Source organism: Astyanax mexicanus, unplaced genomic scaffold (genome assembly GCF_023375975.1).
Source record: "Astyanax mexicanus isolate ESR-SI-001 unplaced genomic scaffold, AstMex3_surface scaffold_38, whole genome shotgun sequence".
Lineage (NCBI taxonomy): Eukaryota > Metazoa > Chordata > Actinopteri > Characiformes > Acestrorhamphidae > Astyanax > Astyanax mexicanus.
Genome location: NW_026040048.1, coordinates 1,197,979 through 1,319,874, shown reverse-complemented (window position 1 = coordinate 1,319,874; position 121,896 = coordinate 1,197,979). Strand labels below are relative to the sequence as shown.

Here is a 121,896-nt window from a genome sequence, read left to right as displayed (position 1 = left end):
TAGTGAATTCTCAGTAAATAAATGAGCAAGTATAATATGTTCCCTTTATCTACGATGTTTTAGGTCATAATTTTAGTCATGCTTTTGTTTTGTTACGATTTAAAACGGAAGGGTTTATTTTCATATGCTCAGAGAAACAAACTGTTACACTTTACAATGAAACTTTACTCTGCACTTCACCCAGAACTATAAGTACTTAAGATTACAGTTTAAATACAGTTTTAGTACCAAGTAAGGAGAAACAAGCAGTACACAATATATATGCTATATATTATACAGTTTGTGTGCACTGTACAGTATGCAATATGTCAAAATGTAAACACTGTGCAATAGCATCTAAAACAGACTTTAATACATTTATGCGTATACGTGTATCATACGTATAATCTATGAAAACAATATAAGTAATGCAGTAATTGCAGGTAGATATAGAAAATTCCAGTATATTGTGCAAAAGGTGCAACGTGTGCAATTATTATTAGTATCAGTAATATGTTCTATTTGTACATAAAAGTCTAAAGGTTCATCTATGCACTTTCCAATTTGTCTTAACAATTAAAAGTCAGATTAAATAAAAGGGCCATTTTTTTACTTTGAGATTTTTCCAGGTATATTATTGCTGAACACAGAAAAACATATCTACAAACCAGCAACATTACAGGAGAGAGATAAAACCATTTTTTTGTCCATTTAAAAAGAGATTTTCAGTTGATTTTGGAGAATTTCTATTGATCCATTCATCAAGAAATTGTGACACAGTATAAGGTACAGTTTGTGTGTTCAAATGATTTAGTAAGTTACATTTCATTGGACAGCTACAATATGTTAAAACAGCACAAACAGTAAGAAAATGTGTGTTTGGTAGAAGTATTTTTTTCTTGAGGTCATGCCACAGCATCTCAACTGAACATCAAGGCTTTTAGAGATACTTTTTTAATTCTTTACAGCTTCATGCGTGTCAACAATTCTTGAACGTGACACTTCTGAGAGCTCTTTTGTGTTAGGCATGATTCAAGCAATGCATCATCAAGCAATGCTTCTTAAGAACAGCAAACTCAAAACTGGGGTGTGTTTTTTATAGGGCAGGGCAGCTTTAACCAACAACTTTAACCAACAACTTGTATTCAATAAAACCATACAAACATATAATTTTTGTGTGCTATTCGTTTAGGCAGACTGTGTGTGTCTATTGTTGTGACTTGGATGAAGATCAAAACACATTTCATTAATTTTATATTAAAGCTATACAGGAACGCATGTGGAATTATTTTGTAGGCAAAAAGTGTTAATCAAAGCAGAATGTTTTATACATTTTTATATTTTTATATTTATCTTTGACTACAGATCTGCACAGTCTTGGTATTTTAATCTCAGTGTCTTAATAAGGGTAGAGTCACCTGGAATAGTTTTCTCAGTGACTGGAAGTGCTAAACAATAGTTGCTGCTTTTCCTTTACGCTTTAAAGCTCCAGCTCATCCCTAATCACCACCTCAGTTCATCAGGTTTAGATCTGGGGACTGGGGAAGACAAACCATTTTTTTAATGTTTAATGTACTTCCATATGTGTCCATAAATTCCATAAATGTTTTTATGTATTTGATATTAATCTACAATGTAGAAAATAAATTAAATAATGAAATAAAGAAATGAGAAAGTATTTACAAACTATTGACTGGCTGTAAATGTATTAATAATGATTAATAGAAGATTATTATCTGAAACATCTATACAGATATATATATATACTGTATAATTTTATATCTTTGCTCTCTCTGGTGGTTATATCAGAGAACTGCAGCCCGACTCCTGAACAGCAGAGTGCGCTGTTAGTCAGACGCTCGGGCTGATGATGACCGTATATGAGTATTTATAAACCATTTGTGTTATTTAGCTCCTAGATATTGACAGCATAGATCAAGAAATAAGAGATTAAGTCAGTTTATTTAATAAGGGGAAGGGCTTGATTTTACTGCGCAGCATCACCACTATCATCATTATTAATAATAATATTATTATAAAATCAGCATGGATTCAAACGGCACAGCTTTTCCAGTCCAGCTCTACATTTATGACCTGTCGAGGGGAATGGCTCGCCAGCTGAGCCCTATAATGTTGGGTAAGTGAAGATAATAATGCAGGTTTATATATGTATATGTAACGTTATACATATTATATAGCTGTGGGCATAACAAAAGGAGCAGAACCCTGCTAGTCTCTGCCTTTATTTCTGAGATGAACAGATTTCTAGTAACGTTAAATATTCGTATTATTAAAGCTTTGAGCTGGATGTTAGAATCTCTGTGTGTTTGTAAAAAATGACTTTAAGGCGTTAGTGTGCGCCCAGCACTGAAAAAAACACTTAAATGTGTGATTTAATTAAGAAATATGCTCGAAAAGAGACGTTGGTCTTCTTATTCACCAGCCTTTTGCTCGAACTCTCCGTTCCACCTTAAATATTGCAGCAGACATGCTCGGCATACGAGACGTTTCTACTGTAATTGCTGGTGCTTTTAAGGTGGAACGGAGAGTTCCAGGCTATTAATGCCTTTTTTTTTTGTAAACTTGACTTAGCACCCTCAAATAACAATTAATGTTCTTACAAATCTCAAAATGAGTTTAATCTCTAAAATGCGTGATTTAATTAAGAAATGTGGTCTAAAAGGGACATTCTGTTTGTGTAAGAGTTTTACCATAAACCTAGCTGTTAAAGGTCTATTTCAGCCCCAGTGGAGAAACACATAAACCTACCCCATCATATTTACAGCAGGTTTCCTAATTTACCAGCCGTATGCGCGAACTAACCGTTCCATCTTAAATAGTGCAGCATATACGCTCAAGCACCTGAGGCGTTTCTACTGTAACTGATGCTCCATTTAAGGTGGAACGGAGAGTTCCAGCCTTAGGCAGACGAATTTGAAGCCAGTCTCTTTTTTTCTATATACATTTTCTCTCATTTGAGAATTATTGCTTTTTTAAATATTTGTTTGCCCAACCTTTTTTATCGTACTTATATATTTTCAGAGCAACAAACACATTAATATTAGATAAAGATAATCTGAGTAAATATGAAATGCAGCTTTTAAATGATAATTAATTTTTTAAGGGACAAAACGTATTCAGTCCCACCTGGCCCTGTGTGAAAGATTATTCAACCCCTAAACATAATAACTTGTGCCACCCTCTTTTTGTAAGATTTTTACCATAAACCTAAATGTTTATTTCTGCCCTAGTAGAGAAACACATAAACCTACTGAATCATATTTGCAGCATTTTTCCTAATTCACCAGCCTTATAATCGAACTAACCGTTCCACCTTAAATAGTGCAGCAGATATGCTCAGGCACCTGAGGCGTTTTTTACTGTAACTGATGTTCAATTTAAGAGTTCCAGCCTAAGGCTGAAGAATTTGAGGCCAACTTTAAAATCTTTTTTTCTATATTCTCTCTCATTTCACTCATTTGAGAAGTAATGCTTATTTTTTCAAAAATATTAGGTTTTCCCCTGCCCCCCTTTTAATTTTTACAAATACAATTTAATATTAGACAAAGGTAACATGAGTAAATATAAAATGCAGTTATTAATTGATAATTAATTTTTTTAAGTGAAAAAATGTATTCAAACCAACCTGGCCCTGTGTAAAAAAGGACTCGACTCCTAAACCTAATAACCTGGTTGTGCCACCCTCTGTTTGTAAGAGTTTTACCATAAACCTAAAGGTCTATTTCAGCCCCAGTGGGTACATATAAACCTACTGATTCATATTTACAGCATGTTTTCTAATTCACCAGCTCGAACTAACCGTTCCACCTTAAATAGTGCAGCAGATATGATATCATACTTAGATATTTTTCAGCGTAACAAACACATTTTAATATTAGACAAAGATAACCTGAGTAAATATAAAATGCAGTTTTTAATTTTTTACGATTTTAGTTTAAGGGAAAATTTTATTTAAACAAACCTGGCCCTGTGTGATGTACTTAAGCCCTAAACCTAATAACTTGGTTGTGCCACCTGTGGTGGCAACAACTGCAATCAAGCTTTTGCAGCATTTTTAAGCATTATTTTTTACATGTTGGTTTGAGTAGCTTTTTTCCCCTTTATAAATAAAATAATCATTTAAAAAAAGCTTTTTGTATTTACTCAGGTTATCTGTGCCTGATTTTATAATGCGTTTGTTAATCGGAAAAACAAAATAAATGTGTAAGGTGGCAAATCACAGCACTGTAATTCAGAGTGTGAGGGAGTGAGAGATTGAGAGTAAGTGAGGGGGTGTAAAATTATCCAGAAGTTTAGACTGAAGCTCTGTTGATAGAAACAGTAGAGTCACTTTTTCCATTTTTTACACAGCTGCTACCATAGCAACATTTCCAGTATTAACAGTGATAGTAATAATATTAGGATGTCTGTTAAAGAGTCTGAGGAATGAAAAGTCCTGAAGTGTCCTGGGCCTTTCAGATAATTCCTCAAAAGTGGAAAAGCCATTCAGAAGCCTCAGAATCCAACAGCATGACCCTGATTTGATCTTCTACAGAGGATAGGCCTGTTACAATATACTGTCCCCAAAAATGATGGCAATAACTGATGTTATTCTCATTTAAGGGCAATTTTAGGTTTTAATGATAGTAAAACAGTATTATAATGGATAGTAAGACAATACACTCTTTTAAAAACACCTGTAAATCAAAAAGAAAATGTGAATATATTTATTTTAAATACATTTATACATAAATAAAACATGCAATACATACATACATAAAATAAAAATTATGTTTCTAATTCAAGGATGGTGGGCTCTCCCTAATAATATAAACATACTGAGATTAGCAAAACGTTATGTAAGAGGTTATGTACATTAGGGCTGTGCCATATTGTATCATACACAATAATATCACCAACATTTCTAAATATCGTGAACGATACCAAACCCTGAAATATGGTGCCATATCACCCACACCTCTAATTATCACTACAGAGTGCTACTTTTAGCTGTTCACACTGTTCTCATTTCCCATTATATATATACTAGAGACAGATTATATCTGAGTATCATTTATTTTACTTTACTCCTGGATATATGGAGATATTTGGGGTTTATTATTAATAGTATCATGACATTCTGGATCATTGACTTCTGTTACAAATCTGATAAAATTATTTTATTTTTTTAATATCTCAGTTGGGAGTGTACCATATCATATCACCAATAATTTTTGTAATTCAGTATTTTGTCATATCGCCAAGAATATCGCTATCGCCATGAAATATCGTGATATTATTTTAGGGCCATATCGCCCACCCCTAATGTACATTTATTGTACCATAAGTCAATTATCGAGACAGACCTAAAAGAGGAAATAAAAACATCAGACACGCACCAGGCAGTATAATAAGAGTTAACTGGTACAGCTGCATGTGAACATGTGAACATAAAACACTGAAGCACTTAAAAAATGTTCTTAAAGCCCAACCACTTAAAGAATGTTCACAAGAAATTTCACAAGCATAGCAGGTTCACCATATTTCTCTTCTCTCTTTTCTCAAACATAATTTAGCATTCAAACATAATATACTGTTTAAAATATTCTAAACATATCTAGAAATCTGTTTACTTCCTCAACATAAAGTAGTCTTATGATTATTGCTCAGCACTGCAGTGACACAGGCATGGTGGTGATGTCCTGACCAGTGCAGTGTGTGTTACAGTAGCTCTGGCGGGAGATGATGCCACACAGATTGGGAGGCAGACTGACCTGCTGAGAGCCTCTGAGGATCAGACACTATTCATATCCAGCTGTTCAACACTAGAACAGTGACCGATAGAATATACAACTGCTAACATCGCTAGTAGTTGCTATGGCAATAATGATTAATAATGGTATTGGTGGAAAAAAAAATACTGTGGGCATTTTGAAACTAATATGTGTGTATTTACATATGAACATATTTGTACGTTTCCTAATATTACAATAATAAACTGTAATTTTTTTTGCAAGTATTGTATTTGCAAACAAAAACGTACCATCCAGATACAGTGATGGTTAAAAGTTTGTGACCCCTTATGAATTTCCTGTATTTCTGCACAAATTAAAATAAATTAAAGCTAAAAAATCCTAAATGTAGACAAGCAGAACCAAATCAGGGAATAAGGGAAATAATCAATTTTTTCATATCTGTGAGTAAGAATTTGCAACCCAGAATAGTGTTCTCCTTTCTCCAAACATAACACTTCTCATTAAACCAAAAATATCCATTTTGGTCTCATCCATCCACAAAGAATTGTTCCAGTAGCCTTCTGGCTTGTCCATGTGATCCTTAGCAAACTGCAGATGGGCAGCAAAGTTCTTTTTAAAGAACAGCAGTTTTCTCCCTGCGGCCCTGCCATGCACACACTGATATTCAGTGTTCTCTTGATGGTGGACTCATGAACATGAACATTACCAGTATCCATGGAAGAAGAGCCTTTAATTTGTTATTATTTGTAAGCTCCCTTGGGTCCCTTTGAGATTTTTGGACTATTAGACACTTTGCTCTCTGTGTGATCTTTATTGGTCAAGCTCTACTTGGTAGAATAATAATATTACTCAGTTTCTTCTGTTTAGAGACAAAGTGTCTGTGGATTGGTGGAGGCTTTAAAATTTGCATCACCTGGACTATTCTAATGATGACTATGAACTATGACTATGCAAGCTCCTAGGGTTCCATATGTTTGCAGGGTTTAACAAAATATTACACTGATATTATTTAAAGTGTTAAAAACATATTTTTTAGATCATCTCGCGATAACCAGTTACAGTAACAGTTATTTTGACCATGGGTGCGCAAAACATTTGCATGCATCTGTATACACCCCTATCAACAGCTTATAAGAAGCAATGCAACCTGAGCTTTGGAAATGAACAAAAAATGTCTATTTACAAATAATTTTTATGTAGTAAAGCAGTATTGGAACAGATCATGTTACTGCACTCTCTACTGCAGAATTTACACACTACCACACAGCTGATTCACACTTTCATTATAATAACTAGAAAAAGACACAGAAACACAAATAACTCTGTTAAAAAGTTAAAGTATAAGTATTTTCTTTTAGAGAGATTAAAGAATAAGGCAGCGAGCATTAAATACTGTTTCCTACACCTTTAAACGACTCTAGGAAACTGGAGAAAACTGGTACAGAAAGAGGTTTGGCTGATCCACATGGCAACTCATTTAACTCAGCTTAACACTGGACTAAGTCTCAGTTTTAGCGGTGAAGAGAGGAATTAGAGGTCTGACAGGTGAAGTGCAGTAATAAAGTCACTCACTTTGTGCATTTAGATGCTCAGCTGTTGTTTTTTGATCATTGTGAGAGTACGAATGGTCTGTGGTCAGTGTAACAGAGGTTACGTGGAGGATGAAGATGATACTAAGAGTGTCCTGCTTTCTGTTTCCACAGGGAAGCAGCTGGATGGAATCTGGTGAGTCTCATCTGCAGAGTGTCTCTTGGCCTAATGAATGCCAATGTTAAGATTATGGTTGTGTAACAGAGTGTTAATAACAGTTAGACTGTTTCTGTGCTGCTGTTGTTTCTGCAGGCACACCTCGATCGTGGTGTATGGAGACGAGTTCTTCTTTGGAGGGGTGGGAATCTCCAGTTGCCCTCCGGTAAACCTCCTCTACTTCACCCTGCAGCCATAAAACCTCAGCATCTGTTAATGCAAGAGGCTGAATGCTAGAAGGTTTTTTAGAGCATTGTACCTGAGTATGGATTTGAAACGGGTTATAAATGAGTGTGTGTGTGTGTTTTTACAGGGTGGAACTATGCTTGGCCCACCAGACACAGTGGTGGAGCTGGGGAACACTGAGGTGACTGAGGAGATCTTTATGGACTACCTGTCATCACTTGGAGAGACCACGTACAGGTGTGTGTGTTTAATTACTTAATAGTATAGTAACTTTGCTGTAGATATAAAATGACATGAACACACACACATTTCCATTCCAAACGCTGTCCTTACATGTTCTATTATTTGTTTGTTTATGTACTTTAAGTAAGAACTGTCAGTGCAGCAGCAGACCACAGATATAGGCCACACCCACAGTGATAATAAATAAAATAAAAACACAGAGTACCGTTTTTTTTTGCACTGTAGAGCACACCGGATTCTAAGGCGCATTATGCGACACTAGTAAGGAACCGGGGTTTCGCCATGTTTTCCTTCTAATTCAGCAAAGATGAAATTATGTAAGGCTAAGCTAAGTTAAGTAAACAAAACTGTAATTCCTAAAAAAAACATTTTCTTTTATTATTCAAACAAGTGCTGGATGTTAATCTACACATATTTATCCCCTGGAAACGTTTTATTGGGGTGCATAAAGAGCTTCGGTTATTTACAGTAAACTGAGATTTGCAGATTTCCACTAAGGCTAGCTGCGGTTAGTGGCAAACGCTCCCTGACGCGCTAGACTGAGGAACCCTGAGTGTTGTGGTAAGCAATGGCGATATTAACTAGCAGTTTGTCCCATGTAGCTTGTTTTAGCATTGTAAACGTGCAGACTACTGTCCAATATAGTCACCTCTGAATGGCGAAAGAGCTAGCGCAAGGCACGGTTAGCAGCTAATGCTAATGCTGCTCTGGCAGTGCTAGTCAGGGTTAGCAGCAGGCTACAGGCAAATAATACTCACCTCTGAACGGTGAAAGAGCTAGTGGTTAGCATGGTTAGTGGCTAATGCTAATGCTGCTCCAGTCTTTAGTCTCTGTGCTGGAGAACTAAACTGAAACTCCTTACCTGACTGGTAAAATTCATACATAAGATGCACTGATGATTTTTGCGAAAATGAAAGAATTTTAAGAGCGCCTTATAATGCGAAAAATAACTCATATAATTAGTTATTCAGAGGGTGTCAAACTAATTTGAAGAAGGGCAAACTTAGCTTGAACAGCAGTGATTTAAGCACAACTCAGAGATCGCCCTAAATCAAGCTAGCTATAGAACGCTATGCAGGTTGCTAAAAAAGGGCCACAAGGCCCTATTAAAGAGTGGATAATCACTAACACCAACCTCATCCCCAACTGTGGGGATTTATACCCCTCTAGCTCAAGCCTGGCATTAGACATGTTTCCTGTAGCTTCCTGTTTATTTTCCTGCTTCAAAGAATAATATTTAATTGGCAATACTTTCTCTCAGGTACTGGACAAACTGTGTGTGTGCATTTGCCCGTTTCTGTCAGTAAGTTGAATGTGCTGATAAACATTTGGATATACTGAAAGTACTGTAATAACTTACTGTACATACTCTCTCTCTCTGTCTCTCTCTGCTGTGTGTTGTCTCTGTAGAGGGGAAAGGTACAGGTTGTTTGAGCACAACTGCAACACCTTCACCAATGAAGTGGCTCAGTTTCTAACAGGCATGAAGATTCCTTCCTACATCACAGACCTGCCGTCTGAGGTTCTCTCAACGTAAGTGTTCCCCTCACAACAAGACAGTGTGCAGAGTTTGTTAGAGGCAGTACTGAATACAAGCAGCAAGCAGAACACAAAGAACAAAATAGCACTAAAAAGCAAAGAATTGTAAAAACGTTGAGTTATGGGTCGTTTCACACAAAATTTTGGACCAGATGGTTTGTTACATTGTATACTGTACATTTAAGGCCAATTTATACTCCTGCACATATATACATGCCAGAGATGTATAGTAGTGAAGCAGAACTTTTTTAAAAGAGCACTTGGACTTTTACTTAAGTCTGGGTTTCTAGTTTTTTATATGTGTCTCTACGTACTATACACCATAGCATGATGTACACCTCCCCAGAAATATAAGCCTTGTGTTCCCTCCCACACTTTCCCTCCTCTCTGATCAAGCTGTAGAACAGTGCAGAGTCTCGGACACATAATGTTGGGCATTCGTTCAGGCTACACCTTGGACAATGCTTTGATTAGATGCAGAGGTATGAACCAGTTTTTAGCCCCATTAGTTTTAAGTGCACTAAATAACTAAATAATTACTACATTCTGTCATCATCATCTACGTGAGTGGAGTCTTTATATACTTCACATTAACTGTTTTGTAGAATGGTGTCAGTTTTTTCAGGTGTTATACTGAATTCAACCTCTGCCAGGGTTTCAGACTCCACTTGGCATGCATGTGCATCACGCAAAAAAATAAAATTGAACAGATTTTTCTTCGATTCATTTTATTTCTGTTTACAGTGGAAATAAGAGTTAATCAACAGTAGGGCTGCAAAGATTAGTCCACGTAATCGTCAGCATTGCCTATAAAAAAATGTTGACGTGGAATTTAATTGTCTCAACGCGTTGTAAATGTGTGATAGCGAGAGAGAGAGAGAGGGCGCATGCGAGAGAAAAAAGGGCGAGCGAGGAAGACACACACACAGAGGCCTGATTGGCCTCTCCTTATGCTTAGTTGGCCAGTGATGTTTTAGTTAGACTGGGATTGCAGCATGAGACAGAGTGGGAGAAAAAGCAGTAGATTGTCATCCAGGACCTGAGAATTCCCTCCTCTTTCTCAGGCTCGAAAAAAGGGTCAGTGATGTAGAGCAACGTTTTTTAATATAACAAATCACACTGTGATCTTTGTGATGGTGTACAAGTTAGAATTTTATAATCATGCAGTGTATGCACAGCCGGCTTTGCATGTTTAAATGAAAAGCTTCGTTCCTCAATCGGTGCACCGTGCACCACGTCGGGGTGTGGACACAGCCGCCAGACAAGATAACAGAACTTTTGAGGGCCAGAAATCACAAGGCACAGCACCTACAACTTGGAATTGTACTTAAAAAGGTCAGTTTAACGCTTACAAAAAATTGGATCAGGACCCTCTACAGTAGGATCTACAAATAAAGGGCATTACATAATAATCGCGACTAATTGACTACTCAAAAAAAAAAAGTCAGATTAGTCGACTACTAAAATAGTCATTATTTGCAGCCCTAACCTACAGATACAGCAGTTTCAGAATCACAAATGTAAATGTTTGTATCTGTTCTGCTGCTTGAAGCACCTGCACAACAGCGTCTCTTTTTTCCTCTGGTTTGTTTAAAGACTGCCTCAGCTTCCAGTAATTGGTCTGAAAATCTGAAGTCTGAAGTGCTTTAACACTCAGCCATGGTTTAGTTGATCTGGATCAAGATCACCTCTTTTGGTTGGACCAAACTTTTGTATTTTGTTCAGCATTGTGGTTCCTGGCCCCTTTCACACCTGTAATTTTAGTTAGGACCCAAACTAAACAATATCAAAGTCCGGACCCAATAAAGCACCCATCACTTCAGAAGCTGTTTATGAGTAACAGTCTTTACAACGCCAAAATATGCAGTTGCTGCAAGTCAGGTTTGTTTGTGAATATTTAATATCCTTATCAATAATAAACTTATTATTTCTTTGTCTTTCTCTCTCTCTCTCTCTCTCTCTTTGTTTTTCTTTTACCCAGCCCATTCGGTCAGGTTTTGAGGCCCATCCTGGACTCCATCCATATTGCGCCCCCTGGTGGAAACGTCATCAACAGCCAAAACAATCACAGCTAGACCTTTTTAACCAGCTTTTTAAACTCCCAACACACACACACACACACACACACCACAGCACACACAACAGACCACAGCAGACAGGCTTCATACACACATGCTGTTCCATGCTACACATGCTGCCAGCTTGTGGGTCGACTTAACCAGCTGTTCTGAGATCAGTTCTCGTCCAGTCTTTCTCAGGCTGCAGTTTAACTACCAGGCTGATCTTGAAACTTGGCTACTTTTAAAGCCACAATCAGGGATTTCACAACAGCAGAGTGCTATCCTCAGCAACTCAGAGTTTTCTGGAACACTGAGAGACACAACGGGAAGAGTGCTATGAATGTACAGCCAGAGTAAACGTAGTATATTGTGCAAAGGATAAAATATATTTATTTTGCTTAGTTTGTAAATAGGGCAATTATAATTATTAATTTAAAAAAAATATTATTTACATTAAAACATTATTTTAGATTGATATATTGAGATATTGATTGAAAATAAGCTTATAAATGGTCTAAACGTACTAAAATGTGGACAGAAATGATCATCGATCCCTGGTTTTGGCTTTAAAGGTGCTGCAGTGAAAGATAAGTAATGGTGCTTTTTGCCTCTGAAGACTTTTATTGGTGTTTTGTAAGTTAAATTACTTGCGAGTGAAAGTTCAGTCACTCTCTTTTAGTGAGGTTGTGCCATTTGTGGAATGAAAGCAGCCACTTCTGTCATAATTAGATCAGAACAACAATTTATTACCATCATGTGCTACTGAGAGGTTTTAGCTGATGACAGGTATTCAATATGTGCAATCAATCTTGGATCAAACTGGTTTAGTAGAAATTTATTAATTAAGTATTAATAACCATTTAAACTTGTTTTTTTAAATGTCAGACTTCATAAATGTTGCCTCTGAACTATGAACCCTTTTAAGTTTGTAGTTCTGTTCATATTTCTATTGCTTTATGGCTGCTGTACTGTATGGTATGGTGTTTTCGGTCCTGGACTCATCTTGCCCTGCAGATTTACTGCTTTCACTGCTACTAAATAACTAGGATTTACCTAATCAGCTCATTAACGAACCCTTTCAGAGTGTTTTACCAGGCCTAAGCTCTAAGCCCATCATCTCATATAATGTTTTTCATAATGTGGAATTTACAGTGATTTAGAGCCACATCTGGTGAGATCAGTTAAGCATTTGTCGACTGTTTTTGGTTTTAGTACTACTGGCCTGGCTACTAATAATGAAGATCGTTCATGCATAGAATCCTCTAAAAGAGTCTGCAGCGAGAGAGCTGAGCCAGATCATCAGATCATCTGACTCACTGAAAATGACTAATAACTGTGTGGCTCCACCCAACCTGACATGAGGTGTTAAGAACATTTTTCAGTGCTTTCCTGCAGCCCCACGCCTGTGATGGTGACTTCAGCACAACAAACACAAAAGGAAAATATTTAAATTTAAAGGAAAACGTCCCTTATATGAAACCTTTAAACAGAAATGGACATTATGCTGCAGATTCCCAGACCAGGATTGAGTCTATTTGAATCATTTTTAAATATTGTGGAATGAAGGGGTTGTCTCATGTTGTAGTTAAAGAACAAATTTGTTTGTGAAATGAATTGTGGGTTGTAGTGAGACATGATAACGAGTATAATGTTTTTTCAAATAGCCCACCTTTGTTCTTCCCCAGCATTCCCAAAAACAGCACTTGTAGCCGATACTCCCAATAGGCTTAAAATGCTAGCGATAAGGACACAGTGTTACCTATGCAAAGAAATTACTATTGTTACACCATTAACTCAAAGCAGCTCCACACTTTAATGGTGGAATTCTAAGGCATTCCTGACTTTTAAAACAAAACACTGAGAACTTTAAAAGTGCACAGGTAGTTTATTTAAAAAACACTGTTTTTACAGACAGTACCTTGAGCTATTTTATCTGGGTGCCGCCATCTTGAAATTAAGTCTCGATATGTCAACTGACCAACACAAATGTATTGGCAGGATAGGGGAATTGATTGCAAAATCAATTCTGTAGAAATGCATAAATTCTGTTGCTGAAAACACATGTTTACTGTCTACTTAAGGATGAAAAGAACTATGATACAAAGTATATAAACTTATAAACTCAGCTCAAAAGGTTTTACTACTCAGTGACTCGTCTGTCAACTTAGTTTCTAGATGGCGGCGCCTGGTGAAATACTTGAAGATACTGTGTGCATAAACATTGTCTTTTTTAATAAACTACCCGTGGACTTTCAGAATTCTTTGTTTTATATGCCAGAGCCCACAGAATTCTACCAATGAAGTGTGGAGCTACTTTTAGCTTGTTAATAAAGTAAAATTGCCATTTCCATGCATGGACAGTGCTATGCCCCTATCGAAGCATTGTAAGCCTGTTGGGCGCGTCAGCTAAAAACGCTGTATTTCAAAATGCTGGGGGTGAACGGAGGTGGGCTATTTGTCTGAAGTTCATACTTGGTATCATGTTTCACTACACCTTCAGTTAATTACACACAGGATTTATCCTTTAAGTCAGTCAGTGATAGTGTGCATGTAAGAGAATGAACAAGATATTCTACTGTCTTCATTCAGTTTCCTGGATTAAGATCTTTGGCTGTTGTGTGCATGAGTGTGAGACCATGAATTACCTGACAGATCCCACCAGAGCAGAAGACTAATGTATATCTGTGCCTTCATTCTGACAGTTTTGGCACATACATTATTTTTAATAAATCATGTATTTCATGCTTTAAGTGAAGCTGTACTCAAGCTTAATCATTAATCAAAAATCTTTTATATTATTTGAGTTATACATATGTACGTCACTCACATAGACAAAGCTAAAGATATTTACAGCCTGCAACAAAGTTTATATTTCTGTTTAAACTCACCCTTTCTCAAATACAACATTAAAGTGATATTAGATTATTGTAGTTTGACAGAATGGTGAGTATCTGAGACATCATTTTAGAAATACATTACCAGTCAAAAGTTTTAATACACCCCATTAAAATCTTATTTATATGTTTTTAGTTCATCTGTTTTCTTTAAATGTCCTGGCAGTTTAATTTTGTACCATTTCTGGTTATTAACTGGACCTGAAGAGCTGAAATAGCAAAAATAAAGGGAAAAAACTGGGGTTTTAAAACTTTTGAACGGTAGTGAATATTTTAAGAAATAAATAGTAAAATCCACACCTTGTGTATATGACAGCTTAAGCAATTTAAGTCGATTCAGCTATAACATTCTGTAAATGTGGATTTTGGGGGAGGTCCATAAACTTAAAGAACTTGCTATAGAAGGTTACAGCTCATCCCTCTTTATCCATCAAAGGACACATTGTCACTTTATTATAACTATTATTGTATTTATTGTTATAGTTATATATTATTATTATCATTATATGTCATTTCCATTCCTATTTAAGTGTTGTATTGATTTTGTTTTTGTTTGATTGGTTTATGTTTAGGTTTATGATTAAATTATATGATAAATGTTGCCATATATACTTATAAATTTTCATCGTGTGGGTCCTGAATATTGACAGTGTATCTGCTTGGAATTCAAATTCTGAATATCATGTTAATCCTGTTTCATCTCAATAAAAATGAGGTCTGGTCATATGTGCATTTACTTGATTTTCTTCATGTGTATAAACTGAATTTTAAGGGTGAGAGAGCAAACAATGTGGGACTAATACTGTTCACTGTCATGTGGGCGTTCTCAGATCTGTTGTCAGGAAAATGTACCATATACAGAAATACAGTCTACATACTACTGTCTTAATGACTGAATATTATATAATATAAAGGTAGATTTCTGGCCTATTGCTATCTTGGCAACAGAAGACACAAGTGTGTCACTTTCTGTTTAGAAACCTGTCTGCAATCAACCATCAGATGTTCAATCGCCAAACGAACGTGCTTATTTTTTCTGTTTTTCCGGTTATTTTGAGAGGGTACTGACTGCAGCCTGCAGGAAGGCGGAGTTGGACGTCCAGTGCGTGCAGCTCCGCCCACTTTGTTAGCGTCATGCCAATCCAGTCCCGGCCACTTTGTCAACATCATGTCTTAGCTGCCCCTCTGAACGGAAGTAAACAATGTACAGGGCAGTTGGAGGAATTAAAATATAATGTCCCGCGTCGTCTGGCTTAAATACTGTGTTACACTACAAGCTTGCGAGACTGACGAGGTGTGGCGTGGACAAAGTGGGTGGGACTGGATGTGCTGGACGTCCAACTCCGCCTTCCCGCTTCTTCTGCTGGCGTTGTTAAGGAACGCCTGCTCATCTTCCTGTAATTGGTCCAAAAGTTCGAACCATCCAGAAAAGCGCTTTCACACTGCAGGTGAACCGGACCATAGTTCAGAAGATTCGGACCGAGACCACCTCTCCTTTGGTCCGGACCGTGTTTCACGGCCCCTTTTACACCTGCTACTTTGGTTCGGACCAAACTGAAAAGTCTGAAAGTCCGGACCAAACGAAGCAGGTGTGAAAGCACTCTTAGACTTCTCTGGGGCCCTAAAAATTTTTTTGGAAGGGCCCTGAGAACTAAGACGCTAAATTGAGAGCTAAAATGCGACAATTTGTGATGTGACAATGTTTTTAAACATAGAGGAATATTTACACTATTATCTGGTTTAAAGATATATGCTATGTGTCTATAACTTGGCCAATATGCACAGCTAATGAAAATTCACTTTGAATCACTTCGATCTTCAATATTAACTACTTTTTTCTATCCAGTTTAGATGCAAATAAACTATGCTACAACTATAGTTATATGATCATTGCCTTGATTTAAAATAATATAGGAGTGTAATCACCCATCACAACCATATACTGTCTCTAGACTGCTCCTCAGAAAGCTACTGCTTTAATCTACCAGAGTTTTATTTAGTGTTCAAAACTCACTTTAATATGAACACATTTAACCTTTAACGTTTAATGAAGATGTAGAATTCTAAGCATTTTCATTCAGGCACCTGTAATTTATTAAAAATGTCAAATAAGCTGGTGCTAGTGTGATTGTTTAATGTCAACATTTAAGGTGGAACTGAAAAACTCAACTTAGCACTTGGAATGTAACTTTGAGAAAGGAAAGTTTTGCTTTATCTTCTGATTGATATGGGACCCTGACTTTTTTTCTAGACTTTCATAATGAGGGGCCTTTATCAATTTGTGGGCCCCTACACTTAATGCAAAATGAGCATATAAGGAGAGGGGCCACGTTTATTTACATTGTTTTGGAATTTTCAGTGCAGTAGAGGGATCATTGATATAGCTTATAACCACTGTGATAATAAACATACAGAATGGGTAATATAATGTATATAATATGTAATATAATAATATAAATATATAATAATATAAGTTAGAAGATGCCACAGCAATCAGAAGAAGATTTAACAGACTGATAATCTGGGAGTTAGGGGAACTGGAAGTACGTAGAACAGGCAATTTATTCTCCGTCAAATTTTTTTATGCCAAGGCTGGCAAATAAGAAGCTAACTTTAGCCTAGTGTCTTCCTATAGAGCCTACTAGAATAGTAAAACAAGAGGTGTCTTATTCTTAGTGATGAGTGCAGAGAGCCCCATCTACCCACCCAGAGAGAGCAAGGCCAACTGTGCTCTCTCAGGAGTCCGGCAGCTGACGGCAAGCTGCATGACCAATGATCACCCGATTAGTTAAGCTAACTTTAGAAACACATTCTATTCTCTCACGGAGTGTTCCTAGAGACTGCTAGAGTTTTTAAACAAGATCAGTCTCATTTTAGTAATTTTGTAGTTTTTTGTTCCACCTTAAATGAGACAGCCAAGGTCTTTCCTGACTCTGACTATGGGTGGAAGTGTTTGAGAGTCACAGCAAAGTGTATATTTACATTACATACACTGTTGTTGAAAAAATTATGAAAATAAAATAAAAGTAACTGCTGGGTTAATTCTTCATGTAAACAATAATATTGATAATAATGGTAAGTTGGGTGTTCCTTATACAATTACAACATTAGTACAAATACAGTTTTGTTTATTAATTTAAATGTTGGAAATCAATTTTTTTAGGGAGGAAACAAGCCTTTAGGAGCAGGTGCATGTAGGAGTGAGCCTGCATTTAATATGAACTGAGCAGATATTCTAACACAAATGCAGAAGCTTTGCTTGTTGGTATGAAATGACCAATCAGACGCATTTTAAGTAATTATCACTTAAATATCAGCGTTTATTAAATAAAGTAAAAGTTTGAATATAAAAAACATCATCCAGGTACATAATAAATTAGAAGTCAGTGATACTCACAAGACCTTTAGCAAACTGTTTCAGATATTTCCATGAAGTGTATTGTACATAAACACATCCCCTTTTAACTTTACTTACACACACTATTACTCCCCCCTGCTGCCAGAGAAACTCACATTCTCTCCAACAAACACAACATAGGAACTGACTTCAGATCAGCAGAACTGATTCGATATTAAAATAACATATCGCAGCGTCCAGTGGAGGAACATTTTGCACACTTTTGCAGAGATATTCATTAGACCCTAAAGAAACAAAAAGGCAATTGGTGTTCACATTATTAGTGCTTACATACACAACAGCAGTTAATATAAGGGTAAACTAACTTGCTCAGTTGTTTAGTAGATCTAATACGCTTTGATTTGTATTTTTTTTATTTTTTATTTTTGGCCCAACCACCACCCCCCTTCGGAGGACAATTAATACTTTATTTTTATTTATTTATTTATTATTATTATTATTATTATTATTATTATTATTATTATTTATTTATTTATTTTTTGTATTTTAAACGTTTTATTAAATGTGAATTTATCATGTGACCAAGTTTACAGAGCTGGTAAAGAATTAGGGGTTTCATAAAGTGATATAATACAGTGTTACTTACTGTCCATTTAAGGAGGTAGATTACTTTTTTATGCTGCCTGGCACAGGGTGTAGGATAGGCCCAGAGTATCAAACTACCAATTTATTAGTTATTAATATTGTTTGAGCAAACATTAGTTGTTATATGTTATATATCTTTGTAGGAAAGATGCTTGAGGTTCATGCCATTTGAATGAACATATGTGGCTGTTTCTTACCAAACTTCCTGTAGTCTGTACTTTTCATCAGCTTTAAGAGCCAAGAGTAACTTCACTCCTGTATCTCCCACTTTATTCCCCGAAAGATTCAGCACTCTGAGGGACAAGGGGTTTGAATTCAGAGCTGAAACCAGAGAATCACAGCCTTCACCTGTGATCTTACAATCTTTCAATCTGCAGAGAAAATAGTGAATATTAAGTAAAACAAATAATTTCTGCAAAAAAAATAGCTCAATCTAGTACATTGTCTATGCAGTCACACTTTGTACCTTACATGTAGTTCAAAATGATAAAATCAAAATAAACAATAAAGCAATGTACATAAACGTAAGTGAACAGCAAACAATAGTACAATGTAAAAGAAATCAGGAGACACCTTAAACAGAAAGAAAAAAAAAGAAAAAGTATGTCTCTGAATATTAAAATAAAACAGTTATAGTCACATTCTTTACCCTGTCCTCTAACCTCAGCTTACACTAAATGAAAGCTTATCATAATATACAGCTCTGGAAAATAATAAGAGACCACTTAAAAATTATGAGTTTATTTAATTGTACTAAACTGAAAACATCTGAAATATAATTAAAAGGAAGATGGATGATATCAAGCCATCAAACCAAGCTGAACTGCTTGAATTTCTGCACCAGGAGTAAAGCAGCATAAAGTTATCCAAAATCAGCGTGTAAGACTGGTGGAGGAGAACATGATGCCAAGATGCATGAAAACTGTGATTAAAAACCAGGGTTATTCCATCAAATATTGATTTCTGGACTCTTAAAACTTTATGAAAATGAACTTGTTTTCTTTGAATTATTTGAGGTCTGAAAGCTCTAAATCGTAATCGTAGTTATTTCAACCATTTCTCATTTTCTGCAAATAAATGCTCTAAATGACAATATTTTTATTTAGAATTTTGGAGAAATGTTGTCCGTAGTTTATAGAATAAAACAACAATGTTCATTTTACTCAAACATATACAGTCATATGAAAAAGTTTGGGCACCCCTATTAATCTTAACCATTTTTAGTTCTAAATATTTGGGTGTTTGCAACAGCCATTTCAGTTTGATATATCTAACAACTGATGGACACAGTAATATTTCAGGATTGAAATGAGGTTTATTGTACTAACAGAAAATGTGCAATATACATTAAACCAAAATTTGACCGGTGCAAAAGTATGGGCACCCTTATCATTTTATTGATTTGAATACTCCTAACTACTTTTTACTGACTTACTGAAGCACAAAATTGGTGTGGTAACCTCATTGAGCTTTGAACTTCATAGCCAGGTGTATCCAACCATGAGAAAAGGTATTTAATGTGGCCAATTGCAAGTTGTTCTCCTATTTAAATCTCTTCTGAGAGTGGCATCATGGGCTCATCAAAACAACTCTCAAATGATCTAAAAACAAAGATTGTTAAACATAGTTGTTCAGGGGAAGGATACAAAAAGTTTTCTCAGAGATTTAACCTGTCAGTTTCCACTGTGAGGAACATAGTAAGGAAATGGAAGACCACAGGGACAGTTCTTTGGAGGTGGTCTGTGGATTGTCCTTGACTGTTCTCACCATTCTTCTTCTCTGCCTTTCTGATATTTTTCTTAGCCTGCCACTTCTGGGCTTAACAAGAACTGTCCCTGTGGTCTTTCATTTCCTTACTATTTTCCTCACAGTGGAAACTGACAGGTTAAATCTCTGAGACAACTTTATGTATCTTTCCCCTGAACAACTATGTTGAACAATCTTTGTTTTTAGGTCATTTGAGAGTTGTTTTGATAAGCCCATGATGCCACTCTTCAGAGGAGATTCAAATAGGAGAACAACTTGCAATTGGCCACCTTAAATACCTTTTCTCATGATTGGATACACCTGGCTATGAAGTTCAAAGCTCAATGAGGTGCTTCAGTATGTCAGTAAAAAGTAGTTAGGAGTATTCAAATCAATGAAATGATAAGGGTGCCCATACTTTTACTTTTGTGTAAAATAAATGGAATTTTGTCTTGTGCAGTGTGAAAACAGCTTAGCATGGAGCAGCAGCAGAGATGGTATTTTTTAATGTCTTTAGGTATTATCTGAGTAATAAATCAAGTTAAACTGCACCTGAACTGCCATTTGGCTCAAACATTAGAAGTATTTTTTTAAGGACAAGACTGAGTTTGATTACTGTTTTCACACCACACAAAACAAACTAAACCAAAAGAGCACAAACTAAATGGTACTAGTGTAAAAACAACCTTAGGAAAAGGTTAAGACACCACAAAAGAACCCCTAGAGATGATTTTACCTCAGCTTCTCCAGTTTGCAGAGAGGATTCATCAGTACAGTAGAGAGCAGCTTCACTCCGGAGTCTCCTATTTTATTTGCAGTCAGATCCAGTTTTCTGAGGTGTGAGGGGTTTGACTTCAGAGCTGAAGCCAGAGCAGCACAACCTTCCTCTGTTATTTTACAATCCCACAACCTGAAATAAGAATAACACTCTCTCTTAGGTCACAGCTCAGTTTAGCAGAATTTTACTGCAATGTTACTGCAAAGTTACTGCAATGTTTAAGCTTTAAATACCACTCTATAAAAAACAAATTATATATCCAAGCATGGTGGAGGTAGTGTCATGGCTTAGACCTACTACAGGAATGAGTTCGTTGATGTAACTGATGATGGTAGTAGACAAATTAATTAATAAGTCTACAGACACATATCTGTCAAGAAGAAAATTCATGTAAAGTACAGACAAATCCTTTTCATTTTGAAATGGCATAATCCAAATCATGTATACATGAGCAGTAATTAGATTACTGAGTTATATATATATATGTGTGTGTGTGTGTATGTGTGTGTGTGTGGAATGCATTTTAATTTTGTTTGTAATAGCTTATATTAGTAATTTGATTCAGTGCTTAACTGGCCAGATTACAACCAAGCCAGAGCTGGTTTATGGAGAGACCACCCACTTCCTATTTCAAAAAATCACTGCTAATCATTAGAACCTAGACGTTTCCTGCAAGCAGGTCCTTAATGAATGGGAGTGAATGGAGCTAAAAGGCTAAAAACACAAATTAAAAATAGTAACTATCCACTTGGCCAGGATATTCCTTGAAGTTTAGAAATAATAATGTAATTTGCCAAAAGAGCAAAGAAAACATACCTATATATTTTACTTTTCTGCAGTAAACATATTTCATGCAGTAAGGCGCTGCATAACTACAACTGTGAGCTGATGCTGGAGTTACAGTCAGAGCACCGAGATTAAATGGTTTAGAAATTGTCTGCTGTGCTAAAACACTGGATATTGTTCTGTGGTATGGAAATTAGTAAAAGTTTTAGTACAAAATTCAGTGTGGTAATATATTTATTTTGGGAGTAGGAGTGATTTGAGGCTGGTGATGGAGGTTGTAGAAAGGAGTTCTACTGAAAAATAATAGCAGCCTATTTATTATGGCAAAAAAGACAAATTAACATATTTAATTTAAATTAGTATGAACTGAACTTTCAACTAGTTCATTTAAATTTCACCACCAGAAAAATGTGTTCAATGTTGTGTGCCTCTCAGAGATCTTACTTCAGTGTCTCAAGTTTGCACAAAGGATTCTCCAGTCCAACAGAGAGCAGCTTCACCCCTGTATTTCCTATTTTGTTTTTAGTCAGATCCAGTTTTCTCAGGTGTGAAGGGTTTGATTTCAGAGCTAAAGCCAGAGCAGCACAGCCTCCCGGTGAGATCCAACAATACCACAATCTGCAAATACAACACACTTTTTACTTTATGAATACATCCTAGAGAAATCTGAAACTGAACGGTGGTTCTTTAAACTAATTCACAAGACATCAAAATGAGAAATTATTATTATTATTATTATTATTATTATTATTATTATTATTATTATTATTATTGTTGTTGTTTTACTATCCATTGTAGTGGATGTATAAGAGTGCAGATGCTGAAAGAAATAGGTTGAATTATACAATCAGGTGCCTTATTGTATAGATGGATAAATGAATAAATTAGCCTCTGAAGACAAGAAAAAATAAAAAAGCTGTTATTTGTTACTACTGTTATCTACTATAACCTGTTAGCTTTTAAATAATAAAATGTAATAAAATAAAATGTAATTTAATAATACCACAATGATGGTTACATTCATTACAGTACTATAAAAATAAAGTGTAAATTGTCTGAATGATGATCTTACGTGAGAGTCTCAAGTTTACAGAGGGGATTCTCCAGTCCAGCAAAGAGCAGCTTGTCAGCTGGATGTTGCAAATAACTCCCGGTCAAATCCAGCTCTCTCAGACTGTTGAACTCCGAGCTGAGGACTGAGGCCAGAGCTGTCCAACTTTTCTCTTTCAGAAAACAATTGTAAAGCCTAAAAAAGCCACATAATATAAATCATACTCACAATCTACAAACCCAACAATAGACTAGCCCCTCTATAAAAAACAGAAACTGATCTATACCAAATCCCTAAGCTTTAAGTAAGGCTCAGCTTGAACCAGCATCCTTAATGATGTATGAAAGACAAGCATCCATTCTTTTCTAAACAGTTTTCCCTGTTTTGCCACGAGAGGGTGGAAAGTATCTTTCTCCACTGCCCTATAACAATGCTTTTAGTGGGTAAGTTTGGGTAATGCCTCCACGACACATTCATAGGGTCCTATTTTAGCAATCAACAGGAGAGCCTTCAACTGTGCACTGCACAGCTTGATTTAGGACATCTGTGTGCTTTCGTAACTACGGGAAATGTATGCCTTGCAAGGCTCGAAACACGCAAAAGGCATGTATGAATTTTCTTAATTAATCATGGGTGTGTTTTGTGTATAACATGAAATAAACCAGTAAGCGTGTCGCTCGCCATTACACGTCTGACAATGATTGTTGTCAGGGTTTTAATCAGTCAGTGGTACACCTGTGTTTTCCATGGCTAAGATAGCAATACGCCAGAACTGTACCTGGACACACCTTACTTCTAGACCACCATGCCCATCAGCGTAGATATGTGATCGAAGTTGATTGTTCAGCCCTCAGTACAGGTATAAATGGGTGTCTGCTTTAAAAATCTTTGTTTAGTTTGCCCTATCTGGATGATATTAGTTTCTCAGGGGGTCCTGGAGTAATGTTCTCTTTTATGGGGGGGGGGTCCTCTGTGATTTTATGTATGTAAAATTACAGGCTAAAATAACTACTGTCTCAGAGTTTCGCTAATCTCAGAGTTTCGCTAATCTCTGAGTTTCGTCTTCCTCCTTTATTCTTCTTTTGCCATTTCTCACTTCATACCTTCCTGTGTGCACACTACTCGCCCAAGTCTGCACATATCTGATTAGCTTTGGAGCGTCATTGTGATATTTACAATGCATGTGATTGGTCTGTGAGTTCCCTGTACCACATATAAATACTGTCAAAATTAAATACTTCTAACTAGTTCAACAATTTGGGTTTGGCCAGTGGCCTCTGCAAAAAACTTAGCAATGGTGGCAGCCTTAGCCATAGCCTTAGCTTAGCAACGGTGTTAGTTACGATGTACAGCTGGCCTGTGAACTTGGTTATACATCATTTGGTTTCATGTACCAAGTATTCTCAGTGCGACTGCACAAACTGAACCATGACCCCTGTACCGTGGCGTTTCGTAAAGAATACACATACCCTTGCACCCCTAGTTGACATCCCCATTTTTTCTGTATCTAGTGTCTATGATCCAAAGTATAGCTAAGTGGATATCCCATCACTTAGCTTTGAAAAAATAAATTGTGTTAAATGCTATACATGTAAAGGTGTGCCAACAAATAAATGCAAACCTACTGGGTATAATTTTTTTCAATGATGTGTAAATATACACTAAAGTATTTTTTTTACATGTTGTGCCAGTGTAATATGTTTAACACTACTTACTGAGCCTTTCTGGATGTTGCAACCACAGGCAGCAGATGCAGAAGGACATCGTCTGGTGTAAAATACTTGGTGTATTTACTCAAGTCAAATACGTCAATTTCCTGTGATGATGTCCGCAACACAAAGATCACAGCGGACCACTGTGAAGGAGAGAGTTTTCTCGTTTGAAGATCTCCAGACTGTAGGTAATGCTGGATTTCCTCCACTAAGGAATGGTGTTCTAGTTCATTCAGACAGTGAAACAGATTGATGGATTTCTCTGCAGAAGGGTTCTCTCTGATCTTTTTCTTGATGTATTGAACTGTTTTGTCGTTACTTTCGGGGCTACTTTCTGTTCGAGTCACAATGTCTTGTAAGAGGGTCTGATTGGACTCCACTGAGAGACCCATAAGAAAACGAACAAAGAGATCCAGATGTTCATTCTCACCGTATAAGAACTGATCTATTGCACTCTTGTGAATATCTGAGAGTGTATCCTCTGTTCTCTTCAGGATTCTCAGTTTAGAGGAAAGTTTTTGTTTCAGAACATTCTTCTTCCGGTTCATGAAGGTCAGGTGCACATATAGAGCAGCGAGATGTTCCTGAATGCTCAGGTGAACAAAGCAGAAAACTTTACTGTGAAGCAGCTCAGATTCCTCTCTGAAGATCTGTGTACACACACCTGAGTACACTAATGCTACTATGATATCAATTCCACACTCCCTGAGATCTTCATCATAGAAGACCAGGTTTCCTTTCATCAGCTGCTGAAAAGCCAGTTGTCCCAGTTTGAGGAGCATTTCTTCATCAGTGTGCTGCTGGTTCTTCTGGTACTTTTCTCTGATGATTTGTGTCTGAATGATGATGAAGTGTGTGTACATTTCAGTCAGAGTTTTGGGGGTCTCTCTGTTCTGAGCTTCATTTAGTATTTTCTCCAGAACTGTGGCTGAAATCCAGCAGAACACAGGGATTTGGCACATGATGTAGAGGCTTCTTGATGTCTTCAGGTGTTTGATGGTTCTATCAGCCAGGCTCTGATCACTGATCCTCTTCCTGAAGTACTCCTCCTTCTGTGGGTCACTGAAGCCTCGTACCTCTGTCACTCGATCCACACACTCAGAGGGGATTTGATCAGCTGCTGCCGGTCGGGAGGTTATCCAGATCAGAGCAGAAGGAAGGAGATTCCCCTTCATCAGGTTCATCAGCAGAACCTCCACTGGTGCTGATTCAGTGACATCACACAGATTCACTCCGTTCTGAAAGTCTAGAGCTAAACGACTCTCGTCTAAACCATCGAAGATGAACAGAGCTTTGTGTGAGCTGGAGATTTCCATTTCTTTTGTCTCTTTAAAACATTCATGAAGGAGATCCATCAGACTGAGTTTCTGGTCCTTCATTAAATTCAGTTCTCTGAAGGGAAGTGGAAATATGAAGTGGAGATCCTGATTCGCTTTCCCTTCAGCCCAGTCCAGAATAAACTTCTGCACAGAGACTGTTTTTCCAATTCCAGCATCTCCCTTAGTCAGCACAGTTCTGATGGGTTTGTCTTGTTCAGATAAGGGTGTAAAGAGGTCATTGCATTTGATTGGTGTTTCCTCTGTTGACACTCTGGATGCTGCCTCCATCTGTCTCACCTCATGTTCACTGTTGATCTCTTTACCCTCTCCCACGCTGATGTAGAGCTCTGTGTAGACATTAGTCAGAAGTGTTCGGGTTCCATGCTTTGTTATCAAGTCATTCAACCATTGACATGTCTTTTTCAGAGTAGATTTGAAATCTTCAGCTGTAGCAGGTCCAGGTTGAGGCCTGTGGAATTATCAAGGAGAAAAAAACCTGGTAAAATATGAGTGAATATGTGTTGACATAGTATGGAGACCAGGTAGCTCAATGAGGGTTATGTTCTCTGTTGATTAGCTGTATGCAGAGGCATGATGAGTTAAGGGGTTGAACAAAAATATCTTTATCGTTTAGGAATTGCAAACATTTATCTACCTATCTATCTCTTCATTTCAGGTGCTCAAAAATAACTGGACAAATTCTGGACAAAAGCTATTTTTTAGGCTTTGGGGGCTATTCCTTTGTTAATTCAGTATCAGTTAAACAAGTGAAATATCTGGGCAAATACAGAGGGGGTTCACCACAAGGTGCAAATCATCAATAGAAAGGCCAGATTAGACTTTCCCAACAAACAACAAGCCAACCCAATTTTGGAACAATGTTCTTTGGACAGATGAAACTAAGTTCAGTCTGTACCAGAATAATGGGAAGGAGAAAGTATGGAGAAGGCTTAAAAACGTCTCGATACAAAGCTCACCACATCCTCTGTAAAACATGGTGGTGACATAGGTTCCATTGGCACTGGGTCACTACTGAATATGTAACAGAAGACCGAAGCAGGTGGATGAGTCCTGAATTGTACAGGGATTTATTTTCTTCTCAGATTCTAGGGTTGTGGCGATGGACGATATCATCCAACATCGCGACCCAACATGGCGATGGATGGTAACCATCGCGATGCCACGCCCTTTTTTTGTTTTTCCAGAAACATGCACTGACCTTCTTTAGTTCTCCTTCACCTAAAACTTTAGCAGGGATTGTACGAAAAATGATCAAACCAAGTATATAACTTAAATGAATTAGAGTCAGGGATGAAAATTAAAATACCCTACTGCTACAAATATGCCTAATTCGCATATTATTATACTATTTATTATTCTATTATTATTCTATTATTATTAAGATATTTTAGATATTATTAAAGATATTATTATTTATATCTAGGTTACAGCTTGTCTTCCGTTTTTTTTTTCTACATGTCTACATTAATTTTAAACATTTGATGTTATTCACGCAAATAGAATAAGCCTGCTCCTTGTGTCGGGAAACTTGTTTATTGTCAACCAGTGTTGGGCACATTACTTTAAAAGAGTAATTAATTATAGTTACTAGTTACTTCTCCAAAAAAGTAACTGAGTTACTAACGGAGTTACTCCACTATGAAAGTAACTAGTTACCAGTAAAAGTAACTATTGACTTACTTTTGTTACTCGCCCCTTAAAAAATGTACAAAAGAAAATAAATTATGTAATTTCTATTATTATTAAAAAATAACAAACGAAAATAAACCCAAAATGTTGACAAAAATATAATCTAACGAATTTCAAAACAGAAATGAAAAACGTTAAAATGGTATTAATATAACATAATATAATATAACAGCTGGATCAAACAGTTATAAGGATTTAGCGTCAGTCACAAGGAAATCGCGTGTCAGTCATAAGGAAAGCACCACAGTAAAGCATCATAAAGGAGGAAACCCAGTGTTTGTTGATGTCCATTGGTTCCAGACTTTAGGCAGTCATTGCTTGCAAAGGATTCTCAACAATGTATTTTTTTTGCTGTTCAACCCCTTGAATTAAACCTGAAAGTGTATTTGTTTAATTTCAGATCTAGTGTGGTGGCATGCAGAGCCCAAAACATGAAGATTGTGCCACTGTCCAAATATTTCTGTAGTATTGGATCATTTTCCTCAAAAAATAATTATCAGGTCTAATATGTTGGTCTCCTTTTTTCAATTTGATTCTCCTAATCTACTTTTAGGTCTTCACATAGTCACTTTCAGGATTTCTCAGTAGGTTTTTAAATAACAAGGCTAAACTACAATGCTTCAGACTCTGATTTGGAGGACTAGGCTTAAGGTTAGTCTAATGTACACATTTCACCAGGATAAAAAGATGATGTAATTGGAGTTTGAATATCTTGAGTAACTTCAAGAGTCTTAAGCAAAGATTGGGTTGAGAGTATGTTCTTGGCCCCCTCAAGTATCATTAATTTCCAGAAATGCATTGTTTGACACCTAACTGCTATTAAAATTTGATTACTTTAAAATATATTTAATTATTCTAGTTATTTATTCTAGTAATTTAGTATTCTAATTGAGTTCTTACTCTCTGTCTGTAGGGCATGTTCTTAGTGTTCTTGGTAGCTTCATCATGTTCACTCTTTCCAAGGCCTTGTGCAGGATGCTACATAAAAAGACAAATGTATATATTATTATTCAGAACATTTTAATATATAATTTGAAAATAATCACCTTCAGCACTATACCCACATACATCATATAACTGGTCAGTGCATCAGGCTCTATGACTGTTACTAGTATAATGTTTCTAGTGCTTTTTTTAACCTTCTGCTGTAAAATTTCTATTCTGGAGATACAACCATGATAATTAATATAATCCCAGGATGTCAAAAAGTAAAACATTTAAAAATTGGTAATGAAAAGTAAACTAAACTAGAGTAAACTAAACGTAGAGAGAATCCACCAATAACATATATATAACGTGTATATATATATATATATATATATATATATATATATATATATATATATATATATGTATATTACCTGGGTGCAGATGAGGGCTCTCTATCTTTGAAAAATACACCAATCTCCATAGAACGGTTAGTCTTCAAGGATATGCAGCTGGGTTCTAGAGAGTCCGGTCTCTCCGCCTGGATTTGACTTAAAAAAAATAAACATAAAAAAAACTGCTTTATCTGTAGATCAACATAATGTTATATCAGCTAAGGAAAAGTTATGAATGACATTACTATTATTCTATAATGCAGGACATTTTAAAATAATGAATAACCACTGGTTTTAAGATGTCTGGTACTGTACATCTATGCAATAAACAAAAATAATTATGCATTTTAGTACATATGTATATGTGTATTTATGATATATTGGGAAGCTGTTTTTGAGATATATATATATATAAACGTGGGTGTATATATACTTGGGTGTATACCTGGGTGCAGATGAGGCCTCTCTATCTTTAAAAAATACACCTATCTCCATCGAATGGTTAGTCTTCAATGATATGCAGCTGGGTTCTAGTAGAGAGTCCGGTCTCTCCTCATGGGTTTGACTTAAAAAAATTAACATTAAAACTGATTTATCTGTAGATCAACATAATGTTACTAAAATGTGTAGGATTTGATCAATGTTACATGTTTGATTACTGCAGTGTAATGTTACCTGGGTGCAGATGAGGGGTCTTCATTTTTAAAACATGGAGGAAGATCTATAGATGATTCACTGCTTACAGACACATAGCTGGGTTCTGGAGAGCTTGATCTGTTTGACTGGATTTTACTTAAAATAATGTAAAACAGACATTAGAAACAAATATTAAAGTTTTATTTAATATGTATTACATTTATAAGATACTTTGATACTTTAGTATCTTATATTGGATACATATTGTGGTTTAGACACACCAATCTCATTCAGTGTTTTTCTTTTTTTTCTACATAAATGTTAAATAAAAATAAGTTATAGTTAAGACTATAAAGGAACCCAAAAGGAATCATGTAATAACTTAAACTTAAGGATAATTTCAAAGTTCTTTGACTGACCTTCATTTGATAAAGTATTTTTTTCTTTACTTAGTTGAGTATTTCTTGCCATAATATGGATTAGAACATTAAACATATTCACTGTATATCAATTCTGCCTCTTCACAACTTTACAACTGATGCTCTCCAACACATTAAGAGACAAGAAATTCAAGTTTTAACTCTTGACAAGTTCAGCACAGCTGTTAACTGAAAGCCTGAATTCCAGGAGTCATAAGCTGACTAAGAAAATGCCAATATCTGCAATGCTGTCATCTAAGCAAGAGGTGCTACTTTGAAGAATCTAAAATATACAGTGGTGTGAAAAGTGTGTGATTTCTTATTTGTTTATATTTTTCACTCTTAAATGTTTCAGCACATCAAACAAATGTTAAATATAATTCAAAGACAACACAAGAAAATACAACACAATGCAGTTTTTAAATGGAGGTTTTTATTATTAATGGAGAAAAAAAATCGAACCTACATGGCCCTGTGTGAAAAAGTGTTTGCCCCTTCCAGTTAAAACATAACTTAATTGTGGTTTATCACACCGGAGTTCAATTTCTCTAGCAACACCCACCTGATTACTGCCACGCCTGTTCTCAATCAAGAAATTACTTAAATAAGACCTGCCTGACAAAGTGAAGTAGACCAGTGTTTCTCAACCAGGGTGCCGCGGCACCCTGGGGTGCCGTCTGGCTTCATCGGGGGTGCCGTCAAAATATTTCGCCTCACGTGCATATTTCCTTTCCAGAGTCAGCGCGTGTCGGGGTGTGTCCCAATTCACAGGCAGCATACTCTGGAGGATGCGACCCACAGAGATAGGCGGTGTATTACTGCGCAGCTGTGACGCAATTGATCTTTGAATACAGCCTCCGAAGGATGCTGCCCCTAAATTGGGACACACTGTAAAGTTTTTCTCCACGCGATGCAAAAATAACATTCAGGCTCATCTCAATTTTGCCAGAAAACATCTTGATGATTCTCAAGGCTTGTAAAAATACTCTGTAGATTTACGAGACAAAAGTTGACCTTTTTGGAAGGTGTGTGTCCCATTTCATCTAAAGTAAAATTAACACTGCATTTTAGAAAAAGAAGATCATACCTATAGTAAAACATGGTGGTGGTAGTTTGATGTCTTACTGCTTGCAGGATCTGAAAGTCTTGCTCTGATAAATGAAAACATGAATTTCAAAAATTCTGAAGGAGAATGTCCGGCCATCTGTTTGTGACCTCAAGCTATAACGAACTTGGGTTCTGCAGCAGGACAATGATCCAAAACACAACAGTAAATCCACCTCTGAATGTCTGAAGAAAAACAAAGTAAACAAAGTCCTGATCTGAATCCTATTGAGACGCTGTAACATGACCTTAAAATGGCAGTTTATGCTCGAAAACCCTTCAATGTTGTTGAATTACTACAATTCTGTAAAGAAGAATGAGCCAAAAATTCCTCCACAGCTCTGTGAAAAACTCATTGCAAGTTACAGCAAAAGCTTGATTGCAGTTGTTGCTGGTGGTCCAAACCAGTTAATAGGTTTGGGGGGCAAACACTTTTTTCACACAGGACCATGAAGGTTTGATTTTTTTCCTCCATTAATAATAAAAACCTTCATTTAAAAAACTGCATTTTGTGTTTAATTGTTGTGTTTTGATGATCTGAAACATTTCATAAGTCATGAATGGGGCGAAACTTTTATTACACCACTGTAAAACTGTTTTTTTTTTTTTTTTCACTTTTTGTGTACTAAATAATTCCATATAAATAATTTTCTTCATAGTTTGGATGACTTTAGTATTAATCTACAATGTAGAACATTTTAAAATAATGAAAAACACAAAATTTAAGAAGTCTATACTTTTAACTGTACATATAATAAAAAAAACAATTGTATTTAAAAATTATGCATTTTAGGACATACAGCTCTGGAAAAAAAAGAGAGATCACTTCAGTTTCTGAATCAGTTTCTCTGATTTTGCTATTTATAGGTATGTTTGAGTAAAATGAGCATTGTTGTTTTATTCTATAAACTACAGCAAAATAAATGACTAAAATTTCAGACCTCAAATAATGCAAAGAAAATAAATTCATATTATAAAGTTTTAGAGAGTTCAGAAATCAATATTTGGTGGAATAACCCTGGTTTTTAATCACAGTTTTTATGCATCTTGGCATCATGTTTTCCTTCACCAGTCTTACACACTGTTTTTGGATAACTTTATGCCCCTTCTGGTGCAAAAATTCAAGCAGTTCAGGTTGTTTTGACGGCTTGTGATCACCATCTTCCTCTTGATTATATTCCAGAGGTTTTTAATTTGGTAAAATCAAAGAAACTCATCATTTATTTTTTTTTCCAGAACTGTAAATGTAATATATGTCATAATGTTTTTTTTATTCAGTGGGCTAATAAAAATCCTTTTAAGAAACTCTCCTACAACCAAATTCCATACAGTATTCTACACTTCACACAGCATGCTACAGGTGTTATTAAACCACGTAAAGGTCATGAAAATACCCAGGAAAAAGATGTATGGCTTTTCATAAAAAGTGAATGTGAACATATTCCTATGCACAACTGCACATTTCCTACAGGAACTAAGAAATAAAGCATTTCAAAAATAAATATTTGTCACAAAATATTAAAAAATATGTAATCAAATATTGCTTGCTCACCAGGAGTGCATCATGACAGTGGAAATGTCTTCACATTCCTCAGAGAGACTCATGCTGCCAGTCTGGTTCAACAAGACCTGTGACACAGAGACTGTAATCACAGTACAACCAAACCTTGCAACACTGCACCGTAAACTACACAAAGCCATAGTACAAACTATATTAAACCCTCTATTATAAACATCTCATCTCATCTCATTGTCAATCGCTTAATCCGTGAAGGGTCATGGGGGGGGGCTGGAGCCTATCCCAGCAGGCATCGGGCGGAAGCTATTATAAACATACATATTTATATATATATTCAAACAAATCTATATCCCCAGTAATTACTACAAGGTTGAACAAAACACAGAAATACAAAAAAGAAACAAATTATTAATGTTTTATTTAAGTGTCACTATTTACCCCATATTTAGACCTGATGTCAGAATCAGCAGATGTCAACTGGGGGTTTTGTAAAAAAATTAAAAAATCTAACTGAAGCTTTGCTATTATTATATTTCTATTAATAATTTATATTAAAGGAATACTAGAAAAAAACATTTCTCACCTTCTCTTAACAGTCTTATGTGCAGCTGGAATCAGTCATCATGGACAACAGTGATCTTGTTCCTGTCCTACCTGAGATTTGTATCTAGTTAAAAAAACACTCAATAGTTTAACCACTTCCTGCTACCATTCAACAAGTGTGTTATACTGGCTCGCCCTCCTGCCTTCAGCACGTTCTGCACAGAGCTGGACTGCCCCTGAGCTTAGAACCTCAACTACAGGTTCTTTAACTACAGGTTAAAGAAGATCTAACTACAGGATAAAGAGAATTTAACCACAGGTTAAAGAGAATTTAACTACAGGTTAAAGGGGATTTAACTACAGGTTAAAGAGGATTTAACTACAGGTTAAAGAGGATTTAACTACAGGTTAAATAGGATTTAACTACAGGTTAAAGAGGATTTAACTAAATGTTAAATAGGATTTAACTACAGGTTAAAGAGGATTTAACTACAGGTTAAAGAGGATTTAACTACAGGTTAAAGAGGATTTAACTACGGGTTAAAGAGGATTTAACTACAGGTTAAAGAGGATTTAACTACAGGTTAAAGAGGATTTAACTACAGGTTAAAGAGGATTTAACTACAGGTTAAAGAGGATTTAACTACAGGTTAAAGAGGATTTAACTACAGGTTAAAGAGGATTTAACTACAGGTTAAAGGGGATTTAACTACAGGTTAAAGAGGATTATCTACAGGTTAAAGAGGATCTTTAGTTAGTAGTTAATGCTAATACTGCTCTAGCCGGAGCTAAAGAAAATTCCTTTATAGTCCTTAATAATGCTGCACTTCTGCGGAGTGTCTTTACTGCTCTTTACAACCTGACTAATTCATACATAAGGCGCACCGGATTATAAGGAACACTGTAGATTTTTGGGACAATTAAAGAAATTTAAGTGTGCGTTATAGTCCGAAATATACAGACCTTTATTAAAAACTCATTTAGAAGCAAATGGCTAATTGAAAAAAAAAGAAAATAATTTAAATGTTTTTTACAGAACCAAATATGTTTCGATTGTCAAACTCTTTAAAGCATGATCCTATTTCAGAAAATGCCAGCCATGGTTTTATCTCATTCTAGATATCCCTCTTTTTTACAGCTTGTTTTTACAATATTCACTGTTTCTAAATCAGTTCAAATTCCTCAATTCTGCTTTTAGAACACTTTGACGGGACTGAGTTCTTAGATTATGTTGAATGTGCCACTGTCCAGTCTTTCCTATAGGTAAGGATAACAACACATACATTAACACAACATAAGGACATGGCTCTCCCAATCAAAACAGGAGATGACCTACCCAACATTATGGAGGAAGAAGATGATGCTCATGCCTTCTCCAGCTATTTCCCTTCATCTGGACAGGACTGGAAAAGACAATGACCAGTCCCTCGGTAAGTGAAGGAAATGGTCAGGGGAAATACTGTGTATCAGTAATGAAAATGGCAAAGCTGGACAACTGATGGACTTCAATGATGTGAACAGAAGATCATCATGACTGTAGCAGCCATGAAGGATGTTGAACATCTTCAAAGAAAAAAATTACATGAATTATGAGAACAACATAAATAAAAAAACAGTAATAAGACAACGGTGAAGACATTCAGAATGACAAGGAGAAAGACTTTAAAGACACAGAGGTGGACATTGAAAGAGATGAAGAGTAGGACATAGGCACAAACAAGGAGATGGAAATTGAAAAGGACTTTACGGAAGACAAGGAGGACGACTTTGAAGAAGACACTGAGGTGGACATTCAAAAAGACACTAATGTGCAGATTGAAGACAGCTGAACCTGAGAAGAACACAGAGAAATCACAGAAAGGGCAGTGTGGACTGAGTTATGAGAGAGTTGACGTTATGATGATAAAAACTGAGCTGAAGATCTAATGATGTTTTTTTTTAATGAAAATTCGAATCTATATTATTTTAATAAAGAATAAAAAAATGTTTAATAAAGTTTAAAAACATTTAACCCCTGGCTCAATGTTTTATTAAAGAAAGAGAAGAGATGATCCAGATATAATATTTAATATTGGAAGTGATTTGAAAATTGGTCGTAAATTTTCCTGATCTTGTCCAATAGAAGAAAATAATGTAGAGAAGAATGCCACACGTGGAGAAATCTGAAAAAAGAAAAAGAAGTAAAAGAAGAACGAGGAGAAAAGACAGAAAAATACATAAAACAAATATCAGAATGGTCTGACAGACAGAGGAGATAAAAATGAAGAGATCACCAGCAGAGCTGCTGTACAGCAGGTCAGACTACCTTCAAATTATTCCCTTTATAATCTGCTGTTTATCCTCTGCTTTTTCCAAATATACTACAGAAAATGTTTACACGCGGCTTTTTCTAATGAAGATTGACATGTTGAGGGATGGGTCCTTAGTGATGATCTGTGTTTCTAATTGGTTCTGTCACACAAAACTTAAAAGCGAATCAACCAATAACAGAAAGGTAGGTGATGACAGACACACGAATCCACCAATCAGACAGGACGAGAGGCGGAGCAAAAGACGGAGCCCTTATTTCTAGGTTTGCAGCTCCGCCCGAGGTTCCAGTTCTTACGATAATGACGGTAACTGTGGCTGCATTCAGAAACGCACACTACCCTACTAACAAGCATCCTAAACACTCAGTAGCCTACAGTGTGAGGTAGTGTGTGGATTTGAACGCCCCCATCTGTCTTCTCGTGACACCAGAGAACTTTTACAGAGAGAAAATCCACTGAAAAATGTGTGCGGGGATCATCAGACAGCAGAGGGCGCCCGCGAGTGAGTCCAAAATAAATAGATTCGTATGGAGCAAATGACCAAATTTAGAGTTTATGCGTGAATTATAGTTTTTAAACTAAAAAATAAAAATAACATTAAAAATCTTAACATAGAACAATATCACATGCTTCGGTACAGAAGACATGGTCCAGTTATAAGTCTTTTAAATGTGCTCTGTATTTATCTATACTCTTTGGCCTTACCACTTTGCCCTACCCCTCTATTGCGTGTGCACACCTAGGGGTAGGGGTCCCGATTCTTCTTTAGTTGAAGAGATAGACAGAAGTGTTAGAGGTATGTGGCTCTTTAAACATTATTTTTTCAGAGGTTCACTTAAAACAGAGGGAAATAAGAATCACTGACAAGATGGCAGGACAAGCGTCCATAGAAACCTATGAATTTGAGTATTTTCCTTGTTAAAAATGATGGTACCCACTATATTACCATAGTGTACTGTGTAATTTCCATGTTTTATGGCTTTATCATGTTTTTTCCCATTCCATCTTAAATCATTTAAGAAAAAATATATAAAATAAAATACAATAAAAGCAATTTGGGCTCCCCATCACAAAAAATAAGGAATGGACAATAATTATCCAATGCATCACCTCCTGCACCCTTTCTGAAGAAATGAGAACTAGGTAACCAGCAGCAAACTTTAGCTTTTAGAGACCACTTCAAAATGATCGGTTTCTCTCATGTTACTATTTATAAATATATTTAAGTTAAATAAACATTGTGGTTTTATTCTATAAACCACTTACAACATTTCTCCCAAGTTACAAATACGAATATTGTCATTTAGAGCATTTATTTGCAGAAAATGAGAAATGGTCAAAAGGCACAATGTTTTCAAACCTATAAAAATTCAAAGAAAACAAGTTCATATTAATTTAGAAGCAGTTCAGCTTTGTTTGATGGGTTGTGACCAACTTACATCTTACATGACTGGATTCAGAGGTGTTTCAATGGGGATCAAGTCTGGAGATTGACCAATAACTTATTTGAATGTCAGTCTGCAGCCGCACGATGACATCAAGTGACCTATAAAAAGAATGGCAAATGGCAGTTGGGGTGAAGTGCATGGAAAGGACAGTTTAAAACAATATTTTAAAGGCAGGACAAAGGACCTTCTTCGATGAGAACCAAAGAAGAGCCAGACTGAAGTCTGCAAAAGACCATAAGGATTGGACCATAGAGGACTGGAGTAAGATCATTTTTTCAGGTTGTCTAATGTTCAATGGAGACCTGCAGACGTGTACAAGCCACAGTGTGTTGTAGTTTATAGAATACAACCACAATGTTTATTTTACTCAAACATATAGATAGTTAAATCAGAGAAACTGATTATTTTGAAGTGGTCTCTTAATTTTTTTACAGAGCTGTATTTGTATCTGGGGCTTCAAGGATTGTTCCAATTATTTTGAGGTGGATTTCACCCCTTTACCTTGTTACTCTGTTCTTAGGGGAAGGGTACAAAAGAGAAATGGGATTGAGCTTTTATCTGCAGCATCAGCTCAGTCACAGTAGCAGTAATGCAGTGTATTTAGAGCATAAAACCTGTTTGCTGTAGAATTATGGAAAATGCAAATATGCTTTTTTTTATTCCTTTAAAATTAAACGAATATCATGAACATGTAGCCTGTTTTTAATTTCAGGGTTTTAGCCATGTAGCTCCATTGACCCCCATTCACTGCGTGCTCCCTCGCGGGCTCCCTCTAGCGGACTGCAGCACTTTCTGATATAACAGGGAAATAGGAAGTGAGCATCTCTCCATAAACCGGCGCTGGTTTAACATTCACTTGTGCGCCACAGCGCACACAGAAGGGTATATTAGTAGCTAGAAGTGAAATATCATCAGTTTTGAGCAGAAAAAGAAGAAAGCATGGCTGGATTTGGTCGGTTTTTGGGTTTGGTGCTGCTGTTAGTTGTCTACAGCGATGCAGTCATCAGGTAGGTTTTAACTAGCTTAAATGACTAAATGATTAATGTTAACCGAACAGTAATGGGATTTTAATGTTTCTTTGCTATTTTTAGTGAAATATGTTGACGGAAGCTAATTAAATGCTACACGTACATATCTTTTAACACTTCGCCTATTACTAAAAGGAAGTAAAACAGCTTGTTTTTCGAATTGCCCGTTCCACCTTAAATGCGACCGCAGTTACCATCAAATTACAGTTTGGCAGCTGCAGGCGCTCCCGAGCAGTTGGTGCACATTTAAGGTGGAACGTAAAATTCGAATTACAAACTACAAAAACTACCAAACAGAAGCAAACTAAGCACTCTGGCTGTTGCTGTGAACGAACATGACTCTGTATTCAGCTTATTCAGATAAAATATCCACCTCTAAACCTGATAAATGGTTTTAAAACGTGGTTAATTTGTGTCGAGGCTGATAAAACCCTCTGTTTGTTGTGTAGAATTCCCCTGCACAAAACGCGCTCGGTGCGCCGCCTGCTGGCTGACAACGGCCTGACTATCGAGGAGCTGAAGGCCAGGAGCAGAGCCGCTGCAGAGACAGCCTGGCAGGAGGAGCCCACCACCTCCACCGCAGCAACCACCACCCATACCCCAGCAACCACCACCCCTCCACCTCCCCCTGCAGAGAAACTCACCAACTTCATGGATGTAAGCAGCAGTAGCAGCAGCTTTCCACACATATCCACGCAAACAGCAACCTTAAAATGATGGGCGCGTTATATCATGATATGTTACCGATGATATCACAATACTGTGATTCCGTGATACTAAATATATCACAAGGCAATTCTTCACTGCATCTGTGTTACTAAAGAGGATAACAAACTTATAATTAAGCAAATACCAGGAATTATGGGTTTATTGGTTTCAGTTTTACAAAATGTAACCGCAGATATTCTTCACTGCAGGTTTACCCTATTTATTTGATTATGGCGGCATCATATAGAGCAGGGATGGGCAACTGGCGGCCCGGGGGCCGCACACGGCCCTCGTCATCACTCAGTGCGGCCCGCGAATAGATCAAAAATAATTTCATAATTTCATAATTAAAAAAAAAAACGTAATTCTACTTTTGACCGCTAGAGGGCGCTGCCAAACATTCATCATTAGCTTCAATAAATGTTGGGCCTCTGTGGTCTAGTTTTCTGCTATTATTGAATGAGCTATTTGCAATCAGTTTTTAAATCTTTTTTGTTCTTTGTTATAAATGAGTTCAAATGCCTTTTGCACTTTTATAAGCAAATGTTTTGTCCTTGTTGCTTATGAAGGACTTGTTATAATGAACTTATTTTACACAGAGGAACTACTGTATTTGCAATCAGTTTTTTTAAGCAAACTTTTTGTTCTTTGATATGAAGGACTTCCTTTTTGCACTTTTTTTAAGCAAACGGTTTGTCTTTTGCCGTATTAAAATGCATTAATATGCAGAAAATAGTTGTTGATAAATGTTGGTGCTGTAAACATACAGATATTAATTCATATAAAATTTGTTCTTATTGAAAATAATTTGTAGTGTTTTTCATATTCAATTATTTGAAGTGCGAGGTCATGTGGCCCTCCAATGGTCATGCTGAAAAAAATGTGGCCCTCTCCATCATGGAAGTTGCCCATCCCTGATATAGAGTAATGAAGCACTAACAATACAATATCAATATTTTCTTACCCCCCTAGTTACATGTCTATTAAAGACCGCGTTGGTTCTTGTCGTTTCTGAACACTTTCAATGATGTTTCACATGTATATCAGCCTGTGTCCACACCTCTGTGCAGCTGGCATGTGGCTCATCCTGTGTTTGTGTTCTGCTTTGTCAGTCGCAGTACTTCGGTGTGATCAGCATCGGCACCCCCCCTCAGGAGTTCACCGTGCTGTTCGATACAGGCTCCTCCAACCTGTGGGTGCCCTCCGTTCACTGCTCCTTCTTTGACCTGGCCTGCTGTGAGTAATCCCAAATTGTTCTCTGTATGCATTTTGCTGTTGGCATTTGCATCTGCTTTGTATTGTGTGGCTGATGAGCACAGACCATAATTTCAGCACATTTTCTTGTACATAAATAATAAGAACCTGTTTGTTCAAAAGGTATTTTGAATCGATGCAAAAATAGAATAGAAGGCTCTAAAGCAGCCGCCCATTAGCTTCCAGTGTAGGTGTGATTTGTGTCGCAGCACTGAAATATTTTACAGGGTAATTACTGGTGATGTGTATGTAAAGGGCTGGTCCTAACAATAATTGTTTTTCTTTATTAATCCAATGATTATATTTTAATTTATTAATTTAATTTTACACCTATTTAATCTAGTATTTGAATATTATTTGTAAGTGCACTGAAATAATTCTTAAATTATTTCAGTAATTAAACAATTTACAGGCTGTAGCAACAGACCAGTGTTTAAGTGTTTGTTCCTTTCTTAAGGTCAGCTGTGTCCCAAACCACACACTTCTATACTTCTTGTTTTCGGAGTATAGTGCAATAAAGAAAGTACAGTAGATGCAACTTTGAACACTATTGTTACTCTTTTTAAAAGAACATCCAGCAGAACCAAAACAGAGCTGTAAAATGGGCCAGTTCCACAACTACAAACTGTTACATCACAGTCTCAATAGACCCGTTATAGTTACACCCTAATCATTTACCTAAATCCTGCCTGCTATCCACCTTATTCTGTGCAATGAAAAGGAGAGGCGCCATGTTTGTGTACTTTGTGTTGCAGTTTCTGGCGTAGAAGCAGACCATTGATCCAGATTGTTACCACAGTGTTAATTAGTCTTACAGTATACCCGTTTAGTTAGAGGGTGTCACAGTAATTAGTAAAAGAGGAGAAAGTGGCTTGATCAACAGGGTTTTGAGCAAAACACAGAAAGATTGCAGTTTTTAGAAACTCTATTCCTATTCTAACCTCCATCCACCACTTTCCACAGAGGAGGATCTGTGGTTGAAGGAGCTAAATTTAAAGACCCACACAAACGTCCATGCATCTGCTCTTACCATTTAGTGGAGGAGAATCCAACAACAGAACATCCCACTGGCATAACCCAGAACACACACCCATACTCGTGAAGTTTCCCACAGAATAGTAAAAATAGAACTTGTAAGTTTTAAATGTAGCACCTTTACAAATAGCTCTTCTTCTTTAAAAGGCGGTGAATATGTTTATGCTAGCTAGCTAACCTTGCTATAGCTATGTGGAGTCCCCATATATGCTCCTAAACAGCTGTAAACAATGTTTAATAGCCTGCTGAACTGTTGGGTTTCCATAGCTAGGTACTTTATGAACAGGGGTCACAGCAGTAGCTACTTCAGACTGCATTTACTTTAAATATTAGATAACTAGAAACCATTTAATATGAATTGAATGGATGCAGAAGAAACAAACTCTTGAAAGGGATGAGTAAGGTTGTTAAAGAAAATGGATTGCGATCTGAACCAGACTTCTCATAGTTTGTGTGTCTCTCTCTCTCTCTCTCTCTCTCTCTCTTTCTCTCTCTCTTTCTGCCTCAGGGTTGCATCATCGCTATAACTCTAAGAAGTCCAGCACATATGTGAAGAATGGCACTTCATTCTCTATCCGGTACGGGAGGGGCAGTCTGTCCGGCTTCATCAGTCAGGACACGGTTAATGTGAGTCACGGTCACTTAGAGTACAGTCCATCTCTACACAGCCAATCCCTACATTATTCTTCTAAAATCTTAGGATCAAACAGACATTCACTGAATGTCCAAATGTTTGTGGACCCCTCTTTCAATGATCTCAGTAACTCATTGTTGACACAGGTGTGCAAATTCATAGGACTTATGTTTGGGATGAGGTGTGCAGTTGGGGGGTGATAAGATGAGATGGTAATCATCCAGCATCTTGACCTCACGAATGTATTCTGTCACTGAATGTAACCAGATCTCGCAGCAAAGCTCCAAATTTGGGTAGGAAGCTTTACCTGAACTGACTGACTCCATAGAAACGCAGGCAGCTGAAAAACAAGTGAACAGGTGTCCCAATACTTTTGTCCATATAGTGTATGTAATTTATTTATAAAATCACATTTGCAAAGAACATTTAGCATTAAATCATCAAATAATAAGCTTAGTTTCAGAATATTTTCTAATATTGTTCAGATCCAGGACCTTTCACTCTCACTGTGTCTTTATGATAATAATATCAGCTTTCGTTTGGTACCGGTACTTGATGCTGTTCAGGTCTGGATTCTGGGTTCTTATTCAAGTGTTTGTGTTTGTTGTTTTTGTGTGTGTCTTTGTGTCTGTGTGTGTGTTTAGCTGGCAGGTTTAAACGTGACCGGGCAGCAGTTTGCCGAGGCGGTGAAGCAGCCGGGCATCGTGTTTGCGGTGGCGCGGTTTGATGGGGTGCTGGGCATGGCTTATCCCACCATCTCTGTGGATGGAGTCAGACCCGTGTTCGACACAGCCATGGCCGCCAAGCTTCTCCCCCGTAACATCTTCTCCTTCTACTTTAACAGGTCAGTTCAGTGTTTTTATTTATTTTTTATTATTTTAAAATGTTCTGCATTGTAGATTAACAGTAAAATCATCCAAACTATGAAGAAAAATCAATGGAATTATTTAGTAGGGCTGCAACTAATGATTATTTCGGTAGTCGACTAATCTGATGATTATTTTTTTGATTAGTCAACTATTGTTTCTGCCATTGTTTGTCGTCTAGCTCTAAAAACAATAGAAACAACTCAACATGAGATTTAAAAGGCATTTAAAGGCAAAAAATGTTGTTTAAACGAGGAAAGTACTAATATTTAGTGAGTAAAAATATAATCAGTTGTGTTTAAGCACTTTTGGAGACACAGACTAAGTTGAGTGTCACCTGTGTAAGTGTCACCGCAGCACTTTTTGTTATGCTGTACTGTTAGAAATGATGCCCAGGTAGCCCAGACAAGAGCATCCTAAATGCTTTACAGAGTATCATCTATTGTGTTTGTTTGTTCACATACATAACAGTAAACAATGACCAATGCTTTAGTAACTGCAGCTCCATACACACTGTGTGGACTGCAGCAGGTGATCTATTAATCTATGATTAATTAAAATTTTAGTTGTCTTTTAAAAGGTGTTATCACTTTGTTATGCTATTCTATTATCAATATATCAGTGGTATTTAATGGTCTTAAAATGAGAATAATTTAGTTTATCGCAGACTGTTTTACCATAGACGGTCATTTCCAGTCTGTCTGCATGTGAGACCAGCCAGCGCAACATTTAATAAAAGGATCATCTATTTTTGGACCTTTTCCCAGTTTCTTTCGAGTTTTGGTGCCCATCTTCATGCTAAAAACATTCTTGAAAATTCTTACATTCATTTATTTGAGGAAAAAAATATATTAATGTGTCTTAAAATGTCTTAAGTATATCTCTTAAAGGCAGATGGCATGAGGCTCGGATAACTCACAAAACTGTTAATGTATGTTTACTTAAAATATCAGTACAGGAATCACAAGCTTAATGAAAAGCCTCTAAAGGGGATAAATGTTGGTTTCCCCTTACCTGCAGATACCCTGTAAAAATATTGATGATTATTCCACTTAATCCAGCTGAAGTATAAATTTTACAGCTTAATGTTGTTAATGTTGTTTCCTAGGAATTAGAATGAGCTTAAATGTATTCCTTCACAAGGTAGATTTAGACTTTATTGCCTTGTTTTATTCAACTACTTAATGTTAATATTCATATTCATATTATGTACTCAACATTACTGCTCTACTCATGTTTTCTATCATTTAAACTTTATGTACTAAAACAGACCGTTTACAGATCAGTTTAGTTAAAGATGAGTGTGTTAATGTTTAATTTTAGTTTTTTGTTAGACCTCTGCACTCACACTAACACTTACATGAACTCATTTCTAAAAGAAGTGTGAGAATGGTTTGAGTTTCAATTGTTCCTCAAAGCTCAGGCTGTTCCTCTATCTGAACATCCTCTTTTCTGTTTGGGAAATTCACCATTGCATTTTTTAAAGTGAGTAGTGTGGAAAGACTTGAGTAGAAAGAATGTTGTTGTTTCGCTGCAGGCATGTGACACTGTGTGTGTGTGTGTGTGTGTGTGTGAGAGACTGTGACTGACAGTACAGCTTCTTACTGTGTAGTAGGGGAAGGTCTTTCTCTCTCTGCTGCTAGTTGATCAGATTAGTGAGTAAATGGTGGAAAATGTGCAAAAACATGAGTTTTAGCTGCAGCACTAATTCTGTACATCACTTATTTAATCTCTGCTCTTCATCATGCTGTGTTGGACGTTACAGTGACGCGCTATTTTGGGCAAGGGTTGCATGATCTTCACCAAATACCACAAACTACCAGTTTTTCCTGTTGCTAAAGACTGTGATTGCAGTACACTCTACATCCGACTTAATCTATGTAAAACCCATTTTTCTCCCCAATTTACACGGCCAATTACCCAAAGCACTCATTAGGACTCCCCCTATCACTAGTAATGCCTCAACACACCAGGAGGGCGAAGACTAGCACATGCTTCCTCCGATACATGTAAAGCCAGCCAGCGTGCTCAGAGGAAAGCGCAGCGACTTAGTTCCGATACATCAGCTCACAGACGCCCTGTGCTGTGGACATCACCCTAGGAGTGATGTGGGGAGAGAGTGCCATCTACCCACCCGGAGGGAGCAGGGTCAATTTTGCTCCCTCTGAGCGCCGGCAGCTTGAGGGTAAATCTGCATGAGCGGGGGTTCGAACCTGCGACCTCCTGCTCATAGTGTCCCATGTACACTATATTGACAAAAGTATTCAATCAACTATCCAATTTTTTAAACTAATTTTGACTCACTTTCAAGCACCTAGGCATGCTTAGACTGCTTCTACAAACATTAGTGGAAGAATAGGTCGCTCTCAGATGTTCAGTAAATCAGATTAGCTCAAGAACACTAATTTTATACTCTGTGTGTGTGTGTTTTTATTTTTTCCTCTTTAGGGACACTGCAGCGGAGATTGGGGGTGAGCTGATGCTGGGGGGTTTTGATGCGCAGTACTTTGATGGAGATCTTCACTATGTTAGCGTTACCCGTAAAGCCTACTGGCAGTTCCTCATGGACGAGTACGTAAACTTACATACAAACTTACATACATCTTTGCATTTAAATCTGGTGATTTCATTTACAGCAGGGGTGTCCAAACTCTTTTTGTTGGGGGCCAGAAGGAGAAATATATTTGAAGTCACGGGCCACACTCTAATAAAACAAATAATGAAATACCACTTTAAATAATACTTTTTTCCTGATTATTTCATTTACTCACTTGACTTACTATCTTTAACTTTGACAGTGTAGTGTAAACCAAGATTTTTCAAATTGATGTTTAATTTCATGATTTCTCTTAATATTAAACTCCTTAATAACGGCAACTTTTAGACTCTTTGCCCCGTTTTTCTGCGCTAGAAATACGCACCCTCTCCGCTTTTAGACTCTTTGGTCCGTTTTTCTGCGCTGGAAATGCGCACTCTCTCTGCTTTTAGACTCTTTGGTCTGTTTTTCTGCACGAGAAATGCGCTCCCTCTCCTCTTTTAGACTCTTTTGTCCTGTTTTTCTGCGCTGGAAATGCACTCCCACTCCGCTTTTAGACTCGTTTCTGACACCTAGCGTTCAAACTTTGAATCTCACATTATAAAAATCTGCTTAACAGCGGAATTAAATTTCTAAAATACTTCGCAGGCCGCTCCAAAAAAGGAAACGGGCCACAAATGGCCCGCGGGCCGTAGTTTGGACACCCCTGATATACAGGGTGATAATAGTGCTACAGCTTTTAACAGTGGTGGTGAATGAAAGTTCATTTAGTAATTATTTTGTATTTTTTTCCCAACAACAACTAGATTATAATAATATGGTTTGAATATGGTAAAAGTTCTAAATGAATATGTTCCTGCACGATATTGGGCACAGATTTGTGCATCATTTTAGGAACTGATTATTAAGCTTTTAGAAAATAAAATAATCAAAAATCATTAATGCAGCAGATTGCTGTAGTGCTGTGATCTTCCAGGACTTTATAATTATGTATAAATCTCTTCTACCCCTCTAAAAAGCTGTGTAAAGTTTCTAACAGTTTCTGTCCTTCACTTTAATTATTTATAAAGTCCCTAAATGACACATACTGAACATCCTGAGAGCATCACTACAGAACAGTGTGTGAATGTGTGTTTGTTTATATCACATTATTTACAGAATATATGAAAGCTGGGTTAATGCTGGAGATAAATGTAGCTGATTTTAACATGTATTTTGTGATTTTACTGGTCTGCTCCAACCAGACTAACAACTCAAATGATTTAATTAAATGTTTTTCATTTCGTAGAACTAAAACTAGTATCTAGAAATAGTACAAAATGTTAAAAATACAAGTTATGAAATTGTTGTGTCATCTATGGAGCTTACAGACAGTGTTGATGATCCACACTGCCACACTGAGTGTTCTGATTGGTCTGCAGGGTTCAGGTCGGGAGCACCCTCACCATCTGCAAGGGCGGCTGTCAGGCGATCGCTGACACCGGAACCTCCATGATCGTGGGGCCGGTTCAGGAGATCAGAGCTCTGAACAAAGCCATCGGAGCCATCCCTCTGCTGATGGGGGAGGTAAGAAACCCAAACACATTTTATACTTTATTTATTTTCATATATAATATAAAACAGTTCTGTACTCAATAGAATGTAACTTTTTTTCCCGAGTTTAGGGATAAAGAAAACAGTGTCTTTTCCAAATATATATAATTATGAGATATATAGCAATATTTCACCACTGGTTTAGCTTTTGTTCTACTTATTCCCCGCTGCTTGTCTGTGCACTTGTCCGAGACCCACAAACACCAGGACTATCAGCTGGCATTAAAATTTTTTATTTTAAATAATACCAACTACTGTTTAGTGCTTCATCATTCACTCTTCCAAATACAAATCAAATGAACATGATATTTCATTTAGCACAGGCCTCTTCTGACTCACACAAACTAAACACAAACAATATTCTGTAAACATCACATGGTAATTTGCTATAATGAACCCCGCCTACACGATGCGAGGAGAGGAACTGTGATTATGTTGCATGTTCTCAACCCAGGTCCCCACCTCGCAGCTAGGTGAGGGATGAAGATGAGGGTGGTGATTGGGTGAAGGCAGGTGCGAGGTTGCGAGGTGTATATATAGGACCAGGGGGAGGAGCTCGGGAAATTGAGGCGTGGTTCATATCCCAAAACACTTTCTAAAAACATCACAGAAGCTGCATTAAACCATTTAGATCTAACTGTAGAATTCATTCCTTGAATGTGAAAGCTGAGCAGATATATATGGTCCACAGCAGGCTCCAGCTACTGAGTGAATTCATACAGGAAGCAGAAGGAGGAGTGAATGGATGGATACTATAAAGTGAAAAGTTTTATGTGGGATGTTTCATTAATGTTAACACAAGCTATCCAGATTAGTTCTGTATGTGTTCTACATAAATCATTTAGATCGGTTTGGCCATCCGTCGATACAGCAAATCCCTGATCTCCTATATCTGACTTTTCATTATCCTTTCTTCTAAATACTAAGAATTATCCTCTTTAGCAGAACCAAGTGGTATATTGTACAGTATTTGTGGCCTAATCAAATAATACAGAGAGACTGAGTGTAAATATGGATTGTCTTTACCAGTCTTACAGTATAAAACACCACCAGCAAGCTTATGCTATTTAAAAAATAAGTGATAATCATAAGCAGTTACTGGATGTTATAGTCACAGGAGTAATAATGTTTACCTCTGCTTCCTTTCTCTAGTACTTTATTGACTGCAAGAAAATTCCCTCCCTCCCCACGGTCTCCATCAGTCTGGGGGGAAAGATGTTCAACCTGACAGGCAAAGACTACGTTGTGCAGGTAACGCACCGTTAGTGGCTCTCCTCTGGGCATTTCTCTAAACCTCGTCCAGTTTCTTAGTTCTGTGAACATTGACAAGGGTTGTAGGGGGAAAAACACAAAATTACACACACTATTACACACTCTCTCTCTTTCAGGAGACCCAGATGGGTGTGAGTATCTGCCTGTCTGGCTTCATGGGGATGGACGTGCCGCCCCCTGCTGGCCCCCTCTGGATCCTAGGGGACGTTTTCATTGGTCGATACTACACCGTCTTCGACAGAGACAACGACCGAGTGGGATTCGCTCCCACCAAGTAAACAGAAGAGTTCTGAGATTTGAGAACTGTTACACTGAAGAACCAAAGAACCAAAATGGAGAAAAAGAGGATCTGTGATCTTCATCTTTACTAAAGCTTTTTCTTAAAATAAGCAGTTTTATATTAAGCTATTCTTTGTTGATTATTTTAATTGTTATTATAAATTAGATTTAGTTTCAAAAAGCGGAATTTCTCAGTTTAGTGAAATAACTTAAGGTTTTTCAGATAGAAAATCCTTATCTTTGGGCTTAAGTTGATTGATTAACTGAAAGACTCTGCTCTCAGGTCTAAAATTAAGCGGTTTGATGTTGGAAACCTTTAAATTAGCATGCTCTGTTGGTTCCTCTTATTATTGCACTGATTTGCTGTTTGTTTGATAAACTATGCAAAATAATTGACTCCTGTAGTTTTCCTGCAGCTTTTGTATTACCATTTAAACCTGTTTTACCTTTACAAAGATTTGCACTGTAAAAGCTTCTATGTGTGGGATTTAAATAAAGACATGAGGTTTTGAAAGAGTTTGTGAATTAAAAAGCTTCAAAAAATCCAAATGAGTGAATACATGTGTACTAGAGCCTTTGTACAGCCTGGTAGGACCGGGCGATATGGTAAAAATATGTATCCAATGGTGGGATGGTAAAGCGATGGCCTTTTGAACCCCCTCCCATGCTCCATCCAATCACGTTTTTCATTTCCTCCCAATTACTTCAGTCTACTCTGAGACACAAAGTCTATCACATGACATCCAGCATGATCTTAATGAGTGACGCTAATTCAATTTGACTGTAAGTGAGGGGAGGCTTCTCAGAGACACGTGGCTCTCTTCAGGCTGTAGCTCAGCACAGTCAAAAACACAGCAGAACAAGAATAAAGTTGGGAATTGGAGTTCATTTGCAACTCATTTCTGTGTAAGATTAATATAGCATTTAATATTTAATTCAATATTTGCTTAAGTGCTATAAATCAAAACCTTACCACATGATAGTGTCCATCAGTGGGAAATTCCATAGCTGAGTAATTCAGACCTCAGTAAACCTGAGATGATTTGTGAACTTTACTTCAGAAGGCTGCAGAGATAAATGATTAACAGTAATGCTAAACTTAGGCTTCCCAATATCCTGTTGGGGGTCTTTAGTGTTAAATACAAACACAATAACCCACAATAATACAGCAACAACTATAGCTTATTAAAGTGAAGTTAATTTAATACATTTTTGTTTTAATTCTAAACAATAAAAATGGGATGAACTGAAACAATGAAAAGCTTTCAGATTCTACAGGATGCTTTTTAAATCATTACTGAACCTACTTTTTAAGAGTATATCATGGCCATGAAATTCCACTGCAGTGTTAAAGGCATTCATATAACTATTCATTGTGAATGAAATACTTAGCTAATTCATCTAATTTTAAGATAGGACTGAGCAATATGATAAAAAAAAAGTTTCAATATATGTAAGGAAAAAATTACTTAGCACACACTGGTCAAAAAATTTGGCCTTTTATTATTTGGTCGGCCGCCTGTAGCTTTGATTACAGAACACATTCACTGTGGTATCGTTTCCGCAAGCAAGTTTTTATTTCTGTTGAATTCTTTTTCTCCAAGATCTTGAGTATTGATGATGGAAGATTTGGAGTACTGAGCAAAGTCTTCTCCATCACATCCCAAAGATTCTCAATGGGGTTCAGGTGGCCAATCCATGTGTGAAAATGATGATCTCATGCTCCCTGAATCACTCTTTCACAATTCCAGCCCCATGAGTCCTGTCACTGTCATCTTGAAATATGTTCGTGTCATCAGTGAAGAAAAAAAATCCATTGATGGAATAACCTGGTCTATATTCAGTATATTCAGGTAGTCAGCTGACCTCATTCAGGGTAAATCTGGACTCATCAGACTCACATGACCTTCTACCATTGTTTAAGTGTCCAATCTTTATGCTCCCTGACAAACTAAAGTCGTTTTTGCTGGTTAGCCTCACTGATATGTGGTGATATGTAGCTAGCCTTTAGTCCCAATTACTTGAGTTCACTTTGCAATGAGCATGTGGAAATGCTCTTACTTTCACTATTAAACGTATTCCTGAGTTAATCACCTATTACAATCATTACATTTTTTTTTTATTCTGTCTCTCACCATTAAAGTGTACCTACAGCCCCAGATCAATGAAGATGAACAGTCATCTTTTGTTTCTTCTATTTTTTTTTAAATAATTGTGCCAACAGCCACGTGCAGGTCTACAGTTTTCTCCCTGGTGTTCCTAGACAGCTCTTTGGTCTTGGCCATGGTGCAGAGGTTGGAGTGTGATGGATTGATTGTGTGGACAGGTGTCTCTTATACAGTTAACGAGTTAAAATGGGTGCAGATGATACAGATAATAAGTGCCGTTTTAGGAGTAGCTTCTTAAAGAAACCCAGGTCTGTGAGAGATTTCTTGCTGGTTAGTAGGCGATAAAATACTTTATGAAATTAGAGAGACATTAATTAATTAAAATTATACAATGTAAATTTTTTTAAGATTCTGTCTCTCACAGTTGAAGTGCACATGTGATAAGAATGATACCCTAGTGTTTCCCATTGTATTTATCAAAATTCAAATGTATCACAATACAATAATGTATCATCATATTCCCCAGCTCTATTTTGAAATGTTTTTGATTTTTTGAGTTTTTAATTGAGTAATCATGATATACTAATTTATATGCAGGCTTGCCATACACATACACAATCAATTATAAATCACACAGGGGTCGACACTGGAGCTTTTTATTTTTTTTTATTTTCATCCACAGTGGCTCACTGGAAAACATCTCCACCACACAGACTGGATCATACAAAGTGCATTGTGTACCATTCATATCAAGAACCAAACCAAACAAACAAACAAAACAAACAAAAAAATAAATGAATAAAGAAAATAAATGGAGACACTGCATGCAAAGCTGGAGGTATGCAGGGTGGAGGTAGTCTTTGATTGATCGTGTTTGTGATCAATGGAAGCACAGCTTGCGTGGACAGCGGTGCTCAGGATGGACCAAGTTATAAAAGAAAAAAAAAAACAGTGATACTCCTGCAGACAGGGCAATGTCTTAAAGGGGGGTTGTCACTTAGGGTCTAAGCCCTCTGGGGAATTTACTTTCTTTTTTTTTTCAGCTTTTATTGCTTTAACATTTTTCGATAAAATAAATGTTTTTTGTTTTTTTTTCCAATTCTGCATACTGAATACTGAGATAAGTAAGAGACCAAACACTCAGAAATTGCCCTGTCTGCAGAGGACTCAGTTGTATTCTTTTCTCCTTCAGGGAAATTCCACCAATTTCTGTGTGATTAGTCACTGAGACGTAAACAGTCACTGCAACTCAAAGTCGGGTTCAGTGTGCTCCACTGATAAAATGCTTCATTATAGAGAAACTTACAGAATCTGATTTTTTTTTCAGTGGTGATGAATGGAAGCAGGCATGACTAAACACAAATGACTTAACCATGACTAAACACAAATATTGCCATTTTATTTACTATACAAACCCACCAGATGTAGTAGGAAAGTATAGCAACCCCAGACCCTGGACATGCTGCTGGCTGCTGTCAAGAATCGTCTAGTGGAATGCCTGCATGTCTGTAATGGCTGCATTGTATCAGGGCCTTCTGTTGGCGATACTGATACTGTGTTTAAGTGCCAGTATCAGCACAACACTACAAAATATTTTTAAAATAAGTTTTATTTGTTGACTATTTTCATGTATCCCTCCATCCTGAATTCATTTTGTAGAACATTTCAAGACCCAAAAGCTTTTCAAAACTACGGGTGTAAGATAATATCAATATTGCATCACATCACAATATTTTGAATTGCCTTACTGTATTGATAAAAAAAAAAAAAACAGTATTGAGTTTTAATTAGCTCATATGTTAGGAATAGCGGCAGTCAGTGTTTCATATTGTGTTGTGTTTAAAGCCTGCCAAATCATACTCCTCTCTATAAAAAACACACAGATTTTATCCCAAAAGACGCCTATGGTGATGTATGTGTGTCATGGACCCTATAAAAACTGTGTATTGTCCCTTACAGAATTCTGTCCTTTATTTTAACTCTAAAGCAGGGGTGTCCAAACTACGGCCCGCGGACCATTTGCGGCCCGTTTCCTTTTTTGTAGCGGCCCGCAAGGTATTTTAGAAATAGAATGAAAGTTGGCCCGCTGTTAAGCAGGTTTTTATAATGTGAGATTTAAAGTTTGAACGCTAGGTGTCAGAAACGGGCCAAAGAGTCTAAAAGCAGAGAAAGTGCGCATTTCTAGCGCAGAAAAACAGACCAAAGAGTCTAAAGCGGAGACAGTGCGCATTTCTAGCGCAGAAAAACGGACCAAAGAGTCTAAAAGCAGAGAGAGTGCGCATTTCTAGCGCAGAAAAATGGGCCAAAGAGTCTAAAAGCGGAGAAAGTGCGCATTTTTAGTGCAAAAAAACGGGCCAAAGAGTCTAAAAGCGGAGAGAGTGCGCATTTCTAGCGCAGAAAAACGGGCCAAAGAGTCTAAAAGCGGAGAGGCTGCGCATTTCTAGCGCAGAAAAACGGGCCAAAGAGTCTAAAAGTTGCCGTAATTAAGGAGTTTTATATTAAGAGACATCATGAAATTAAACATCAATTAGAAAAATCTTATTTTACACAACACTGTCAAAGATAAAGATATTTAGTCAAGTAAAATAGTGTGTAAATGAAATAATCAGGAAAAAAGTATTATTTAAAGTGGTATATTTCATTATTTGTTTTATTACAGAGTGTGGCCCGTGACTTCAAATATATTTCTCCTTCTGGCCCCCAACAAAAAAGGTTTGGACACCCCTGCTCTAAAGTGACAACTCCTAATTGACATATACTGAACATCCTGAGAGCATCACTACAGGACAGCTAGTCAATGTGGTTTGGTCATCTGACCTTATTATTATTTATTATTATTATTATTTGAATCTACAGCTCATTTCAAACCATTTAACCAATCAAAATGCTTAAATTAAAGTTTTATGTTTCACAGAACTAGTTAGAACCAATTTCTAGAACATAGAACTGATTTTTAAAACAACATGTCAATAATAGTTAGGGAAATGTTGTCATCATATGTGTTACAATGTGTTACATCAGAATTGTAAACTTAAAATATTTACAGCCATGTTCCCACAATAAGAAACCAATATATATGTGAGCTGCTGACTGAATTCATCTGATTAAATTGTGAAATTAGTATCAATAATCAGAAATGGGTCTGGGCTCTTATGAGTTTGGAATATTGTGATTAACACTACGATTGCAGTAGCACAATACATACCATATGTATTATGTACCATAAGAAGAATCGTTTTGCCAAATATTTTTGCCAGTACACAGCCCTACTCAAAACTACTGTAAAACTAAGGCATTACGCAGGCTATTCATAAGCATTTTGTTTGTTAACTTTCTGTAAGAGATCACCACCACTTTTCACAATTCTGACCCACACCAAACAATCAAACTCTTAATTCACATATCTTATTCATTTAATGAAGCAGAAAATGGAAGAAATTGGTGGAATTTCCACACACTTCAGTCACAGACGGTTTGATACAATAACAGTACAGAGAAATATTGTCTTGTTTTGGTTACATCTGTACATGTACATATAAAAATACTAAAAACTTTTAAATTTTTCTCTTTTTACATATTTTTTTCTTAGGATATTATGTTGATTTTTAACCACATGTACCATTCCATCCATGCTAAACATGTGGAAAACTAAGGCAGTGTTCAGGGGCACACTGCAGGATTGTTTGGTTTCATACACTACATAAAACAGCTCTGATTTAAAGCTGCAGGATTTCTTTATTGAGCTGTTCCTCATCACAAAACCTAAAGGGAAAACAGGCAGGCACCTTGCAACCAACCTTCCTTTCATACTCTGCTTTTCAACATTAAAAAGGAAACTTTCTTGGAGAGGGTGGAAATACAAAAAGAGAAACATTAACCCAATTAGAACAGGCCTGATTTAGTGGTCAGATAAACTGTGAGCCAGTATACCTATGAGGTATACTTATAAGGATTGAAAGATTAGAAACAACCAACATTTCCTCAAAAACAAGCTGCTGCTCAATTATAATTTAGATTTTGGCAGATCTGTGTTTAGGATACTTCTTAAGCTATGTTCACACAGCAAGTAAATGTGGTCCAATCTGATATTTTACATGATCAACAACGTTGCCAAAAATATCCGCTCGTCTGCATTGCGTTTAGTGATCTATGCTGTACTGTTCTTGAGCTAATCTGAAGGTACATAAAGTTTGGAGATCTGTAGTGACTGCAGAAAGTTGGTTCCACAGCATCCGCTGACCCCGCTCAGTTATTTTTCACTGACCGGGTTAGTTGTTGTTCCCAGTCTTTTCCACTGTGTTATAATATCACTGACAGTTGGCTGTGGAATATTTAGTAGTGAGGAAATGTCACGACTGGACTTGTTGTACAGGTGCTGCATTCTATCACAGTACCACAGTGCTGGAGTTCACTGAGCTCCTGAGAGCGACCTATTCTTTCACTAATGTTTGTAGAAGCAGTCTGCATACCTTGGTGTCTGCTTTTATGCACCTTTGGCCTTGGAAGTGATTGGAACCTGAGTTTAATGATGTAGATGGGTGAGCAAATGTTTTCGGCAACATAGTGTATGTGTTGTTTGTGTAGGAGTCTGACATTTTCAATTCTGATCTGGGCCACTTAAATATATGCTATAGAAATTTATTACATATCAAGCAATTTAACACTGTCTGAACAGCCAAAGCAGAATTCATACTGTTTTTACATTAAAGAAAGGCTGTGCAAAGGGAAAATGGAGATGAATGATAAATGAATGATAAAACCCTAAAACAGACATGAGAAAATTGTGATTTGAGATTTGTGCAACTTTCACCTGCTGTGTGAACATAGCCTTAATTTCAAAATCTTTATTAGATTTTTCTGTTATTACAACAAGCGAGCGACCCGCAACACAAATTTAAAATTTTGACTTTGACATTCAAAATCTAGAAATACATTATTTGATCTTAACAATATTACAATCTGGATGACAGTTTTGATTTTGACTAACTGCCCAGCTCTACCTGTATATCATTACTGTCATGCAAAAACCCTGTATCTCCAAAACACTCCCTTTTTTTTACTTTAAATGGAAGTCATATTGGATCATTTGACTGGCTCATGCATCATGAAATTGGCATACAATGTAAAAAAGCCAGCTGATTTACAATGTCAAAAAGGGAGATTTAAGGTTTTAGGCCACTGGTAATACATGCTGGATCAATTTAGTTTAAAGGTTTAGTTTCACCCTGGATTTTTCCAGCAAAATGATCATTATCATCACAATGATCACAATGTTTTTCTAAAGGACACATAGATCCCATATTAGCCATTTTAGTGCAGAGGATTTACAGGGAATGAAGTTCTGGATGTTTCCACTGTGTAAATAACAGGTTTAACAGCAACATGACAATAGGTTAACCATTCAATAAAACTGTGTGACTGAAAACCAAATGTAAAGCCGATAAACATTATCCAAGTACCACAAAATATTAGTTTGATTTCAGGTACATCCACTAGGTAAAGTCTTTAGACAGGTACAAAAATTCTGGACATTTACATTTGTCATCTCTAGGTCAAATATTCGAGCCATGCTCACCGATCTCAAGTAAGGAAAAAGTTACCATTACTCCGAGATACTCTATGGGTTTGATGCCAGAGTAAGGACATCCGTGTGCGCTCATTATCTCGAAAACACTTTCATAAAAACATTCTCATAAGCTTCTCCAAGTTTAGATTCTTTAATCATTTCATAAATAGCTTCATCTGAACTGACAGCACACTATTACACACATATACAAAAACTATACACACACAGCTCTGTAATATCTTCATATACACACAGTGACAATGAGATGTTTCCTCAAAAAAAAGAGTGTGATTGTTTTTTTTTGTATTCATTAAAGACATTTTTGGCAACAAACAGATCAACCTATACTGGCTAAATATTCCAAAACCCATTCTCTCCAATCCAAGACCATCATAAATGGCAGTTGTTTCTGTGATGGGCAGAATATTTCAAGTGAAATTTTGCATAATGATGACTGTTGTGCTACAACACTCAATCAGGCAGCGTTCTGGGTTCCATTCTCAGTTCTTCTAGAAACTAAGGCCATTTACTATTCTTTCCTCCCCACGAGCAACAGCTAACGCATCTGAAGCAGCTGCTTCTTCCTGCTACATCTGCTCACAGCTGAAAATAAATAAAGCTATGAAAAAATTAATCAACAGAAAGGCTCAAAGCTTCTCCTGAGATCTTCCGTGGACTAAAGTCTCTCAGACAATAAGAATAAATACTTCAGACACAAAGACCACATCCTCTAAACACTGAAACCACAGCTATTTGAAAGGGAAGCTCTACCCACAGTTTGATACGATGAACTTCACTGAAGATCTGCTGAAAGCTAACGGCTCTGACAGGCATGGGAGCAGAGTGTGTGAGTAATGAAGGGAAATGAAAGAGTGGAGGCAGGGCTGGAAAGGGACCTGACTGAGCCTTGAGGCTTATAGAGTTATATTCTCCAATCGGTGTAGTCTGGTCTAATACTCTAATGGTCATCATCTTTCACAGTTCTAACGTATGGTGCATCAACACAGCCAATCATTTCTGGGCACGGTTACGCTCAGTACAGGAACAGGAAACCTGCTGACTCAGAACACACTTCACACTGTTGACGCTTAAAATATATTGGACTCTACTGTCCATAATAGGGTTCACAAATTACAAGTAAAGTGCAGCAAATCTGTCTGTAGTAACTGAGCATTTGCCACAGATGCTGTGGACAGAAATTAGGTAGGAGTGATCCTTTAAAGGGTTAAAAGAACCAACACCCTCGATTAGGGCTGGGCGATATGGAAAAAAATCTTATTACGATATAGTTTTTCATATCAGCCGATATCGATATGTATCACGATATAAATCAAATCACTTTCTGTTACACTTAAAGGTTTCTTTTTTACTCAGAAGTGACAGAATAAGGGAGTTATGGCCAAAATCACTAGCAGGCTCAGAGCCTTGTGGACAGACACTAGGATGTTAACATCTTGCCAGGTGGGTACAGCTTTTAAATTAATTTTAAAAAGGGGACAAATATATAAACTAAAAAATATGTAAGACCCTTTACATTATATGTCTGTTTAATTTAAATTGCAATAGCACTTTATTATTTTTTTAATAAAATTATATTTAATCAAAAGATCATTCCCCTCCCTGAATGCAGGCAACTACATAAAGCAAAATACAAGAGTATATCACAGTGTTCATTTTGACAGGTGATTTTGATACAGTCTTAGTCTTTTCACTAAAATGTATAATAGTTTTAGTTACATTTTAGTCTATCGGATATTATTAGTTTTAGTCACATTTCAGTCTAGTTTAATTTTGGTCATATAAAAAGTATGTATTACATATGTTTTACTGTTTTTCTATTTTCTATTTGTTGTAATTTTAGATTATTTACTGCTTATGTTTTTTTTTTTTAAATAAGAGCCTTTAGGTTTTTTTACATTTAAATTAAGCTAACATTTAAATATTTTAAAGTAAGTGACCTGTAATGGATGGAGGTGGGAGGAATAAAGTCAAGTTTCTGAAATGATCCACTTCTACTGCAGTACAGATTTATACTAACATTACTGGCTTTCAGTAGACTAGACTTACATTACTAAAGTGTATTTAAAACTCCAGTTCAGTAACAGCAATGTTTAGCTCAGTTCAAATACAGCTAGACAGATTATATAATCTTCTGTATTTAGTAAAATATCCAGCATAACAGACTCTCTATCTGTTAAAAACTAAAAACACAGACAGAGGAGAATTCTGCCCTCAGGGTTTTCTAACAGAAACAGTGAGAGTTAGGAAAAAAGATGGAAAGTGCTTCCTTTCTGTGTGTTTATATACTAACCCCTCACTCGTGCTGAAGTTAACCTTAATTTACACGAAACGTGGATTAACACGGCTAACGTGCGTTATCTATTAGCTTATTAGAATGTAAAAAGCAGTGAAAGCATCTTAGCTAATGATGACAGATTGCACAGATCCCTTTTACACCGTAAACATCGCTAACTTTAAACTGGAGACAAGCTAATCTAACTAGCAGCAAACAGAGCAGCGTTTACCTGCCTTCAGAAATCTGAACAAGCTCACCTCTCTAAATATCTTGGAGACGCATGCCTCATATTTAAGAGGTGAGTTTTCCAGTGTAGCGCCGCTAAATAGTATAAATGAAGTTTATCCAGTAAATGGGAGAGAAGGAGCCGCTGTGTGAGGAGTTCAGAGTGGAGGGGCTCGGGGGATGGGGCGGAGGGAGATGGTGGAGAGGGGGATGGTGGAGAGGGGAGGGGAGGGGTTGTACTGGGCTGAGCAGCAGTTCAGCGTGCTGCCTGATCTCGTGCTGCGCCTGTTCACAACGCTACTTAAACGGGAAATAGAAAATTTAGTTTATCGAATTTCTCGCCCCGACTTATCGCGATATATAGTTTCCTCGATAACTATCGATATCGTTTTATCGCCCAGCACTACCCTCGATACACATACAATATCCTACATATTTAAATGTACAGTTATTTGTTTTATTATTGTATTGTGAAGCTTTCCACTTTCTAAAATTCAATTAATAATGTTTTTATAGACAACCATTTTCTGATTGGTTACACTGGTTTGTAATTAGAAATTTACAAAAAGCAGCCCATGCTTAAAACACTCCTTAAAATTTCAGTGACAGTGGGCGTGGCTACACTGCAGTTGGCTGAAGTAATAGATCAATTACATGCAGGCTGTCTTTCTGCCGATTAAGGCCCAATTCCACTTCACCCCTTGTTCCTACCCCTTAACCATACCCCTCTGTTTTGCGCATGCACGCCAAGGGGTAGGGGTCCCGATTCTCGTTATACTAAAGGGGTAGGGGAAAGGGATTAGGGCTTGTTAGCCCTTCAAACTGAGATTTTTCCAGAGGTACACTTCAAACGAAGGGGTATGAAAATCACTGGTAAGAAACCCACAAATGTAAATATTTTCCTAGTTAAAAGTGACATTTAGCACTATAATACCATGGTTTAATGTGTAGTTTCAATGTTTTATGGCCAAATTCTTCATACCAAGCATAAAAAAGATTGCTAGTAGTTTGTCTCAGTAGCTAGCTAACTTTCTCGTTCCACCTTAAATGGTGCAACAGACGGCAGGGGCTGCAGCATTCAAGCTGGAAAGGATCAAGGCTAATTTAGCTCTCCTTCACAGAGAAATTAACTAATGGACAATAATAAATAATTTCTGCACCATCTCCCATGATAGGGCCAAGTGGTGAAAGGGGGTTGGGTCTACACATTCTCACTGGGGGATAATTAAGCTTTAACAGTGTTTCGTACCAGAACAAACTCCTACTTTTAAATAAGATAAAAACGTATTGATTTGTTCTTGTATGGGCCCTTCTAACAGACCTAACCTAACCTGTACAGGTTATCACAGGTTATAACTGTGCTGCAGTCAGGTTTTCCAGACTCAAACCAGAAATTTGAAACCAAACATAGCACAACAAGTAAGTTTGGTAGAGGATTTCTTTGTTGTAACAATGCTTCTTTACATTAAATCTCACATTGTTGGAAAGCCTGTTAATTTCCCTTTTAAATGGAGACACAATTGTATGGAACATGAATTTGTGGGATGAGCAGCAGAACTGAATATGTGGGTTGCGCCTATGAAAAAAAAAGCCAAATCTTTTCTGCCAATACTGAACAGCTTATTCTGCTGTTGCTACAGACACTTGTTTTTAGCTTTTGGTTCCCCCAGGTGATGCACCTGTGAACATGGTCCCTGGTTACAGTGGTCAGTAGGTGTTTTTGCACCAAGAATCGGCATCATGCCATGTTTGACTGATCTGAATAGAGCATGTGCGATAGGGGAACTTCAAACTGGGGTTCCACAAAATCAAGTTATTATTTGAAGCATTATTTGGAGTGAGCCCTGGTACCATCCCCAAATTGAAGGACAAGTTACACATAATGGTGGATGTCAGAGACAGGCCAAGAAGTGGGCTTTCCATTAAAACGAAACCCAAAGAAGATCTTCAAACACCAAACGAGTCAATGGTAGAATAAACTGTTTGGCATTAGCTAGTAGGATTTGGCAAGTTTTTTTAATGGGTGCAACCCCCATACTCAGCTCTGATGCACATCCCACAAATGCATCTTCCTTTCAAATCTGGTTCAATTTAAAAGAAAAATGTACAGGCTTTCCAACAGTAGAAGATTAATTGCCAAAATATATGGTTACAAGAAAGAAATAATCTACCAAACACATTTCATTACTTTTTTGGGCTATGTTTATTTGTGTTTTGTGAAAAATTATAAAGTATACACAAACATGACAAACACTAATGTTCAACACTGAGGAGGCAAGCAGCATCGTACTTTAGCAAAGAAAAGCTAAAGTAGCATGTATGCGTGTGTAAATGTGTGCGTGCGTGTGTGTGTGCTAGGCAGTTCTCAAAAGGCTCTCTGGGTCTGAAAGAGCACAGTAAAGTGTGTATCCGAGTTCATCTACTTCCTGTGGGGTGAGCTCACAGAACAGGTTCACTTTTTGGTTAAGGGCAGACGGCAGCCTTCCAGCCTCCAGGTGTCCCACTAGTGTACGCAGCAGCTGCGTGAAGCGATCGGCCAGCGCCTCCTGAGTCCAGTCGCCCTCTCGTTCACTGAGGAGAAGGATGACATTAGTGAGCTGACTGGCGTTCAGCCGTGCCAGCGCAGGGTTTAGCTTGCAGACAGCTTTAACTACTCTCAGACACACACAGCGGCAACCGCCATCCTCCTGATCCAGAGCGCGAAGCTTGGATGTTTCCGTCACCCGAAAACTCTGACGCCACAGGTTCTCGTATCTCTCAGCAGCCAACCGGTGCGGTTTGGCTATCAGCGAAACTCCGTCCTCCATAACCAGCAATGGAAGAAAGTCCACATATAGCCGCCGGTCCGTCTCGTACTGCACCTCCAGCGTAAGAGTTTCCGAAGGTACCACAGGTCGAATAACGTAATCTAAAACGCTTCCAATCGCAGGCCAATTAATGGAACCTGCAACCAGCTTCTCAAACACCTCCAGAACACTTCTGGGAGAAAGGTACCCACCCACCATACAGCGATCCCAGTAGCTGCTGCCCCGGGGGAAATACTCCAGGTTTTCTCGGCGGACGAGCCAGAAACCAGGAAGGTTCATGATTGTGTCTTCACCGGGGATAGGCGACCACAGGTTCTTCTCCAGGATCATAGGAACCATGAGCTGAGCATGATCTGCTGTCACCACCTACAACAGAGCAAACTGATTAAACAGAGGCTAATCTACTATAAATAATACACAATATAATGCAGGTCTGTGTAATGTTTATCAGTTCAATTTACTGATGACTTGGTGCTAAAATAACAAACAGAGTGTAAATCTTATTATAGACCTTTTTTCCATATAGTTAAGAACATTGTCATTTGTGCCTTTCACAAACAGGACAACAGGAAAAAATGCAAAATCAATCTTTTCTAGATATTCAGACGTTCTGCATTTTGTAACAAAATTCTGATTGTGTAGTGAGGTTTCATTGGTATGATGGTAAAACAGCATACAGCAGTATTAAAATGTTTTAACAGTATTTTCAAATGAGGACGGTATTTCATATCTTGCCAAATTTGTGTCTTGTTACTACAGGCCAAAACAGCTCATTCTTTCATGTGCATTTAAGACGGCCACTGTCTGAATTGTTCTTTGCTCTTTGGAAAGAAGTTGGTGGGAAAGGAAACAAAACACATGACTGCACTAGTTGGCCCTATCGTCTCTGGAGAACGTTCATTAAACTGTGTGTGCAGGTGTGGTTTTATCTTCTATAGGTGTGGGATTTGAGCCTCATTTAACAAGAACATGGTCTGTGCTGTGCTGTAAGTGTTTAGCCTGTTAGCTTGTTAGATATCTACTCGTCTATGATGTAGTGTTAGCAATTAGTCTGTTACTGAACGTCATCTAACGCTAACTAACAAAGACTTCCCTTAATCAGTTTTTATAACCAGTACTTAGGTTTGTTAGTTAAAAACAGCTGTACTGAGTTCTGTTTAATTCTGTATATCTGTAATAGAGGTTCGCTTAGCAAGTGAACGTTAGAACCCAACACCACAGGACTCGGTAAAAAGTGAAATCCGGCAAGTGTTGTCTACCGTATTTTTCACACTACAAGTCGCACCTAAAATTTTTACAAAAAACGTCAGTGTGCCTTTTAAATTCAGTGCGTCTTATGTATGAATTTTACCAGTCAGGCTGTAAGAAGCAGTAAAGCCACTCCGCTGAAGTACAACGTTATGGTTTAGTTCTATAGTTTAGTTCTCCAGCACCGGGGCTGGAGTAGCATTAGCATTAGTCGCTATTTCCCCGTTCAGAGGTGAGTATTATCGGACTGTAGCCTGCTCATGAACTCGGGCTAGCACTGCTGGAGTAGCATTAGCATTACCTGCTAACTGTGTTTGCCATTTCCCCATTCAGAGGTAAGTATTATCAGACTGTAGCCTGCTCCTAACCCAAGCTAGCCATACCTGTCAAGTTTTGGACTTAAAAATAAGGGTTTTTTTCCACCGCCCCAACAGCCCAAACGAGGGAAAAAAAAAAAAATATATATATATATATATATATATATATATATATATATATATATATATATATATATATATATATATATATATTATATATATATATATTTTTTATATATATTTTTATTTATTTAATAGATTTAAAGATGAAATTGAAGGGTGCACAAATTTACAAAAAGGACATGGATCAGATATATTCCATAAGTAAATAATAGTCCTAAGGGGCCTACACAATTAATAATCTTTCATTAATACTTCTTTCTATCGTTCAGTCCACTCCTGATCAGTTCAGTTAATTTCAGCCCTCTCCACATTTTTTCTCTCTCTCCAGCTCAACCATCTCTTCTACCCCTTCTAAATAATACATTATACCACAATACTTGAGATTTAAACAAATTCTAACAAACCCTAAAACTAGCCCTGAACTAATAGAGTTTGGAAATGATAGTTATTGGCTGATCAGGCACATCAGGGCAGGGCATTATATATATATATGTAGATTTTTCTCAAACCCTGAATATCTATCTAGCTAATTCTAAAGTTAAGCTAACTGAGTCACAAGCTGTATTTTATTAAGCACACAGTGGGTTTAATTTATGTTTTGATTCATAGAAGAGTCTTTTTAACCAGCTATCAGAAACAATCTCATCACAGTTTACATGGTTAATTACCTTTCTTTTAGAAAAATCTCCGTATATCCAGATTAGTTTTAACGACAGCTGCTCCGACTAGCTGCCTGAACTCACAGCGAGGGGAGGGGCGGGGCTTCCCGCACACTAAACTGCGCTCCGCAAAACCAGCTAGCTGATTGGCTGTTTCTCCTGAAAGGCGGGACCTCTCCTTGAACCGGCACCACGATTGGTTAAGAGACACACAGCGGTCAGTGCATTGTCGCCTGTGGCCTATATATTTTTTTATTTAGTATAATACGGGAAATTTACGGGAAAATACTAATACGGGAGGACGGCGGGAAAGAGGAGTAAAATACGGTAGTTTCCCGGCCAAAACGGGAGACTTGACAGGTATGAAGCTAGCACTGCTGGAGCAGTTAGACGCAAATGCTAATGCTCCAGCTCTTAGTACTGGAGAAATTCTGTAATCTAAGCTTACTGTAAATAAACAGAAGCGCTTTACTCACTGTGTAGATTTACACCAGCGCTCGTTAGACTTTAAAAGAAAATATTTTTTTTAGTACAATTTTGTTTACTTAGCTTAGCTTTACTTAGCTTAACTTAGTTAGCTAACCCCCACCATTCTCTAGCAGCGAGACCTCCTGAATTTGAAGTTCCTTATAGTGTCTCTTAAAATGTGCCTTATAATCCAGTTCGCCGTATGTATGAAAATAGACATTCATAGATAGTGAGCCTTATAATACGTTGCGCCTTATAGTGTGAAAAATACGGTACCTTATAGTTACTTACACAAGATAGCTAACCAGCTATAATAAAACATAACTATTTTATTAATAACATTCTCATCTAAATGTTAACTTAATTGTGTGTGCAGTGTTCACTTGGTCTGTAAACAAAGCCATGTTAAACCAAGGCCGCTGGTAATATGTACACTATGGTAATGTTTTGACACAATATAAAAAAAGTGTATACAGCCCAACTCTATTTGTAGTCCTATTGGTAAAAGATGCAAAATAGAAAATCTGTTTGTACAAATTCATTTTCCCTCAAGTTAAAATCTTGAGGGGAAGAAATAAAAAAGTTGGCATTGATGATTTTCAAAAAATAATAACTAACAAACATTACACTGTCCAATGCAGACCACATTTTTCTTTTTCTGTATATTTCTTTCTATAGCATTTCATTATTATTATAATACTTATAAAGAAACTACTACTGACAACTCTTCTCTTTCCTCACCTGTAGGTCATCATACAAGCTGCCGCTGAGGTACATCTCCCTCAGGGGCATGTCAGGCAGTTTGGCATGAAGGAAAACCCGTAGCTCGGCGCAGATGTCCAGGGCGGCGCGTTTGGCCACTGCCTGCTCCTCGGCGGGGATGGTCACCCGCTCGTGAAAAAAGGCCCAGAGGTGCTCCTGTAGAGACAGGCGCAGGCGCGCCCTCTGCAGGTCAGCTTTACTAGTGCTGCCATCACGACCCACAGCCCGGCGCAGATAATCTACGACAAAAAACACAGCATGACGTTAAAATTACATAAAGGTCACAACTTAAGAACCTTCTTGGTGCTTCTCATTTCCAAAACTAAACTACTCTGAAAACACTCATCCTAATAAGTAAATTCACACAAGTCTTAGGCCAAATGTGTTTAAAGTAGAGTGTGGGCTGGAGGGGTATAATACATACACTATATTTTCATTTCAATGCTGTATAGTACAAGACTAGGCTAAATCTCTATCTATATAAATGTCCCATAGTATACACAGCACACACAGGACACACAGAACTACAGAATGAAGAGAGGGTGGTCTTGCTCAAGCTATTTACTACACACCTAAACACTAATATAAAATATAGTTTTAAAAAATTCTTTAACAACACACAAAAACACCATTATAACACTTAACAAAAAAAAAACTCACTAATCTGAGGAAGCTACAGACAGCTATTCAACAAACACATGGGTTTTAAATACCCACTATAAATGAAGAATAGCAGCTCCACTGTGTTTAAACCTAGCAGCAAAGTAAATATAGACAGTTATTAGAAGAATCCACATTCAGCAACTCGATGATGCATCATTATCTATTTTTAAACACTCACAGCGTGAATTGTGGCCCAGCCTTAATAAAAGTCCTAACATTAGAAAAGTCACTTTTGTAAAAATAAACACCAGAAAGTGTGAATTATTGAATTAACACTTACAGCATTTATGCAAAAAAAATCAGTTGAACATAACCAGGCTGAAGTGGCAAAATTCCAATTTTCTTGCCTTAACCTGATCCATCTCTGATATTTTCAGAGCTCCGTAAACACACAAAACTGATCTTTTTGAATAAGACCTTTTGTTGTAGGATATTTTTAAAAACTGTACTCTGACGTACTTTAGTTTTTATCTTGATGAAGGCATGCATTCACAAACCCAAACAAAAAAATGAATACAAATACATTTAACAAAGAGCTATATATGCATTAGGGCACGTACATTTCTGTGAACGGGACACAGCAGAGTGTACTATCTGAGAGTAGAATCCATAGTTTTGTTAGTTCAGCCGTAATTTGATGTTAATGATGTGTGTGGTTAAGTCACATTATTGATTGGATGTGATTTTCAGAGCAGATATCTCAAAACAGACTGCAAAAGACACAGATTGCTTAGCCACATGAATGAAACCCCCTAAGGCAGAAAGATCTGATGATTTGTACAACAAATAACAGCTCTGGGCTTGTTTAAAAGGTCTCACTGAGATAGAAAATACCTGGCTTGAAGGAATTAGAGGAGGTGGGAAGGGTTTGGAGGGAGCGACTGACGTTCTGTTTCATGTCGCGGCTCAGAGTGCGTGGAGATGACCCCAGCCAGCTTGGCTCCTCCCAGCTCCTTTTGCCAGACTGGTTTGCTTTAGTTGGGCTGGAAGGAGCACTGAGGGCACGATCGTACATCTGTGAGAAATGACAAAATAGGTAACTAGATTAAGAGAATTCAGACAGAAGAGTAAACACATGGAGCAGTAATCCTTAGCCACAAACTCAAGTCCATATTTTTATTATTTAATACTGTAGTTGTAAATTACAAGCGCAGATGCCTTAAACTAATTAATATGTATTTAACAATATCAAAAGTATCAACACTTTACTAATAAAATGCAGCTATACACTGCAAAAAAATCTTTTGGCAAATATCTGGCAATGGGGTAAACATTTTTTTCTTAGTAAGATTTGCTAAAACAAAAGGAATATCAAGTCTCAAAATGAGTGAAATATTAGTTTAAATCAAGCAAAAATCAACGTTTTTTATAGTTTCAATCTGGACACAAGAAACTTGACAAGTGAACTTTTATGCTTATTTTGAGTCAGATGTCTTAAAAAGGAGAAAAAAAGAATTAAAATTATTAAGATCATTATCTCTAAAATCAAAATAATCTTACACGTATCCCAAAAAGGAATGTTCAATCCATCATCCAAAAATGAAAAAAGTAGCAGATTCAGATTTTCATTTGATTAAAATTTTTAAAACTATGTATAATTTTTGTTCCACTTAAAAATTATGTTCTACTTTGTGTTGGTCTATCACTTAAAGTCTCAACAAAAAAAATACAACCTTACACATGTTTAAGGTTGTTATTTGACAAAATGTGAATAGGTTCAAGGGGTATAAATACTTTTGCAAGCCACTGTAGCTAGTTTGAACTCACCCTTTTAACTGCCAGTGTGGCGATGCCCAGCATGGCAGCTCCTCCCACTCCCAGCACCAGCTTGGCATTGGACAGCACAAAGTCGATGGCAGTGCCGATACCGTTGTCATCTTTTTTTCCTTTTCTATCTCCATTTACTCCTGCCATTCTGTCCTTACCTACAATTTTAAATTATCCAAATGATTAACATACAAAAACTTTAAAAGCTTGCCCTATTTTTATTCTGGCAAAAATTTGGCACGTCTGGTTTAGTGTAAACCATCAGAGCCTACCTGCTGCTGTTCAGGCCGGCTGTATGGCAGTGATGGTGTTTAACTTCAGGTGGTGAACACTAGACCAGCCCCCCCAGGCGGCTGGTGAGGAAGAACTGGCCTCTCTTCAGGGCGTCCTCCTTCTCTCCCGGCGCGCTAAGGGCCTGGCAGCGCCTGAACTCCCGGGTCACAGCGCGTCGGTAGTAGTTGCGGTCGGTGTACTGAAGGTGGCGCCCTGCTCGGAGCAGCGCTCTGTACAGCTCCAGCACGGCAGTGCGAGACCAGCCGCCCATCAGGGAGAGTTCACAACGGGCAGAGACGAGCGTCTCACACACACACCTGCAGAAATACACTGTGGATCAGAAGACCAGGTAGAACATGGGAATGTAGTGTAGCTGCTGTGTAATTTCAAAAGGTAGTAACTCAAAAGTTTATTTGTCAGCTACATAGTCATAAACAGCACAACGGGGCTCTGTGTGGTCCAGCGAGATGGTGATAAGCACACACTTCCGACGACATGTGTGAAGCCAGTTTTCACCCTCCTTCTGTTAAGGCATACAACTGGATAACAGCTGAATTGGTGGGAAAATTGGCCAGATAAATTGGGAGAACAGGAGACAGGAGAAATATAAAATAAATAAATAAATAAAATAAATGGTACAACTACTAGTTAAATGCTTCAATCACAGGAAATAATAAAGCTAAAGAAAAAATGTCAAATAACAAAAGGATTACCTATTCATATAGATATTAACTTGCAATATGCACAGTAAAAATTAGTGTACATATTAAAGTGTAGGGGTGGGCATCTCATTCGTTTTAATGTAATGTTAAAAATGAAATACTCTTTACGTATAAAAGCTGCAGAGGCAATCTCAGAAGACAGACATTTGTTTCTATAAGAAAAAAAAAACTTTTTTGTAGCAGTGATTTTCATATTTCATATTACAAGGATCCTTTGCCTGTGTTTAGTCTAAAAGCTGCATGTAAGGTTGAGAAAAATAAACACTGAATAAACAATATTAATACAATAAAATAAACACATAAATACAAATTAAAAAAATATGATATTATATTATATTCCCACCCCTATTAAAAGAGCTCATGACACAAAAACGTGGAAGTGGAGTGAGGTAGCATGTAAACATTGTGCTGTTAAACAGTCCAGTGGTCATAAAATACAGATCATTTACTACACCATAAATACCTGGAATACCACATACTACATGTGTTCAACAAAGGACTGCATGGGTTTTGATTTCCTGCTCTATGAACTTTGCTAAAAAGAAACAAGCTGGTTCATCAGTTTAGCATTTGAGTCGTTTAGGTTTTGGGTATGTATTAGTTTTAGCTGACGATTTAGGGGGCTTACCAGTGTGTAGACAACCAAGTAAGTCAACCAGAAAGTCTAAGCTATTTGTCCAAAAAGATCACTATGACCAGCCTAACCACAGGAATCATCCAGGTTGTCCAGCATATACAGTCTGGCTAAGCTGATTGACCAGCATGGCCAAGGTGGTTGTGCTAAAAGATCAGATAAAGTAGTTATCAAACTCAAATAAGCAAATAAATAAAGACTCAAATAAAGACACATTGCTAGTCCAGAACAAAGCTCAACCCACTGGCTAACCAGCTGTACTTTTTAACTTGGATGACCTTGACTATCAAAGACCAGTTCAGACCTTCTGACACCAGTTACTAGAAAAAGCTGATCTTTAGCTTTCAGTAGGGATAATATATAGCTAGCTAGCTTACTCAAATAATGCATTAACCCAAAGAGCAAACGCACATTGAACCAACCATTACTGTTATTTAGTTTACTGAAATGATAATCTCTGATGTCAGAATTGATTTACTGGCACACTTGGATTTTACATTGATTTAACATTATGGTTTTATATATGCAGCTTTCATTAAACTTCACTGATATTATTACTGTACAGTACCAGTTTGGACTCACCCTTTTATTCAATGTATTATTTTCCCCCCTACATTTTAAATTAATAATGAAGTCATATATAAATGACTATGAAGGAACACATAATGAACCATGTATTATCTTAAAAAATGGTTAAACTAAAATACTCTAAAGCATTTAGGTGCTCTTTTCTGGGGTGCTAACTTGCGGTTGATGAACTTAGGTGCTGAGATGCTGAGTAACTCTTGGTCTTCATATCCTGAGGAGGCCTTGATGAGAGCCAGATTCATTATTATGTTTTTGGTCTTTGCAACTGCACTTAGGAATACTGGCTGACCTTCATTTCTTTTTTTTTTCTTAAGGTAGTTGAATAGTTCTTGCCATAATATGGATAAGAACATTACCCAAATAGAGTTATTCACTGTATACCAACTCTCTCTCTTCACAACTTTACAACTGAAGCTCTCAAACACATTAAGAGCAAGAAATTCAAGTAATTAACTCTTGAGAAGTTAACTGAAAGCTACTCCAGGAGACTCTCACTTAGGGGTGGGCAATATTATATTGTATACAATATATTGTGACACAGAAATATCATGATATTAAAAATCCATATCGTGATAATAGGGCTGTTCTGTCTTAAAAGTAGTCTTTTATTTACTGTGAAGCTTTAGTTGTATTTATTGCATTATTGTTTGCAGTTTATATGCATGCACTAAATATTCTGCAATATTATTTGCTGCATTATATTATTTTATGCTATATTATTTATTTTGCCACATTATGATTATGCTGTTATACTCTTATACTATATTCCTGAAATTAATTAATTATTTTTTTGTTTTCCTATATCGCCAAGTATATTGTTATCGCAAAAATACCCTGAAATATCATGATATTATTTTAGAGCCATATCGTCCACCCCTACTCTCACTCATAAAGCTGACTGAAAGAAAGGCTAATGTCTGCAAAGCTGTCATCTTAGCAAGAGATGCTACTTTAAAGAATCTAAATTATAAAACATATTCTGGTTTGTTTAACATCTTTTTTGTTCACTAAATAATTCCACACGTTTTTCATATGGTCAGGATCGTTGACGTCCTTATTAATCTACAATGTAAAACAATTTTAATAATGAAAACCCACTGATTTAAGGTGTGGTACAGTGCATATATTGTTTGTATTCTATGCTCATATTATGTACTGTGTTTTTGCAGTGTAGAAAGAGAAACGTTTAAACAACACTAATACTTATTATTATTAGTGCAAAGCACATTTTGCAGCATTAATTATGAGTGTAGAAAAGCTCAGCCCAACCATTTAAAGCACCGAGATAGCATAATGAACGTTGATTCAATGTCATAATTTTAGTAACTAACCAATGCCTACGAGGCAATGTTGAATAACAGTAGTTTAACGTTAGCTAAATGATGTAATGCAACCAACATTGAAACGCTTAACGTTACTAACATCACAGCACGTTTATACTAAAGCCTACAAACTAACACATTAAACCTGTGCGAGAGGAGCAGCTCTCCGTTCAACATTTAAACAGACGTTATATGGAGCTATTTAAACGTTAAGCTGAGTTTCTGAGCACGCGCTGCTGTAGTAAACCGCTGTAACGTTAGATAGCCGCCCGGCTAATCAGTTAGCAGCGCGTTCAGATGACCTTTACTGCCTGCAGAAACCCGGACCCGCAGTAACCCGCACTCACAGCGGACATGCGGGAAAAACACACACTTAAACAACCTCATAGTGAACACTTACGGCTGATAATCTGTTTTATAGCTGAGAGTTTCTCCGCTTTAGCCGCGGGGCCGCTCACACTCAGTTACACTCACTCACACACTCACACAGCGCCCAGCGACCGCCTTCCCCTCGGAACCCGAGACATTTAACTACATCCGCTACACATCAGCCCGTAAAGTCCCCCCAACAACAGCCCCCATAACCTATTCTATTATATTAATCACCATGAACGGTTAATAAACACACACACGACTAATATTAATGTATAATATGTATATTCTAAATTTTATCAAGGGTTTACTTTAAACAATAAAAAAATAACTGACTTTCACTCTTTCAATTTTTTTTCGTTCCACCTTAAATAATGTCGCTGCAACAGTCTGGCGCATACGGGCTCCTCAATGTGAACACGGTACTTTTTAAGGTGGAACGACAATCGGTTTAATGCATACAACTACCATATATATATATATATATATATATATATATATATATATATATATATATATATATATATACGTATGTATGTATGTATATATATATATATATATATATATATATATATATATATATATATATATGTATATATATATATATATATATATATATATATATATATATATATATACATACAATTTTTTTTTCAGTTTTCCTAAAAACTTAAGACACCACTTTAAAATGATTATACCAATAATAATAATAATAATAATAATAATAATAATAATAATAATAATAATAATAATAATAATAGTGATTATGAATTAAATTTTCTTGTCTCTCAATATAATTCCTAAACATGGACAGGTGACAAAAAAGGTATGATTATATGTGTTTAGCGCCATACTGAAGGGATAGATTATGGCAATATTTTGGAGTCTCTCGTGAGGCATGGCATAAATCTAATTAAAAGACACTTAATTATATGTTGAATAGCTACATTAGCAATGTAGCTCCACTGCTAAAAAACTAAATAAGCAAACTTCAGACACCGAACATGACTGACTAGTGTTGTGAAAAATTGACCAGCTTTTCAGATAAAAACATACAATATACTGCTTAATGTTCAATCTATTGACCAGTATGGTGTTTGTTTTCATTTGACTTTAATGGACTAGCTATTAACATGACAGCTACTCCATTAAACTTAAATGAAAACAAATACTACACTGAGCAGCCTGTAGCAAAGTTAGTCACCTAGCCTACTTGTGCGGCCTACCCAGGCAGGGAATTTAAATACCCTACACACAGGTGTAAATATCACCAGAGAGCTCTACTATTGTTATAAGTAACTAATCGCTACAATTAAAGATGCAAGAACACAGGCTCTGTGTGTAATTGCAAACTGTAGTGAGTTCCCAGGCACTGGATCACATGATGACCGTAAAACAGTAGAGCAGCAGGCCTGCAGTCAGTCACATGGGGTTATTTCAGCTTCGAACAGCTGACACGTTTGAGTGGAATAATGATATTCAAGTGAACTTTACCGGAAACCTGATTACAGAGTGTACCACTAACAGCAAAGAGTCTATATCACATTAAACTGTTAGGCTAAAACCAGAAGGTCACTAATGCTGCAAATAATGAGATTTCGTTTCCTAGCTTACTGCTGTAATATCTTCTACTCTACTGTAAAAAGAATACATATAATGTATAATTAAAGGCTGTAATAAGACAGTGATGGCTCATTTTTGACCACTGAACCACTATTTACACAAAATTACACCACATTACTGTGTTTTTGATTATTGATGCAATATTGCTATACAAAATACCTTGATACTTGGATATATTGGTATGTTCTTACACCTCTACTGGATATACAGTTCATAACTATTTGGACACAATTTTGTAGCTTGCCTCTGTACATTATGTTTCTATAAATTTAAAGTGATGGAAAAAGCTAGGGACAGGAGCTGTAACCTCAGATAGCAGAGATGAAATAAAAACATGAAATACATGTACGTGAAATCGCTGACTGTTAGGAAAAAGACAGTCAAATCAACAGATTAGTTGCTTAGCGAGAGTTTTCATGAAAAACTACTAGATCTTTTATCTCCTTAATTTATCATGAAATAATAATAATATAATAACAATAATAGTCTGCCACTCTGAACCCAATGGAGATATATCAATTGATATTATTGATAAAGAAAAGCAGCATATATACAGAATTGTGAATTTTAGTCACCACAACTTTACTCAACTGAAGATATATTCTCTACGGTGCTTTCTGTTAGCAGAGAAGAATGCCAGTGTGATGGTCTGGCCAGTGACACAGTCAGCCTTTATCAGGAAATTGAATTCCTTAATTGGAATCACTGGGTCCTTATTACCGCCCTCTTCTTGTTTGTTTGCTGTGACAAAACTTGCTGTTCACTGAGTTTCTTTCAGCACACGGTACGTTTCAGCGAGTCGCTCCTGCTCTGAGGTGAGTCTAAATTCACCTTTTTTACTGATATCTGGACATTTTTATACCTTACTTTTGAACATGATGATCACAATGTGGGTTATAGTTGTTAATCTGTTGTAATAGTTCTAGAGTTAATTTGTAGTTTGTAAATATACAGGTCAGAGGTATACGTTTTTGGATGGTTTCACTCTTAATGAAACGTGTCTGTTTTTGGTGAGAATTGATTGATTTCCATGTTTGAGATGTTTCATGATGACTTTATGTGTGATTATGTGACAGCCATGATAGTACATGAGAGTACATATCGTCTCTGTCCAATGAAAAACACTTATCTCCAAAAAAGCAACTTTAGAGGAGAGAGAAAAAACCTTGAAAAAAGAGTTTATTTCAGGTCATTTTGAAGAGTTTCTATTGATACGTTCACCAAGAAATTTTGGCACAGGGTAAGAGAGAGGTTGTCTGTTCAAATTACGTAGTAAACTAAAAATCGACAAAAATGGAGATAAGAGTTTTTCATTGGACAGCGCCGATATTGAACTTGTTTGTAAATTACTGTCTAATGAGACTAAAGTTACAATGGAAAATATATTTTTAGTCCACAATAATTAAAATTTGCAAATGACTCTAAATAGATTGAATAATCAATAATTATTATCTCTGTTTGTCAAAAAACTTTAACTTTCAGTGGAAATCTATGTGAAAAGTTTATTTTAGGTGACTTTGAAGAATTTCTATTGGTCCATTCATTGAAACATTTTGACACAGTGTAAGGGAAAGGGTGTGACAGCCATAATATACAAAATTATTTAAACTTATTTTCAGATCTCAAGAGCAGAAATAGAAAAAAATATATAAAAATATATAAATAGATGTCTACCTTTTATTAGTTATAATTAATAATTTCTTATTGTGTGCAAAAAAATTAAAATACAAAACTACTGTTATGTGTTCAACATGTTCAACAACTGATTCCAATTATTTTAGTTATTAACGAATATAAAACAGTCAACTTGTGAATAGTACTCCTTTTAAAAAGACTAAGGTCAGTTATGTCAATGGTGCTATCTGAAATGTTCCTCTGGCTGGGTAAATGGTTCTTTTCTATAATCTATAATCTTTCTTTTATATGGTTAGAAAATGTGTTCCTCTCTTAAAACAGCTAAACAGCCTGTTTGTATATACGAATGTGATGTATGTGTGCAATGTGTTATTTACAGCATATTTTAGGTGGTGCTTAAAATTAAAAGTATCTATTGTTACTGTAAGTTGGCTTCTTCATTCAGTATTATGTATGTAAGTTGGACATAAGTGATCACTTTAAAATTAGATTAACTTCATAAATCATTTATAAATGGTTTATAAAGTAGTTTATTAATGGTCCTATAGGTCGAAAATAGCGTAAAGACCATTAATGAATAGTTACAACACATCATTCAGCTGTCATTTGCCAAAAAGTGAACCCACATTACTTCATATTGTCAAACATTAGATATTTTTACATTATCTTTTGCATTAATCACATTAAATCCTGTCATATAACATAATTCTACATAAGTTTAACCATTTAACTACTAAGTTTAAATATTAAACCAGTAATGATAATGTGGTATACATTAACATTCTAAATTGATGTTCTCTATTAATCATAGTTCACTATATGGCATACAACAAAACATAAGGCATGTACAACCTAACCTCTTTATAATGGTAATTTTAATAGTAATATTATTTAAGTGGTAAATAATTACATACATTGATGTATCCTTTAGTTAATTTAAGGTCGTTCAATGCTTTAAAGTGAATCAGATAAAATCAGTAAAGTTGAGTTGTCTCCCCACTTTGAGAGATTAATAGAGTTTCAGTTCTTTAGTTTCTTGAGTTCAATAGCTATAGATGACTGTTTTTGGAATTTGGAGTTTGAATGCAGTTCTTATGATGCCTTCTCCTAAGAAATGTGTTAAGGTGTTACTGAGACCACAATGAAGGTGTTGTACAATTACATCACCTGGTCGCAGTCATAACCTGGAGTGAACTGGCATTTGAACTTCTGAATGAGCAGCTTTACTGAGGAGAAAAGAAGCCAAGGAAGGAGAATTATGGAGAGGCCTGCTACACTCAATCAGGCCTAATTATATTATACCACATGGGTCACGCAGCATGAGACCTGCTCCCATAACAACCAGCAACACAAACACCATGTTATACTCATTTTGATAAAATGGAGAAAAAAACAGTAATTGAGATCCTGCTCTTAGTCTCGTGTGAGGAGAACAGTCACGGAGTGTCTTCACCATATTGTACTACTGTCAAATCCCATTTTCTGAAATTCAAGGTGCATTCTTTACTCAAAAGGAGCCTTTTGTGCTGAAAACAAGGCCTTCTCTTTGGAGACTGTAATGAACTGATTGAATTACAGCCTCATGAACAATGAAAGGCACGTGCATCCTAAAAATAACAAGCTGGACATAATCATTCAGTCAAGGTCAATAATTTAGTTACATTTTCATCCATACAGTATATTAAACCTTCATTATATTTGCATATTGGGCGTTTCCTCCCACCTCTCTCACCATCAGTGTATAATTATTCTCCACAGCCTGCTGCCTTCTCTTGGGATATATATAAGTGTTATGTAATAGGTAACTGTCTGGTCTTAGTGTTGAAGAGCAAGTTACTCGGTTTTGTTTTGCTCAGTCTATATGACTATATGATGGCTGGGTCCAGCTAGTCACATTTTCCTTGCTGCAAGCTTATGTGACTGAGAATAAGATAGATATGTAACAGTCATAAATTCCTAGTTCCCAGATGCTTACTAAAATTAAGAATAAATATAGTGTTGCACCCACTATATGAGTTTGATTAATTTTAACATGTCATTAAAACAGTTTTTGTTTTTTTTGTTGATTTTCAAGGGATACTCAGCAGAACTTACAATACACACTTCATAGAACGTAAAATTAGGCAAACTAAAAACATAAAGTACATTTTTACGTTTTTGAATGATCTGAACTAAAGATTTCTAGTTGGCACAACTGGTGGTGGTTTTCTTCATTTTAAAAACTTAAGTTTTTAGTTGGCCTCTAAATTCAAAACTCTAGTGCAGTAAATTGACTTGAAATTTTGACATGAAACCCATTCCATGGAGCTCTCTATACTCTCTCTTGAACTCTCTGTTCTTGAGCTAATCTGAAGCTATGAAGTCTGTAGGTCTGTAGTGATTGACCCCACTCTGTTATTTTACACTGAGCGAGTTTCTTTCATTCCCAACTGCTTCCACTTTGTTTTAATATCACTGAGAGTTGGCTGTGGATTATTTAGTAGTGAGTACATTTCTCGACTGGACTTGTTGCACAGCTGCTGCATTCTATCACAGTACCACACTGGAGTGTAGTGATCACCTGAGAGACTAGCTACTTGGTTTTATACACCTTAGACCGTGGAAGTGACTGGAACACCTGAGCTCTATAATTTGGCTGGGAGAACAAATACTTTGGTAATATACTTAAAAAAGTAAATAAATCACTGAAAATAACAATTTAAATGCCATGTTAAAAACTTATAGTACACTTATCTTACACACGTAGTTCAAAGACAGCACTGCAGGCATGGTGTCTATAATCCCAGTCATACAAATACATATATTAGCATAACAAAACTAGTACCATAAATACTGAATATTGTGATTAAAAGAAGATCATTCAATAGTAGGAAATATGTATTTAAATTTGAATTGCCGTTGTGCATATCAAATGACAAAATACCTATTGTAAATACATTTATAGTACAGACACTCTGTCATTAATAAAGTTTAGGTAATTAAAAATATTAATTAAAAGTCATATGTACAAATATTAACATGAATATAGTCTTTAACAAACAAATAAGATATTTCTTAAGTTATGTGCATTAAGTGCATTTTAATTTTGTGATATATTTCTGTGGTTTATTTCAGTGACTCAGATGTTAAACCAATGCCAGTCAACCACTTTATCAACCTACCCTATTTTCACATATGCTTTATGTCATTTCTTACCTGCAGGGTCCTACACAAGAGCAATTTTTACAGTGTTCTTAAGCATTAACCTGGTTCTCTTCTTCAGGATGGCCCTACTCAATTATCCAGTTCCAGAGTTGGACGTCACTCTAAAAGAAGCGAGCCGTGTCCTTCAGCTCATTCTGAGCCCCGAGGAGTATGTCCACTACAGGAATGCACTCTCCCAGCAGACCGAGGCTCTTCAGGAGACCCAGGAACGGCTGAAGTCCATCGCCTCTGGCCAAGAGAACTGGGTGACCGATCAATTCAAGAAGCGGTTGCTATCCTGTTATGACCCCCTGCCCACCTCTACGGCTATTCCCTCAGTCCTACCTCCATCCAAGGCTAAGGGAGAGTATGCACAGCTGGAAAGGGCCTCCACTCTGCTATGGGCTGCAGCCAAGCTGTACAGTGAGCCTGGGCTAATCGAGGGTGATGTGCCAACAGAGCGCACACAACAGTCTGAGGTCTTTGCTGCCAGTCGCTTACCAGGCAAGAGCCAAGATCAGATAAAAGTAAGTCAGTTTACCCTTATTACCGCTTCCATTAACACTATGACACTTAAACATGGTGGTGAAGGTGTTTTTAAATCTGAAAAGAGATTGTCCCGCACCTCCAAAGTTCAGTTTTACTATAAGACATTTAATGCACATTTAATGATGTTGAGGTCTGAATGTTGGAATGGTCAATCCATTGGCAGATTCTGTGTTTCCTTTTTCAGTTAGAGCCTCTAAATCAGCTCCACATTCTTTTAAACCCACATCATTGAGTTATCATCATGTCATAGTGGAAAATTGGACACAAACATTTGCACATATATTTTGGTCTGAAACAAGACGGTGGAGTTGAATTGAGTGGAATTTTTTAGCCTCCCCTGAAAGATGAAAATGTTCGGTAGTCCATTAGGCCATGCAGGTGGTTGTTAGAAGTTCCATTTTCTCTGTAAATTTAAATCATTTTATGACATATTTTGTGTTTGATTATTCGTTTAGCTTGTCTGTTTATTTGTAGGTGTATCCTGACAGCCTCCATGCCATTGTGACCTGCAGAGGGGGTGTGTTTCCCATTCAAATTTTGAGGAACCCAAGTCCAGGAGGCACTGTCTCACCATTGCCTCTTCATGACATCTACGCTCAGTTGGCCCATGTGATGAGTCTGCCGGCTGCACAGCCTGCACAAGACCCGTCCAACATCTGTGGACTATCTGCTCTTCATCGCCAGACCTGGCACTGTATCAGGGAGGAGATTCTGAAGGGTGGTGGTGAGGCAGCAGAATCAATCGGGGTGATGGAGAGTGCCATTCTGGCCCTGTCGCTGGAAGACTGCCCTGAACCAGCTGATCTGGCGGATATCCTCAATGCTGTCCGTTTGGGAGGAGCTGATGGACAGTGCCTGAGGTATTATGACAAGGTATGTGGAAAATGTGGGCGAAGATAACAGAAATTCACATAAGTAGATACTTACAGGTGCGAATATCACCAAAAAAGTGAGTTTATTTCAGTAACTCATTTCAAAAAGTGAAACTCAAAAATGATATAGATTGATTAGACACAGAGTGATCTATTTCAAGGTTCTTTAAATGTTGATGATTATGGCTTACAGCCAATGAAAACCCAAAAAGTCAGTTTCTCAGAAAATGTTTACATTACCAATTGTACCAATTAGTACTTTTGGCAGGGTGGGCAGGTGCCAAGTCCTGCTGGAACATCTATATAAAGCAGAGGGAAGCATGAAGTGCTCTCAAATTTCCTGGTAAATGCTGTACTAATGATGCTGGACTTGATATAACATAGTGGACCAACACCAACAAATCACATGGCTCCCCAAAGCATCACTGATTATGGAGACTTCACACTAGACCTCAAGCAGCTTGGACTGTGTGTCTTCATCCTGACTCAGGGAACTTGATTTCCAAATGAAATGTAAAATTTACAGATGGTCAATGATGCTTTGGGAAACCATGCGTCTGTCTCTGAGAGACTGACTTTTGGGTTTCGTTGGTTGTAGGCCAAAATCATCAATGTTAAAAGTAATAAACATTTGAAATAGATCATTCTGTGTGTAATAAATCTATATACTTCATTTTTAAAGAACTTTTCAATGATAGTCTACTTTGTTTATATGCATCTGAGCTGTATATATTTCACTATATGTGTAACACTTCTTGTTGTTGCCAAAATACAAAAAAATTTAATACAACACTGAAAATGACTATTTTAAATGCCATGATAAAAACTTATACTACATATCCTCCACAGGTGGTAAACATGGTGGTGTTCAAAGACAGCACGGCAGGCATGGTGTTTGAACACTGTGCCCTGGATGGGATGGTGGCTGGTCTGGTTGTTGAAAGTGTGTGGCGCCTTTCAGAGTCTCAAAACGTAGAGCATATGAAGACCCAGCCACTGATAAACGGGTCAGATGTTGCTTCCTCACACCCAAAAGCTCTGAAATTTACACTGGAAGGTGTGAAGAACCTAAGTCCTCGTCTTAGTAGCCAGCCACAAGCAAGTAACCCTGTCATCACATTTGAGGTTTCATCCTATCCAGATGTTTTCACAACTCTAAGAGGTCATAGAGGTCTATATGATGCATGGATCAATTTCACATTGCAGCTCTCCCTGAAGCAAGCCCTTGGGGAATCAGCTGCTCACAACATCATGGTGACTCCTACTCATATGAGGCACTACAAACATGGCCGCTGTGATCCAACATACTCAATCACAATGCAGTCTCACAAACTTGTTACAGCGCTGGGATCCTGCATTGGGCCAGACAACGTTCCTCGCTACACTACAGAGCTCTTTCGACAGTTCCATCTGGCATTCTTAGAGCACAAAAATCTTATCAAAGCAACAAAGAATGGTCATGGTGTAGGGCCTCATTTAGCTGTCTTGCGCAGGGGTATGTCTCAAGACAACCCTCTCAAGAAATACCTAGATCTTTTTGGATGCCCATCCATCTACCTCACTGGCTCAGATTTAATGGAAGGTGTGGAATGTGCTGTGGGCAATGTATATGCTACTGACCAGCTTGCTGTCACTTACCTGGGAAAGAAGGACAAAGTCCGTCTGGTGCTAAACGGAAAGGGCACCTTTGCCAGCATTTTAGGAAAACTTAAACAGTGTCTGGAACTAAACCTAAAGCTTGTAATGCTCCTGGCAGTAAGGTACGCGATAGCTGGGCAGATGGGAGCCATTGAGTGCCTACTGCAAAAAGAGGAAGGGTCAGTAAATGGCACTGCAGCAGAAGATTTCAGCCAAGTTGTAGCTCCAAAAGAAGGAAAGAAAGTCAAGCAGAAAGGACCCACAGGCTCTGCCCATGTAGAAAAGCAAGCCTACACCATTGTCATTCATGGTGGAGCTGGGGAAGAAATGATGCTGAGCCATAAGGTGGTTGAGGTTGTTGAATTTGCCCTACAGACAGCGCTGACATTGGGTGCACAAGTGTTAAGTCATGGAGGCAGCAGTTTGGATGCAGTGCAGCGAAGTGTGGCTGCTTTAGAAGACTGTTTCTTATTCAATGCGGGTAAAGGCTCTGTATACAATCACAATGGCCACCATGAGATGGAGGCTACCATTGTGGATGGACACAGCAAAAATTCTGGATCCGTGGCTTGCATGCGTAGCGCAAAAAATCCAGTGAAAGCTGCCCGGCAAGTGATGGAAAAAAGTGTACACTCACTACTGACAGGAGATGGAGCTGAGGAGTTCCTAGACAGTCTCCAAGATAAGGAGAAACCAATGGATGCAGAGTACTTTCACACTGATGTCAGATACAAGGAGCTGGCCCTGAAGCTTAGTGGCAGAAAGAACAATCATCCTCAAACAGTAGGAGCAGTTGCTCTGGATTGCTGGGGCAAACTTGCAGCAGCCACATCTACTGGGGGGTTAGTAGGCAAGTGGAAAGGTAGAGTTGGTGACACTGCAATTGTTGGAGCAGGAATATATGCTGATTCAAAACTTGCTGTGACATGCTCAGGAGATGGTGATGCATTCTTACGCGAGACAGTTGCTCATAAAGTGGCTAGTCTCTACAACCTCAAAGGCTACAGCTTGGCACAGGCTTGTCGGGAAGTGATTTATGAGGATCTAGGCGGAAAATGTGCTGGAATCATCGCAATTGACCACAAAGGCGAAGCTGTGGTTGAAACTAACGCTGGAGTGATGTTTGTTGGTTCCATGGTGAATGGAGTTGCTCGAGCTGAAGTCTTCAGACCCATGATTAGCTTTGCAAATGTGGTCTGGGAAACTGACGAATTTGTAGCCTATTTGCACCCTGAACCCTGGACTCCAGGAACCACAATTCTCACTCGAAAGGCCTTAAATGGGCCATGTAGCATCTTTCAGTTAACTGTGCCTGAATTTGTGGCAATGTTGCTTGGGGCACAAACAGTTGCTAATTTACTTTGTGAGAAACTTGATGTGTACCGTTGTGCCTTGGTGTTCATGCCCCAGCAAGACAAACCTGCTCACATCAAAATCTTGCCTATTCGTGGACTCAAACCCAACTGGGAGCCTCATCTTGCCCTTGAAGAGGACTTCCACATACATGACCCTGGTTATTGCAGTTCCAAGAGTGGCCCACGTTGTGAAGATGCTCACCTAGACCAGGTCCAGGCAAAGATCCGGGCTTGCCTTCCAACTGCCAATGCTCCTTCCTGCTATGACTTCCATGGAGATCCTTCCCATGATGGTCTTTTTTCACGCATTGTGAGAGGAGAGGAGCAGCAGTGGCGAGTCTGGGAGGACAACGAACATGTAGCCTTTTTGACACCATTCCCCAACACACCTGGCTTAACAGTTCTCGTGCCAAGAAAACCACTTACAAGTGACATCTTCCGTCTGGAAAAGAGTGACTACACAGCCCTCATCTTGGCCACACGGAAGGTGGCTCAACTTCTGCAAGAAGGGATGGGTGCTCGAGGAGTGGCTTTAATATTTGAGGGATTTGAAATTGACTATGCACATGCCAAGTTGATCCCACTTGTCACAAAGCCTGGGGAAGTGCCCCCGTCAATGCCTTCTCCTCAGTTCTGCCCAACCTACCCTGGATATGTTACTTCAGCAGATGGTCCTCCAGCATCTGCAGAGGTTCTTAATGAAATCCACACCAACATCACAAAGACCATTGCTCCTCGCTCTTGGGAACATCCCCAAAGCCACTCCACACTAGCAATAAAGAGCCAGTGGTACCGCAACCTCTTTCAGATTCAAAACACTCTGTTCCACAGCACAGTGGAGTATTTCAACAACAAATGCAAGTACGCTTATGCTCTGACGCCCATCACAACTGACACGATTTCCTCACCAATGGGTCTGGGGTCAGACTCAGAGCCTGTGTTCGTCAACATGCTAGGCCAGGACGTGTACTTGGCTGACTCCATGCAGTTTGTGCTCGAATACTTCCTGCGGTTCCAGGATGGACTTCCTGGGGCATATTATGTGTCTCCCAGTTTCCGAGGCGAGGATCCTGATGCAACCCATCTCAACCAGTTCTACCATATTGAGTGTGAGCTACTTGGTGACATGGATGAGGCTATTAGTATAGCAGAAGGCTTTGTGGCCCACCTGACTCACACAATGTTAAAGAATCACTCTAAGATCATCCTGAGCACAGCAGGAACACTGTCCCATGTACAAGATATGATAAAGCGACTGGAGGATCCCCTTCCAAGAGTGACCCTGGACCAAGCTATTACGATGTTGCCCTCTCCTGACTGTCTTGAATGGGTACAGGAGGGGCAGCCACAGTTTGGTAGAAAGTTAACTCGCAAAGGAGAAAGAACCCTGATAGAAAAGTATGGTGGTGCTGTTTGGTTGACAGAAATGGATCACCTCAGTGTGCCCTTCTACCAAGCGTATGTTGAAGGCTCTGGCAGAACCAAAGCAAAGGCTGCTGATCTCCTCTTTGGGTTGGGGGAGACAGTGGGGCTGGGGGAAAGACACCCCAACCCTGAAATGGTGCAAGAGGCCCTACGACACCATGCTGTACCAGAGGAATCGTATAAATGGTACATGAACATGAGACAGGTCATACCTTTGACTACAAGTGGATGGGGCATGGGCACAGAAAGGTTCCTCTGTTGGCTGCTACAGCATGGTGATGTCAGAGACATGCAGATCATTCCCAGGATGAAGGCAAAGAAATACATGCCTTAAAGCAAAGACTTTTCTCTCTTTGAACAAAACAAAACATTATGAAGAACATGAAACATTCTGGGCTGGTTTCCCAGGCCAGGCTAAGAATGATTCTTGATTAAATAGAATTTCCAATGCAACGCCAGCTTAAATTTTTTGGTTAGTAAAATGTCACGGTTTACCATCTTAGAATGCTCAATCTTCTTTTTCCATCCAGTTTTCTGGATGTACTTTCAACTTTATTATGTCACATGTTTTCAGAAAGTTTCTGAAACATTATTTCTATACTGTTACAGGTTACTCTTTTTGCTACCTTTTGAAAACGTTGACAAACATTCGTAAAATGTGGTCTGTTAGCTGGCAATGCAATTCAGTCCAATTCTAGCTCAATACATGTCCAGAATACTCTTACACCTCTTGGTGTAGTTTTAATTTTAAAAATCTATAGCTTAACATTTAGAGTGAAAGTGAAAATGATTTGACTTCATATATTGTAGTTGTCAGAGAAATCATGAAGCAGGTATTCTTTTTTTTATTCAATCTTAATATACAGTATGTATTGCATTTTATGTTTGTCACATTATGTTGTTGTGAGCACATCATGATTAAATCTGAAATAATGTGGCATTGTTTGTAGTCTGGGTTTAGCCCAGGTTAACTGGCTCACAGTTGTAAGAACATGTTTGTTTATATATATATATATATATATATATATATATATATATATATATATATATATATATATATATATATATATATATATATATCCTATACCTTTTACATTTTCTTTCCAGAAAATATCAATAAAGAATACACATTATAACCATACAAATGCCTCTTTCCTCAGTTGAGAGCAGCTTGTCTCAGTTGGTAGCTGGTATATGGGGTGTCTCTAATCAAATTCATTCAAAGTAGTGACTTCTCATCCAACCAAGCACAGGATGACATTCATAAGAGGAAGCATTTTAAACAGTGTGGAGACAATGTATTAGTAATATTTAGTACATTAGATGTTTTTACTGCACAGTAACATGTTTTATTATTATATTAATCACCACTGGAATGGCAGAAAGGGAAAAACGACACGATGCTACAGCTAGACAACTGTCATATTTGCTGCACTGTATCTTTCAGACTGTATAAAACTAGAATACTAATATAAACTAATTCAATCTAATCTCTAAATTCCACCACATTACATTCAACGACAGGCACAAAGCACATGATTCATCATTCCACATCAGTTATTGAGGTCTGTGTTTAATATAACAGATAGATAACGCAAACACAGAGAACCAAGTCAGCCTAATGATGTTCCTGTGACCAGGACACTCACTCTACCACAGAATGAAACCTTGTGACAATGCTTGAGCTCTAAATTACCTCAGATTGGGAGGAGGCTGTTGAGAAAACAGACTCTCTTTATCACTGCGCTTCAGCTCCAGAGCTGCATCGGCCTGCAATAGCATCAAGGCAATGTTCAGGAATGTTCATGCCTGTCTATACAACTCCATTATTAAGGTGAAAATGTTGTATACACTGTACAAATTGTCCTGTAGAAATAAAATAATCTACTGTCAGCAGTGTCACCAGCATTTTACTGTTATTGTACAGTGGCTCTACTTTTATCTATGGTATTTTTCACACTATAAGGTGCACTGGTTTTTAAGGCGCACTATTAATAAACGTCAATTTACAGGTCTATTTTCATACATAAGTTTCACTGGATTATAAGGCGCATATTTTGGATCAATAATTTTTTTTCTTTGTTTTTGTGTTGTTTAAAAAAACCTTTGTGGGAGAGATTTGGCCATGACTATATATATTGTTTTATAAATTTGGTGTGCTACAATGCTAACCTACACTGCTTTAAATCACATAGATGACTTAAATACAAAACACCCTAAAACTTTAAAGCTCTAAAAATATAAAGCTGTTTTCTTAACATTTCAATAAACAAATGAATGATCATAAAAACATAACACTTCTCACAATATAGGACCCTGGAAACATTGGGACATTTCAGTAATAGGTATAGCCTTTTAATGAATACAGCTTTTAGAACCACAACCACTGTCAAATCTAGTGTGATTACAGGTTCTTCTGGTGTCAGTAAGGTTTTCAGTTCAGACGAGTTCCCAGCTCTAGTCAGTTAGTCCACATTTTGAAAACTTCTCATCTTATAGACTACAACACAAATACAGCCATATCCTGTATTGAAGATGCCTCTGTCTGTAATGATTGACTCTGCTGAAAGTTGATGACCTCTGTGCACTATGCTCTTTAGCATCCGCTGAGCCTGCTCTGTTAGTTTAAGCTGACAGAGAGAGTTGCTTTCGTGCCCAATTGCCTCCACTTTGTGTTTTGAGATAATTTATTTAAGAAAAGGTTTATATTTAAATGGAAATAAATTATATGGCTATTTAGTACTTGTTTATTATGTGCTAAAAATAAAAATGTTTTTATTTAAAATTGGATAAAATTGAATGTGTTTTGATTTTTTGTGCATTGCCAAAATATTGGATCAGGATCAGGTATTAGCAGATACTAAAAATCAAATGACAGAGACTCAGGGGCAAAAAAATATCATTGTTACATACCTACTGAACAATGACATTAATTGAATAAGTTAGTTCTAACAAGTAGGAAAACGTTAAAAAAAAACAGACAAGAACAATTTTTATTCCTTTTTTTCTAAAACCACCAGAAAACACTCCTATTGGCTGCGCTAATTTTGGGGGCGTTTCTATTGGGGCGTTCTTGGCTCCTCCTACCAGGAACGCCCCTGGCTGCAGTGGGACGCTATTGGCCGGTGTTCCGTCGAGTTATGCTACCCATGGATACGTGCTTCCTAATAGTGAAGGGAATTCTTTCTGGTTCTGGCCTAGTTCTCCTGGCTAGGCTCACTAAGAAGAGCCGGCTCTTTCGGCTCCCAAGTGGCTCCTTAGATTTTTTTGGTTGCCTAAATGAATTTATTTATGTGTAAAATGAATTACTAGTCTAAAAACATACGTTATATGAAATATGGATTATTCATATTCATATTTATAAATATTTATATTTATAAAAAATAATTGTGGCCCATTGCAAGTAAACAAACAGGTCCATTCTCTAAATGTGTATATTATTTGTCAATTTGCAACTATATACAGTGAAACAAACATCACCGAACAACATCAACTTTACTTCACTTTTGAAATACTTTAGAATTCCTAAGAATACGACATTTCTAAAAACTCTAAAAATCTATGATGAGCCCTCACTGGCCTAATAATTCTATATTTGTATCACTTTTTTTATTCCTTAATGTATATTTTATGCTGTCTTTTATTGTGGTTTATATGTATCATCTTGAAACTTTAAATAAAAGTTTATATATATGTAAAAAAAAAGGTTGACAGCATGATAACCGATAAATACACTTTATATGTAATTACACTTCATAACTGTAACTAATAAACGATGTTTATCCAGTGCTAAAAAAAAAACACTTCCCTTTCGATGTCGCTATTTCTCGGTGTAGATAAAGAGCCGGCTCTTAGAACCGGATCGTTCGCGACCGACCCGTCACTAAGGTTTTAATTATTTCTCGTGTTTTTTTAAATAATAAATCTTTTTTTGTGCAATGAACAACCAGAACTCACTTTCATTGCAAATAATAATAAATACAACGATTATAATGAAAAAAAAAAATCAAAATCAGTTTGTAATGACCTCATTGCCATAACTTAACCATACAATGATTTATGCTTTTCAAATATACTAACCTAAATCTACTGGAACTTCTACTGGAAACATGCCCTAAAAAAAGTGTTTTTTTAAATATACACTAGGGTAGCACGGTTTGACAGAGTAGCACAATTCGACAGACCACCAGCAGGGGGGGCAGGTGTGCGCTTTGTGGGTTAGAGATCAGATGAAGGGACTGTCATGGCCGGGCAAGTGAAAGCTCTTGTAGCGGCGAAGTGGTTATCAGAAGCGGTGAAAAGTAACCGGGTCGGGCCGAGCCTGCGGGTCTTGGACGCGTCCTGGTACCTGCCCAAAGTCAATCGTAACGCGCGCGAGGAGTTCGGAAAATGCCACATCCCGGGAGCCTCGTTCTTCGACATCGACGACTGCTGCGATAAAACCTCGCCGTTCGATCACATGCTGCCGACCGCCAGCGAGTTCGCGGAGTACGTGGGGAATCTGGGCATCGGGAACCGCACGCACGTCGTGGTTTACGACGGCAGCGACTTCGGCGCGTTCGCGGCGCCGCGCGTCTGGTGGATGTTCCGGCTGTTCGGCCACGACTCCGTGTCCGTGCTGAACGGGGGTCTGAAGACGTGGCTGCGGGAGGGTCACCCGGTGTCCGAGCGCTACACCCCGCCGGAGCGCTGCGAGTTCCGCGCGGAGATGAAGCCGTCCTGGGTGAAGACCTACGAGGACGTGCTAGAGAACCTGAGCAGCGGGAAGGTGCAGGTGGTGGACGCCCGAGTGGAGGGGCGGTTCCGCGGACTCGAACCAGAACCGAGAGAAGGTACAGCTTATTAAAAAGACCACAGTATACTTTAATACCTGCATAATCTTAATTTACATTAACATATACAGTATTTACAGGCTCGTCTGGTGTCAGGAAAGCTAGATTTTTTCAGTGCAGACGCTTGTTGACAGTCTCTGTTCAGTCAATCCAACCTTTACAATACTTCTCAAACTTTTCGAAAACTTAATTAGACATCTTGAAGATGTTCACCAGTTTTCAAGGTTCTACATAATTCAGTGGATGAATAACAACCAGTCATAGTTAGAGTTTGGTGTGAAATGGTGTGTTAATTATTAGGGGTGTCACGATTCTCTAAATCCTCGATTCGATTTCATTTTCGATTTGAGGGTCACGATTCGATTCGATTCTCGATTTTCTTGTTTTTTTTTCTTGTTATTATTTTATGCCTCATAAAATTTAAATAATATATTTATTATTATTATTATTATTATTATTATTATAAATATTATAAATATTATTATTATTATTTATTAAGATATATATGGTAATGCCATCTAGTGACTTTTTTTGGTAGCAACAGTGTGCACTATTAAAACAAGCAGTTTATCAGAGCTGTGTGTGGATGGCTGGTGAAACTGCTCATTACATGAAGCTGCAGTTCTTCATCCAACCACTAGCAGCAGCAGCACCCCGCTCTCTTCACTCAGTCACTACTTCAGTACAGCCCAGCCACGGGCTACAGAGCTCAGCCAGTCCGTTTTTACTGTTTCTGTAAACAAATAAAGGTTTTAACCCCACTAACCGGATAATACAGCTCACTACAGTTCATCTTTCAGCCCAAGCAGCTAACAGCAGCAGGTTAGAACAGCCGACACGGAGGCACTGCTCGGATTACATTATGAACAGGTCAGTTAGCGCGCTGCTAACCTCAGGATGTTTATAACTACGGAGTTTAGTGGACACACCACGGCCGCCAGGTAAGTCTTTTAAAGGCTACTGAAGACTATTAAAGGCTATTAGAGTGTAACCCCTGGCTCCCAGGGGTTACAAGAGGTTATTGAAAGCATTATTGGGGGGCAGAAATCAGTACAGGCTGGTTAGATAAGTGATGTGGGTATTGTCTTATAAATATTTACACATAACTTATATCTCTCCTGAAAAGCTTTTATTTTAGTCAGAAACACGCTTGTGTTTACTTTATCTGAGAGAAAGATGTTTTTTTAATTCAATGGAAAGCAACAGGTGTAGTCAATTATAAGTTTAAGATTTTTAATTCACCTCACTGTGATCTATAGTCAGTGTTCTCAAGTCACACTGACACACGCATTTCAGCGAGTTCACACGCTCTCACCTGCGCGCACCCACCCCTCCGTTAGATACAGATACAAAACCTGCGCGCCCAACCCCCGCCCCCCCTCCCCCGTTGGACAGATAAAAACAGTGATCACACTCTCGCCGACTGCGCTCATGCAGTGGCTATCTCTATTTAAATGAATAGGATGCGCTGTGTTGGTGCCGCGCCATTTGCGTAGCGCGCTGCGCTATTTGCGTAGCGCGCGCGGGAGGGATCGTCGATCCTCTTTTTGACTTCGATACTCGAGATCGTGACCTCATTTCGATTCGATTTCGATAAAATATCGAGATCGTGACACCCCTATTAATTATAGACAAACTAGAGCTAGAGCTGTCAAAACAGATTCTTCATAGTGGTGGTGAACAAATCAATGCATCTTATTGACTACAACACAAATATAGCCATCGTATTTACTGGGTAAAATGGTTAATAAAAGCAAATAGGGTGGGTGTTATGTCCCAAAAATAGTATTACAATATTTCAGGGCAAGTTATAGTAAGATGACAAAACATTGAATAAAAACAATTTGAAGATTTTATTGTGCAAGATGTGATATGGCACACTTCTACTTGTATATGTATATAAATGCCATATCGCCATATTGTATCGCCAATATTTTTTAAATATAGTGAACGATATTATACCCTGAAAAATCAGCCAGCCCCAATTATCACATGAGGGTACTACTATGGGATTTTACACTGTTTTCATTTCCCATTATATATCTACTAGGGACAGATTATATCTGTCCAGTACCAATCATTTTCCTTTAATCCTGAATATATGAAGATATATGGAGTGTGTTACTAGTATAATGACATTCTGGATCATTGATTAATATTAAAATCTGATAATTTTTTTTTTAATATCTCAGTTAGGGGTGTGCCATATCATATGCAATAATATATTTAAATTTTTATTTTGTAGAAGAAGTGGATTCTTAAAATATTTTTTATTCAGTGTTTTGTCAAATCCCCAAGAGGTGATAATGGTTTTAAAAACATATCCCAAGATTTGAGCATCCCACGGAGCACTGTTCAATCATCACCAAAAAATAGAAAAAGTAATCTGCAAACCTACCAAGTCATGGCCATTCACCCAAACTGACAGATCAAGCAAGGAGAGCACTGGTCAGAGAAGCAGCCAATAGGCCCATGGTCACTCTGGAGGAGCTGCAGAAATCCACAACTCAGGTGGGAAACTCTGTATACATTACAACTATCATGAAATGAAAACATGTGAAACATGTGAATTGCTGTGTGCAGTTGCAGCAAACATGTGGAAGAAGGTGCTGTGGTCAGATAAGACCAATGTTGTCTCTTTCTGGTCTAAATGCAAAGAGCTATATGTGGAGGAAAAGTAACACTGCTCATCACCCTGAACACATCATGCCCACTGTGAAACATGGTGGTGGCAGCATCATTCTGTAGAGATGCTTTTCTTCAGCAGGGACAGAGAAGCTGGTCAGAGTTAATGGGAAGATGAATAGAGCTAAATACAAGGCAATCTTGGAAGAAAACCTGTTGAAGGCAAAAAAAAAAGACTTGAGACTTGGAAGGAGATTCACCTTCCAGCAAGACAATGACCCTAAACATACAGTCAGTGCTACAGTGGAATAGGTTAGAGTAAAGAATATTCATTTGTTAGATTGGCCTAGTCTTAAATTGAATCAAGCCTCTGTGGCAAGGGGTAAAAAATGCTGTTCACAGACGCTCTCCATCCAACTTGGCTGAGTTGTTTTACAAACAAGAATGGGCAAAAGTCTCTAGATGCGCAAAGCTGGTAGAAACAAACCCCAAAGCACTTACAGTCGTAATTGCAGCGAATGGTGGCTCTACTAAGTATTGATATGATTGAATACCTTTGCATGTCACACTTTTCAGATTTTTATTTGAGAAGAATTTGGAAAACCATGTATCATTTTTGTTTCACTTCACAATTATGCAATACTTTGTTTTGGTCTATCGCTTAAAATCTCAATAAAATACATTTAGGTTTGTGGTTGTAAGGTGACCAAATGTGGAAACGTTCAAGGGTTATGAATTTTTTTGCAAACTACTTTATATTATATAATAAATATAATATGTATCTATTAGGTATTTAATAGGAAATAAGAACTGGGTCTTACCCCAGAAGGCCTACTACAGTTCTATCTCTAGGCCTGTTTCCCAATTTTGCTCCTGTAGTTAAAAAACTTCAGTCTTTTGCTGCACTAAAGCACTAACTTTCACCTAATACTATGCTTTAGAACAAGCTGAAAATATGTTACAGTGAAGGAAACTAAATGTCCAGTGCAGGAAGGCTGCAGGACCAGGATTGGCCAACACTGGCCTGAAGTAACCCTTTTTTCTACTGGACTCTGCACTTCTTTACACAGTATACTGAACTAGCAGTTACACAAAGACTAGCAATAGTCTGTGTAGCATTCATAGTATGTAAGTGTGTCACACACAAATTACTATGGTTATGATATTATTGGCTTTTAAATATTGAGGAATTGAAATATACAGCTTTTTATTAAGACTGCTCAAATTTGTCCTAAAAAATAAAATTTATTTATATAGCACTTTTTACAGCTGATGTTGCAAAGCAGCTTTATAGAAATGTGGTAGCAGGACAGACAAAACATTGAACATACAATACAAAACCCCCAGGGAGCAATAGTTTGTTTGTTCGCCGTTTGTTTTTTAATGTTTTATCTCACTAATCCTTTATAAAGTGTATACAAATTCCAATTGGGATTTGGAGTGATCTTTAGATTGCATTATTTAGGCTCTTTAAAGTAAATTCTGTTTAAAACATTTCATCTCCTGATAGATCTTTGGCTGTCTGAATGGTTCTTTCCAGAGGATAGATATTTATTTTAGAATCTGTCATATTTTCCTTTATTAAAGTAAGAGATAATTTTATATTGGATAAAGAAAAATACTATAACATTGAAATTAATATTGAATTGAGCATTGAAGGGTAAGTCAATAGGACCAGTTCTCAGTGACCCCTGACTACCAAAGGGGCTAAGGGTGCCCTTGGACCACAGACCCAAGGTAGCACAAAGATTAGGAGCCCTGTAGCTATCGCATTTATAAATGGTATTAATATGACCTCATTAAACTATCCCAGCCTAGAACCAAAAGATTCCATAACTTAAAATACTTATTAAGGATGCTTTTACATGTGTCTTGTTCGGTCCAGACTTTCTGACTTTTCAGTTTGGGTCCAAAGTAGCAGCTAGAAAGAAGGTGCAAACCACAGTCCAGACCAAAAGTATAAAAATTTGGTCTGATCATAAGATGTGGTCTCAGCCTTGATAATCTGAACTATTGTATGTTTCGTCTGCAGTGTGGAAACTAGATTTCTAGATGGTTCAGGCAAGACATGGGGGCAGGCTGCACTCTGGCTTTAACAAAAAAAAAAGAAGAAGGGGTGTTGTGCTGAAAACGGCCCCCTTTTGGCATGCAGGTGCATTGCCCAGCAGTATTCATACGATCGCTTACACTTGTGATACAAGGGGAATCTGCTATGCTTTTTCTGCTGAGGGACATAGCTTGCCATCAAACTTAGTCAGATTTTGGCAGAGAGGTAGAATTCAGCACAACACCTGAAAAATAAGCTAGACTAACTGACAGCATTCTGCAAACCAATTAATGTAAAGTATAGAGACACAGCCCATGTAGGTGAGGACAGGATGGAGAAAAGGTATTTAGTCCACTCACTGAATCAAAACTTAACTAGACTAAGTGTATACAATGTAACAAACACACAAACCTTTGTGCAAACTCTTCTCTTAACCTTTAGGAGTAAAAATGTCCTAAACCTCTAGACTGTGTATCCAAAGTGTATTTTTAACCCTCTGATGCTTTCAGGCACAGAACCCGGCCACATCCCTGGCACTATTAACATGCCCTTCCCATCCTTCATGGACTCATCTGGACTGGAGCGGCCAGTAGAGGAGCTGACCGCGCTGTTTCAGCAGGCAGGAGTGGACATGCAGAAGCAGTTCTGGATCACCTGTGGCTCGGGTGTGACTGCCTGCCACATTGCCCTCGCTGCTCATCTGTGTGGGCACCCGGGGGTGTGTTTGTATGACGGCTCGTGGTCCGAGTGGTTCGCAAAGGCTGCACCTGAACATGTCATCTCTGAGGGTAAAGGCAAGCAGGTATAGTGGGCACGTTTTTGTGCCTTGTAGATCTAGAGTGACATACATCGAAAGGTTTGGGCCAGGACAATCAACACAAGACACCATGATCCAGGAGCAGTTTAGGAATTCTCATTGAAACTGTCTTACAGGGCAAAAAGGGCCAGTCATACTGGATATGTTGAGATTCAGAGAGGCAATGAATAAAAATGTGCATTTAATTTAAAATAGTGCTGCCAATAATATTTCCATTTATATTAATACTGATTAAAAACAAAGAGACCAGCTGTGTGACCCCAGAGGTCATTTGTGCTAATTGGGACCTGAGTCACTTTTACATTGGAGAACATTAACTGATGAATGAAGTGTTATTGAATTTATCTTTCACTTTTTCTTCATGACTGCAGTATCTAGACTAGCATCAGACTGATGTAACTAGAATGTACTGCACATCCTCAGCAGTGATTGTTAGAGTATCACAGAGCACTGTAGGAATAGGAGCAAAGTGTTGAAAAGGCTTTTTTAGAGTGCTCAAGTCTAGAGGATAATCTTTGGAGCATCATCATTTATTAAGTGACCTTCTTAATGTTCTACAGACTGAATGGTTATGACATTGTAGCATCTGTTACTGCAAACGGTTACAAGATCTAATCTTGTGTATTCCACTGTATCATTTCAATAAAATCTAAAAACAATATTAAACACTATTTTTGACAACAAAAAGTGTAGGTTTCTCGTTTTGTCCAAAATATGACATTTTTACTCACTTTGTAATTATGTTTCTCAAATCAACATCCTGACCACAGTCTGGAATGTTCTATTTCCTTTTAAGGCTCCACTGTAATAAGAGTCCTGTACATGTATGAACTGCATGGAAACTGCATGTCTGCAAATGAGCTAATTTTTTTGTCTAACTGTTATTGTCCCATGACCTCAGTAGACCAGGATCCATTCCAGCCCCGAACTAACCTGCCTCACATCTGCCTTGCTTGGTCAAGACGTTCAGACTTTTTAGTTTGTGTCCAAAATAGCTGAGGGAAAAGAAGCTTGAACCACAGTCCAGAGCAAAGGATCAAAAGATGTTGTCTTGAATCATCTAAACCACGGTCTGATTCGTCTGCCATTTGAAAACACTTTTCTAGATGGTTTGGGATTTTTAGACCAGTTACAATTAGTTGACACATACTGTTTTGACACATTAAACAATAGAAGAAGAAAAATAATTTGATGTGCTTTAAGGACCCTGGAAATGTATTAACTGCATAGGAACTGCATGTCTGCAAATGAGAGACCCTATATGCCCAAATGTTTGTGAATGCCCCTTCTATTGACTGCATTCATATTTTTTAATCTGCTCACATTCCACTAATCTAGTCCTTGTAGAGAAGTGTTGCCAATAAAATAGGCAACACCTTTTTTTGTCTGGGGCAGATACCATATCTAATGCCAGGTATTGGATGGACGGGTATAAAGCCCCTAGCAGTCAGATGTGCAGCAGTGAGACTGTTTTCTGAAAAAAAAAAATTGCTCCATCTAATACTTTTTTGGGATTAGTTAGGGAGTTGAGGGAGAGGTGGATGGTGAACATCCAACATTTTGACCCCAACAACCCTCAAATGTTCACTGCAATGCTCTAAAATCTAGTGAAAAAGATTTTGTCTAGACAGTAGAGACAGTTACTTTTACAGGTGAAACTCATTTATTTTCTTGATTTTAGGAGAAACATCGAGTGAGAAGGTGTCCCAATACTTTAGTCCATATAGTGTATTTTCCTGAATACCACACTGGGGAGCACATGGCAAAAATCCCTTCTAATTTCGAACAGAGATTAAATAAAACCATCATAAAAGCAAGGCTTAACTTCTATTACATATTTCTCCCATTTAACCAAGCGTTTCTAATATATTACATATTATCTGTAATAAATAACAACAATGGAGACCTAAAGTTCACCCCCCGAATGAAAATTGTATTCGAAACAAATACATAGTTAGTGTGAAAATCATGAAACATCTGATATAGTCCTGCATATAGTTTTACAGAGACAACTTTATTAACCCGTTTCTGTCATCTGTGTCTGTGTGCTAGCCTGGCTAATTCAAAATATTGCTAACATGTAATGTTAGCATTAGCTACTTTAGAACATGAAAAATCAGCTCATATATAGTCCACCATTATAAGTGAAAGCAAACTTAAATAAGGTAGGAAATGAAGGTGAGTAAATCTGAAAAATGTAATGAACTTTAAAAGTATCCTTCAGTGTAGTCGCAAAAAGACCAGCAAAAACTTTATGATGAAATTGGCTCTCTTACCTGAGTAAGGCCTGTTTTGTACAGGATAAGTTTATTAGAGTTACCAGCCCCAAAAACTGCAAGTTAACCCTGTATGATGTGAATTACATTTTTTGGGGGAGAAAAAAAATCACACTTTTATTTAAGAGATTTTTGTAGGCCTTTATGTTGATAACATGCTAATTATATGAATCACCACTGCTTTATTATGGTTCTAACAAATATAATATACATAATGTTGCTCAAAGGCAAAACAAAGTAAGCTTACAATAAGAATGAAGTAATATAAACCGCCAAATATACTTACATATACACATATCTTTATATTTATTATCCCATCATATGCATTGTAGCATTATTTAAAAAATAAAATTTAAAAATGAAAACATACAAAATGGAATGGTAACTTTTATAATAACCAAAAGATGGTTTGTCACCTAAATGCTTCATAGTGTATTTTGGTTTGTAAGAAAATAAGTACATAAAAAACTGTGTCCAGATTTTTGATTAATACTGTATATATACACACACACACACACACACACACACACACACATATATATATATATATATATATATATATATATATATATATATATATATATATATATATATATATATATATATATATATTCACTGTGCCACACTCCTAATGGCAGCCTCAGGTGGACGGTGTTGCGTTAGGTGTCCTGTGTTCTGCCTGAGGGTCCTAAAACCCACAGACAGCAGCAGCAGCAGAGGGAGCAGCTCGGCCATTAAACGAGCTGTGAGAAATTTTCTAAAATGATCTGAACCCGCGAGTTACAGAGATTTATACAGATTTACTGCCTGACTCGGACTCAGTGTAGTACAGTGCTGGTGCTGAGGGATAGCAGCAGCTCTCCGGCCGCAGGTACAGGTGTTCCTTTGCGGGTTTCAGGTGTTTAAACCGGTTTTATTTGCTGCTGGCTGGTTAAATCGGAATATTTGGTGTTCTCCGGGTTGGTGGGAGGCAGTTCTGTGTTCCAGCTGCTGCTGCTGCTGTGAGGTGAGACAACGCCTGTAATTAAACCTCGCTCTATTGTAATCCGGATTATTTATCTACACAGTGAACTGTTTTAATCTGTTTTAGCTCTGCTGAGGCTGGAATACTGTACGCATTTAGATACAGGTTATTTAATAAAGCTGTAGAGACCCAGTACTCGGTATTTTAGATATACGTCTTTAACGCTGTTGTTGTTGTTGTTGTTGCTTTTCTCTGTTTGTCCACAGGCGGCGCCAATGAGTCATGTCGGGCATCGCTCTGAGTAGACTGTCCCAGGAGCGCAAAGCCTGGAGGAAGGACCACCCGTTTGTGAGCCGCTTTATTTTACATTATAGCAGATCTGAGTTTATTCTGAGTAAAGGAGAGGGGTCTGACTGCAGACCTCCACTGCGGGGACGGAATGATTTTGAGTTTATTTTAAAAGAATTAGCGGATTAGAGGAAGCTTACTGCTTTATTACTGTAATGTTGTTTTTTAATAAGATTTCTTATAAACAGTTCACATTTATTGTTTAATAATAAAGTATCATTTTATCCTTTTCTGTTTTGACATTTAATTTGTAACTTTTAAGTAAGTGAAGCCGTAGCATGTAAGAAATGCCATTTGTTCTCAATATACATTCCCTTTGGAATAAAAAAAATATATATATTTTTCTGGATTATTTATGGAATAAAAAAAATGCATATCAGCATTGCTGTATAGAATAAGAAGAACCTTTTAAGATCTGTATCTCAAAACCGCTCGTAATCAGAACATTAAAATTCCAGAGGGACTACTAATTAAGGTCTTCAAATTAATCAAAACATAACCTTGCTATTCACAACTTAAATCAATATCATTATAGGACCTTTTAGTTCCATAGGAGGGAAATTTCCAAAACTTTTTTAATGACCTTATGGTGCAGAGCTTCAAAAATGAGATTAAAATATTAAGATTAAGCTTGTCTATTGTTTTAAAATACAGTTGTTCTAATATTATAATGTTTTATCAGATATCATTAGAATTAAATTTCACAAAGCCAGCAAGTTAGCTAATTATTATATGGGTTACAAAATGTACATCAAATTAATACATTTTTGTCCAACAAATTCTAAACAATATTATGTGAATAAAGCGTTATCTATTTTTTTTACTGGTTCTGTCCAGGTGTGTTTCTGAGCACAGCGGCAGCTAATCAGCTAATCGTGCTAATGCTAACTGAAAACAGTACTGTATTCACATCCACTTTACGCTGTTTGGAATACAAAATATTTTAAGATCTGCATCTCAGAACCTTAAAATTCCAAAGGGATGAATCATTACCATTTTAGCCAAAGTAATTGACAATGCTATTCACAAGTATTCACAAATATGACAAAAAAGATTTTTAATACAACATAGGATAATATTTAAGAACTTTCAGAAGTGTATTATTAGATAGATTTTAAACTTATTAGATAGATTATAGATTATTAGATAGATTTTACAACACCAGCAATTTACCTAATGATAATGTTGTTTACAATTAAAAACAATTACAAACTCTGCACGATATTATTATCAGAAAAAAATCTTTATCTGTTGTTTACTGGCTCTGTCCAGGTGAACTTTTGAGCACAACGGCAGCTTATTGTGCTAATGCTAACTGATAGCACAGCAAAACAACTATATAAAATACTGTATTCACATAAAACACTTTAGATTGTTAATTCAGTATTTAGCAAAATATATTTTTTGAACTGAAGTAATTACATTTTCAAACATATCTGAGCATAGTGCGCATGTTTCCACATCCAGCATAAGTCAACACGTCCTTTCTGTCTCCACATGGTGGTGACAGACTGCTGCGAGCCTCACAGCGGAGCTCTGCAGCCAGACTCTATTGGAGTGTTCATAGAGAGGCCAATTATTATTTCACCATTAACACCATGTTTAAACACTTGAATCTAATTTCAATAAGCTTACCCTGTAAACTCTATGGAGTTCATTTTGTGCCAATTGATTCAGAAGGCAAAAAGTTTATGGTTCAAATTCAAAAGAGAAAAATATATGTTTAAACATACTTGATTACTTTATTATTCTTTGCAGTTTTTTTATTATTTGTATGGATTTTGCCACTCTTTGCTTTAATTTTTTTTGTTTTTGTGCATTGTCTGTGGATTTACCTCATAAATTATTTTGCTTATTTTTTTGTTTGTGTGTATCTGTGTGTGTCCACAGGGCTTTGTTGCTGTACCAACCAAGAACCCAGATGGCACTATGAATCTGATGAACTGGGAGTGTGCTATCCCAGGGAAGAAAGGGGTGAGCAGTGACTGAGTGAGAGTAGCAGTTCTGCTTTATCAAAGACAGTTTAATCACACCACTGATACTGACAGTGCAGGTGGATTCACATTTTTGTTTATCCTGAGGCCCATTTGGCACTTTTTTATAACCTGAGGCCCCCTCTACTAAAACCTGTGTAACAATATGCAAGTTACTGCAGCATATATATAAAAATACCAGTTATATTGTTTGTTCAGAACATTCATTTTATTGGATAATTTATTTTAATAAAAAAGCAGCTCATAAGAGACTCCCCTTCATCCAGCACAAAATAACACACCTACTTCACTCTCTATCCAGTTTCTAAATAGTCTAAATTGGTTTTAATAAATGTCTTACTTTTCCCATACAAGGTCAGTGTATGCCCTTGTAATGTTACAGTATAGAAGGGCAAGAAATGATAATAAACGTGTGTACACAGATACAGACTAAAGCACTGATGCATCTCTATCTCTCTTCTCTTTTTTTCTCACACACACACACACACCCTTGTATGAGTTGTAAGTTGCTGAGGGATATTTTCTAGTATAGCTACTATTTATAGTATATCAAACAAAGCCACAGTTTGCATCTGTTCAGCTGCACTTTGATTTTGTGTCTTTTCGTTGCCAGTTGACTCATCTCTCATATGACACTAATTTTGACCATGTATCATTTTAAAAAATAAAATCAAGCAACATTATACAAAAGTATTAGATGATAAATAGTTTATGACATATTTGTTTAAATATTTATGATGCATATATAAGTTTAAATAACTCTGTTGTAGTGTATTAAATGTATGTGTGTGTGGTGTATAAATGGTAAGAAAAATAAATATTTATTTGTTTGTGGTAGACTCTTTGGGAAGGAGGTTTATACAAGTTGAGAATGCTCTTCAAGGACGACTACCCATCATCCCCTCCGAAATGTGAGTGTTTATGGTGCCCACTATGGGTTGGCACTATGGCCCTTAAATTATGTCACAATATTTCAGGGTATTTTTTGTGATAACAATATTTTAGTCGCACTACAGCAACAAAATAAATACTAATTCATAAGAGCCCAGGCCCATTTTTTAATATTGTTGTATAGTTCTGAAAATAATTTTGTTAAATTAATTGGACAACTCACTCATGCTTTTGTTTTACTGTAATACAAAGAGCACCTGACAGTAAATATTTTAGGATTTAAATCCATATGCTACATAATTTACTCAACAACAATTTGTATTTAGGGCTGAAAGATATGGCAAAAATGTATATCACAACAAATTTCTTAATTTTGATTGATGCGATACAATTCCGATATCGATATGAACAGTATAAAAGTATTTTGACATTTTGTTCTAGAAGTTGTCAGAACTTCTTCTATGAAACTGTAGAGTCTAAAAACGTTTAAAATAATCTATTTTTATCCCCAGCACTTACACAGCAATCCTATATTCTGTAAATAAGGTCACATGAGCTCACACTCCCACAGTGTCCTGCACTGATGCTCTCAGGGTGTTCAGGATATGTCATTTAGGGATTTCGTGAGTTAAAGTACAGATCAGAGTGCTGTATAGAACTTTATACACTTTTTAAAGGGTCTGTGACGCACATCACCATGGACTCTTTTGGGCTAGCATCACAGGACAGTGTGTGAAAGTGTGATCATGTGACCTTATTTACAAAATGTAGATGTGCTGTGTTAGTGCTGGAAATAAAACTAGCTTCTACAGGTTTGTTCCAACCACTTTAACAATTCAGTGCTTTAATGAATGGCACAATGTTTCTTCTATGACTTGCTCAAGAAACCCTTGACCATTTTTAGGAGTGTAGTACGAAATTATTCTTTAACTGTAACTTAAGCGTAACAATTTTGGTGCAGTTTGGAATCATGTTTTAAAAGGTACTACATAAAACCTTAAAAAATGGTTTACTCAACTTAAAAAAAAGACAAACAAATTTGTGAATGCATCTGTCTGTCCTCTTCAGGCAAGTTTGAGCCTCCAATTTTCCATCCAAATGTTTATCCATCTGGAACAGTCTGTCTGTCCATCCTGGAGGAGGAGAAGGACTGGAGACCAGCCATCACCATCAAACAGGCAAGAGATAACACACACACTGTTCCTGCTTCTCTCAAACACTGAAAAATACACCAGAGACACATTCAAACAACAATTACACACAAGGAAGGTTTATAAAAAACTTTTCTTTTTACAGAGGGAAATTAGTCCAGTCATAGTACCTGCTGTTAAAAGTAGCAGTATTAGACACATTCAGACATACTTAATTTATGATACAAGTTTCATAACATTTGAAGACCGTGCTATGACCACTAGCACCCTTATCATTTAAAGCTTTGATGGACAGAGGAATGGAAACATTTCTTTAAAGGGTTAAGCGTACACTGAGGGACTAAAATATCTACTTGAATAAAGGAACTGATACTCAGTTGGATGGATCTAGCTGTGGGTGTACTTCTTCCTTAAAGGTTTGTGGTCTGTTCACCACAAGCCTCTCCATACACCTGCATCACCTCATAAAGTGCCTACCTGTTTCGTGCTGAGCATATCAAATTTAAAGACCACTGAAAAAATTATGTAAAGTTGTTACTCTGACACATGAGTGCAGTGTAACTGTGAGTGTAATGTATGTGTCTGTGTATTTGCATTGTCAGATCCTGCTGGGCATCCAGGAACTGCTGAATGAACCAAACATCCAGGACCCAGCGCAGGCCGAGGCTTACACCATCTACTGGTGAGAGAGTGGGATTCAGCCTAGACCCTGTTTGTCAGAACTGTGTTGAGGTTTACAATATCAAGAAAAAAGTGTAAAGCTGTTAATATGAGTAATCTGTGTTCAAACCCTTCCAGTGTTCTCCAGCAATTCCAGTCTATTCTTTAGTTTATCTAATCAGTCCTTCACTAAGGTAAATCAGGTGAGCTGCTAGTGGAACTGAACTCATCCACACAGTGGATGGACAAGAGGCTGCAGATTCAGGATTACAGTACTAGGACCCTATGTTTTCGTGACGCTGATGTATAGTATATTCTGTTGCTAGCTAACAGTTAATGTATTCTTACTCGGTACAGGAGGCATGTAGGAGCTTGTAAGACAAAAGACAAAAGTTATAAGAAGGAATCTCATGGGAATGCGAAGAAATTACGTTACAAGTGATAGATGCTGGAAAATATTATAGAACAGACTTCTAGGCCTCCAACTGTTTGTTTTTTTGTCGTTTTTTTTTTTTTATCAGAATAGTAAGAAGAAGTACTGGTGCTACACCCACTCGGATCTCGGACTGCATTTAGGGCATCAAAAAAAAAAATCAGGCTTGGGAAAAATCATCGTAAACATAATCAGGGGCATTGCCTGGCCTAGGCCTCCAGGGCCCCAGAATTTTTTTTATTTTGCCCTGAAATTAATGTTTGTAGCAAAGCTGCAATTAGTTCTTTCATCCCAAATTACTCTACACCCTGCAATGCCCCTATAGTGTACTCCCTGGTGATGTCAACTCCATGCAGCGATATAGGGCAAGAGACCTACAGGCTGCATGGTTATAAACATGTTTAGATTTTGGAACACAGCCATCGTTGCTGCATAACCCCCTACACCCAATCCCCGACCTTGCCTTGTAAGATGCAACTAACATAAACACCAAAAACAAAAATTATCTGTCTAATTCTATGTGGAGCACACCTGTTAAGTGTTCCGATATTTTATTACTAGACAGTACAACCATGTCATCAGGAGGTGAAACTCCAGAAAATTCTGAAAGAGATGAAAATAGAAGATAATAGAAGTAGAGAAAGTGTGAATATTAATGAAAGAGAGATTTTTACATGAGACGGAGGATTGCACCTGAGATTTAGGACTAAGCACACCCTCTACCGCTAGGTGGCAGTGTCACAAAATCATAGGGTCCTACAACTACAGTCCTGAAACTGCTGCCTCTTATACTGCAGTCAGACCCTACTCAGTAAACCATGTGTATTCAAAAAATTGTAATTAAGTAAAAGTACCTTTACTTTGCTAAAATTCTACTCAAGTAAAAGTACCCATCTAAAAATCTACTTGTGTATAAGTAAAAATTACTCAATTTAAAATGTACTTTGAGTAAAAGTTACATAGTTACTTTTAATTATTTGATGTAAAAAAGTACAACAAATAATTTATTAAATCGTTTTTAATACACAATTATTCCAAATAATAGTTTGGACATTTCAGGCAGTATTTGTTCAGCCCACCACATAAAACATTTTCAAGAACAAGGGGTCTAGGTTTCTAAGATCCATTTTTTTTTCTTTACTGTTAAAAAATGATGGTCATATGTGAGTATAAACTGTATTTTTATAGTTTTACAGTTCATTATTTTTTAACTTGCCATTGCTATGTTTTAACTGCTATTTACATGTTTTTTTAACATTCAAGCAGATTGTTTAACGATAAAAATACTTATCACCACATGCTTTTGCAGGAAGTTTTGAAAGCTGACAGCTCTGTCCGGCGGGGCAGGCACATTTTGCATTGTATGAGGACATTATTGCCTCGTTATTCCATGCCAAGCATCCATGCGACAGCACATCCACGGCAATTTTTTATTTGTATTTTTTTTATTCATACAATTGTTTTTTTTCTCCCTGCAATTAATTTTTGACTCAGTAACTGGGAGTTTTCCAGTGTAGCAAAGTAAATTACTAGTGTTAAAATGTACTTGTGTACATTTTAACACTGTAAAAATTACCTAATTTAAAAACTACTTTAAAAATTACAAATTACTCATAAAATCTACTCAATTACAGTAACTTGAGTAAATGTAATTCATTACTTTCCACCTCTGATTCTATCTGTAGTTTTGCTTCACAGCTCTTCTTTCCTGTGTTTTTTGTGTGTCTCCTGCAGTCAGAACAGGATGGACTATGAGAAGCGAGTGAGAGCTCAAGCCAAGAGATTTGCTCCGACATAGAGCTGTGACCCCGGACTCGGACCCCACAACAACATAAAGCTGTACAATTGGGACATAAGGTTTCAGAACTCCTTCACAGAAGGTTCTAGAACATCTGAAACCTGTATTTTGGTTCTAGACCCTGAGTTGCATGTGGATTTGTTTGGTCTGGCTTAAAGATGAGCCTGAATGTGACTTAAACCAAGCAGCACTTACAGGAGTCCGTGCACAGCTCAGACTTTGAAGCTGTGTGTAAATAAGCTACATTTCCTACAGCAGGGACCGGACTTGGTAAAGACTCAATGACAAAGTGGAATGGAAATACTTCATGTTTTTATTATCTTGTTTGGTATACTTGCTGAAGAACCATGCTCTTAACGATTTAAATCAGGATTGTGGGTGGAGGTGATGCTGTTGGCAGCTGTTTTTTGAATATTATTGTTTTTTTATATGATGAGTGAGATCAGGATTAAATAATAGAGAAAAAAACGTTCTGAGATCAGCTGTAAGCAGGAGGGAGAGCAGGAGGTCAGGGGTGATGTCTGTAAATATATAAATATGAGCATTTGTTTACTCTGAAAATGTTTCGCAACATAAATATAAAAATGTGTTTGACCACAATAAATATATAAAAATGTATGAGTTCTAACAAAGTTTCAAGTCTAAAATTTGGTCATTTTATTTATTTATTATTATTATTAGTTTTTTTTTTGTTTTTTTTTTAGATATTTTTGGGAACCTGCAGTAAGCTAAATCTAAAGCCAAGTAGTGTTCCATCATGTAAAGTTTAGGTATAATATGGGAAACCAGCTCTAGGAATAATAAATGTATTATTTTGAATATTATATTATATTATAATAATAGTATGAGTGATGTCTATAATGATGAGTGCTATATAATTTGTGTGCTGTCATTTTTTTTGCACAAATTAATCTAAAAGGCTGTAGGCTCTGCCTAATGAGACACTCGCTCTACCTCGGAATCTATCGCTCATCTGTAATTGGTTGATTTTGTCCGTGTTTTGTGTGATACTGACCAATAGAGACTCAGGAAATCACTAAGGATTCAAGGAGATTATATTGTCATTCGCATCACATGTGGTACATGAGGTGGAACGAAATTGTGATCTCACGACCCAGTTTACACCCTTTAGCTGTTATTAAAATAGATATATAGATAAAGTAAGATAACAAAATAAAATAATCCAATAAAAACACAATATAACAAAATAGATAAAGATAAATACACAAAAAATATATATAATAATAAATAGGGAGAGTAGACAGGTAGCAGCAACATCAAGTCCAGAGTGCAAGCTAAGGACATGCCCACCACGTCAGAAACCAGTCGGTCAGACAGAGGCTTGTGTTAATAGTTTACAGCTGCTGGAGATTCTGCAGTGCTTTTAAAAAGCAGGGAATACAGCCATTAACATTTTAATATTAATTTTATTGTGATTAATACAAGTACATTTTTAAAATATTTGACCAAACTAATAGGCCTTGTCATTTCCATGATGCAGGAAACACTGCAGAATACACTACAGGAACACTGAATAAACTAACAAAAATGTAATTCAGATATAAACACAGAATAACAGAATTTAAAAATGTATATAAAAAACAGCATCAAAATCTAACCAGCTCACTGCCATCCATCTGTTATCAAGTATTAGCCATTAATTCAGCTTGAAATCAGTTAGGATCATCAGTTAACTGATAGTCATTTATTTTTGGCTTCAAAAAAAAAGTAATAATTATATATTATCTGCCCTGGGATAATAGATGTATGAAAAAAAGTATACTAAAACCAATGACTGTAAACTAAAATAATAAATAACATTAGCATTTTAAATTTTATTTTAGGACCATTTTATTGTATTTGGACTTTTACTAAGTAAAGTTTTAATCAAAATATGGTAAAATATTTATATTCTGTAAATATTTGCCTCTCATTTTTAAGTATTTTAAGCAGGGCTGGTATATTCTATTATTACAGAGCAACAATTATTTATTATTAGAGAGCAGTTGGTCTCATGTTGTAAGAGATACAGTACAGTATTTACAGCATCTGTTACTGACTGATGTTTATTACAGGAAGCTTTTAAATCTATGCCAGTTATTCATTCAGTCATTTACTACTCAGTTAAAATTCTATTAAATTATACAGTTTAAAATAATTAATCACAGCGCGTATTTTTTTGTTGTTGTTGCCTGACAGCACTATATATATATATATATATATATAAAAAAATAATGGAATTAGCAAAAAACAAAAAAAACATAGGGCTGTACAATCTTGCTTTAATTATTTTATTTATGTTAAATATCCACTATTAAAATCTAATGTCTTAAGAAAAAAGGGAAGTTAACTGTGATTAGGGATAGTGTTGTGATAATCAGATTTTTAAAATAATTTTATTATCATTGACACCACTAAATTATATACATCTCTGTAGAAAATAAGAGACCACTAAAAATGATGAGTTTCTTTGATTTGACCAAATTGAAAACCTCTGGAAAATAATCAAGTGGAAGCTGGATGATCACAAGCCATCAAACCAAACTGAAGTGCTTAAATTTTTGCACCAGTAGTGGCGGCATAAAGCCAAAAGCAGTGTGTAAGACTGGTGGAGGAGAACATTATGCCAAGATGCATGAAAACTGTGGTTAAAAACCAGGGTTATTCCACCAAATATTGATTTCTGAACTCTTAAAACTTTGTTAATATGAACTTGTTTTCTTTGCATTATTTAAAGTCTGAAAGATCTGCATCTTTTTTGTTATTTCTGCCATTTCTCATTTTCTGCAAATAAGTGCTCTAAATGACAATATTTTTATTTGTAATTTGGGAGAAATACTCAAACTCAAACATAAATCTATAAATAGCAAAATCAGAGAAACTGATTTAGAAACTGAAGTGGTCTCTTATTTTTTTCCAGAGCTGTAGAATGTGGTAATTAATCTGTCATGAAAAATGAGAACAGTGGGAAATTTTCTATTGTATTAAACAGAACTAAGCGTAGTGCATATGATTGAATTGGCTTTATATGACATTGCAGTGTGACTACTGCACATGTGCACACATTGCAGCGACATTGATGAAACGATATATTGTACACTGTCAATGAATATGACAAAACTATGAGTTCTACATCTGATTAGAATCTACAAACCAGCAAAATATTGTCTTTGTCTCTTCAAAATATTTTTTACAAGAGAGGGGTTCACATCCTGCACTTTAAATTATGCTTCATTCATTCAGGGTTATTTCTGTTGGTTCATTCACTGTAGACATTTCATACAATGTGTTTTTTTAGATTTGACATAGACAGTATACTGTTTTAAATGGTGTTTTTTTTCACATGGATGTGACCTTCCTGGATGACCAGTATGAACCCAGATAAAAAAAAATTGTTTGATAGAGAATGTTTTACCAGTATGAAATCACACTCTGTAACTCTACACAGTCTGATATAATTGTTTTATTTTGGAATAAGCAGGAGTAACATTACCCTGAGCTTGGATTCAGAGGGCGAGGTGCTGTTATTTATTTATGTTGGTCCTGCCGATAAAGTTACAGTCGCTGAACCCAAACTGCAGCAGGCTCTCTAGACTGTGAGGTAAGCAGTGCATTCCTTTAGTCATTTAACTATATAAATGTAGCACAATAATCTTATATTTTAGCAGATTTTTCTCTTTTTACCAGGTTGTGAATTGGGGCTGGGCATATTGTAAAAAAGATCTTAATATTCTTTAAATATATGAGTGATTCTCAAACACCACATAGATTTTTAGTTTTTAAAAAAAACTTTTTATTTATGTATTGTTTACATTTACATTTTTACAACAAAAAAATTGTAAACAAACCCCTTTAACCTTCCATGCAGCTTTTACACATTGTGTACACATATCCTGGAATTTCAGTTAGGGAAATATGTACAATATAAAAATCAATGCCACATAAAAGAGTTTTTTACAGGTTACTACTGAAATTCCTGAAGGTTTTAAAGTTGTCATATAAAGACTGCAATGTTTTGGTTGTAAGGTATTTTTTATATCAAAATATATAGGAGTTGCCATACTGAGGACTGAACTAGTTAACACCAATGCAACTTTTCCACAGTTCTGTTAGGAACGCTTAGAATGGTTGGCTTGAATACCATCTAGATAATTAGTTCCTAAAACATTAGTGCCAGTACCTCCAGTACCAAGGTTTATGCCTTTGTCACATTCTGCATTCTGTATATTTGATTCAGTAATGTTTTACATTGCAAATTAGTGAGCAGATTAAAGAACTTTACTACGTCCTCTCATAATCAGCTATGTGGGTGGAGTCTCTTTATACAGCATATTAATTGGTTTGTAGAAAACGTTTAGCGAGTTGCATTGCCAGGTGTGGTGACAAATTCTAGCTCTGTCAAAATTCGACTCCCATTATTCACATACCCTCCACAGCAGAGTGAGTGTAAAAGATTATCCTCAAATTGCTTTTATTTCTGTTTATAAATTAGGATTAATCTACTGTTACAGTAAATAAATGAATTCCCAGTCTTAGCGTTTGTGTCCATACTGCACGCCAAGGGGAGTCGGCATTTTGGCAAAACACCAATTTTTTTTTTCCTCTGGATTGTTTAAAGACTTACTCAACTTCCTGTAATTGTTCAGAAAGTGCACATAAACTGGAGAATACCTCTTTTGGTCTGACTAAACTCCGATGCTTTGGTTTACAGACTGTGGTTTATGGCCCCTTTCACACCTGATACTTTGGTTTGGACCAAACAAGGCAGGTGTAAAAGCATCTACATACATAAAAGCAATACATAAATCTCTATCAAACTCCAAATGCCCTTGTGTTTTACAGGGCACTCTGTTAAATCTGTAAATGATGCTGCGTTCCATGATGCTATATTTCTGAGTAGAAATTTTGATTTAATTAAATTAAGACAAATTAAGGGCTTGTTTTTAGAAAAATATATTTAAGACTCAGACATTTTAAGGATCTGACCCTGTTTCAGGACTTGTCATTTTTATGGCCAAACAAGGGAAGGACTGAAACGACTAGTTGCATCAGGACATAAACTGCTGGAGGATGATGACTCCTGGATTATCAGAGTCAGGAATGCAGAAGGAAGCTCAGGTAAGTTCTATTTAACATTTCTTTTTTTTCCCTAATTTCTGATCTGATCTGTATTTTGGATTCATTTCCACTGCCACAAAACTCTTGTAACACTGTTGCCAGTTCCCCTAAACCAGGGTTTTTTAACCCTTTGTCATTCTAGGGTTCAGATGGTTTCTCAACCACAGGCTAAGAACTCCTGCCCTAAACCAACACACTAAAATTCTCATAGGGCCATTTTCCCTGAAAGAGATTTGGCCTGAGTTTCATCTCCTTTCACATAGCTGTGTAGTTCAGGACCATGTGTCTAGAAAGCCTCAAAAGCCTAGAAAGCCTAGATAGCCAACGCTTTAAAGATATGGAATAAAACCTGTCGAGTTATAGCTTGAGTCCTGATAAGTGATGCTACTAGTGTTCATATCTAGATAGTGTTCATATCCCAACCCAAAGGACATCCCACATCTGTACAAGCTGTGAGGTGTTATCTTGTGAGTAAGATGAAACACTGGCCTGTATGCTCATGGTATGATGATCCTTCATCAAAGGAAATCCCTAATCGAAGGCTAATATTACCAACCACAGTGGGCAGCATAATGGGTGGTAATAATGGAAATAGAAATGTCCATGTGAACATACAAGCCTATCACATACACATTTAATGCAGGAGGACCCAAACACATATCCCACAGGATATGGTAGTGTTTTTAATCTTTTGACATGCCAACAGTCATTAGACTGGAACTCGTACCATGTCCCACGACATTTGGTATGTCTGTTATGGTATGTATTGACAAAAGTATTGGGACATCTGTTCAATTTTGATATCTTTCAATGATATGCCTCATCCCCTACTTCCCACTTCATCTCAAAAGTAATAAACAGAGCACCATCATCTCAGAGAACACAGCTCCACTGCTCCACAGCTCAATGTCGGGAGTGTTGTACCCTTGTGACCATACCTGACATTAGGAATGGTGATGATTATCTTCTCTAGAGAGTTCTAATCTATTGGCATTACTTTGCATTTGCAAATCTGTGTCGGCCATGGGTGCAAAATTGACTGAATGCATTGACAAACATTTAGAGTACATATAGAGTACAGTAGTTTACATAAGTGTATTTGTGTGTGTGTGTGTGAAGGTGCAGAAAGTGCAGAAGTTGGAGGCTCCACAGTTTCCTTCACTAGGTGCTCCTCATTACTCTGACTCCAGTTCAGTCTTCACTGATGAGTACAGCTACCGATCGCTAAGCCACTGCCTTCGCTCCAACATTTTTCCTGGTGAGTTCCATAATCAACGTACTCTATCATTTTTGCACATTGAGGGACTGAAATTTTTGCCCATTCTTCCTAGGCTCCGTCCATCTTCCCATCAATTTTAACTTTTAACTCTAAATCCCATCTTCCCTGTCCCTGCTGAAGAAAAGCAGGGCCAAACCATGATGCTGCCACCACCATGTTTGACAGTGGGGATGGTGTGTTCAGGGTTATGAGCTGTGTTGCTGTGTTGGATATCTTTGAGAAATGACTTTCTTCTTTCCACTCTTCCATAAAGACCAGATTTGTGCATGTATGACTGATTGTTATCCCATGGACAGAGTCTCCCACCTCAGCTGTAGATCTCTGCAGTTCATCCAGAGTGATCATGGGCCTCTTGGCTGCATCTCTGATCAGTCTTGTCCTTGTTTGAGCTGAAAGTTTAGAGGGACGGCCGTGTCTTGGCAGATTTGCAGTGGTCTGATACACCTTCTATTTAATATGATTGCTTGCACAGTGCCCCTTGAGATGTTTAAAGCTTGGAAAATCCAAAGTCCAAATTCGGCTTTAAACTTCTCCACAACAGTATCTCGGACTTGCCTGCTGTTTTCCTTGGTCTTCATGATGCTATCTGTGTTTTAAACAGAACTCTGAGTCTATCACAGAGCAGGTGCATTTATACAGATATTTGATTACACACAGGTGGATTCTATTTATCATCGTAAGTCATTTAGGTCATCATTGGATCATTCAGAGATCCTCACTGAACTTCTGGAGTGAGTTTGCTGCACTGAAAGTAAAGGGGCCCAATAATATTCCACGCACCACTTTTCAGTTTTGTATTGCTAAAAAAGTTTAAAATATCCAAAATTGTTTGTTCCACTTCATGATTGTGTCCCACTTGTTGTTGATTCTTCACAAAAACCACAGTACCACAGTGCTTGAGTTTACTGAGCTTCTGAGAGTGACCCATTCTTTCACTAATGTTTGTAGAAGCAGTCTGCATGCCTAGGTGCTTGGTTTTATACACCTGTGACCACAAAATTGATTAGAACCTAGAGTTCAATGATTTTGGATTGGTGAGCGAATATTTTCGCCAATTTCTCTGATGCAGGGCCTCCTGTAGAGTGGTCCACTCTGGCTAAAGACTCCTACATCAGTCACAGTCTGCAGTCTCTGACCCCTGATCCACAGCACTGGTACGGCCGCAGAACTGATGACATGAGTGAGTGCCATCATGTCCATCCAGTAGCCCTGTTTTCTGTGTTAAAGTGTGAAAGAACCATAAAGAGCATTAGAAACCTAACGGTCCATCCTCTCTCCCTGGTTCCTCTGCAGTGAGATGGACTGAGAGGAACATCATCAACCAGAAGCTGCAGAAAGCTCTGAAGGAACTGGAGCAGAAGAATGTGGCTAAATGATTCAGCAATTTCTAACCCCACACACACACAAACACACCTCTGCATATAGATATCTGTACGACATACTTTGATTGACCACATGCAGTCACACCTCCAATAAAACTACAGTGTAAAATAATTCTAATGCCGTTTATTAATCAGAGGATCACACAGCTGATCTGAGTCGTTAAAAAGGGCTCTATTGATCAACCACACAATTCTACACTTCACATATATAATGACCCAAAACACATTGAAAGTTCTTGAATGGCCACATCATCACATCAACGGCCAACTGAGCAGTGAAATTTATTTGTACAGCACATTTTACAACTGACCACAAAGCAGCTTCACAGGAATTGAATAAGTGGACAGGAGGTCAATAATACATAAATTAAAGTAGTAATAAAACATCACCAAAACACAATTTTTTGTAAGATACAGTTTTTTACTGTTTTTTTCTGGTCAGTTTTTTTGTGTTTCAGTTTTTATCCATCAAAAAACAGCGAGGTACTGTTAGAAATTAAATGGTCATAAGTGTTTCAAATACATGATTTACCTGTATGTGAAGAAAAAAAACATACATTTATTACTCTGTATAAAATAAAGAGTAATAAATAAGTATATTTATTTTCTTTAATACTTTTATTTCAAATTTTTCCCATTTTCTCCCCAATTTACACGGTCAATTACCCAACCCACTAGTAATGCCCCAACACACCAGGAGGGTGAAGACTAACACATGCTTCCTCTGATACATGTGAAGTCAGCCACTGCTTCTTTTCGAGCAGCATTGTCGAGCAGCCAGTGCGCTCGGAGGAAAGCGCAGCGACTCGGTTCCGGTACATCAGCTCACAGACGCCCTGTGCTGCAGACATCACCCGAGGAGTGATGTGGGGAGAGAGCACCATCTACCCACCCAGAGGGAGCAGTGCCAATTTTGCTCCCTCTGAGCGCCGGCAGCTTAATGGCAAAGCTGCATGAGCGGAGATATTTATTTTCTGTCTGAAAATTATAGGGAGTCTGTTCCAAGCCCAGAAAGATCTATAAAGGTCAATTATCATCATAAGGTTTGATTTTTGCACCACCAGCTGACCAGGGCTCACTTACTGTGTACATGTACCCATGAAAAAAACCTGAAGAAAAAAAATAACTGTTATTTTACATTATGCATGAATAACAAAAGACAGGATTAGTAGTATATTAAACTTACATTAAAGTTAGTTTTTATTAAGACAAAAATGAGATTGTCACGCCTGGCCCTGTTTCCTGTCTGTCCTCGTGCCTGTGTTGTCCCACGTGACCCGTGCCCCTGTGTTCTGTCAGTGTTTTTCCACTCACCTGTGTCCATTTGTAGCTCCGCCCCTCATTAGTCAGTCCCCAGGTGTTACCTGTTCTCCTTCCCGCCTTGTGTGTATATTTAAGGATCTTTGTCATTAGTGTTTCTGTCGGTTCTTGTGTGTGTATACGTCTGTCACGGCTGTGTTAAATCCTGCTTGTTAGTTAGTCTCTTGTTTCTGTTTGATTTATGTTTTGTTTTCTGTCCTTTAATAAATGATACTTGTGTTAGCGTCCGCTCTCCTCGTCCAGTCCTTCACACAGCGTTACAGAGATAAATAAAATTATCACAAGATCTCAACTCTATCCTATAAACTGATTAAAATGTTCACAATGTCCTTTCTTTGTGGATGATCCTGAACAACTTGAAAAAAGTTTGGCATGAACTCTAACCCATTTGTTGCCTGGGGCACAGTTCAGTACGGCTTGAGAGAGTTCTTAATCCAGGTACCCCCAAAAGAAGACAACGTGACAAAAAAAGGACAAACAATGGAAAGGAAAGGAAAAACAGGTCTTGTGCGTGAGCGTGGATAAAGATGTAGTAAAGTGGGAGGACCGGCGGCCGAGAATCTGAACTGAAAGGTAAGGTAAAGTAAGCATCAGTGTGAAGCTGTGGTGGCTGCTCCAATTCTGAGCAAAAAATGATTAGGCTAATCATCAGACTGCTTCTACCTTACCTCAGCAGGGTGAGAATGTTCCCTAAGTAAATATGGAACCAATGCTGGTGACGGGAAACTGGATTTGTGTGGGTGAGCACCTTGGGAGAGACGGAGTAGGAGATAGTACAGGAGAGGTGAAATGTCTGAAATAAACTGGGGTAATATTTCTTAGATTGTTGCAAGAACTTCAGCGAAAGAAGCCTGAAGGAGACAGAGTCCTGGATAGTCCCTCAAAAGAAAAATCTGAGCAACAGGCAGTACTGACAATCTTCTTGGCAGACAGGGGGACACCCAGATTGCGAACATAAACGCCAAAGGAGATGCAACTAGCAGGCATAGGGAAGGCATCTGGGCAGATAGCAAGACATGCGGGAGGCGGGGCGGGAGGTGAAGTGGAGAGGGAGAAGGAGCTGTCAGAGGCCTGGGGGTTGAGGGTGACAGGGTGCCTGGACTGGCATAGTCGGCAGGACTGGGAGTGAAATAGTCCCAGTTTCCCAAAGGATAACAGAATTTTTTTTTTCCTTTTCTTTTCTTTCATAATGATGATGCCAGTATTGCCCCTTGGGTACCCAAGTTTAAAGGACATGATGGTGATTTTATGTATTCTGATTGGAATGAACAGATAGAAGGTTTAAAGTACAAGACCTTACTGAATCTAGGAAAGTGCAGATTTTAATGCCCCTTCCTGTTTTAAAAGCATAATTCTTTGGTCAACATTGCAAGCAAGCAGGTCACTTTGCCAGGGACTGCAGAGGAGCTATTGTAGCAGGGCTGCATTTAAACTAGGTTGCAGAGGTCCAAGCAGTGGGGCTCATGACTGAAACTGACAATGACAGGACCAAAAACTTTCGGTAGAAATGGCAGTACAAAATCTTGTAGAAAAGGTAAAGGGTAGTGGATTTTCAGATACTGGATCGCAAGTGATGTTGATGCAACCAGAGTCCAGTGGGATGGGCAGTGGGATTTCTAGCTGCAGACCAGTTCAGAAGGCATGAGTGAGTGTGATCAAAACTGTCCCTGTATAGAAAATTCAATTCTGTGACTCTTAAGGATGCTTTTCCCCTAGCTAGGATTGAGGAAACCCTGACTAAATTAACTCAAGCACAGTGATTTAACACCCTTAATCTGGCTAGAGGCTATTGGCAGGTTTTCGTACATCCAGACAATCGACTCAAAGACTGCATTTGCCATGTCCCTAGGATTATTCCAGTTTCGGAGGATGCCTTTTGGATTATGCAATGCCCCAGGTACTTTTTCTGCTTGTTTTTTGGATTATGTAATTGTGTATTGCTGATTTCTCTCTGCATTTGCAGCACTTGGAACAAGTTTTTGAATGCCTTAGTTGGTACAGGTTAAAGTTGAGACCAGACAAGTGCAACCTGCTCCAGAAGCAAGTCAAGTTCTTGGGATATGTGGTGGATGGGTGCGATTTACATCCTGACCAGAGAAGGTTGCTTCTGTCAAAGAGTTGGCTGTTCCTATGACTGTCAAGGAGTTGAGAGAATTTCTTGGCCTTGCTGGCTATTATAGACACTTTATTGTTGGGTTTGCCAGTGGACTGGGATATCTCCCATAGCAGCATCAATTGGTGCATTTGATCATTAAAAACAGTGCCTTACTGAACCCCTATTTTAGCCTACGCCAACTTTTCAGAACCATTTGTTGTGCACACTGTTGCCAATAATCAAGGACTTGGGGCAGTTTTGTCTCAGATGCAGAATGGCTGTGAAGTGTCATTGCCAGTCAGAGCTTTCACCAAAGTGAGAAGTATGTTGCCAACTATAGCTCTTTTTAACTGAAATTGTTAGCACTGAAGTGGGCAGTCACTGAGAAATTCTGAGATTATCTCACAGGAGCCAAGTTTATTGTGATGACTGATCACAACCCTGTGGCCCATTCGGAGACAGCTAAACTAGGGGCCACTGAGCAATGATGGGTAGCGCAATTGGTAAAATTTTATTTTAAAGGGAAGTACCGGGCGGGTTGTGAAAATGGAAATGCTGATGCATTATCTAGATTCCAACTGTGTCAAGATTTTGCCAAGTGCAGATGTGATGTTGGTTGAGCTACAGGAGGCCCCTTGCGAAACAGGGACAGCCATGGAAACTGTGGCAGAAGTGACAGGTGAGGCCAAGATGGAAGTCGAAGACGATTTTCACAAAGGTGAGGTATGACTGGGAGGTATATACAGGACTAGGGGGATGAGCTCAGGTATTTGAGGCACGGTCCACATACCAAAATTGTGTTGATTTTTAACAACACTTATAGCCCCATGGGCCTTATTTTAATAATTGTTATGCAAGCTGCCAGCCATGCACTGTGCAGCTTAATTTAGGGTGTGTCAGTGTGTCATTGCTATTGTAATACACTTTGCATAGCTCAAAAATAGCAAAAAAACATGTACTTATAATGTTGTCCCCTTGCTGGGTATTAAATCTAGTTTTCTAGCTCTTCTACTAAGCGTTTCTTTTGTTCGTTTAATTTTGTTACCGAACCATTTTTATTTTTTCACCACTCTTTTGCCTTGCCCTTTCAATTGTTTGTTTTACCATTGCCGAATTTATTTTTGTATTTTAGACTACTCTTTTTGCCTAGCCCTTTACCTTTGCCTAGTCCTTTACAATTGCCTAGCCCTTTGCCTTTTACCTTGCGGATTTCCACGCCTAGAGCTCGTCCTCAGAGCTCCCCAGTTCTGTCCAGGCATGCTGGGGTTCCAAGTCCCACATTACCCGTCTGTGTGGTTCCTCCACTGGCCCTGATGTTGCTCCCACTCCCTCCTCCTGTCAACCGGTTTGTCATTGTCTGGGGCGTCCGCGTCTCAGACCTGCTACGGAACTTTTTTACTTTTTTGGGGGGGTACTGTCAGTCCTGACGCTGTCAGTCTGCCTGCTCTGGACTCTGAACTTAACAAAGATTCCAATTCCCAGCATGCACTCTCACTGAACTTTCCTCACTCTGCTGATCACATAAAGCATGCATTCCCTCTTCCTGAGCTTTTGTCCACACCTGTCTTTTTATAAATACTAGTTGTTTCTGTTGTTCCCTTGCCGGGTATTACATCTAGTTTTCTAGCTCTTCTACTAAGCGTTTCTTTTGTTCCTGGCTACTTATTTTGACTACTCTTTTGCCTTGCCCTTTCCATTGTTTGTTTTACCATTTCCGAACCTATTGTTGTATTTTAGAATACTCTTTTGCCTGATTCTTCACCTTTGTTTTTTCCATGTATGACCCCTTTGTCTGCTCACCCTGGAATGTTGTTAATGATTGCTGCCATTTTGTTACCAACTGTCTCTGACTACCCTTGTAAGTCTAACCCCTTTATTGTTTATTGGTATCTGCATGTGTCTGTGTTTGGTTTGGCCCATGTGACATTCTCCTTCTTTAACTTTCACCCTGAGATGCCTTTAAGCATCATATGGCACTTAATCCCAAATTTCTCCTCCATTTCTGAGATGTGTGGAGAAAACTGCACACTAAGTTGCAATGGAAATTACACAAGATGTAACATTCACTGTAATAAAAATATGTTTATTGGAAGGACAAGGGCAAGGGACATACATGAAGTGTAAGGACATACAGTTTAAAAGTCACATACAGAGTACAGAAAGATAAAAGCTTGCTTTGGCTCTCATCTCCATTACAACCATATTTATACCCCTTCATTGGTGGGACAGGACATTCTAGAATAATCTATTCCTTGCAAAGAAGTGAAACTTCCAAGCACTAGAGGCTATATGGAACAGTAAAATTTGCAATCATGCAGGATGGTGCAAACTAGAGGAAGCATTTAAAAACCTCATATCAGATATGTGTACATTGGTTTAAACACAGTTAAATGCATTAGGTCCCTATTTTAGCGATCTATAGGTAAGCCATCAACTGTACACCATGCAGCTTGATTAAGGGCGTGTCAGTGTGTCTGTGCTATCATAACGACAGGAAAAGTATGCCATACAGGGCCCAAAAGCACAAAAGCTATGTATTCTAATTCTCTTAATTAATCATGGGTGAGTTTTGGGTTTAACGTGAAATAAATCAATTAGCGTGTCTCTAGACATTGCAGGTGTGCGCTGACTTTGGTGGATTGGTATTTTAACGGCGCAGCACTTATGCGCTTCTCAGCAGAGGAAACTGCCCTGCTCTTTCACACTGTAAAAGTGTGCAAACAGGTAATTTTTTGGAACAGCAATGCTATTTTATTTAGTATTCTGTTTATTGTTTATATAAAAGTTGTATTTGTCCTTGTGTGTGTGTAAAAAGTGGGGCTACACAGCATGCCTGTGTTGCCAAGATAGCAATGATTGTCTGACTGTTGATATCTGTCTAGGTTCTAATCAGTCATTGGCGCACCTGTGTTTTCTGTTGCCAAGACAGCTTAATTTGCCATAAATTTACAAAATGAACAGGCCTCACTTCCAGATCACCATGCCCATCAGCGTAGATATATTTACTCTTGGCGGCTTGTTAGACAGGGTCCTTAATCTTACAAAACAGTGATAAATTGAATTAACTGCTTCAAATGGCTGATCAGTTCTGGTGATCTTAATATGTTTGAATCTACCAGCTATATTACACATATGACTGGTATGGAATACATTATTATTATTTGTAATTATTGCTTTATTAGTAATTATTATTAGTAATATTGTTAGCATCGTTATACGTCATTGATATGTAAAGCCATTAAATGCTTTTATCTACAGCATTATTTGAGTTATCATTCCAGGATGACTCAAAATCAAATATACAATTCATGGGCGTCACTACTGGCCTCCAGACTTTGCTTCTCCCTTATCATACTAACTGCCAGATTATGTTTCTCCCTCATCGTATCAAGAAGCCTTATTATTCCTTCATCAGAGAGGAACTGACTCCCCACAATATCTCCTGCTGACTTCATCACATCCTCCATCACCTTCATTATTGGCTCCAGGAGGACAAAGCTGCGAGTCTGACACTCGACAACATTAGCTTTCCCACTCAGAGTGCTCAGGATGTGAACAGCTTTTCTCAGATTGCTCTGTAACTCAGCTACAGCAACTCTCTCCCTGTTTAACTCTGGGATCTTTTTATGGATCTGCTCTATCTTATCATGTTTCTTGCTTATTTCACGCTCAGTCTGGGAAATCTTGGAGTTGTATTTAGAGACTTTACTTCTGTACTTCTCCACTTGATCTGCAGAGTTACCCATCTCATCTTCAGCAACTTTTAGAGCTTCTAAAGCTTGATCCATTTCTGATGCTCCGTGAACCATCATGATAGAACCTGTAAGGAGACAGAGAGGTTGTGTTAGGTCATCCCAAGCTTAAGTGAAGCAGTACATGTATGCTGTATCATTATGAATCATGTGAATCTCACCAGCAATCCAGCCAACAACTGGTATAGCAAGCAGTCCTGCTCCCACACCCCACACAATCTCAGCATTTCGTTTTCTTTCTTCTAGTGCCTGAACTGTGTCCTTTGCTGAGTTGAGATGTCTTGTTACCTCCTCCAGAGACTCTTCAGACTGCTTCAGTAAGGCTTCATTTGACTCCTGCTTTGTTCTCAGGTCCTTTAAGGTGTCTTTTGTTTCTTTCAACTTTTGCTCAAGTCTTCCCTCATTGAGTGTGAGGGTCTCAATATCTTTATCCAAACCCTTCAGCCCTTTACTTGCTGCTTTTTCTGACTGGTCCAGACTCTGCTCCGCACGAACAATCTGCTCTCTGGTGCAGTCATAGTTTCTACACTGTCCGCTAACTGGATCTACATCTCCATCAGTAAGAGCCTCATATACTCTGTTGATGGAGCTGAGTCCATCCTTCAGAGAATTCACAACTTTCTTATTTGAGTTCTTCGTGAAAACACTAAGAGAAGGAAACAACAGTGTTAAAAAAATGTGGATAAGTTCATCACAAATGACAAAATACAAATACTTCATTACCTTACTTTAGAAGAAATGTTGGTTATCTATACTTCACTGTAATAATTATTATCCAGATTACATTTTACTTCTACTCCTTACATTTTAACACAGTTATCTGAACTTTCCCCTCCTTTTCATTTCAGTTTCTCATATAAAATTCCTATCCAGATAAATATAAACATTTACCCTTTTGACACCCTATTGGTTTATATTCGATCCAGCACATCATGCACATCATGTCATGTCACACTCCAGCAAGAAGATGATCAGAGGGACTCCAGCCAAATCTGGCAACTAAACTTCTTTAATATATGTGCATTTTCAATGTTAACAATTTAATATAACATTAGAGTCATTATAGCTTTTAGAAAAATGTTTTTGAGAAGGTGGGGAAGTTCACTGTTTTAAAACCTTTGTCTTTATAATTCTACCAGTACAAGTAATGTATGTGATAAACATTTGTATATAACATCTGTAATTTTCCTGTAATTTTATTTTTAATGTATAATACTGATTGTGATGTTGTGTTTGTTGTTGTGTGTGCAACTTACTCAGAACAACAGATCTGGCCCATGTTAATCTGGCAAAAAAAAGAGAAAAGGAATGTTAAAGTGGCAGTCTGTAGGTTTTTGGCGAGGATTGTGAAATTGTGCTAAAGAGTAAATTTAAAAACATGCATTGTGGTTCATTATCTTTCAAAGTGGATGGATCTGGTGATTTTAGCCTGGATTCTGATGTGCTTTCTCTTTGCTCACCAGCTCTCTTCAGTTCTAATTCTATGTTTCTTTGGTTTAACAATGCATGAATGAGCGGATGATGACCAATATGTCCGTGTTTGCAGTAGCTCAGTCACATTAGCAGCACCCGGTAACACAGTTAGGCAGGAGAAGCTATTATAGCCAGGAACAGGTCTCTGACCTACCAGACACTCTGTTTTTAGAATTAAAATATCTGGCTTTGCAGGAACATTATTAGAAGCACATTGATACCATTTATTATAGTATTTTGCCCTCTCTCCACTCAGAAACACTTCTGCTTTTTTTAAATTTAAAAGTAAAATACTGCTGCTTTAATATTTTATCAAACAGCCTTGGGTGGCTTGAAATGCACAAAAGGCATGTATTAATTCTCTTAATTAATCAATGTTTTGCGCGTGATGTAAAATTAACCAATCAGTGTGTCACTTGTCATTCCCTTTAAGAGGCAGGTGTGCTCTGACTCTGACAGCCCCTTCATTATCATATAAGGACAAGGAAAAACATAAATAAATACATTGGGAAATAAATTAATGCAGAAATAAATGCATTGTGAAATAAATAAATACATAAATAAATAAATTGGGAAATAAATAAATGCAGAAATAAATAGATATGTAAATAAATAAACAAATAAATCCAAAGAAAAATTAAACAATGTTAATAAAGAAACCTATAAATAACAATTTATTAAGATATTTATTTTTATGTATATATATTTATTTTAATACTAATTATATTTATTATTTACCGTTTTAATCACCATATTACTTATATCACGTGATTTACTTCTTTTGTTTTCCCTCCATACCAGACCACCACGCCCATCAGTGTAGATATTCCTATTCCTAAACTCCAATTTTGAGCTCTCTGTCAGAATCTGCCCCCCCCTTTGTGTTCTGCCTCCCCCCCAACAGTATGAGTGTAAAACTTTATCCTTAGATTCCTTTTATTTTTGTTTATAAATAAGGGTTAATCTACAGTTACAATAAAAAAAAATATTTCCAGCCTAAGCGTTTGTGTTCCTACTGCTGTGTGACATATCTGCACAACAACCGGAGTAAGATTTCGGCACAGCATTTTTTCCCCTCTGGTTTGGTTAACCCTTTGATGCGCAACATGATTTAAGAGATTGAATTTTCTACATCTTTGCAAAAAATAATTAAATCATTCAGTATTCAGTGTATTCCTCAAGTAACCTGTGTTTAATCATCATACAGCCTTCTTTTATTTTTTTCTTTCTTACTTTTTAATAAAAACTCTTTTTGTATCACTACCCCTCTAATGCACACATGGGTCAAACATTCATTCATTTTCTATGTAACTTCATGTATGGCTGTGTTTTTGTTCAGCACAAATCTTCAGCAAGAAAAAAATGACTTTTTTAACTTGATGAAAATGGTCTTTATTACAAGAAGCAGTTGTGAGATACAGGAATGTA

At 37.4% G+C, this 121,896-nt stretch overlaps 9 protein-coding genes and 1 long non-coding RNA gene across 12 annotated transcripts; 6 read left to right on the top strand and 4 right to left on the bottom strand.

Annotated features, from left to right (window-relative positions):
* The first annotated feature begins 1,826 nt into the window (after positions 1-1,826).
* desi1a (desumoylating isopeptidase 1a) lies at positions 1,827-15,127 on the top strand. The gene is made up of 6 exons (XM_022682942.2): positions 1,827-2,116; positions 7,439-7,460; positions 7,578-7,647; positions 7,795-7,904; positions 9,321-9,443; positions 11,431-15,127. The coding sequence occupies exons 1-6, from the start codon at positions 2,026-2,028 to the stop codon at positions 11,522-11,524; spliced, it is 510 nt and encodes a 169-aa protein (XP_022538663.1). The 5' UTR covers positions 1,827-2,025; the 3' UTR covers positions 11,525-15,127.
* A 2,584-nt stretch (positions 15,128-17,711) lies between these two features.
* On the bottom strand, positions 17,712-29,515 carry LOC103030411 (NLR family CARD domain-containing protein 3-like). Of its 2 annotated transcripts, none has more exons than XM_049473498.1 (9): positions 29,506-29,515; positions 28,870-28,986; positions 28,409-28,486; positions 24,483-26,267; positions 22,789-22,962; positions 22,161-22,334; positions 20,889-21,062; positions 18,604-18,777; positions 17,712-18,045 (listed from the first exon to the last, which is right to left on the bottom strand). In XM_049473498.1, exons 2-9 carry the CDS (start codon positions 28,917-28,919, stop codon positions 18,039-18,041), a joined length of 2,616 nt encoding a protein of 871 aa, XP_049329455.1. In that variant the 5' UTR covers positions 28,920-28,986; positions 29,506-29,515; the 3' UTR covers positions 17,712-18,038. The 2 variants fall into 2 exon arrangements, with proteins under 2 accessions (XP_049329455.1, XP_049329454.1); XM_049473497.1 differs by lacking the exon at positions 29,506-29,515 and adding an exon at positions 29,276-29,414.
* Positions 29,516-33,360, bottom strand: LOC125794069 (uncharacterized). The gene is made up of 3 exons (XR_007433560.1): positions 33,092-33,360; positions 32,542-32,618; positions 29,516-29,622 (listed from the first exon to the last, which is right to left on the bottom strand). It is a non-coding gene; the product is annotated as an uncharacterized LOC125794069 (long non-coding RNA).
* A 4,251-nt stretch (positions 33,361-37,611) lies between these two features.
* On the top strand, positions 37,612-48,570 carry napsa (napsin A aspartic peptidase). Its single transcript, XM_022682945.2, has 9 exons — positions 37,612-37,815; positions 38,286-38,493; positions 39,657-39,780; positions 41,342-41,460; positions 42,112-42,311; positions 44,782-44,904; positions 46,291-46,435; positions 47,615-47,713; positions 47,851-48,570. Exons 1-9 carry the CDS (start codon positions 37,748-37,750, stop codon positions 48,010-48,012), a joined length of 1,248 nt encoding a protein of 415 aa, XP_022538666.2. The 5' UTR covers positions 37,612-37,747; the 3' UTR covers positions 48,013-48,570.
* Positions 48,571-53,512: 4,942 nt separating this feature from the next.
* LOC125794064 (mitochondrial dynamics protein MID51-like) lies at positions 53,513-67,169 on the bottom strand. Its single transcript, XM_049473500.1, has 4 exons — positions 67,023-67,169; positions 66,090-66,270; positions 64,572-64,831; positions 53,513-61,381 (listed from the first exon to the last, which is right to left on the bottom strand). The coding sequence occupies exons 1-4, from the start codon at positions 67,167-67,169 to the stop codon at positions 60,563-60,565; spliced, it is 1,407 nt and encodes a 468-aa protein (XP_049329457.1). The 3' UTR covers positions 53,513-60,562.
* Positions 67,170-67,353: 184 nt separating this feature from the next.
* On the bottom strand, positions 67,354-71,087 carry LOC125794068 (MIEF1 upstream open reading frame protein-like). Of its 2 annotated transcripts, none has more exons than XM_049473510.1 (2): positions 70,962-71,087; positions 67,354-67,612 (listed from the first exon to the last, which is right to left on the bottom strand). In XM_049473510.1, the coding sequence occupies exon 2, from the start codon at positions 67,564-67,566 to the stop codon at positions 67,354-67,356; it is 213 nt and encodes a 70-aa protein (XP_049329467.1). In that variant the 5' UTR covers positions 67,567-67,612; positions 70,962-71,087. The 2 variants fall into 2 exon arrangements, with proteins under 2 accessions (XP_049329467.1, XP_049329468.1); XM_049473511.1 differs by having other exon boundaries at positions 67,354-67,625; positions 70,962-71,064.
* Positions 71,088-73,302: 2,215 nt separating this feature from the next.
* LOC125794062 (uncharacterized) lies at positions 73,303-83,585 on the top strand. Its single transcript, XM_049473496.1, has 4 exons — positions 73,303-73,371; positions 77,454-77,901; positions 78,398-78,796; positions 79,645-83,585. The coding sequence occupies exons 2-4, from the start codon at positions 77,455-77,457 to the stop codon at positions 83,545-83,547; spliced, it is 4,749 nt and encodes a 1,582-aa protein (XP_049329453.1). The 5' UTR covers positions 73,303-73,371; position 77,454; the 3' UTR covers positions 83,548-83,585.
* A 3,827-nt stretch (positions 83,586-87,412) lies between these two features.
* Positions 87,413-94,221, top strand: LOC125794061 (3-mercaptopyruvate sulfurtransferase-like). The gene is made up of 2 exons (XM_049473495.1): positions 87,413-88,045; positions 93,227-94,221. Exons 1-2 carry the CDS (start codon positions 87,457-87,459, stop codon positions 93,523-93,525), a joined length of 888 nt encoding a protein of 295 aa, XP_049329452.1. The 5' UTR covers positions 87,413-87,456; the 3' UTR covers positions 93,526-94,221.
* Positions 94,222-96,464: 2,243 nt separating this feature from the next.
* LOC103029138 (SUMO-conjugating enzyme UBC9) lies at positions 96,465-104,684 on the top strand. Its single transcript, XM_007239023.4, has 7 exons — positions 96,465-96,816; positions 97,041-97,122; positions 99,013-99,096; positions 99,955-100,027; positions 101,076-101,185; positions 101,761-101,840; positions 103,986-104,684. The coding sequence occupies exons 2-7, from the start codon at positions 97,057-97,059 to the stop codon at positions 104,047-104,049; spliced, it is 477 nt and encodes a 158-aa protein (XP_007239085.3). The 5' UTR covers positions 96,465-96,816; positions 97,041-97,056; the 3' UTR covers positions 104,050-104,684.
* Positions 104,685-109,122: 4,438 nt separating this feature from the next.
* On the top strand, positions 109,123-112,144 carry LOC125794045 (testis-expressed protein 33-like). The gene is made up of 4 exons (XM_049473449.1): positions 109,123-109,167; positions 110,287-110,425; positions 111,516-111,626; positions 111,740-112,144. The coding sequence occupies exons 1-4, from the start codon at positions 109,123-109,125 to the stop codon at positions 111,820-111,822; spliced, it is 378 nt and encodes a 125-aa protein (XP_049329406.1). The 3' UTR covers positions 111,823-112,144.
* Positions 112,145-121,896: the final 9,752 nt, after the last annotated feature.

Coding starts and splice junctions, on each gene's coding strand:
- desi1a (XM_022682942.2), top strand. CDS start 2,026: ATGGATTCAAACGGCACAGCTTTTCCAGTCCAGCTCTACATTTATGAC. Junction 2,117..7,438: donor GCTGAGCCCTATAATGTTGG/GTAAGTGAAGAT, acceptor CTGTTTCCACAG/GGAAGCAGCTGGATGGAATC. Junction 7,648..7,794: donor GAATCTCCAGTTGCCCTCCG/GTAAACCTCCTC, acceptor GTGTTTTTACAG/GGTGGAACTATGCTTGGCCC.
- LOC103030411 (XM_049473497.1), bottom strand. CDS start 29,412: ATGTTAATTTTTTTAAGTCAAACCCATGAGGAGAGACCGGACTCTCTA. Junction 26,268..28,408: donor ACATGCCCTACAGACAGAGA/GTAAGAACTCAA, acceptor ATAATTCCACAG/GCCTCAACCTGGACCTGCTA. Junction 22,963..24,482: donor GCAACATCCAGAAAGGCTCA/GTAAGTAGTGTT, acceptor TGGCTTTTTTAG/GCTTTACAATTGTTTTCTGA.
- LOC125794064 (XM_049473500.1), bottom strand. CDS start 67,169: ATGGCAGGAGTAAATGGAGATAGAAAAGGAAAAAAAGATGACAACGGT. Junction 66,271..67,022: donor CCACACTGGCAGTTAAAAGG/GTGAGTTCAAAC, acceptor CATTTCTCACAG/ATGTACGATCGTGCCCTCAG. Junction 61,382..64,571: donor GCTTGTATGATGACCTACAG/GTGAGGAAAGAG, acceptor GCTCTGTTGTAG/GTGGTGACAGCAGATCATGC.
- LOC125794068 (XM_049473510.1), bottom strand. CDS start 67,566: ATGGGCGGCTGGTCTCGCACTGCCGTGCTGGAGCTGTACAGAGCGCTG.
- napsa (XM_022682945.2), top strand. CDS start 37,748: ATGGCTGGATTTGGTCGGTTTTTGGGTTTGGTGCTGCTGTTAGTTGTC. Junction 37,816..38,285: donor TACAGCGATGCAGTCATCAG/GTAGGTTTTAAC, acceptor TTTGTTGTGTAG/AATTCCCCTGCACAAAACGC. Junction 47,714..47,850: donor GCAAAGACTACGTTGTGCAG/GTAACGCACCGT, acceptor TCTCTCTTTCAG/GAGACCCAGATGGGTGTGAG.
- LOC125794045 (XM_049473449.1), top strand. CDS start 109,123: ATGACTCCTGGATTATCAGAGTCAGGAATGCAGAAGGAAGCTCAG. Junction 110,426..111,515: donor TCGCTCCAACATTTTTCCTG/GTGAGTTCCATA, acceptor TCTCTGATGCAG/GGCCTCCTGTAGAGTGGTCC. Junction 111,627..111,739: donor CCGCAGAACTGATGACATGA/GTGAGTGCCATC, acceptor GTTCCTCTGCAG/TGAGATGGACTGAGAGGAAC.
- LOC125794062 (XM_049473496.1), top strand. CDS start 77,455: ATGGCCCTACTCAATTATCCAGTTCCAGAGTTGGACGTCACTCTAAAA. Junction 77,902..78,397: donor AGAGCCAAGATCAGATAAAA/GTAAGTCAGTTT, acceptor GTTTATTTGTAG/GTGTATCCTGACAGCCTCCA. Junction 78,797..79,644: donor GCCTGAGGTATTATGACAAG/GTATGTGGAAAA, acceptor TATCCTCCACAG/GTGGTAAACATGGTGGTGTT.
- LOC103029138 (XM_007239023.4), top strand. CDS start 97,057: ATGTCGGGCATCGCTCTGAGTAGACTGTCCCAGGAGCGCAAAGCCTGG. Junction 99,097..99,954: donor CTATCCCAGGGAAGAAAGGG/GTGAGCAGTGAC, acceptor TGTTTGTGGTAG/ACTCTTTGGGAAGGAGGTTT. Junction 101,186..101,760: donor CAGCCATCACCATCAAACAG/GCAAGAGATAAC, acceptor TTGCATTGTCAG/ATCCTGCTGGGCATCCAGGA.
- LOC125794061 (XM_049473495.1), top strand. CDS start 87,457: ATGGCCGGGCAAGTGAAAGCTCTTGTAGCGGCGAAGTGGTTATCAGAA. Junction 88,046..93,226: donor CGAACCAGAACCGAGAGAAG/GTACAGCTTATT, acceptor TGATGCTTTCAG/GCACAGAACCCGGCCACATC.